This window comes from Pongo abelii, chromosome 6 (genome assembly GCF_028885655.2).
Source record: "Pongo abelii isolate AG06213 chromosome 6, NHGRI_mPonAbe1-v2.0_pri, whole genome shotgun sequence".
Lineage (NCBI taxonomy): Eukaryota > Metazoa > Chordata > Mammalia > Primates > Hominidae > Pongo > Pongo abelii.
Genome location: NC_071991.2, coordinates 49,481,539 through 49,625,717, shown reverse-complemented (window position 1 = coordinate 49,625,717; position 144,179 = coordinate 49,481,539). Strand labels below are relative to the sequence as shown.

Below are 144,179 nucleotides of genomic sequence, written 5' to 3'. Positions count from 1 at the left end.
TTGTATCATCTACAATAACACTGCAAGCTGTCCAGCTATTGGCTGACATTGTTTTGAACGTGAAAGAAGCTCAACATCTCCTCCAAGCATTTAAATTATAAAGTGAGATCTGTGCCCCTTCAACCAAAACAATCATAGTATCCATGAGGACTCTGCCCTGATGAAGATAGCTACTTCGCAAATGGGGAAGGACTATTGGAAACCGAATGGACAAAGTCAGCTCTTTCTGAATAATGGCCTCTGAGAGAATCATGACATCATTTGTGATCATTTGGGATGCGCTCTGGGCTTTGGATGTATAAAATGATTCATTCTAAGTTTTCAGTTCATAGAGTGCTGGTAGATGTTCAGGACTTAGTTTTAGTAGAATATAGGTTGATATCACATCCCCATGGTTGAAACAAAAAATAAATCTGGAAAGTTCTTATATGTTCTAAAGCAAGGCACAAGAGACAGGACAGAAACTACCACATATTTGATACAGTTTTGGGATACTCTCAAGGCCTTCCTCCCTGGTATGGAACTGAGGCTGTCTCAGCCACAGACACTATTTGGGAGGTGCTCCTTTTCTGGCATTTAGAGGAAAGGAATTCATTCTGGAGTTAGAGAAGAAAGGGAAATTGATCTTGGGCACTGAGATGTTAGCAGAGCTTTACTAAGAAGCTGCAAGATTATATTTAAAAAAACTGATAATAGTAGTGCCCACAGACATACCAGGGGAAAACGGTCATAAGAAATCAGCATGGTATGGTGGAGGAAGGCCTACTAATGTCAGTGTTTCCCCATGGGAACCGTGTTGGCATCTTTGGGAGGACAACTCTTCTTCCGAGGAGTGCCCTGAACAATGCAAGACATTTAGCATGCCTAGTGGTTAGGGCAGTAGCACCCCCTTAGTCATTGTTTAACAGTGCTCTCTGGGGGGTGATGCTGTCCTCCATCTAGGGCCACTGGTAGGTGTTCAAGAATCCTGTACCTGACTGGGCTTTGCTAGTAATAGACTGTGAGTCTCTAGACAAATCATGTTACCTACATAGACCTTTATTTCTTCATCTGGAAAGTTAAAAGGATTGGAAGTTCTATAAGATTTCTTTCAGCTCTTATGTCCCTTGGCTCTTTAATGTCTGAGTAAAAGAAATACTAATGGACTCTCTGGATTCTAAAAAGAAGACTAAGTGCACCCCCAAAAATCATAAGAAAAATTTAAGTCTGAGATGGTTAGCAAAGAAACTAAATATGAGTAGTAATGTTTAGTGAATTATAGGCACTGTAGCTCCTTCAGGGCTGATGAGAATCTTTTTTCTTCTTATTTTTTTTTCCTTCCCTGAATAGTGGCTCATTTCTATTTGTATTGGGTGTGAATGTGAAGGAGATCAAATAAAAGGGGAGAGTAAAAAAAGTTGTATAATTTTAAGTGAGTTGGATGAGAAATAATTTATAATGTCATTGCTAGCCTACTGTTCATTTCATTTTTAACATCTCCCCTCTTCCACCTTAGCCCTCCCTCCAAGGGCCAGGCTTTTATCACTGGGATCATTTGATAAAAGTCCTTCTTTGCTGTGTGAGATTGCAAAAAGGATCTGTGCACCCAGGAACATTCTCACCATTTTCAAAGTATCCAATTTTTGTCTCACTTTCTTGGTAGAAACGTTTCCCCTTGGGGTGTTCTTACTCACTTGAGTGCTTTAAGTCCACATTAATACACTTATTTAACCAGACCTTTAATCAATATTTCATGGGATATATTGAGGAGACCCATTTAATCTCTTTTAGTCTCTGCAGGTGCAGGAGTGAGAGAAAGCACTGGCCCGAGAAGACGGGCGTCATTTACACACAAATGAAGATGTTCCTATCGATCATGGGCTTGTTGGGATAATAATACTTGTGATAAATCATTTATAGGAAAGGGACAAGGCATTTTATGTTTTACAGAATGGGATTTTTGGATCCTTAAATATGTATCAGAGTACCATTATTGAAGGAGTCAAGTATGACCACTGGATTGACTTCCTGGCAAGAAAAAACACTAATAAAAATAAAATAACTTGAATAGCCAGAAAAATTGGGGCCACAAATGATTCCACTATTTGTAAATTGGGATATTCTGAAGAGATCTTGGACTTCTATCATCCATGGACAAATAAGACTCAATGAGTGGGAAGGTTAGAGTGGTGTTTAGAATGGTAATTTCTTTTTGGTAATGTTTATAGTATGGTGGTAAGTAGCCTGGGATTTGGAATCAAGAGGTCTTAGCTCAAATTCTGGCTCTAACACTGATTATCTAGAGTGGACTTTTTACTTTACATCTTTCAAATGTCACTTCCTGAGCTATAAAATATTCGATTAATACCTACCATGTGTTAAGCACTTATTGTGTGCAAGGTACCCATCTACATTCTTAACATATATTATCTTTTATAATCCTCAAAATAATCTTCAGAGAAAAACACTATTGATTACTGTAGCCATGTAGGAAGTCTGTAAAGTGGATTTTTTTTTCACTTTTTTCTTCTATTTCAAGGTTTATTTCCTTTGTCTTTTCACACAAATTTTAGAATAAGTTTGTCTTATTACCTTATTGGGATTTTGATAGAAATTGCATTCAATCTATGGATCAATTTGGCGAGAAATAACATCTTTACTATGTTTAGTTTTCCAATCCATGAAAATTGTATGTCTATTTCAATCTTTGATTTCTTTCATCAGCTTTTTGTAATTTTCAAAATACAAATCCTGTACATTTCTTGTTAGATTTATATGTAACTACTTCATTTTTTGGAGTAATTATAACTGGTATTGCATTTCCTAATTTCTGTTTTTACATATGCATTTCTATAGAAACATGGTTGATTTTTGTTTGTTGTTCTGGAGTTTTGCAACTTTGCTAACCTCACTTATTAATTCTAGGATTTTTGCCAGTGAATTCTTGGGATTTTCTATGTAGACAAATCATTTCATCTGCAAATAGGGAAAGTTTTATTTCTTCATTTCCAACTCATATGTCTTTTATTTCCTTTTCTTACCTTATTGTGCTGGCTAGGACTTCTAGTATTATATTGAATAAGCGTGCCAAAAGTTGATGTATTATATTTTTTAATTTCCTGTATATTATCATAATGTTTTCATATCCTAAAACGAACAAAAAACCCTTTTTGACCAGGGCCAGACTGCCCCTCCTGGGGCTAGCCAATTTAGTCAGGAGCATGCCTTTGATATGCAAACTCACTAATTCACAGCCACATCTCCTCTAACTGGCTGTACACCCCAGATGGCAATATTCCTCTGTTTTAACCATCTGAGAGCCAGGTGGCAGGCAACTAGGGACCACCCCTGTGGCTTAAAGCCTGCCAAAATTATTTAAGGTAGCCAGTCCTAAACTGTTCACCCTGCTCTGTCTTGCCTTCCTCTCAAATACCCCAATGAAGGCAGTGGCCTAAACCTTTCCCCTTCTCCTCTCTTCTGCCTCCTGACTACTCCAATGCCTTTCCCATGTGACCCTGCGTGGATTGCCATGCCTCCTATCTCTAGGACCTGAGAGTATAATAAACTTTGCCTTTCTCAATCTCTCCTTTGTCTTTCATACCTATCTGAAAATCTCATAAAAGAATACAAAACAACCAACATCCTTGCTATGTTTCCAATCTTAGGGAGAAAGCATTCAGTTTTTTACTATTAAGTATAATGTTAGTTGCACGATTTTTGTAGATATTCTTTATCAAATTGAGAAAATCCTCCTCGATTTCTGGTTTGCTGAGAGCTTTTTATCATAAATGGATGTTGATTTTGTCTAATTTTTTTTGCATCTATTGATATGAGCATAAGCTTTTCCTTATTTAGTTTGCTAATATAATTAACTGCATTAATTGGTTTTTAAATGTGAAACTACATTTGCATTATTGGGAAGAACTCCACCTGGTTGTGCTGTATTATTCTTTCTATATATTGCAAGATTTGATTTATTAATACTTTGCTGAGAATTTTTAAATCTACCTTCATGGGAGATATTGATCTGTAGTTTTCTCATAATATCTTTGATTTCAGTATTGAGATTTAAAAAATTTAAATGTTACATTTTTGAGCTGGTGTATAGTAAAGCTATTAATTTTTCCATATTGTTCTATGTCAGCCAGCTCCTTGAAATTGTGTTTTAATTCTAATACTTTTTAAAGGGGTTTCTTGAATGTTCTAGGTAGACAATTGTTAGACAATTATAACTTTTGTTTATAAAAACACTTTGGGGCCGAGTGAGGTGGCTCATGCCTGTAATCCCAGCACATTGGGAGGCCAAGGTGGGCAGATCACCTGAGATCGAGAGTTCATGACCAGCCTTACTAACATGGAGAAATTCCCTCTCTATTAAAAATACAAAAATTAGCTGGGTGTGGTGATGCATGCCTGTAATCCCAGCTACTTGGGAGGCTGAGGCAAGAGAATCACTTGAACCTGGGAGGCGGAGGTTGTGGTGAGCCAAGATCGTGCATTGCACTCCAGCCTGGGCAACAAGAGTGAAACTCTGTCTCAAAAAACAAAACAAAACACTGTGGTCTCTCCCCAACTCCCAGCTTGATACACTTTTTAGTTGTTCTTGTATTTGTGCATTATCTAGTGCCTCTCAAATCTTTACAACAATTTTAGTCATTTAAAGTTTTACATGGTATTTGTACATAGCATTTACTGGTAAAATTAACCTCCTACCTACCTGTAGTTGTATTTCTTTTTCACTTGTAATTTTTGCAACTGTGTGCTCACACTTCTGTCTGTCTCCTGACTGGACACATCAGAACTTTAACTTTTTAACTGACCTTAAAAATAACAGCCTTTAATTTTATGATGATCTATTCTTTTTGTAGATTTTTTATTTTATTAATTTATGTTCTTATTTTTAGTTAATTTCTTCTTTAGGCTGGCTGTGGTAGCTCACACCTATAATCCCAGCACTTTGGGAGGCCTAGGTAGGAAGATCCTTTGAGGACAGGAGTTTAAGACCAGCCTGGGCAGAATAGCAAGATTCTGCCTCTATAAAAACTTTTTAAAAATTAACTGAGCGTTTTGGTGTGAGCCTGTAGTCCCCTGCGATTCTGGAGGCTGAGGTGGGCTCGCTTGAGCCTAGGAGTTTGAGGCTTCAGTGAGCCGTGATCATGCTAGCACCCTCCAACCTGGGAGACAGAGTGAGACTTTATCTCAAAAAAAAACAAAAACAAAAACAAAACACCTCCTCATTTAATTTTTTAGCTTCATTTATTGAATGTTTAGTTTATTTGTTTTCAGGCTATTGATTTTTCTTTGAGCACTCTTTGGACACATTTCATAGTTATCAAAACATTATGTTTTCGTTATCTAAATAGTTTAGAATTTCAATTTTGTTTTTGTCTTTAATGCAAGAATCATTTAGAAGTTTTTTTTTTTTTTTTTTTTTTTGAGACGGAGTCTCGCTGTCGCCCAGGCTGGAGTGCAGTGGCGTGATCTTGGCTCACTGCAGGCTCCACCCCCCCGGGGTTCATGCAGTTCTCCTGCCTCAGCCTCCAGAGTAGCTGGGACTACAGGTGCCCACCACCTCGCCTGGCTAATTTTTTGTATTTTTAGTAGAGACGGGGTTTCACTGTGTTAGCCAGGATGGTTTCGATCTCCTGACCTTGTGATCCGCCCGCCTCAGCCTCCCAAAGTGCTGGGACTACAGGCGTGAGCCACCGCGCCCGGCCTCATTTAGAAGTTTTTTAAAATTTGTGAGTGGATAGTTTTTTTGTGTGTCAAAACTTAAAATAATCCTGATGTCATTGCTTTGTAGTCAAAGAATGTGGCCTGAGTGACTTCTGTTAGTGGAGTTTATAGGGATTTCTTGTGGCCTACTACACAATTTTTATTCCCATAGATATTTGCAAAGAATTTTCTAATTTGGAGATAGAAAATTCTCTATATATGCAGATATATATTCAAATATCAAACTAAATTGTTCAATCCTGTGTATACTTACTTTTAAAAAGTTTTTCCAAGTTTTTCCACTACTATTGTAATTTTGTGAATTAGTGCTAATACTACCATCAGCATCATTATGTATTTCAATGCAATACTTTTTTTGTACACAACTATTTTATCTATATTTTGAATTTTTGTCTTTTAGCATTGTAAAAAACTGTCATTTTCTTATTTAAAGCCATTTGCCTCTAAATCTATTTTGTCTACCACTAAAATTGTCATTTCTGTTTTCTTTGTGTTAATGTTGGCTTGGCATCTCTTTGATTATCATTTTACTTTCAGTTCCTCTATATGAGTTAATTTTAGTTGTATTATAGCATAAGACAGTTTTCTAAAATAGGAATTTGATCTATTCTCATTTATTTTGATCTTTAATATACTTGGACTTAATTACTTCGATGTTATTTTACATATTCTATTTACCATTAGTCTCTACCATTTTCACATTTTCCTGTGTTTACTGGTTGTATGGAGTTTTCTTTTTCTTTTTCTTCCCCCTTAAGTGAGTTGAAAATTTGCACTATTTGCTTTCCTTAAAAACAGACTTTATTTTTTAGAGCAGTGTTAGGTTCCTGGCAGAATTGAAGAGAAAGTACGGAGTCCCTGTAGGCCCTCTGCCTGCACACATGCACAGCCCTCACTATCAACAACTCCCACCAGAGTACTGCATTTATCACAACTGATGAACCTACACTGGTGCATCATTATCATCCAAAGTCCATAGTTTACAGTAGGGCTCACTCTTGATATACATTCTGTGGGCTTTGACAAATGCATAATGACAGGTATCTGCCATTGTAGTATTACACTGAATAATCTCACTGCCCTAAAAACCTTCTGTGCTCCACCACCTATGTATCCCTCTCTGCTCCTTAGTCCCCAGCAACCACTGATTTTTTTTTTTTTAACCATCTCTGTAGTTTTGCATTTTCCCAAATGTCATACAGTTGAAATCATACAGATGTAGCCTTTTCGGATTGTCAGATTGGCTTCTTTTACTCAGTAATATGCCTTTAAGTTTCCTCCAAGTCTTTCCATGGCCTGATAGTGCATTTCTTTTTAGCCTGAATAATATTCTGTTGCCTGAATGCACTACGGTTTATATTATCCATTCACCAGCTGGAGGACATCTTGGTGACTTTCAGGTTTTGGCAATTATGAATAAAACTGCTATAAACATCCATGTTTATAGTTTTTTGTGTGAACATAAATTTTCAACTCATTTGAGTAAATACCAAGGAACCTGACTGTGGTAAGTGAGTATGTTTAATTTTGAAAAAAAAACTGTCAAACTGTCTTCCAATGTAGACACACCATTTTGCATTCCCACAAGCAATGAATGAGAGTTCCTGTTGCTCCACATCCCTGCCAGTATTTGGTGTTGTCAGTGTTCTGATTTGGGCAATTCTAATAGGTATGTATTGTTTTAATTGGTATTTCCCTAATGACATATGATGTGGGGCATCTTTTCATATGCTTCTTTGCCATTGTAAATCTTCTTTGGTGAGCATTATCTTTTAATTACTTGAGTGACTGTTCTTAAAATTTTTATAAACATGGAAATGTATTTATTGCACACTTAAATTATAAAAGCAGCACAAACTTGTTTAAAAATCTATTAATATAGAAGTCTAAACAGTAAAAGTGGAAGTCTGCACACCCCTGGGACAATCATTAATAAATATACTTCCAGACTTACTGATGTATAAATAAGTATACATATAATTTTCTATATAAATATGACTATACTATATATGGTATAATATATTTAGTCTCTGCCCCTACAAATTTTGTGTGTAGTTGAAATCATATCTAATTTATTTCAAGACTGCTCACATTTTAAAAGTATTTTGCCTTAATATTACTAACAATGGCATCAAAATCACAGCCACATTACAATGCTTTAGCCCTAGTTAATCTTCTGCCATTATGTTTACTTACCAGCAAGGCTTTTATTTGAAGTCTTCCTCTTTGTTGATTTTACTTATTGTTTTGCTGAGGAATTTTCTTGCATTTTTTTTTCAGAAGGGGCACATGTATGATGAACTTTTAAAGTCCTTGCCTTTCTTTAAACATATTAATTTTAGCCTACATGCTAAGTAATAATTTCATTGTCTTCTAGCATTCTGTGCTGCAAAAATGAAGTTGGGCATTGGTCAAATACAATTTCCTTTGTAAATAACTCATTCTTTCATCTTCAAGATTAGTTTAGAAATATAATATACAATTAGCTAAATTTCTTTATTTATCACTTTTGTTCAGTAGTCAATAGTGAAGTCTTAAATCTTTATTCATTTCAGTAAAATTGTCCTCTGTTATTTCTTTAATTTTGTTCCCCCTTCTCCAGTCTGCCTTTTCTTTCTTCTCTTTCTGTTAAGTAGATAGTTTGGTGAATTTCTATTAAATGAATCTTCCAAATATATTCCCTAAGCCTTTTTTGTAATTTTTTTTATTTCTTTGTTTATTATTCTATTTTCTGGGAAATTTCTTTTCTTTATATTCCAGATCTCTAATTTGGTCCTTGGATGGTCCATTTTATTACTTTACATTTTATCGTTTCTTTTGACCAATTACTTCTTATTTTTTATTACTACTTTAAAAATAGCACCTTGCTATTTTTCCATGAATAAAACATCCTCCTGAGAGCTTCTGAGGATGCTATTTAGAAATTTCTCTTCTGTTTTTCATATGTTTTGCTTTTTTCAATTTCTTCAACATTTTTTCTGCACGTTCACTTTGGCTCTTTTCATTGGTGTTGGTGTTTCTCAAAGGTCTAGTAAACTTTAATTGACCGTTTTTATTTATAAATGCATGGATTGCATTTTTCTTGGGCATATTTGTATTCATACTAGATTTCTCCCCGAATGGAAGGAATGACTAAAGGTTGGGACTTATAATGGGCATATTTCTCTTTTAGAGTGAAAGAGGGAGGGAAGTCAGGGTCTTACAACCTTGCCAAAACAAGGAAGACTTTACTCTGCTATTAGAAAACTTTTTAGTGCTTTCATTCCTGAAAGAGCCCCATTTCTTACCTGTCCACCTACGCTGCATGGTCCATTATACAGGACTAGAATTTCCTGGAGCTCTGCTCTACTTTTCTCTTTTTTCCAAACTCAAAAATTTCCTCTCCATCCCCTCCTCCCAACAGAGAGGTCTTGCCTCCACAGGAAGCTGGCAAACACCAAGGCCGGCCTCTCATCTACATGCAGAGGTGCATGGGGACAGCAGCCCCACTGCTCTACCAGCAGTCTTTTACTTAATTTTTCTGAGGATTGCCCTGTAGCCAGGGACTACTCCACCTTCCTGTGCTAGTATTCTCTGAGTTTGGAGGTTCTAGAATCCTTGGGAAGAGCAGCTCTGTTCCCTGCAATGGCCCCTTTTTATTGTTGCAGTTTGTTTCATTCTCATTTCTCTATCAATTTGATCTTATTAGTTTTCTAACTTCCAGAAATTCTCCCAAATATATGGTCCACTGGCGGTATCCTTTCCTGTTCCCCAAGCTGTTGCAAATTTATTTTTTAACTATATCATTTATGTCATTTCAGATGAATTTTGGGAGAGAGAGGAGGTAAATATTTGTCATCAGTCTGTCACATTGAACTGGAAGTCTTCACCTAGTTTTAATCCATAAGTAAGGTTCCACAGGCTTAGCAATTGGAAGCTGTCACCAGTATCTAGATTCTGGTTTTAATTGCCTTTTAATTTCTAATGAAATGTCTATATCAGGAGTTCTTTAATTTAAATTTCTTTTAATTTCTAAATGAAATGTCTATATCAGGAGTTCTTGTTCTAGGGTCCATGGATTCCCTAGAGATCAAAGAAGTCCCAATCTATTCTCTAGAGGGCTTTCAGGAGAAAGAATTAGAATAAAACCCTTTAGAAGTATTTCTTCATGGACATCTTAAAATGGCTATGGACAACTAATGAGAGATAAATAAGACCTAAAATCACACTTGTTCTTCAGGGAAACTTTATACAAGGTGATTGTCTCCAGCATTATACTATGAACAATTTTAAACATACAGAAAAGTTGAAAGAGTACAACAAACACCCATATACTCAGATTCTATAATACATTTAACTTTATGTGGTTTACATTACATCTATCTATCCCTCTATCCATTCAAAAATTCTTTTTTCCCTTTTTATGTATTTCCAAGGAAGTTACATATATTAGTGTACTTTAGAAGATATTTTTAAAATGTCAGTCCATATTCTCTGACTTCCTTTTCCACTCTTCTTTCTTTCTGTCATCACATTCTCATACCAGCAAGAGGTGAGCTTCTCTCTGGACACCAGGGCTGTCCTTGCTTTGTTGGCTAGGGTGGATGTTAAGACATGCAAACCAAACCGGCTGCTTTAAGGGCCAGCTGAAGGTCAACTCTTCTATAAAGACTTGACCAGATGCGTTGGCAATCCTTTCTCCTGTGATCTCAGAAACTTCAGGCACATCTCTGTGCATAGTAGATGCACTTGACAGCAATAACTTAAGAAATGAGGATTGCCACATGAAGGTTGCTGAGAGGAAGGTGCTAAGTGAAAATGCTATATAAACTGCATGCTTCTTATAAGAGTAGACAAGAAGTTGCAGTTCTCCTGTCCAGCCCGGCACCACTGGACTGCCCTGTAAGTTCCCCCAAATAAACTCTATGTTTCATTCACTGGCTCTGGGTTCTCTCCTTTCGCCTCTTGAACCTGGTGCCATCTCTATTGAAGTTAACAGGGGCCAAGCAGGGCACTCTGTTAAGCTAGTCATCAGACTGGTGTTGTGATTCTTCCTTTATATGAACATCTCCCCTTCTGACTATAGTATACTATGCATGTATGTGTCTGTGTGTTTACATGTGCGCTTGTGGGGAACAGTGGGTTAGTGGCTAGGTCTTATTTATCTCTGTATTCAAGTGCTAAAACAGTTCCTGGAGTATATTAAGTGAATAATCAGTGGATGAACAAATGAATCAATGCTTGCTTGACTAGAATAGACAAATCAGTTCAAAACTGTTTTTGTGATTATCGCATTTTGACTTGGTAGGTTAAATTAGAATGATTGCTTTGCCTTAGAGTGTTTGTAGTCTACACAGTCGGTATGGTTTTGGCATCATGTTTAAAGAAAGTCAGAAGATGGCCCATGTGAGACTCTTTACATGATTCCAGGTTTAACACTCAACACCCAGAGTAGATAATACTGAAAGAATAGAATGAATCTATCAGATCATAATCTCAGGCTCATGGCCAAACCTAATGTTGCCTGTTTTGCTTTGCAAGTGTCATCAGAAACCATATATATATATATATATATATATATATATATATATATATATTTTCATTAGGAATAATAGACCTCATGCCATTGTAAATAAATTGTTTCTGATTTTCACTTTTCCTCATTGATATGGTTTGGTCCTGTGTCCCCACCCAAATCTCATCTCAAATTGTAATCCCCATGTGTAGAGGAGGGACCTGGTGGGAGGGGATTAGATCATGGGAGGGTTTCCCCCATGCTGTTCTCATGATAAGGAGGGAGTTCTCATAAAATCTGATGCTCTAAAAGTGGCAGTTTCTCCTGTGCTCTCTTGCTCCTGCTGCCTTGTGAAGAAGATGTCTTTCTACCCCTTTGCCTTCTCCATGATTGTAAGTTTCCTGAGGCCTCCTCAGCCATGCAGAACTGTGAGGAAATTAAACCTCTTTCCTTTATAAATTTCCCAGTCTCAGGTATTCTTTCCAGAAGTGTGAAAATGGACTAATACACTCATTTTTAAAAGTTTTCCAAGGTTAACTTTAGTAACTGATCTAACAATACCTATCTCAATAGCTGAAGTGAAATCTTGCATCTTGCCCCAGCTACCCTACATGCCACGCTTTCCTTTGAGCTTAGGTGATCCAAGAGTCATTCACACAAAAGAAACTCAGACAGGTGTTAAGTAGGAACCAACATCTATTGATGACTTGACACTATGCTAGGTAGTTTACATTGGTTGTTTTTGTCTCAAATCTCCTCCAATTGAGGGGAAATTGGATTAACTGGCTGAAATCCTTCAGTTGAAAGATCTGCATGGTTAATGGTCATTGGTTGCTTGCTGACTTGAGACTAAGGGACTGTTCCTCCCCCTTCAGGTTTGTCTTGATAGTTTAATATTAATACTGAAGAGCAGTCCCAGAAAACTAAGCCACCAAATCAGGCCCACAAGGGGTACTGAGCTCACTTCAATAAATAAAATAAAAGAGTACTTCAGTGTGATCTCTGGTGGACAAGGTCAGGGGAAGACCTGGGCCGAGCTTTTGCTTTGTGCTCAAGTCACAGATTCCTGATCTTTAAGTCAAGGATGCAGACCCACTCACCCTCCACAGGTAACTTGTATCCCTCTTGCTTTTTTTTTTTTCTTTTTTTTTTTTTTTGGTAATCCTAGGAGTTCATTTTACCAAAGATAACAAATGTGGCCCTGGAGAAGATTTAAGGAAGCAAGTGTGATTCACCCTAGGAGAACCAGGTCCTTCCTGAGCCCAGTACACCTGCAGGAAGCACCCCAGAAGCCTGCCCCATCCTGTGGCTTGAAGGCGTCTCCAAGCACCATTCAGTGGCTGGTTTCCCTAAGATGCAGCTTTGGGGCAGTCTGCCTGTGAGAGTAGATAAGAAGTGAGCTTAGCGGCATCTTTTATCAGCTGCTTATGTTCAGAGAGGCCAGAAGATCTTCAAGGAGTTGCTTAGAGATTTAAAGCACTGATGTGACAAGGATGCTTTGATTCCAACGTCTCAGCCATCTCCCTGCAGCCAGTGTTTACATAAACTTGAAAAAACCTGCCACTACTGTTCATCGCCCTCGTTTTTCAACCTTAATGGTAATTACGTTCCAAGGACTAGGAGAGATTTTCCCTCTCCTTCAAGTCTGGGGTTAGATACTCCCTTTGACGTGGCGTTGGAGCTTTGGAACCCAGCTCTGGGGGCAGGGGTGGGGTGAGTTGAAGGAGACACTGCTTTCTGATAGGGCTTTTAAATCAATTCTTAGAAAGCTTTAGCTTGTTTATTTATTGTTTACTTTTTTATTATTGTGTATGCAGAGTTTTGACTTAAACCTGAAACTTATTTTTGCTTGAATGTATCAAAACTTTGCAAGTAATTGAAATTCAAAAACGAAAATTGTGGCTTTCTCCCTGAACTCAGTGAAGTTTGTGATCTCTTCTTCCCAAGCCCCTGGCCTCGTATTATTTCCCTCACCATGCTTCACTCTCAAACTCAGCTCTTGTCTTCTCTCTTTATAGCCCTTCTTTACAATGGCAAAGATGGGGCTGTGAAGGAGAGAGATCTGTCTCATCCATTCAGAATCCCAAATCAAGACAACAGGAAGGAACGTTAAGAATGGAGACTGCTCCCCGCAAATCAAGGACATATGCTTGCCCTTTGGTCAGCTTTACATGTCTCTTCCTTACCCTCCATGTCCAGTGGGCCTTGAATGTCCCTACCACCATCTCTTTTTCTTCCTCAATCTATTTTTATCCCATTGCAAGTGCACATTTTCCTTTAAGAGAAAAGGAAAAACAAAAGACTTTGGATGGGGAAATAGAGTAGTATGTGCTGATGCAATTGCTTTTTTGTCTTTCTCCACTCTCTGTTTCTAACCAAGCCCTAAAAGATGGAGTTGGCCGGCTCCAGTAAACCAGATCTTGGATTTTGAGCAACCTGGCCTTTTCCAGGTAGTCTCTGATCTCCATTTGGCACAACGGGTGCCACTGAACACTGGCCCTGACCTGGTGCCTTGGCCAGCCCTGCCCCTAGGGTGATCATTGGGATGGTGCCAAGAGCTGTGGGCACAGCCACCCAGATGAAAGAAATTTGGGTCCTGTTTCTAGAATCCAGAGCAAGGATGCTGGTGGAAACTTTCTTCTCCTCTCAATGGCCAGTCTCTGGCCGACTTCTTCTTCATTTGCCCAGGAAAGCCAGCTTTCAACAGCACAGGATTTCAAGAGGTTTCATCCTGCTCTTGTATGCAAGGGTTGGCCCAGAGAAGATCTCCTGGCTTTTCTTAAAACCAATTCTGCTTGGCTGGAAATATGTACTCTATAGGGTTTGATAAACAGATCCTGGCATTTTTCAACTTGCTTATCTTAAATGGAAATGCAGATGCAGATCCAAGTTTTGTGGGGCCTGAAAGCTCACATAATTTTTAGGGGTTCTTTTTAAGAAAAATCATAAAAACAAAATCAGGTACTCAACTTCCTCTTATGCATATCCCCAAAATGCCCATGAACTTTTCTATATCACTGACCTGATCAGGGGTGTGTTGAAGTAGAAGATGGAGTGGGAAGAGACAACAGTCTTGAAAATTGAGTTAAAATGTCTTACTTCATCAGCTTAAATAAACTAACAATGTATGATCAGATGAGCATGTTGTTGGGGTTCCGCCCAAGGCCCAGGCCGGGGCATGCCAGTGAGGGCCCTGCAGCTCATACTTCATCCACTTCACTGTAAGTCAGTTTCTGCAGGGATGCTTTCCTCTTAGATAAATGAAACACCCTTTCCTCCTCCCCGATCACATTACTTTATGTTTCTAAAATTGCCTTTCAAATGTTCTTCATACAATTTGACAATATGAATCAAGAGCCTGATAATATTCATGCTTTAGCCCAGTAACTCTATTTTGCAATCTAGTATAAGAAAAATGACTAGATCATGGGAGGACTTTATGCACAAAGATGTCTATTGAAGCATCATATATAATAACCAAAAATTGGGTAGGATTTAATGACAACATAGGAATGACTAAGTAAAACATGACATATTCATATTGTGGAATATTATACCATTAGAGACAATGAAGTTTTTACAAACTGCTTATAATAATGTGGGAAAATGCTAATATACTAATATCACAAAATAGCAGCTCACAAAAGTGACATAAGCAGTATATAACTGCTTATAATAATGTGGGAAAATGCTAATATACTAATATCACAAAATAGCAGCTCACAAAAGTGACATAAGCAGTATATTTAACGAGCCAATTGGTAACATTGAGTTTGTAGCACTTGGAAAATACTGTTGCATTCATCACACATATCTTCTTCAATGAGGAAACAAAAGTTCTGAACCCCTTGGGTCCTTGGAATTTCCAAAATTGAGGGCCACACTAGAAGAAACTCTTATTTTAAAATAGCCTCTGATTTTATGTTATTTTCTAAAGATAATTCTTGATGTTTATGCAACTGTGAAGAATCAGTACTTTTATTTACTGCTTATAGAAGAATAATACACATACTGATACAAATGTATTTATACCCTTTGATGCAGTCATTCTAATCCTGAGCATCTATTCCAAGGAAATTACCAGGAATATAGAGGCATTACGTACAAAGATGCTAATTGCAATGAAATATAATAAGAAGGCATTACAACTTATCTAACAGTAGAGGAATTATTTTTTAAAATCTCAGTGTACATCTATAATGGCATATTAGCCATGGAAATAGTAAAATAGAGAAGAAACAAAATATAAAACAAAGATAAGGACATATAATGGAGCTCCAAGTAGGGTGAATGCAGAAATGCATATTGAAGAGTTTATTTTCTTTACAAGCTCTAATACATATCAGCCACTGTTCTAAGCTCATATGAAGCTATTTAAACTTCCTAACAATCCCATGAGGTTAATTCTATAGTAATCCCCATTTTTAGTTGGAGAAAGAGTACAGACAGGTTAGGTAACCAGCCACAAATCATGCAGCTGGTAAGTGGTAGAGCCCCAGTCCTCGCTCTGCAATCCAGCTTGAATGTCCCCGTTTGCATCTTCTATGCGGCACGACTTCAGAGTTAGCTCTAAGCTTTCTAGCAACCAACATGAAAGTGAAAGCCAGATCACTTCCTTGAGTCAATGTTAATAACAGGAGAATAAAATGATTTAGGATAAGCAATTCCTGACACTAAGAGAAAAAATCTCTTCTGAACACCACATAACTAGAATGCAGTGTTACTTACAACTGCAGTAGAGACCACACCATGCTTTACGTACCATTTTTGATACTCCTTCTTCATTGTGTGCCAAGCCAAAGGATCCTTCAGCAAGAATGACTCTATAGGGGGTAGGTGGAAGTGGGGGAGCAATATCGTAATGCCCAGGTGCTTTCTTTAATGAGATGACTTAATTCAAGATAAATTAAAGAATGTCTGGGAAAAGGAGAGTATATTCATGATGCAGTACACTATACTCCAGAAACATTGCTCCTCTCAGTCTGGCTTTTGATAGAGTGTAAGTCACTGCTTTAGCATTGTAATCCTATTTACCTTCACAATTCTGTTTAGTGAGGCAACACAGGTATATTAGCTAATTAAAATGGAGAGGTAAAGGGGCTTGCCCCAAGCTGCACCCAAGTGTTCTAACCCTTATCTTAACATTGTCACCATAGATCAACTGTGAAATCAGTCACCGTCCTGAGTCTATTACTCTCAGATAGCCCCTTGAGGCCTACGCAAATCCCTTTGTTCTCAGGGTGAGCTGCCAGAGTGGCCTGTGTCCAGGTGCCATGTGGAGCAAGCTCCTTCCCTCTCAGTCACTGGGGGAGAGAATGTAACTTGCAAATGGAGAAAAATAGAAGTCAAAACACCCAACACGATATTCTTCCTATCCCTATAGCTCTCCCCTATAGAACCCTGGAAAAAAAAAAAAGAAAAAGTCAAAAGAAAGGCAAATGTGATGGCACCTAATACCCACTGGTGCCAACATTAAACCAGTTCTTCCCTCTACTCCCAGTTCCCAAGCCGGTAAGGAAGGAGCCGAGTCAGAAACCATGTGCTTGCGAGTGACGTTCCAGCCATGGCCTGCCTCTCTCAACCAGTCAAACACAGAGTCAGAGCAAAAACAAACACGCAGGAGAGTGGGACTCTTTGTTTATGGTTTTAATTCTTTTAAATAAAAGGCAGAGGAATGGGTGCGCCGACTCCAAATATAACACAGAGCCCACGAAGCAGTGAATGAACAGTCACTCCCGTCTCTGCAGCCACTGGCTTTGTTCTGGGTGCTACCAGCATAAATACTCTATTCCATTCATTGAGTATCCAAAAACTTGGGGTTCACGCTCTTCGTTTTGGTTTGGTTTCTGGTGACTCCCATTCCATACCAGACATCATTATTGTAGGGTCCCATCTGTGATGTAGGAGCCATTCTCATTTGACTGTGATGTTTTCTATTTTCACCCGTCATGGGCATGTTTTCTTTTGGAATTCAATCTAACCAGAGAGGAATCTCTTTTCAGTATAAATTGCTATGCAAACTGCTTCCCTACAGACTTTTGTATTTAGTATAGCAGGGAGTCGATTTCATTTCATTAGGGACAAGACCTGATCCTGTGATCTAGATCCTTTAGCCATTGCCATAGAAATCCAGTTCTTTCCATCTGTCTACACGCACATCCACACATCCACACACCTGCCAAGCACTGGGCCCTTCCTTCTGACTAGGGCCTTTTACATGACCCCTCTCACTCACCCCCACTTTTCCTGAGAGGAGTCCAGGCCCCTCACCTCACCTACACCCCCAACTAACTTTCTTCTGTGGCCTAGACACTTTTGGAACTGTACTCCTAGCTCATTTAACTGATAGACAATTTCAGTGTGTAGTTATTGGTGAATAGTAATGGTGTAAGATCATGCTTCTCAAATTGTATTGCATACAAAGGGCACTCAGGATGTTTTAAAAAGGTAAATTTCTAAGCCTTTGTCCACAGGCTTTGAATTCTGATTCTTTAATTCTTACTCCTAATTTTGTTTGGTTTTGATTTAAATCAAAATAATACATGTGCATAGTTAAAAATCAGATAATACTGGATGACAGCGTTCTGCTTGCAATGATAGCAGTCTAGATTCAGAACCATGCTCCCCCTGATAACAACTAGAAAAACTAGACAAAATGTAAAAGAAAAATAGTCTGAAGTCCTCAGCGAAGAATTATGGAGCTAGATGATGGAAGAAGAAGGAAGCTCAGCGAGGTGACCTGGCAGCTAGGGCCACATTTTCCCTGGAGGTATTTGCAGATTCAGAAGAGGCAGCTAAAATTTGTCAAGCTTAGTAGAACTTTCGAGACAGTCATGTGGCCAGGGATTTAAGTTGAAGTTTAGATCCCACCAAAAAAGCTTTGCGATGAGACCTGGAGTGGGTACCTGTGGGAGTAAGTCCATCAGAAAGCAGAACACTGACGGCCGAGTGCAAACAACTTCATTAAGTGGTGGGGGTAAAGCGAGGAGGGCGGGATTTCCCCTAGCACAGCTGTGTACTAAAGGCAAACCAAAACACCTTTCTGGATGATAATAGCATCATTTTAGACTTTATCTTTACAGTTCTCCACATATAACGTCCAGCATGCAATTACAACCAACCAGGTGCAGCATATCTGAATACAAACAATTAAGAGGAAAAGCAACAATAGAGACAAATCCACAGGATATCCAGATAATAGAGTTATTAGATACAGACTTTAAGATAATTTAGCTGATATGTTAAAGGAAATTAAAGACAAGATTTAAAATGTTAGCAGACAAGTGAAATAGTCTTAGCTTAGCTGTTGAATGGCCAGATAAATATTAAAGAAATAGAAACCATAATTTAAATTTTTCCACAAATAAAACTTCAACTTCATCATGGCTTTACTGAAGACTTCTACCCACCCGTTTAAAGAGGATGTGAGACCAATCTGCCCAGACATTTCCAGAGAAGAGAAAAAGAGTGGTCTCAAGTCATTTTATGAGGCATTACTTTCATAGCAAAACTAGACAAAATTGGTACCAAAAGAGAAAATTATAGGCTAATCTCATCCTTGAAAATAGATACAAAAATTAAAAATAGATGGTAACTAAATATTAGCACACTGGACCTGGTGATTAAAAAAATGAATCATACATTCCAACCAAATTGGGTTTGTTCTAGGAATGCAAGATTAGTGAACACTCCAAAAACAATTCATAGAATAAAGGAGAAAAACCATACAATCATTTCAACAAACATAGAAAAAAAGTTACAAGTTCACCACCATTTTATGATAAACAACAACAACACACAAAATCTTTTAGCAAGTGATATGGTTTGGCTGTGTCCCCAACCAGATCTCACCTTGAATCTTAGTTCCCATAATCCCCACATGTCATAGGAGGAACCCAGTGACAGGTAATTGAATCATGGGGGTGATGGTTTAATAAGGGGCTTTCCGTTTGGTCAGCTCTCATTCTGTCTCCTGCCACCCTGCGAAGAGGTGCCTTCCGCCATGATTGTAAGTTTCCTGAGGCCTCTCCAGCCATGTGGAACTGTGAGTAAATTAAACTTTTCTTTATAAATTACCAGTCGCCGGTATTTCTTCATAGCAGTGTGAGAATGAACTAATACAGCAAGCTAAGAACAAAAGGAAACTTCCTTAATGTGATAAATGATATCTACATAAAACTGCAGCAAAAATCATACCTACCAGTGAAATGTTGAATTTTTTTCCCTTTAGCTTGAAAAGGAAATAAAAATGCTACTAATCTTACCTCTATTCAACATTGTTCAAGGTGTTCTAGTCAGTGTAACAAGCAAGAAAATGAAATAAAAGGTAAAGTGGTTTACAACTGCCTTTATTTGCAGATGCTGTGTTAATGTGTATAGAAAATGCAAAACAATCTACGGATAAAATGTTTAAACTAAACAGTAGTTTAGTAAGGTGGCTGGATACAATATCAATATTTTAAAAATCAATTGCCTAGATTGTCAAAAAATAAAATTAAAAATGTCATTTGTAATAGAATAAAATAATACCAAATACCTAGAATTATGTCTAATGCAGAATGTGTAGGGTTATTACCTAGAAAACTATAAAATATTGAAAGAAATTAAGACCTAAATAAATGGAACTATATCATGTTCATGGATTATAAAATTAAATATTATTAAAATGTTAGTTTAAGTGTTAGACCATGCAGCTGATCTATAGATCCAATGCAATACCAAACAAAATTTCAGAAGATTTTTTTTTCCTTTGTGGAAATTTAAAATTTGGAAGCAAATTCTTTAAAATTTGGAAGTCAGATTAGAGGAGAAGAGAGAGAGTCCTGATTGGGTATAGGCATGAACAGAACTTATGGGCTACGGGCAATGTGCTTTGCTTGACCTGGGAGATGGTTACATTGGTATAATCATTTTCACTCAATGCTCATGAATGTCTTAACTGCCCCATGCCTCCCACACCCAGACCTCACTCCCTGGAAGCGATCACTGTTAATTACATCCAGTTAGAATGCTCAAGCAGCTTCCTTTTTTTTTTTTTTTTTTTTGAGACGGAGTCTCACTCTGTCACCCAGGCTGGAGTGCAGTGGCGCAATCTCAGCTCACTGCAAGCTCCGCCTCCGGGGCTCACGCCATTCTCCTGCCTCAGCCTCCCGAGTAGCTGGGACTACAGGCGCCTGCCACCACGCCCCGCTATTTTTGTGTATTTTTAGTAGAGACGGGGTTTCACCGTGTTAGCCAGGATGGTCTCGATCTCCTGATCTTGTGATCCGCCCGCCTCGGCCTCCCAAAGTGCTGGGATTACAGGCGTGAGCCACCGCGCCCGCCCAAGCAGGTTTCTTTTACAAACAATATGCCTGTGTCATTTCATTATATGTATAAAATATTATTTATTATATATTTATATAAATATGAATATATAAACAATATTAATATATTATAAATAGAATATATAAATTATAAATTATATATAAATTATAAATTATATATTTTTTATATAAATAATATACGTTTATATATAAACATATAAAAATAATATATAAATATATAAATAAATATATAAATAAAATATATATAAATTATAAATATGTAAATATATAATATATTAACACATACTATATTATATATTATACTATATATTTAAATATTATATGATATATTAATATATTATATATTTAAATTAAATATACTAAATAAAAATATATAGTATATTACATACGATATTTATATAATATATTATATATAAGATTGATATATAATATAGAATTATATTTATATAATTATATATTATTATATATAACAATATTTATATAATTCTATATTATTATATATAACAATATTTATATAATTCTATATTATTATATATAACAATATTTATATAATTATATATTATTATATATAATAATATTTCTATAATTATATATTATTATATATAATAATATGTAATTTCTATAATTATTTCTATATAATATATAAATATATTTTTATATAAATATATATAAATTATATATAAAATTTTATATATAAAATATTGTATATAATTTATATATGTAAAAATTATATATAAAATATTATGTATATAAAATATATATATAAAATATTATGTATATAAAACTTTATATATAAAATGTTATGTATATACAATTATATATAAAATATTATGTATATACAATTATATATAAAATATTATGTATATAAAATTTTATATATCAAATATTATGTATATAAAATTTTATATATAATATATCATATATAATATTATATATAAAATATATATAAAATTTTATATAATATATTATATATTATATAAAATATATATAAAATTTTATGTAAATATATAAAATAATATACATTTATATAATTATTTATTAGTAATATACAATTATATATAACATATTAATTACATACAATTACATATTATACAATTATATATTATATATAATTATATATAATATGTAATTATATATAATTAATATGATATACAAGAATATATTATATATTATTATATAATATATTATATATTATTATATAATATGTTATTGTATATTATATATTATTATGAAATATATATTATATTATATATTATATGATATATTATTACATATTATATAATATATAATATGTAATAATATATCATATAATATAATATATGTAAGATATAATATATAATATAATATATATTATGTATTTTATATATGTAAAATATATTATATATTGTATATATTTTATATTATATATAGTATACATATATAGTAAAATATATATTATATATAATATAATTATTTATGTGTTATATATTATATAATGTATAATATCTAAGGTGTATATATAATAGACATTATATATAATATATGATTATATAATATAATAATATATGATTATATTATATAATAATAATATATTATTATATATGTGTTATAGATATGTTATATATTATATATAGCATATATGTTATATATTACATATAGCATATATATGTTATATATTATATATAGCATATATATGTTATATATTATATATAACATATATAATATATAACATAGGTTATATATAACATATCTATGTTTTATATATAACATAGATATGTTATATATAACATAATATATAATTATATATAATATATTTTATATAAGATAGAATATATTCTTTATATATTATATATCAAATTTATACATACATATCAAAATTATACATAACTATGTTGTGTTTAAACCTCCACTTCTTTTCCTGTAAACTTCAGTTTTATTTTAATGTGTTTTATAAAGACTTTATAAATGAAAAGAATCATTTTTAGCAATAATATGTCTAGGTGCAAGTCGTTGTTATTCCATCCATTTTGTATTTTCAGTTTGAAATTCACTCCTCCCTTTAGCTCTGGAAAATGTCTTTGGTTGTTTCTTTTACAATTATCTCCTCTGAATTCATTTGGCATCTTTCATTTTGCACTTCTGTTGGTTGGGTGTTGGACTTCCTGGTTTGATGCTCCTTTTATCTCTTATTTTTATTGCTCATAGTTTTTATCCCTTCAACTTTTTCCTTTTATGCTCTGAGAGGTTTTCTAGATCTCTGCTCCCCAACTCTTCTATTAAAATATTTATTTCAACAATCATATTTTTAATTTCCAAAACTAATATCTCATATACCCTAGTCATTTCTTTGATTGTTTCCTATTCTTGATCTATGGATTAAATAGCTCTTTAAATCCCAGTGTGCCTACTAATTAGATTTTTTTCTTAAAAACAAATCACTGAACTTGAATGATGCTCCTATTCAGTTTCTCTTGGGCTTTCTCTTTCAAACTGCTATTTTTCCTAAACTGTCGGGATGCCTTTGAGTGTTTATTGGTATTTAAGAATGAGAAATGGGAAGGCTAATGAGGAATTCTCTGGGTTTGGCCTGCTGAACTGGCAGGCATCTTTTTAAGGTGAGCAGATGAGGAGCTAATCACCATGTTGATGGCCTCCCTAAAGCCAGAATGAGGACTGCATTACTTTTAGGTGCTAACATCTATAGGAGCTGCCTTAATTCACCTTAGGTATTGTCTTAGAATATTTTTGCTGCTGTAACAGAATACCACAGAAGTTTATTTGGCTCGCAAATCTGGAGGCAGAGAAGTTCAAGATGGAGGGGCCACGTCTGATGAAGTCCTTCTCGTTGCATCTTCACGGGGCTGGAGGAATCTCATGGCAAGGAGGCATCCAGAGGCGACAGGAGAGGAAATAGGGCTGAACTCATCCTTTTACTGGGAGTCCACTTCCATGATAACTAACCACTCCCACAGTAACCATTTAACTCCATTCATGAGGGTGAAGACCTCATAACCGAATCACCTCTTAATATTGATGCATTGGGGATTTAGCTTTCAGCACATGAACTTCGAGGGCCACATTCAAACCACAGCAGTATCCTGTGGTTATTCTCTTTTTTTTCTTTTTCTTTTTCTTTTTTTTTTTTTTTTAAGAAAAATGCCCTTGTGTTTTGACTGGGAATAAATGCCTGTTGGCCTGAGCTTTGTGCAAGAGTAGAGGTGTTTACTATTTTGTTGATAGTTCTCTCACTCTCCATGGTTTTTGGCCCTGCTCCTTGTTTCCATTCTTGAGTGTGTTGACTCTGTGTCCAGGGGTTACATGGTTCTGCTGCTTTCAAATTCCTGCAGCTTTCTCAAGGCTGCTCTTTCTTCTGTTCTGTGGCAAGCCACTAATGCTTCTCCATTTACTTCCTGTCTTCTGAAAATTCATTAAAACTTCTTGTATGTTGGTGATCCTCCCATTCTCTTGGCTGTTACAGGCTTATGTCTTTATTGATTTTTAATCATCTTAGGACTCAAGAGATACAGAGTCTAACGTGGGGACTTTGTCTGTAATCTTGAAGCTGAGTCCCCTAATATGCTTAAGAGGAATCCCTTAAATTTCATACATATAAGATTTAAGCCCAGGTTTGTTTGTTTGGTTGTTTTTAAATACATTTTATTGCTTATATTTGAGGTTTACAATATGACAGTATGGAATACATTTAGACAGTAAAATGTTCACTTATGGTGAAGCAAATTAATGTATTTATCATCTCACATAGTTACTCGTATGTGTGTACATCTGTGACAAGAGCAGCTAAAATCTACTTATTTAACAAAAGTCCCAAATACAATACAATTTTATTAACCATAATCTTCATGCTGTATATTAGATCTCTAGAGTTGTTCATCCTACAAATCTGCTACTTTGGATTCTTTAACATATATCTTCCCATTTTAAGTCAAGCTTTGAGAAATAAGTAGAATGTGTATAGAAACAGAGGTTTGTAGAAGACAGACCAAATAGAGGAAATGTTTGAATCGTGGTGTGGAGATAGGTGTGACCATGCTAGGCTTGAAAGACTAATGAGGACACCAACCTAGCAGGATCCCAGAGTTTCAGGAGGATAGTCACAGGAAATAGGGCTGGCAAAGGAATCTGGATCTAGAGCTTCTCGTTCTAGATGGGAAAATTTGGCCAATAGATTTTGAGCAAAGCAAAAAAGCAATGAAATCAAGATTTTAGAAAGATTAATTTGGCAGGACATGAAAAATGCTTTGAGAGTAGGTAGACTGGAGGCAGAGAGCCAGGTAGGAAAAAATTGTGATCATCCATTTGTGAAATGAGGGATGGTGGCAGCAGAAATAGAAAAGTAGGAAGCGAAGTAGGCAAATCAGAAATGACTATGTATGGTACTCAGTGACTGATTGGATATGGAGGACAAGATGATGCTAAGTTTTCAGGACTAGATAACTATAAAGAATTATTGACATTGATGTACTTAGAAAATTCACAGTCACCCATCTGACTTCCACCTCCTCTCTCTTCAAGATTAGTTTACTCATAGTAGAAATCTTGTTTTCCAGCCTACATTTTCATAGGTAGTGGTAGCAGAGATGCCTGGTGGTAGTGACGATGGTGGAGATAGTAGTGATGATGGAGGTAGTGATAATGGAGGTGGTGGTAGATATGGCAATAGTGACGGCAAAGGTGGTGTTAACAGTAATGATGTTAATGTTCAAGGCGGTGGTAGTAATGGTAAGAGTGGTGATAATTATGAGGGATGTGAGGTGAAATAGTGGAGGTGATTGTGGTGATGATGGTACTAATGGAGGTAATTGAGATTGATGGTGGTGGTGGTGACAATGATGGTAATTATAAAGGGGGCTTGTGATGGTTATGAGGAAGGTGGTGATGGTGATGACAGTGGTGATGGAGATGATCTTGGTAGTAGTGATAATGGTGATGGTAGCAGAGATAGTTGGATGGTGGTAGTGATGATGATGGAGGTGATGGTGGTAATTGTGTTGGTAGGGATGGTGTTGGTAGGGGTGGTGGTGGCGCTGTTAGAGGTGTGGATGATTTCAGAAATGGAGGAAGTGGTATCAGAGGTGGTAATGGTGCTGGTGATGATAACAGTGACAGATGATTGTGGTGGGGATGGTGGTGGGCAGGCTAGTAGTCAAAGTGATTGTGGTGATTATAAGTGGTGATGTTGATAATGGTGGTAATGATGATGGAGGTGGTGGTGATGGTAGTAGTGGTTGCTGTAATAGTGATTGTGCTGTGGGTGTTGTAGTGATGGAGGGAATCACACTGGTGACTCTGTGGGTGGTGGTGATGGTAATAGTCCTTGTGATTGTGGTTGGATGTGGTACTGCTATTGGGCACATCTTAGCTATGCAACTGTAACTTTAAGTCTTGATCTTACTCTTTATACACATAGGGACTTTAGGAGAAAAAGGAATATGATCTTACTCTTTCTACATATAAGGACTTTAGGAGAAAAAGGAATAGGAATAGGATCTTGCTCTTTATATATATAAGGACTTTAGGGACAAAAAGGAATGTGGCTCTCCACAGAACTATGAGACCCTGCTCTATTCTCTAGCCCCAGGTGATTAGATGAGGAGAGGAAAGCTGACTCAGGGGAGCCAATCTTTAATCTGAGTTAAGATTTTCTTTTCTTTTTTTTTTTTTTAGAGACAAGGCCTCCCAAAGTGCTGGGGTTACAGGCATGAGCCACTTCACCCAGCCTCAGTCAATTTTTTTTTTTTTTTGAGACGGAGTTTTGCTCTTGTTGCCCAGGCAGGAGTTCAAAGGCGCGATCTCGGCTCACTGCAACCTCCACCTCCTGGGTTCAAGCGATTCTCCTTCCTCAGCCTCCCAAGTAGCTGGGATTACAGGCATGTGCCACCACACCTGGCTAATTTTGTATTTTTAGTAGAGATGGGATTTCTCCTTGTTGGTCAGGCTGGTCTCGAACTCCTGACCTCAGGTGATCCGCCCGCCTCAGCCTCCCAAAGTGCTAGGACTACAGGTATGAACCACGATGCCTGGCCAAGTTAAGAAGATTTTCAACCTCTAGGATTTAGCTAAAGGCTTGGAAATTATATTGTAAAATGTGAACATTTAAACTTAAGGGACTTGTGGAGTCAGAGCTTCAGTCATCACCATGGCAATGGAATGGTGCATAGAGTCAGGGTTAAGAAATAGCTCACAAGCCATGACTAACCAGAAAAGGCCAATGTGCCAAGAGAAACAGCAGAGGAAGCAGGTGGGTAGAGAGAAGCAGAATGAGTAAGAGGCAGACTTCATCCCGCCTGACAATGTCCAGGCCCCTTGTGTTCCCAGAGACCCATCCTTGTCTGTTCTGGTATTGTATGTCCATGAGCTTGCCAGTTGTATCTACTCCATAAACTTCCCTTTTATTTGAATTACTTAGTATGTATGGGTTTCTGTTTCTCACAGTGAAATATGAGGGACTAAGATGTTCATGAAGTAAATTGCTAATTTTCCATGCTTTTTGCAGACTTCTTCAAAGGTCACTAGACCCTAGATACCACTATTAGATGCATTTGTGCTTGGGTCCTTCAGCTCTCTCCCAGACAGACCACATGCCTAAGAATTTTATTGAAGACCATGTCCATTTCTCACAGGGTCCAAGCTTTACTTAACATAATCTATTACTTAATAATTCCTCATTAGTTTTTCCAAATTAGAGTTCCTTCCCCCAATGGGATGTCACATCCTGCTCCTCTAGTTGTGGGAATGTCTCTAGATTGTGTCTCCCACACCCTCTTGCTATGATCTTCTTTCTCTGGTTTGCATCCTCGTGACTTACACCTTGATCCTTCTCTGCCTGCCTCCTTCAGATGCCTAACTGGAACTCTCCATCTGACTTTGGTTTGGTTCACTCATAAGATCCTGACTCTAGTGTCTCTCTCCCACAGACAACGAAGCACAGCTGATGGATGAGCTGGACTTGGGCCTGATGCCCTAGTCTTCTGCTGGGTTGGGAGAGAGGGGTAGAAGCCTGGAGAGAACCCTTCTCTACTGCATACCATCCATGTGACAGGTGTTCTATGACTTGGGAGATCAGCATTCTTGCCTTCATTTTATAGTTGATAAACCTGAAGCTCAGAGAGCTAAAAGTAACTTGCCTAAGTTTATATAGTGAATGAGTGCCAGATCTGGGGTATGAACCCAGGTGGATTTGACTTCAAAACTCATCTTTCGCTTTTAAACTGTGCTGACTTGCCAAGGGATTAAATAAACCAACATTTTTTTAGCACTATGTCAGTGACTTTAAGTGGTCCCCCAATGTTCATGTTCTCCTTTTTTCTTAATTGCAAAGCCCTGGTTTGTTTTGGTATGGAAATGTACCCCCCTAAAAGACTCTATACCCTGGGCTTCCTGAAGCAAAGTATGCCCATGCAAAGCTGATATGATGAGATGGAAGGGTTAAGGCGTGGTGGTGGTGGGAGGGAGGTTCCAGAAAGGCTGCTAAGAGCTTATAGTTGCTCTAGTTGACAAGTTCTCTCCTGTGCCCTTTCTTCTTGCTGCTAGAGCGCTCTAATAACCACTTCGGATATGAGGATATCCTGAAGAGAGCATCCATAGTCTAGAAAAATGGAGACAGGGTCCCTGAGGTCTTCAATGCTGCCATATTGGCTCTGGGCTCCCTGCTTCTGTACTATTGTAGGTGGAAGAGCTATAAATGCCTATTTTGTTTAAGCTACTTTTATATGCAATAGGACTCAAGCACCTTCTCTATGTCAGACAGTATGCTAGCACTTTGATGTTTTGTTGCCCCTATTCCAGATGAGAATCCTGTTTCAGAAAGCTCAGGTAATTAATTTAATATCACACAGCCAGTTAAGTGGCATGATTTGGCATATTGCTCTAGTATAATATAAATCTAAATTCCTGAACATGACATATAAAATACCTGTGGTCTTACATTTTGTTTTAGGCTTTTGAAAATGCTGTTCCCTCTGCCTAGAATTCTCTTCCTCTACTTTTCATCTGGAAAACTCCCAGTCATCCTTCATGACCCAGTCGAAGTGCTACCTCCTCTTTGCAGTCTTTGCTAAACAGCTCTCAGGACACATCTTTCTTCTGTGCTCCTGTTGCCCCATGCTGAACCTTATTAAGACGTTGCGTTGCATAAAACACATACATTATATTGCACAGTATGATAATTGTTTAGATGCCTGTCTCCTCTCTAATATGTCAGCTGCTTCTTCTCCTTTTTTTTTTTTTTTTTTGAGATGGAGTCTTGCTTTGTCACCCAGGCTAGAGTGCAGTGGCTTGATCTCAGCTCGCTGCAACCTCTGCCTCCCAGGTTCAAGCGATTCTCCTGCCTCAGCCACCCAAGTAGCTGGGATTAGAGGCACCCACCACCAAGCCCAGCTAATTTTTGTATTTTTATTAGAGATGGGGTTTCACCATTGACCAGGCTGGCCTCGAACTCCTGACCTCAGTTGATCCCCCCACCTGGGCCTCCCAAAGTGTTGGGATTACAGGTGTGAGCCACCGCCCCTGGCCAGCTTCTTCTTTGTTAAAATTTTAGATTCAGGGGATACATGTGCTTTTTCGTTACATGGATATTACATGAATAATGGTGGGGACTGGGTTTCATGTACCTATCTCCCAAATATTGGACATTGTGCCCAGTAGGTAATAAAACGTCATCTTCCTTAGAGGCAAGATCTTTCCATCTCTATTCTCAGCATTAGTTCACTGCTTGACACCAAAAAAGTAAATATTCATTGAATGACTAACTGCCTGAATGAATAAAAGTAGGCAATTATGTTCAATGATACCTTTTATTAATAGTAAACTTCAGGGGCTTACTCTAGCATATTGAGGTTTATCTCCTCATGTCTCTAAAGCCACCTGGGAAGCAAAGAGAAGTATGTCCCTGGTGGGTTACTTTAAATGAAGATCTAAGATCTCAGGTCTCCAGCTCATTTTTAACTCTCATTCCATAGCCCCTGCATCTAAAGATGATTGCAGCATATTTCCAATTCAAAATATCATTTTGTTGGGAGATGTGACTGAAAAGATTATAAAGGTGGATTTGTTTCTTGCCTTAATCCTTTCAAAAAATGGAATCAGCTCTAACACAGCATCCTTTCTTAAGATTTTGAAAAGTCTGAATCCATTTTAAACTAGATTGTGATTGACAGACCCACGGGAATATTAGCGAACAGTTAAATACTAATTAGCCAAACCCTGCTACTCTCCCAGCTGTCAAAGGCAGAGATAGAGACAAAAGCTTCAATTAAACCTGAGTGGTCCCCAAGGAGGGAGAGGTCAAAGGGGAGTGTTCAGTCAACTGTAAGATTATGTGAACGTGGTCCCAAGTAATAATCATAAAAAATCCAAATGTACCTTTACATATTTAAAAACACATTATACTGACATTAAAACTCTCTTTTTGTCATTTTACTCTCCTCAATCTTCCCATCATTTCAATGTTTCCCATTATTTTTAGGATAAAATCCAAAGCCTTTCCCCTGACTTTCTGCCCCCAATGAAAATTTCCAGTTGTATTTGTCACTTACTCCTTGCCCTGGAGCACCTGCCCACTGGTCAAATATGACCCCAGGTACATGGAGCTCAGGCTGAACTATACTCCAGCCTCCCCTTGGGCTGTCCAAATATGAGCTACCTATTCAGACTTAGCAACATGCTACCTCTTCTTAATCATCCGTTGAATTAAAATACCAGTTAACAACACAATTTCACTTATATAATCTCTTCTACACCTCCCTACAGCTTTAAGAGGTAGCTGTGGGGAAAGATAAATGCGCCGAGACCAAGAGAGAATTCAGTGTCATTGTCCAAAGCCACACAGACACCAGGTGAAGAGCCAGGGCTGGAGCCTAGAACTCAGACTGCAGCCCTTGCCTCTCTTGTCACATCATTGGCATCATTGACCAGCATTCCCAGGTGGTGGCTCAAAACCTGTGCCAGCTCCCAAGGAGGTTTTCCTGTCTGGGGAAAAGTGAGAAAAACATGATGAATTCTTCAAAAAGCTTAATCTAGTCAATTTACTAGACTCTCTTTTATTCTAATATTATACTTTTAGAATTAAAATGTAATTTATTTTTACTAAAGTAGTGGAAATAAGTTATGGTTGCTTTTTTTTTCTTTTTAACCCTTATTTGACATGATTAAAATTTGTCAAGCTGATGGTTATGCCTTGATTTTATTTGAAGTGTTAGTCCTTTATAAAATCCCCAAAGTTGGAAATCACAGTGCTTGTGTGTTTCACCAAGGCCTTGTTTGACTGTACAGTTTCAAAATAATCTTTACCTCTTTGCTCCTTAAAAGTAATAAATTATTGTATAATTTATTTGACAATTAAATGTAACTCTGTATTATGTCAGAAAACCAGCTCTATTATTCTGATGACAAATTCCCCCAGGACTCCTTGTAGGCTGAGTTGTCCATTCTCTCCTTGGGCCACCCTGTCAGTAGAATAATCCCCCAGTAGAGCACCTGTCACTGCCCAGCTCCTATGTGTTTACTGGCCCTCTCCCCTTCTAGGCCATGAGTTCTATGGAGTATGAATTCTGTGCCCTAACACCAGAATACCTGTCTCCATCAAAATTGGGTAACCATCAAGAATATGATCTACATCTAAACATAGGCTGTTGAACTGATGTTCAGTTGAATCAACAACATCCACAATAATGGCACCTAACATTTATTGAATATCTCCTAACTGCTTAAAATCACATTTTCTTCTCTACATGCATTATCTCATTGGAAGTGAACATCCATGAGCTGGATCATTGAAGTTTCAAATGGGATTCCATTTAGTCCAAGGAGAAAAATTTTGCAAACTGGATCATGCTTGGCCTTAAAAATAGGTAGAATAGGGAGAATGTAGACCCACCTGTATGCTGGAATTTAAAAAGCATTGACAAGGTGCCCTTGCCTGTGAGATATGCACCTATTTCTCTCTTCCAAGCTCTACCATTGGAACTTAATCCTTTTCAGTAGTTCATTAGCTTTTTCCAGAGATTTCTTTTAAAATGCAAATAATCCTGGGAAAGTAATTGCAAGGCATAAGATGGGATGGAGATATGAATGTGGTTATGAATGGTGGTGGCATGACGGGGGGTGTTGAGGAGAAAAAGTAGGGGAAGCTGCCTCCAGAAAACCCAAACTTGTCTACACAAAAAGACTTGAACTCAACCACTGGGCATTAATTCTCTATTTTATTTTACTGCTCCTACCCCAGCTTCTCCCAATTGATTTTCAAAATTTGAGCAAATATAATTCGGTATTTTTATTTAGCCTAAGTCCTCTATTCAAGTGAAGCTATGCTAACACCTATCCTCTAAAGATTACATTGCAATAAGAAGATTTGTTTCCCTGATAAATAGGTAAAGTTGGGGGGATTCATAACTTTTATATAATTCTCACAGGTATTTAAAATTCTCAAAGTTTAAGAAACATCCATTTAGAGGAGATTACTATAAAGAATTAAAACAGAACTTCTTAAATTATGGACCACTGATGTTAGGATCAACCGGGGCTTGTTGCAGATTCCTGGGACCTCTAGCAGACAACTCTTGAATTAGAAAATCTGGGGTGGGATCCCAGAATCTGCATTTGAAAATCTTCCCAGAAGCTGCATTTGAAAATCTTCCCAGAAGATGTACTTTAAAATTTGATTTAAAATTAAAAATTTGAGAACCACTAGCTTTAAGTGAATTAAGGTTCATGTTTAGTGTTATTGCATTATTCTGTAGTTATCCATATTTCTGAATTTTAATAGTTGAATAAATTCCTTGGGTTTTTCTGAAAGACAGTCATGTCATCAGAAGTAATCATTTCTCCTCCTCTTTTCAGTTTCTGTGATTGTTATTTCTTCTTATTGCAATGGCTGTGTAGTAAGTAGATCAGGGATTGGTAAACTATGAGGCACAGTCCAAATCCATCTGTCTACTCTTTTTGTATGACCCATGAATCATTTTCACATTTCAAAATGGTTTTTATGAAGAACTTTCTTTATATCTTCCATGCTGTCTCTTGGCCAGCAAAGCCTAAAATATTTGCTATATGGCTCCTTACTAAAAAAGTGGGATGGTTCCTGTTGTAGACTAAGAAAGGTACCACCCAGAACCCCCTTGCTGTGCAGCTGCAGAGAGTGCAGTCAGTAAAGTGTCTCCACTTCGTGAGGACTCTTCCAGGGTGGGCCAGCTCACTCAGAGGAAACCATCCTAGGCATCTTGTAATGGTTCTCCAAGTAAGATGGGGTAGAAAGGCCAGGCAAGGAACACTTGCTCCAGAGCTACCATCAGCTTGGCCAAGGCTTTGCTGGGCTGAGTCACAGTCGAACTTTTTTCTTTAAGAAGTCCTGCTTCCCACTCCTGCCCTTCACAGGTTTTGATCCATAATGAACATCTTCTACCCCAAGCCCTGCCCTTGACATCTGCTTTCGGAAAACCAACCTTTGGCAGGCTGTGCTGTTGAGTACAATATTAATAATCCTGATAACAACAAACCTATATCCTTCCTTCCTTTCTTCCTTTCCTTCTTTTCTCTTTCTTTCTTTTTCTTTGTTTCTTTGTTTCTTTGTTTCTTTCTTTTCTTTCTTTCTTCTCTCTCTTTCTTTCTTTTTCTTTCTTCTTTTCTTTTTTGAGACAGGGTCTCACTCTCTCACATAGGCTCTATCATCTTATTTCTAACTTGGAGAGACATGACTCTTGTTCATTGCTATATAAAATATTTGTTGTTGATTTTAAGTCGATATTCCTTGTCTCTTTAAATAAGTTTATTACTATTTTTAAGAGTGATTATATTTATTAAGAATTTTATGAAGAATGGGTTTTACATTCTATCATATATATTTTAAGAATTTTTTATTTTTAAATTAATGTAAATGGATTACACTTAGAGATAGCCTAACATTGAAACATGTCTGCATTCTAAACTTAGAAAACGATGTATAAATTTTATCTATTAATTCACTTGCATAGTACCTGCTAGTGTTTTAATTTTTAACATTGAATAAGATTAATAGTACTGTAAAATTAACTTTTTTTTGGAGAAAAATCTATGAATTTTAACACATGTATAAATCTGTGTAAATTGTGGGAGAATTGCTTGAACCCAGGAGGTGGAGGTTCCAGTGAGTCGAGATTTTGCCACTCCACTCCAGCCTGGGTGACAGAGCGAGACCCTATCTCAAAAAATAAAAATAAATAAATTGACCATATTTATTTGGGTCTATTTTTCTGTGTGAGTCCTCCAACTTTATTCTTCTTTTTCAGAATTGCTTTGGTTTTTCTAGTTCATTTGCCTTTCTATATTAATTTTAGAGTCAGCCCATCTATATCTACAAAATCCCCCAGAGATTTTGATTGCAATGGAGCTAAACTTACAGATCAATTTGGAGAGAATGGGCATCTTGACTGTGTTGAGCGTTCCAATTCATGAATATGGTAGGTGTCTCCATTTATATAGGTTTTCCTCGATATTTCAGAAGGATTTGGCAGTTTTCAATATACAGGTCCTGCACATGTTTTGTTAGTTTTATACCTAAGTATTTCTCTTTCATTTGAACTATTTAAATGGCATTTAATTTTTTTCTCAGTTTCCAGTTGTTGATTGCTAATATGTGGAAATAAAATTGATTTGTGTATGTTAACCTTTTATCCTGTGATCTTACTAAACTCACTTATTAGTCTTAGGTTTTTTGTGTGTTTAATTTTATCAAATGCTTTTTCTGCAGCAGTTTATGTATGATCATGTAATTTTCATTCTTTAGTAGGTTTGTATGGTAGATTACATTGATTGATTTTTGAATGTTAAACTAGCTTTGTATTTCTAAAATAAAACTCATTTGTTTCATTGGAGGAGCATACAAGAAAAAAGAAACCCTACTGGTAATGTATTAGTGCCTTAATAATTTGCTGGAATTGATTCGAGAGTGCTTTGTTGAGGGCCTTTTTTGGCCTATATTCATTAGGGATACATGTCCTTAGTTTTCTTTTTTTTTTTTTTGTATTATCTTTGTCTGGTTTGATATCAGGTTACTGTTGGCTGCATGAAGTGACTTGGGAAGGTTTTTATTCTCTTCTATCTTGTGGAAAAAAAATGTGTAGAATTGCTATTATTACTTCTTTTTTTTATTATTATACTTTAAGTTTTAGGGTACATGTGCACAATGTGCAGATTAGTTACATATGTATACATGTGCCATGCTGGTGTGCTGCACCCATTAACTCGTCATTTAGCATTAGGTATATCTCCTAAAGCTGTCCCTCCCCCCTCACCCCACCCCACAACAGTCCCCAGAGTGTGATGTTCCCCTTCCTGTGTCCATGTGTTCTCATTGTTCAATTCCCACCTATGAGTGAGAATATGCGGTGTTTGGTTTCTTGTTCTTGTGATAGTTTACTGAGAATGATGATTTCCAATTTCATCCATGTCCCTACAAAGGACATGAACTCATCATTTTTTATGGCTGCATGGTATTCCATGGTGTATATGTGCTGCATTTTCTTAATCCAGTCTATCATTGTTGGACATTTGGGTTGGTTCCAAGTCTTTGCTATTGTGAATAGTGCCGCAATAAACATACGTGTGCATGTGTCTTTATAGCAGGATGATTTATAGTCCTTTGGGTATATACCCAGTAATGGGATGGCTGGGTCAAATGGTATTTCTAGTTCTGGATTCCTGAGGAATCACCACACTGACTTCCACAAGGGTTGAACTAGTTTACAGTCCCACCAGCAGTGTAAAAGTATTCCTATTTCTCCACATCCTCTCCAGCACCTGTTGTTTCCTGACTTTTTAATGATTGCCATTCTAACTGGTGTGAGATGGTATCTCATTGTGGTTTTGATTTGCATTTCTCTGATGGCCAGTGATGGTGAGCATTTTTTCATGTGTTTTTTGGCTGCATAAATCTGTTCATGTCCTTTGCCCACTTTTTGATGGGGTTGTTTGTTTTTTTCTTGTAAATTTGTTTGAGTTCATTGTAGATTCTGGATATTAGCCCTTTGTCAGATGAGTAGGTTGCAAAAATTTTCTCCCATTTTGTAGGTTGCCTGTTCACTCTGGTGGTAGTTTCTTTTGCTGTGCAGAAGCTCTTGAGTTTAATTAAATCCCATTTGTCAATTTTGGCTTTTGTCGCCATTGCTTTTGTTGTTTTAGACATGAAGTCCTTGCCCATGCCTATGTCCTGAATGGTATTGCCTAGGTATTCTTCTAGGGTTTTTATGGTTTTAGGTCTAACATTTAAGTCTTTAATCCATCTTGAATTAATTTTTGTATAAGGTGTAAGGAAGGGATCCAATTTCAGCTTTCTCCATATGGCTAGCCAGTTTTCCCAGCACCATTTATTAAATAGGGAATCCTTTCCCCATTGCTTGTGTTTCTCAGGTTTGTCAAAGATCAGATAGATAGTTGTAGATACGTGTTGTTATTTCTGAGGGCTCTGTTGTGTTCCATTGATCTATATCTCTGTTTTGGTACCAGTACCATGCTGTTTTGGTTACCGTAGCCTTGTAGTATAGTTTGAAGTCAGGTAGCGTGATGCCTCCAGCTTTGTTCTTTTGGCTTAGGATTGACTTGGCAATGCAGGCTCTTTTTTGGTTCCACATGAACTTTAAAGTAGTTTTTTCCAATTCTGTGAAGAAAGTCATTGGTAGATTACTTCTTTAAATGTTAGAATTTACCAGTGAAATTACGTAAGCCTGGAGCTTTCATTTGAGGAAGGGTTTAAACTACCCAATTTCATTACTACCTACAGGACTAGTCATATTATCTATCTCTTTGTGGGTGAGTTTTGACAGTTCATGGCTCTCAAGGAATTAGGCCATTTTATCTAAGTTGCTGAACTTTTATTCATAGGGTTATTGCAGTATTCCCACATTATTTCTTTAACCTATATGATGTTTGTATTGTTACTCCCTCTTTCATTTCTGATGGTGGTAATTAACATCATTTCTATTTTTTCCTTTGTCAGTCTGTCTATAGATTTTCCAATATAATTGTTATTTTAAAGAACCAACTTTTGGTTTTATTAATATTCTGTATTGTTTTCTTCTTTTCAATTTCATTGATTTCAGCTCTTGTCTTTATTGTTTTCTTTTCTCTGCTTGCACATCTCTATTTTAATTATGCTATCACATCTAAATACTTAATCACCTAATTTTCTTTCAACTCTTAAATGGTTGTAGTATGTCTTCAACCAATTATTCTTTAAAAATATATGTCATATAATATTTTGAACCCTTGACTCTGAAAATTTACCTTTGGTGGTCATACATGAAAGCCAACTTAGCTAGGTATAAGATTCTTAGGTTATAATGCATCTTTTTTTCTAATTCAAAGACTTCTATTGACTTTTCATGTTTAATGGTTATTATTCTGGTTTGTTTTGAGTAATTTTAATAACTGCAGTTTATTTACAAAATTCAGACTAATTATTTTGTTCCCATGCCAACAAAATACATTTGTTCCCAGACAGCTGGTGTGATGCATCATTCTAAGACATTTATGAGAGATAGAACCACATTTAATTTTGGCCACATCTTATTCTCATGACAGTTTGAATACTTGCCTCTGTTTTCTGGAAAAACAAAAACAAAAACAAAAAAACCTTGAACCACAGTGTCAAAGACAACACTTTTTTTTTTTTTAATGTAGGTGTAGCTTCACTGACATCTAGCATATAGAGACACAAATTCAACATATAGAGATGTCTGAGGCTACCCTGGTTCTTGTTCCATCATAGGAAACTGGTTTTCCGTCTTGCAAATGAGAATATTTTCTTTATTTTTGCAATTCAAGTGTTTTGCCAAGAGGTTTACAAGTGTGGGTCAATTTTCAATAATTTTTATCTGGAATGTAGTGAGTTCATCAAGTCTCCAGGTCTTTCTTCAGCTCAGAAAAGTTGTATTAGATGATATATTTCATTATTTCTTTGTGTAGCATTTCTGGTTATGTACAATCCAGGCCTCTCCTTTGTAAATCATAGTGATTTGCCATTCCCTATTCTGTATGTCTACTGACTTTCAGTTTTCATTGTATGTTTTTCTCTGTAGTCAGTTCTTATTTTGCTACCTTTTAATCTAATTTTATTCTCTTATTTTCAGATTTTTGTACCTATTTATTGAGATTATTTCTATTTGCACTCTTCTAAATATACCAATTAGTTTTCTGAAATTGTTTTCTAAATCTTGCAGTAAATATTTCCTAATCTTATACTTTTCTTCTGAGTCTTTGTTACATTGTTATTTTTCTTTTTTTTTATTATCTAAAAGGCAATAGAGTTTAAATGGACATTTGTTTAATGAATAAGAGGGGTAAGAAAGGTGAAATCTTTCCAGATACTGGCTATGTGAATTACCTTTGGCCCCTCTTTGACTCTACTTATGTAATGGTTGAATTCACTTTTCACATCTGTAGCTACAGGCTAACTGATTTGCACAGTTTCCAATCTAATACCCAGGCTTTCAACTAATGTGTCTTTCTACTAAGATGGCATCTATTCCTACATCTGATGTCCACCTGTCTGATAGTGATGGAATGCATGAACAGGCATAATTCCCATGGCTATCAACTTTCTTCCTATGTCTGCACATGCCTATAATAAGTTTCTCTTGGTGGTTACTAACCCCATGTACAATGCTCAAATGAAAGTCTTCTACCTGGCATTCACTCTTTGACTGTAAGACGATGTCATTAGATCAGAGAGGTTTATAGGCAGATGGGAACCGTAGTTCAGCTGTGTCTAGTCGTTGAAGGGAAGACTTATGCCCAGTGTTCTGGGTGGTAAAACTGGAATCTCTGCGTCAGTGGTGGTACAAAATACAGTAAATACAGTATCATTCTACATTTTATCTCCTTTTTTGTAAGCCCATTTATTGCGAAGTTAGAAGATACTAAACACAGAGCTATGAGCCAACATCATTTTGTGCCAGAAGTCCACTTCTAGTGTATTTTTAAAGTATTAGGTTTTGTTGTAAAATCCAGCCAAAATCTAAGGCATTTATTTTGAATGAAGACACACTGCTGTTTGTCTTATCATATACACCTCCTCCTACACATTCTTATATGTAAATATGCCAAAATTAAATACTCACACTGTACATTCACTCCAGACACTTGATAAAGGACTTTTGAGGTAATTTATAAATATCTATTAAAGTAAAATAATAGCAACTGTTGTCAAAAATAGCATCCACTTAAGTATACGCACAACTGATGGTCTTCAAAATCATTTTATGTTGACCCATTTTTTTCATTTTATTATAATGCTGACATAATATTCTTTTCCAAATCATTTCAGAGTTATCAATTCCTCTCTCTCACAAATTCCCAGTCCAATTAGCAAATCCTTATGTATCCCATTAAACAATTTTTTATAGTGTCTTGCAGAGTTCCACATCCAACATTATCTATTTCTAGCCTGTAGTTCTTCCCATAGGAATTCTTTTGCAATTCTTAAATGTCAAATCATTTATTTTCAAAAGAAAAACTGATAAACAAATTGCAGAAAAATGTGTGTTTTTCTCCCAAGAAAGATTACTGCAAAATTTAGGAAAAACTCATAGACCTCTGATTTATCATCTACAATAATCCTGCTTTCCACATTGGCCTCAACTAGTCCCACACTTCTTTCCTTCCTAATTGCAAAAGCATAGCTGGGGAATGGCATTAACTATGGAACCAAAGGCAGGAAAATGCTCAATTTAAAAAGCTAGGAAGACACGGACTGTATATAGTTACGCATTTTTCATTTAAAACATTTTTAGCAGCCATCTTACTGACTGATTTTCTTTGCCCTCTATTAGCATGTGTTTTTTAAAAGGCAGTTAACATGGTCCAAACCACTGTTTTTACTGTTTTTAGATCCCTGTTTTTCTTTGTTTGAACAATGGCTGTAATCATGTTTTCTCAGGTCTCTTAGAAGTTACACTAATAAGAAGTAGCAGACAGTTCTGTCCCATGCATTCTAAAAGCAGCTTTCTCATGTGGCAAGACAAGAAAGGAAAAAAAAATCATTGAACCTAAAATGAGGCCCTATATCTGAGAGCCTGTGAGGTCATGTCTGCACAGCATTTTGGAGTTCTGCTAACGTTTTTCTAATGGAGGTAGGGGTGAGTTGGTGATGACATAAAGGGCCCCGAGAGGAAACTGCCAACTTTTGCTTAGGTGACAAGACCAGTTCAGAAAAACAAACAAACAAAGAATGACACAATCAGCTCTCTACTCCTCCCCTCCTCCACTTGCAGAAATGGAGTTGAGGCTTGTCTAAATCACCTCCACAGCCTTCCTCTGCCTCCTTTGAAAATAGGTGTTGATTTACAAATCAATACTCTTTAGTTCTTACTACCCTCACTGGAAAAAGTACAAAGTTGGCCAAATGTGTTTCTGAAAAGTTTATTTCCAAGCTAAATCCAAGGCACAGTTGTGCCCACAGGGCCATCTGTTGGCTCATCAAATAAGCACCAGAAAATACATCTGGCTGTGCGTTTGGGAAACAAAGGTTAATTTCAAAATTGGCAGAAGAATTTGTGGGGGGAAATCTCTCATTGTCTTGTGCAATGACTTATGAGATCACCTTAGTGAAGAAAGATCCCAAAGAGCATGGCCCAAGGGCCAAGTAAAGCCTCTGCCTCACAAGCTGAAGCTTGGGTTCCCAGGGCAATCCCCAGAAGGAAGAGAGCTGGTCCTGGAATATGAAAGGGAAGACTAGGATGGCGGAGTGGAGGGAGACAGCCCAGAAGAGTGGCTGGAGGTTGAAAGCAGAAGAGAAAGCAGTCTCCCAGAAGTTCCCCATGGTGGGTATGATGGAGATACTTTTAATATCTGAATTATTTGATATCTAGTCTTAAGTTTTTTGCATTATATTGTCAATTCTCTTTATTTGCCATATTTATATCCTATGAAGTTGCTGCAAACGCTGAATCTTAGGGTGGGGAAGGCCTTTTAAGGCATGATGTCATAGGCAGAAATCAAAAAGGAAAGATCAATGAATTCAATGCATAAAAATTTAAAAATTTAAAACTGTATAGCAAAGAAACAAACAACAACCTACAAACAAAATGACAAACTGGAAAAAAGCATTTATGGTATTTTTGAAGAAGGGTTAATATTCTTAATGTATGTAATTCTTTACAAATAAACAAGAACATAGAAAGATAATTAAAAGATACAAGCAAGTGCTATGGACTGAATATTTGTGTCCCCAAAATTCATATGTTGACATCCTAATCCCCAATGTAATGGCATTTGGAGATGAGGCCTTTAGGAGGTAATTAGGTCCTGAGGGTGGAGCCCTCATGTGGGATTAGTGCTCTTGTCAGAAGAGACATGAAAGAGCTTGCCCTTCTCTCTCTCCCCTCTATCATGTGAAGACACAGCAAGAAGATAGCCACCTGCAGACAGGAAATGGCCCTCACTAGACTTCAGGTCTGCTGGCACCTTGATCTTGGACTTCCCAGTCCTCAGAACTGTGAGAAATAAATGTCTGTTGTTCAAACCACCTAGTATATGGTATATTTGTTAGAGCAGCCTGAACTGAATAAGACAGCAAACAAATCTACCCCTCTCCAAAGTATAACTAAAGACCAGGAAAAAAAAAAAAAGAAAGAAAATAAATTTGAGATCACAGTAACCAAATAAGTGAAAACTAGAATGATATACTTTTTTTAACCCATCAAATGGGCAAAGATGAAGGGAAAAATAACATCTGTCATCTGTCAGTCTGTCAGAGAAAGAAGTCGACATCTACTGACATGGGAAGCAACGTGATACATGTGTTTAAAGGGTATCTCAGCAAGGGTAAAATATCAAAAGCCAGCACCAGATATCAAAAGTCTTGAAAATGTGCACACCCTTTGCTATAGCAAATCTCCCCCTAGTATTTTTTTCTAAGAAAATTATTATAAATGTTCATCTTTAACTATAAGAATTTTTAACACAGTGTTGTTTAAAATAAGTACCCAACCATATAATGCTTTGGTAATTAAAGCATGGTAAATGCAGACATGGAGTATCATGTAGCCATTAAAAGACCATTTTAATACATGGAAAGGTGTCCACAATATAAAATGAATTAAGTGAAAAATCAGTTTATAAAACAATGTCTTCAGTTATTCATGTAATCAATTACTTTAATAAATATTTGTTAAGTTTCAATATGTGCCGTGTACCAGGCAGTGATCACATATGTAGTACTATAACAGTACCTGACCTATTTTTTAAACTGTATGCACACAAAAATATATATTACAACACATACACACAGAAAAAATACTGGAAGGCTATCCGCTAAAGTATTAATAGTAGATATCTCTGGATACATGTGATTTTCATTTCTTGCACTTTAATTATGATTTCTAAATTTTGTACAGTAAACTTATTTCCTTCTGTAGGAATACAAATCTTAATTTTTTAAGTCATTTGCCTGTTTTACTCTCCTTTTCTTTTTACATTCTTTAACCATTTCCCCCTGTCTCCCAGTGTGATATCTTGATGTAGAACCAGAATAGGAAATCAATTTCACCTGAAATAGTAAAGCGGCCCAAGACAGACAATGAGGCTGAGGAACTTTGCAGGCAAAGAAATGCATGCTGAATGGAGTGACCTCCTATTTATCAGAAAGGAAGGAGAATGGTACCTATTTGGATTATCAGAGATTTAACTCACAGCCCACGCTTCTTTTGAGCATCTCCTTCTGTCCACTCACACTGCCGCTTTCCACCTGGTTCCCTGAGGCTGGTTTTCCCACCTCCAATCTGTCCTATGTCTCATGCTCTCCACACTACCTAATACAATCCAAGATCTTCAGCCTGGCATTCAGAGCTCATCTGCCCGGTCCCGGCCTACCACCCTTCATTATCTTCCCTACACCTTTCAGTGCAGTCCAATCCAACCACTGCCTGCCCCGCTGACCTGCCCTGTGCTGTGGTTTTGCTCACGCTCTGCCTGGTCAAAGCCATCCCTTCATTCGCATCTGCTCAGACCATACTTTCTCCACAAGACTTTTTCAGCAGTCTTCCTTCCAGGTTTCCCCATTAGCATATGTTTGTACCTGTATTATGGCACATGTCTCTGCCTGACATTACAGTTCTTTGTATGAGAGCTGTATCTTTTTGTGTCCTCAGAGTGCACAGGAGCTCAGTGCACATTTTCCCCACTGAATTCACCATGCTAAATTGGAATTAGCAATTTTCTTTGTATTTATTGATTTATTTATTTTTATTATTATACTTTAAGTTCTAGGGTACATGTGCACAACGTGCAGGTTTGTTACATATGTATACATGTGCCATGTTGGTGTGCTGCACCCATTAACTCGTCATTTACATTAGGTATATCTCCTAATGCTATCCCCCTCCCCCCACCCCATGATAGGCCTTGGTGTGTGATGTTCCCCACCCTGTGTCCATGTGTTCTCATTGTTCAACTCCCACCTATGAGTGAGAACATGTAGTGTTTGGTTTTCTGTCTTTGTGATAGTTTGCTGAGAATGATGGTTTCCAGCTTCATCCATGTCCCTACAAAGGACATGAACTCATCCTTTTTTATGTCTGCATAGTATGGAATTAGCAATTTTCAAAGAATGAGAGTGTATAAGTGCAGTGGCCACAAAATAGTCTAAATATTGTATTTTTAACAGAAGAATACTTTATTTATATAGCATTCTACCATTTACTTATAAATCTCTTTCACATAATGAGAGCCAGACTGGGCAAATATTTTTATTTGCGGTTTCCTGGGAAACTGATTTATCTAATGCTACATGGATATTCAGAGGGCAGAGCTGAAATATGAAATCTGATTTCTTCCTTCCCAATGCTGTGCCTTTTGTTGAACTAACTGGTTTGATTTAGAAGGAACCTCAAGATCTTGCAGTATGAGGGGCAACATTTTAATATCCATTGTCATTGTAGAAATTCTGATGATAGGAGCTCTTTGGTTATTTTGTGTCTGAGTAGATTGGAGTTTATTTTGTGATTAATTCATCCGGTAAACCAGCATTGTCAGTGCCTGGATGGTCCAGCTGGTCATCAGACGTTTGTGTCCTGGCCTGTGGCATGACCTCTAGGTATTCCTCTCTTCCCAGGTGGGGGCAGGGCAGCCCTGCGTCACGGCTGACACTGCAGGCTTGCCCGGCCTCCTTCTCGGAGGTCGTTGGACCCTGTAGATTTTCCTACAAATGTCTCTGGCATTCGAGGGAGAGTAAGCCCCACAGAGCCTGCTTGTTCACAGAGGGCCTTATCAGTTGTTGATGAGACCCTGTCTAGGCTCACAGACAGGCAGTTTCCTCCAGCCCCAGAGCCCGAGCCCGCTGTGGAGCCAGAAGAAGGTGATAAGCCTCCGAGAAGATTTTTTAGGAGCCTTGCCTATCTTTCACACCAAGTCGCCAGGGTACATTTTCCATGGTCGCCATTTACAGATAGGGTGGCTGCTCTCGGATAAGGCTGGGGGCCGGGAAGGGCGGGGGAGTCATTAAAGGGGGCAAATGGTTTTTCCAATTAGCTACCCTTAGGAATCCTCCAGAATTCTAAAGGCTTTGTCACTGAGAACTTTTTTTTTTTTTAATTGTAAAAGTTCCTCCCTAGCCGGCCAAGTAAACCCTTCCTGGTTGGCCCTAAAGCAATCTGACAGGGCAGGCCCAGAGCTTCAGAGAATGGAGTCTTATTGGGCTTCGACTATTAGGAATATTCTGTCTGCAGCTGCCAGGTAGGAAGGCTGTGGTGATAGGGGTGAAGGGGCTGCCACAGAAAATTCCAGTGTAAAGCCCAGTCACTCAGACCCGTCAGGCTATGGTTTATAGAACCTACCACAGACTGACCCTTTGACGGAGTCTTCCCGCCAACTATGTGGGGCAAGAGCAGAGAGTAACACAAAGAGATGGGTCAGGTGCTTGGCTGGAAAACGTGAGACAGGGTCCTATTTCTAGGACTCAGAAAACTTCTCTTTTTTGGACTCCTTTTTTTTTTTTTTTTTTTTTTTGAAATAAGGTCTTGCTCTGTCTCCCGTGCTGGAGTGCAGTGGTGCAATCATAGCTCACTGCAGCCTCAAACTCCTGGGCTTGTGCCATCTTCCCACCTCAGCTTCCCGAGTAGCTGGGACTACAGGCGTGCACCACCATGCCCCGGTACATTTTTGTATTTTTTGTAGAGACAGGGTTTTGCTATTTGCCCAGGCTGGTTTCAAACTCCTGGACTCAAGCAATCTGCCCACCTTGGCCTCCCCAAAATGTTGGGATCATAGGTGTGAGCCACTGCACCTAGCCCATGTTGCTTTCAGTTTTTTAACTGTTAGTTTTGTTTTGGTCATTACCCCTAAGAGCAGATGCAGAATGTAGCCTGCTAGGGAAAATTTGAGAGTAAAGCATGAGGTTTGGCGAGAATACAATGGTGTGTGTGTTGGTGGGTGGGTGACAGAGGCTGGCAGCAGTGTCAGATTGGCTACTCTAGTGTGGAGTTATTTTATAATATGCCATCCAAAAGGCCACTCCGTTTGTGGATTGAAGTTTTCCAAGAGTTAACACTCAGACTATTATCAATGCTGTTAAACACGCTGGCATGTTTTTTCCAATGTTGACTCACATGATAATCTTGCTAAGGTGGCTCGGATTCCACAGTGTGGAGCAGGCAGTCTGGGTCTAGCTCATGTACTTTGGCAAAATGATGCTTGTACTGCCTGTAGGAAGGTGACAGGAATAGGGCTATAAGTGGTAGCCGTAAATGTCATTATTATCATTATATTTCTAGCAAGTAGCAATGATGTGAGAATGTAATGGGGCCATTACTATGAAAGGAACACATAAGCAAAGTAAAAATGACAAATACAAATGATGGGGCCTTATTTAAGCCTCTCTACCAGTCACAGAGAGAAAAACACTGGTAGCCGGTGAGCCCACTGTGTAAATACAATTGCAGGACAGCAGTTCCATTCCTCCATGGCTGAAGCTTGGACACTCTTCTTTCTGGTTTTTATTTTTCTTGAGAAACCTGAACCCTGGGGAGACAGGCATAGGTAGAAATGCCTTTCCATTCCCCTTGGAAGAAAGAATCAGCGGTCTTCAGATTAGGTTCCCAAGATTAATATTTATCTTCCTGTCCTGCTTCCTTTATTTTGGAACTTGATAACTCAAGGCGACCACCAGCAAGACCACCAACTATTCACCCTCTATGTAAGATTCCATGCTGGAACATGAGTTTTCTGGTTTATTTTGAAGGCAGAAAATAGGTGCTAACAGCTTCAGCTCCTGGTGTCAGTGCTGTTAGCCACTGGATACTGCTGGGTCCCAGGCAGCTCACTTTGAAAGACACAATTTGGGCCCAGCTGAAATGGTCACAATGTTGTTTGGAGGCCCCATGTGCCCTTTGAACTTTGCAGACAGACTGTGCCACTAAAGGGGCCTCAGGAATCATTTCATAACATCAATGATTTTTCTTTTCAGTACAGAGCTGGCAGAGTCATTAGGTACTTCGGTGTTTGTAGAAAGTGCCAAGCCCTTGGCAAATCTGGGTTCATTTACCAGGGTGGGTGGTAAGCTTATGTATGTCTACTTATAGGTGAGGAAATAGAAGAAGAGAGAAGGTTACATGGAGCTGTAGGAATCTAAATCCTAGAAGGTTCTGGATCCTGCAAACTACACTGCCTAAGTTTGTCTGGTTGTGCATTTAGCACAGCATGATCGATGGAGTGGGGAGGCTTTATTTCCCAGCTTTATGCTCCACTGTGAGTAGTTAGGCTCATGGTCATGCTAAGGCACCGGTTTTAGTATTCCCAGGGCCCATCATGAGACTCAGTACCCTCCTGACCACTCATACTGGCCACTCGGAAGTCACACGTCCCTTGCTTATGGTACATTATCCCACAGGTCTCTCTCTCACCAAGATGGAATGCAGCCAGTCGCCCCCTGGGGAATCCCCATACTTGAGTTACTATTTGTCGTAGCATTTATGAGTCTTCCTTTTCACATATTTTTTTAATAGTAAAATTAAGCAATAGAAAGTATCCATTGGAAAAATAAATACAATGTATAATTTTCTTTTTCCTTAAATGAAAGACATCTCTTGTTCTCTTTTCACAATAGTGTCCCTTTCATCCATTATCTAATCAACGAGAATTTCAGTAACCCAACATTTTCAAAATGTATTGATTGTTTTAACAAAAGCAAGAAAAATAATAAAGTAAGTAAGACTTTATTAAGAAAATAATTTTAGAGCAACTTTCAAGATATGCAATAGTAGGGGCAGTATACTTTCCACTTAATACTCAAATTAGTATTTGAGTACCTGGGACAACCAGGCATCAGAGGTCCCTTCAGGGAGGACCCAACTTCACTAAATCGGAAACTCTAGAAAACCCCTGCCCTACCCTGCCCCTGTCATCTCTACAGAACTGTACCAAGACCTTGAGGCATACTTCAGAATTCTCAAAAATCCATCCAAATAATTCAGTCTCATTTGAATGGCAAATGCAGTTTATTGCCTTTTAACTCTGAGAATCATTTAACTCTTTGGACAAATGGCATAACTCAGCCAACCAAACTACTGAGTTTCCTAGAGCTCTCAGATTTCCTTTCATTCTAGAAAAGCCAGGGGCTTTCTGTAAGAATTAAAAAGGAGATGATTTCTTTTTTTCCTTTTCCAAATTTGCCAAGTTGTTTTCAGTAGATGTCAAAGATGTGCTTATTTTTGTTCAATGCTCAGTTTTAGGCCTTTTAGACTTTTCCTTCCTCCTGCTGAAGGGACTTCAGAATTTAAAGTAAATATTTATTTTACAAAATCCTTGCCTTAAGCAACCTAAGTGTCCATGAATGGATGAATGGATAAACAAAATGTGGCCTATACATATAACTGAGTATTATTCAGCCTTAAAAAAGAGAGAAATTCTGACACATGCTAGAACATAAACCTCGAGGACATCATGCTAAGTAAAATAAGCCAGACACAAAAAAGACAAATACTACATGATTGCACTTACATGAGGTACTTAGTCAAACTCATAGAGATAGAAAATTGAATGGTGGTTGCCAGGGGCTGGGGGTAGAAGCGAATGGGAAGTTATGTTTAGTAGGTATGGCGTGTCCATTAGGGAAGGTGACAAAGTTCTGGCAACGGATGCTGGTGGTGGTTGTACAACAGAATGTAGGTATATACTTCATGCCACTGCACACTTAAAAATGGTTAAGATGGGGCCGGGCAAGGTGGCTCAAGCCTGTAATCCCAGCACTTTGGGAAGCAGAGGCGAGCAGATCACCTGAGGTCAGGAGTTTGAGACCAGACTGGCCAACATGGCAAAACCCCATCTCTACCAAAAATACAAAAAAAAAATAAGTTGGGCATGGTGGCAGGCACCTATAATCCCAGCTACTTGGGAGGCTGAGGCAGAAGAATCGCTTGTACCTGGGAGGTGGATGTTGCAGTGAGCCGAGATTGCACCATTGCACTCCAGCCTGGGCAAGAAGAGTGAAACTCCGTCTCAAAAAAAAAAAAAAAAGAAAGAAAAATGGTTAAGATGGTAAATTTTATTTTATGCATATGTTACCACAATTAAAAAACTACATACCTATGTTATATGGGTTTTATCATCCTTTGACTGGTTCATGTGATTCTGAAGGGAGATGCTGTCCTTTCCCCAGCACTGGGACAACTCCGTAGCTTTCAGGTCTTGCTAGCACCAAGGCAGCGTGCTGTCAGGCAGATGCCAGAGTTCAGCCACCTGCAGTCAGGATCGCTGATGTCCAGGACATTTCACAGAGGCTTTTTCCTGGGTCTGTGTTCTTGGCAAAGTGATAATGCTCCTAATTAGCACAGAGACCTGCGTCCAGACAGCCTGACAGGCCGGGCCCTTAGACGTGGGGATGGGAAGGAAGCCAGAGGAGGCTCTTCTGCAGGATATGCTCCCAGGCTGAAGCTGACCCCAGCTAGAAGTGGCTGAGCACCCAGCTGTGGGGAAGCAAGGGCTGGAAGGAAAAGGGGGGCCCTAGATAGAGAGGGCAAGAGGAGAATGTTTTGCTGACAGAAAATAGATAGGTTTTAGACCAACTTCTAATGCTTGTGTGGTTTTAATCTCGTGGCCAGAGAACAGTGCTTTTCAGGATAAGCTGAATTAATTTACTGTCTTCTGTGCACTTCTTCCAATGAGGACCCAGGGAGGCTTCTGCGAAAGAATTTCTCTGTCCTTTTCTGTCTCCACTCTTTTTCTCCCATAATTAAAGCCCACGAAGACTTTGTTGAATGATTTATAACAAGTAGGGGAACCTTAAGAGCAGAACTTCATCTCCCACAATGTGACATCTAGCCCTTTCTCTTTCCCTGTGACAGGCCCTTGAATCTTAGAGACTGTGTACCTCACTGACCCCTATAATACTGTAGTGAATTCAATGGTGGCACCCCAAAACATATGTCCACCTAGAACCTGTGCATGTCCCCTAATTTGGAAAAAGGGTCTTTGCAGATGTGATTAAGGATCTCAAAATAAGATCATCCTGGATAATCCAGGCCGGCCTTAAATCCAATGACAAGAGTCCATATGAAAGAAAGGCAGAGGGAGATTTGAGACACGGAGAATGCCAAGTGAGAATGGATACAGAGATTGGAAAAATGCAGCCCAAACTGAGGAACTGCTGGAGCCACCGGAAGCTGGAAGAGGTAAGGAAGAATTGTTGCTTAGAGCAGTGGTCCCCAACCATTTTGGCACCAGGGACTGGTTTCAAGGAAGACAATTTTTCCACACACCAGGGAGTTGGAGGGGGATGGTTTTTGGATGATTCAGATGCATTACATTCATTGTGAACTTTATTTCTATTATTATTAAATTGTAATATATAATGAAATAATTATACAACTCACCATAATGTAGAATCAGTGGGAGTCTTGAGTTTGTTTTCCTGCAACTAGACAGTCTCATCTCTTTGGGGAATGGGAGACAGTGACAGATCATGAGGCATTAGATTCTCATAAGGAGCACGCAGCCTAGATCCCTCACATGCTCAGTTCACAATAGGGTTTGCACAACTGTGAGAATCTAATGTCCCTGCTGATCTGACAGGAAGCAGACCTCAGGCAGTAATGCTCCTTCACCTGCTGCTCATCTCCTGCTGTGTGGCCCGGTTCCTAACAGGCCACAGACCAGTTTGTGGCTTGGGGATTGGGGACCCCTACCCTAGAGCCTTCAGAGTGAGTGTGACGAAGCTGATACCCTGATTTCAGACCAAAGGAATAAATTTCTGTTGTTTGAAGCCACTGAAGCTTCTGGTAATTTCTTAGAGCAGCTCTAAAAACTGAATACACAGGGATGCTCGAACTCTCCTGTGCACACGTCACCTGGGGACCTGCCTGTGAGACAGCAGGTCAAGGCTGGGGTCTAAGATTCTACATTGCTGAGACATTTCCCATGACACAAATGTTGCTGACTGTTCCACACACTTTGAACACACAAAAACTAGTTTGAGAAGTCAACTTTCAAACAGAAGCATAACAAATAAACATCTTAATTATGTTTGGCTGGGAGTCACTGGCTAGCATTCAATCTTGACTTGGATCTCTGTGCTCTTTACCTATATTTGTGGTTTTTATCACAGTAGTTGTCCTGATGTGTTCAGTGCTATATAGAATGCCATTATCTATGATCACCGCCCCAAAACTTAGAACCAATAATTACTTTTGCACAAAGGTCTCTGTGTCTCATCTTCCTTACCTGTTAAACAAGGGACTTGGACTAGGTTTGCTTAAGTTTCTTCCAGCTCAAACTTTCTTTGAGTATGGGATACTTTTCACGCCCAGAAAGAAGATTCTGTGGGTCTCAGTTATCTACTTGCGCCTTCAAACACCATCCTTTACTTTAACCTTGAAGCCTTTCTCCTCATTTTGTCCTACACTAAGGAAATAAAGTATCCTAGATGGGATAGAATACTCCTTGCTCATTGCTGCTGTGATTTTTCTTACTGGTCAGCTGAGGTAGCCACAGTGAGTGGTAAGCTTTCTGCTGAATAGCTAATTCCCGTGAACTAGTTGTCTTTCTGATCTGTCCTCTATTTTCAAGGAGAGTGTGTGTGTGTGTGTGTGTGTGTAATAAACTTCACTGACTTCATCCCTGTGGTTGGCTCGTGCACATAACTGAGTGGGAATGCTGACTACATGCAGACCATGTAGTTGTAATCTGCGTTCCTTTAGCACAATCCGGAAAATACCCACCTTCTGTGGGTGTTGCTCTGTGGGCATAAAGTGACCGCTGTCTTTATCAGAATGTCACTCCCTTAATACGTGGTTTTTACAAAAAGCACTTTACTCTCAGGATTGACACTGCAGAATTTTGCAAAGATGCTATACAGTGTCCAATAATCTCAGCCGGACAGCCATTTTCAAAAGCCACAATTCAGTTCCTCTGTTCTTATTGCCCAACCAGACTCCACTCCTTGAAGTAAGCACTTAAAAGATTTGATTTCAAAATATCCAAAAAATGCATAAGGCAGGAGCCACTCGTCAATGACACAGATTTTCCAGCCCATCGAAAATGCATTTACCTTCCTCACAGGTCTAGCAGGAGCCTCCTCACTGACCTTCACAGGCAAGTTGGAATGGAAGGGTGTTGCTGGAAATGGAGTGAAGTCATGTTAAACATGTCCCCAAATGTTTATGGTGGGGAGTGATCAGTAACCACCATCTTCATTTTACTTTGATTCATTTTGTTTTTCTTCACTGCCTCACCCTTCTTCTCTTCCTGTTTCTGTCAAACTTGTTCGGTGATGAAAACAGAGATCCTCACAAAATACCTAATAGCTGTGAAGGCTGATAGTAGGAACACAACAGGGCAGGAGTCTGCTTGTGGGATCTGGGGACGGAGGCACACGTAGGACCAGCGTCTTCTCCTAGTACCTCTGGCTCTATCTGCTCTGTGCTCTGCTCTTTCTACCTTGCAGCTTCCTCTGTTTGCTCAGTGTCTCTGCTCCTCTGTTGCTTAGACTTACACGTGGCACTTTCCAGCCACCTAACCTGTTTCTCGCTATATGTTGCCTTCCCTCCAACTGCATTTTGGCAAATTATTTCCATGTATTTTAGTTCAAATTCTCAAGGGAAAGAATTTGATCATATGAGTACCTTACCTTTTCACTGGGCCAATGGAAGATTGCTGTCTAGCCTCTTATTGGTGCTCCCAGATCATGTGATCTTTGGTCACGTGACTTCCATGGACCCAATCATCTGTGACTCAGGTATGGCAAGGTACAAATCATGCCCCAGGCTGCAGAGGACTGAGGGCTGGGCCGATTCCTTGTGAAGAGCGTTTAGACGGGGCTGGCAATTTCCAGGGTACAGGCTTTCCTCATCTTACCCTGAAAGGGATCTAGATATAAAAACCAAATGAGGAGCTTCAGGGGATTGGAGGCCAGAGGACACGGAGCTACAGAGTAAGTACAGCCCGCCTCCTGGATTCAATCTTGAAATGTGAGAAAGAGTCACAGAGAATTGAAGCTGACCTCCTTGAAAACAAGACCAAAGAAGTGTGTTCAGAAGCCAAAAATGAGCTGGAGCCCTTGTAGAGGCTCAGCCCAACATATCAAAACATTGTCAGGGAGAGGAGGCTGAGGCCTTGCTGGAAGCGGCGGGTGTGAAAGGGCAGGAGAGGAAAGCTCTCAGCTGTGAATGTGCGCTGTGCTTGTGGAAGCAAATTGGGCCACAGCCTGCCACGCTGCACATCAAGGGTCATGGCACTGTGTGAATTCCATTTGCAGGTCCCCTTTTTAAAAGGCAAAGCTGGCCTTCCTGGCTCTAATGGAGAAGAGCAGCTTCAAGTTTACAGCCAGAGAGGAGGACGTTTCCCTGGCATCGGGAGACTTTGATTGTCTGGGCTGGGTACCCCATTGCTTTTGTGGTCCTCAAGCCCCCTGCCCATTGCCACCTCCTTCGCATTTTCTGTACTCCACTGCTTGGTCACTTTTACCAAAGATTTCTTATGTTTGAATAGCCATATGTGGCATTAAGAGTGACTTGACTTAAAAGCTAATTCAATAAAGCTTCTGGAAGAAAATAAAGAATACTTGCACAACCTGGGGATGAGCAGGGATTCCACAAACAGGACACTAAAACACTAACCATAAAAGAATAAAAATAATAATTTGGACTTCATCAAAATTAAAAGATTTTGCTCATTGAAAACATGAAATGAAAGCCAAAGACTGAGAGGAATATCCCAATGTGTATGCTTAATAAAGGACTTGCATCCAGAATACAGGCATACCTTATTTTAGTGCACTTTGCTGTATTGCCTTTCATAGATATTGTGATTTTTACAAATTGAACGTTTCTGGTAACCCTGAATCGAGCAAGTCTGTTGGCACCATGCTTCCAACATCATGTGCTCATTTTGCATCTCTGTCGTATTTTGGTAATTCTTGCAGTATCTCACACTTCTTCATTGTTATTGTTATTATTATATCTGTTTGGTGCTATGTGATGAATCATGTTTGATGTTACCATTCTAATTGCTTTGGGGTGCCACAAACTGTGCCCATATAAGATGGCAAACTTAATTGATAAATGTTGTGTGTGTTTTGACTTCACCAACAAGATGTTTCCCCATCTCTCTCTCTCTCTGTCTGTCTCTCTCTCTCCCTCCCTCTCTTCTGACCTCTCTATTCCCTGAGACACAAAATACTGAAATTAGGTCAATTAATAACTCTACAATGGCCTCTAAGTGTTCAAGTGAAGAGTTGCACATCTCTCACTTTCAATCAAAAGCTAGAAAAGGTTAAACTTAGGGAGGAAGACATCTCAAAAGCCGAGATAGGCTCAAAGCTAGGCCTCTTGTGCCAAACAGTTAGCCAAGTTCTGAATACAAAGGAAAAGCTATTGAAGGAAATTAAAAGTGCTACTCTAATGAACACATGAAAAGGAAGTGAAACAGCCTTATTGCTGACATAGAGAACGTTTGAGTGATTTGGATAGCAGATCAAACCAGCCACAACATTCCCTTTAGCCAAAGCCTGATCCAGAGCAAGGCCCTAATTCTCATCACTTCTATGAAGTCTGAGAGAGGTGAGGAACCTGCAGAAGTTGGAAGCTAGCAGAGGTTGATTGGTTCATGAGGTTTAAGGAAAGAAGCCATATCTGTTACATAAAAGTGCAAGATGAAGCAGCAAGTACTAATGTAGAATTTGTAACAAGTTATCCAGAAGATCTAGCTAAGATCATTGATGAAGATAAATACACTAAACAACAGGTTCTTGCTATAGACAAAACAGCTTTATATTAGAAGAAGATGCCAGCTAGGACTTTCATAGCTAGAAAGGAGAAGTCAATGCCTGGCTTCAAAGCTTCAAAGGACAGGCTGACTCTCCTGTTAAAAGCTAATGCAGCTGGTGATTTGAAGTTCAAGCCGATGCTCATTTATCATGCTGAAAATCCTAGAGCCCTTAAGAATGATGCTAAGTCTGTTGTGTCTGGGCTCCAGAAATGGCATAGTAAAGTCTGGATGACAGCACATCTGTTCACAGCACATCTCTTCATAGTTTATTGAATATTTTAGGCCCACTGTTGAAACCTATGTTACACAAAAAAAGATTATTTTCAAAATCTTACTGCTCATTGACAATGTACTTGGCCACCCAAGAGTTCTGACGGAGATGTACAAGGACTTTAAGGTTGTTTTCACACCTGCTAACACAACATTCATCTGCAACCAATGAACCCATGGATCAAGGAAATATTTTGACTTTCAAGTTTTATTATTTAAGAAACACATTTTGTAAGGCTATAGTTGCCATAGAGAGTGATTTCTTCTGATGGATCTGGGCAAAGTAAATTGAAAACCTTCTGGAAAAGATTGACCATTCTAGATGCCGTTAAGAACATTTGTGATTCATGAATATTTGTGATTCATGGGGAAGAAGTCAAAATATCAACATCATATTAGTCAGGGTTCTCCAGAGGGATAGAACTGATAGGACATATGTATATATAAAAGGGAGCTTATTAAGGAGAGTTGGGTCACACCATCACAAAGTGAAGGCCCATGATAGGTCATCTGCAAGATGGGGAAGAGAGAAGCCAGTAGTGTCTCAGTCTGAGTCCAAAAGCCTCAAAAGCAGGGAAGCCAACAGTGCAGCCTTCAGTCTGTGGCTGAAGGTTTGACAGCCCCCAGCAAACCACTGGTGTAAGTCCAAGAGTCCAAAGGCCAAAGAACCTGGAGTCTGATGTCCAAGGACAGGAGGAATGGGAGGAGGCATCCAGCATGGGAGAAAGATGAAAGCCAGAACTCACCAAGCCAGTTCATCCCGCCTTCTGCTTGTTTTGTTCTAGCTGCAATGGCAGCTGATTGGATGGGGTCCACCCACATTGAGGGTGGGTCTTCCTCTCACAGTCCACTGACTCAAATGTCAGTCTCCTCTGTCAACACCCTCACAGACACACCCAGAAACAATACCTTACCAGCTCTCTAGGCATCCTTCAATCCAGTCAAGTTGACGCCTAATATTAACCATCACAAACATTAACAGGAGTTTGGAAGAAGTTGATTCCAGCCTTCATGGATGATTTTGAGGGGATCAAGACTTAAATGGAGGAAAGAACTGCAGATGTGGAACTAGCGAGAGAACTAGAACTAGAAATGGAGCCTGAAGATGTGACTGAATTGCTGCAGTCCCAGGATAAAACTTGAACAGATGAGGAGCTGCTTCTTACAGATGAGCAAATAAAATAGTTTCTTGATGTGGAATCCACTCCTGATGAAGATTCTGTGAACATTGTTAAAATGACAACAAAGAATTTAAAATGCAAAACTAAGTTGGTAAGGCAGTGGCAGGCTTTGAAAGGATTAACTGTAGTTTAGATGGAAGTTCTACTGTGGGTAAAGTGCTACCAAACAGCATCTCATGTTACAGAGAAATTTTTCATGAACTGGAGAGTAAATCAATGCAGCAAACTTTATTGTCTTATTTTTAGAACTTGCCACAGTCACTTCATCAGTCAGTAGCTATCAATGTTGAGGCAAGACCCTCCACCAGCAGAAAAATTATGACTCAAATTTTTGAGGTGATTGGTAAGCTAATTACTCTGATTGATCATAATACATTGTATATATGTACTAAAATATCACACTGTACCCTATAAGTATGTACAATTATTTCATGTCAATTTAAAATAATAAAAGCAAAAATAAAAAAGATTACAACTAACTGAAGCCTCAGATAATTGTTAACTTTTCTTAGCAATAAAGTATTTTTAAATTAAGGTATGTAAATTGTTTTGTTAGAGAATGCTGTTGTACACTTAGTAGACTACAGAGTAAACATAACTTTTATATGCACTGGAAAACCAAGAAATTTGTGTGACTTGCTTTATTATGATATTTGCTTTATTGTGGTGATCTGGAACCAAACCCACTATCTCTGAGGTATGCTTGTGTATTAAGAACACCTACAAATCATAATAAAAAGACAAACAATACAATAAAAAAGCTAAAGACTTGAGTAGACATTTTCCAAACACACAAATGGTCTAGGAACACATGCAAACTGCTCATTATTCATCAGGAAAATACAAATGAGAAACTACAGTGTGTTATCACTTTACAATCACTAAGATGGCTGTAATTACAAAGACTGGCAATACCAAAAGTATATCGACTGGATGTAGAAAAATTGAGCTCTCATATATTGCTGGTGGGAGGGCAAAAGGGGACAATTACTTTGGATGACTGTTGATCAGTTCTTTAACTGTTAAGAATACACATTCCCTGGGAGGCCGAGGTGGGTGGATCACCTGAGGTCAGGAGTTCGAGACCAGCCTGGCCAGCATGGTGAAACCCTGTCTCTACTAAAAATACAAAAATTAGCTGGGCGTGGTGGTGGGTGCCTATAGTTCCAGCTACTTGGAAGGCTGAAGCAGGAGAATTGCTTGAACCTGGGAGATGGAGATTGCAGTGAGCTGAGATCACGCCATTGCACTCCAGCCTGGGCAAAAGAGCAAAACTCTGTCAAAAAACAAACAAACAAAAAAAAACCATGTTCCCAAGGAATGAACTATTGATACACACAACAACATCGATGAATGTCAGAACAATTATGTTGAGTGAAAAAGACAAACATCCCCCTGAAAGAGTACATATTATATGATTCCATTTATTTAAGACTCTAGAAAATACAAACTATAGTAAGGGAAAACAGATCAGTGGTTGCTTGGGGGATGGGGATGGGGATATAGACGGGAGTGATTACAAAGAATACAGGGAACTTTGAGAGGATGACGAAAATGCTCATTTTAAATATGAGCCATTTGTTGCATGTCAACTATACCTCAATAAAATAGTTTATTGGTATATTATATAGAGGGTATATAATACATCTAATATTCTTTAAAAAGTCACTTTGTTTAAAGTGACTCGAAATAAAACAATAACAAAAATGAAAACACATGTTCTCCATAAGCCACAAATTCATTTCTGAAAGAAATGAACGCATTTGTTCATATAAAGATTTGTTCAAGACGGTTTATGACAGTTTTATTCTTACTAGCAAGAAACCGAAAATAACTAACATGTCAATCAACAGGTAAATAGATAAACAATTTGTGGTGCATTTGTATAATGGAATATTACTAACAATTTCAAAAACTGACATTCACAAAAGTCTGATTAAATCTAAAAAAGATATATCCCAAGTACAAAATATTACTTTCTTTGTGATTTCATTTATATGAAGTTGAAGAACTTGCAAAACTCATTTATGGTGATAGAATCAGAGCAGTGGTTTTCTCTTGGTGGTGGGGAGGTGGGAGGTTGAGTGGCAGGAGGTTGATGACAAATGGTCTGAGAAACTTTCTAGGGTGACAGAAATGTGTTATATCTTAAGTGAGATATAGGTTACATGATGAAGTGGATACTGTGGTGCTCTGCTCAGCTGCCCTCTGACATGCCCATTCCCTAGCTGCTAGGATAACCCACACCTGCATTTCCGACTGAGCATTGCCCTTGGTCACAGGGAACTGCCTTGCCCAGACATTTCCCTTGCAGGGGCTGAGCCATAACAAATGACTGTCCAGTGCAGAGATTCCTAGACCTGCCCTGTTTGCCTCACTTTAAGACACTCTGAAGAGCCATTCCTTCTCCAAAGCTCCCCACAGAATTAGCTAAAGCCTTAGCTGCAGCTTCATTGTGGATTAGCTTCTCCCTCTTTCCAATCCAGCCTTCTTCATTTATTTACAGGTTTATTGTTGAGAGTATATACCAGTAAACTTTCTGCACATAATTTTCCACTTCAGCATTTGTTTCTAGAAGATGGAACTACAATTGGTCCTAGAACGTGAAATTTAAAATAGGATTTTAAAGCTGGATAAACAGCCAGGGCTGTCAATGAGATCCCATTTTTAGTGGGATGTGGAGCATGAATGGTCCTTAGCAGACTGCGTGGTGTGATGGTTACAACTTGTACTGACAGTGGATGTGGTTAGGACATCAGTGGATGGGAATACATTAGTTGGTGAATTTGAGTGGAATGAGAAAAGTTGTAACTACAAAGACTGTGGCACCAAGTGGCTGTTGCTGCATGCATGGATTCTTTGAAGGTTATAACCAGCTCAGGATGATTAATCACCAGTTCATAAGCAGTGGGTTTAAGAGAAGTTTGACTTCTCAGCCTAGCAGGTCTCCCTCCCAAAGGCCAGACTCTGTTTCAGAAAGGAGACCCTAATAATTGGGTGTGAAATATCTGCTATGAAAATCTTGAGTGCCTAAATAACCCTGAACCCACTTGGTGTAAGTGGCTCACTCTTACTTGTTAGAAAATAGTAGCCCTCCCCTTGCTTGAAGATCATGCAAAAAGCACAAGTGAAATAATTACAAAACAATGTTTGTCCTCACTCAGGATCTCACTGCGTCTCACACCATCCCACTTACTTACTGGCAATAAGACCAATAACAAGTGTTAAAGCTAGGATCTAGCTAGTATGTACTGATGGGTCCCTGCATGTGCAGGATCAAAACAGCAGGAAATAAAGTTGGATAAAGAAGAGTGTATTGGTATGGGGAACTCTCCAGTATCTAGGATTTAACTCCTTGGCAAGGATCCCGAAGTCAGGCTAATGGGTTGCTAGAATGGCTATTGGAAGCTTGAGAAAAGTGATGGCTTCCACTCAGTGAAGGAGCACCTGCAGAACTGCCATGGCAGATAGGGAGGAAAGAATCAAAAGCCTCGAAGAATTGGGTATGCTAGAACAGGTGTATTTCATAAGTCCAGGAAACTTACCAACTGACCAAGTTTGGGAGGAGGGCCCAGAGAATGTGCTAAAATTGTCATGCAGCTCAGTGGTGACTGTCTTCATAGACCAGGGCTACCAACAGGAGACGTGAATATGAAACTGAGCTCCTGAAAGCAATGGGGATGGCTGGATCCCAAAATCGTAGAGGGCAGGTGGCAGCACTTAACTGTCAGAAGCAATGTGGGCACAATTATTGCAATAAGTGGCAAAGGCAGAGTGGTGGCCTTGAGGACAGACCAACGGAGAGATGAAGGTGGTTGACAGAATTTTGTGCTCCTAGGGCTGAGAGAGTTGGGCAACAAACAGAAGCATTGCTTAGTATGTGCAATCAAAAGAAGACAAGGATGAATGGTCAGATGCCTGTGGACAGCAGCCCCAGTGAAAATTCAAGATTCCTGGCTGTTCTCAGACATGGAAACCATTGACTGAAGTATAGGCCAAGTCCCTTGAAGGAACAATTCTGCAAAGCCACAGCATGCATACTCAGCAGCAATTTTCCCAGTCACTCAGTAGTAATTTTTTCAGTCCTTCCTTTTGGCTACTTATTCAGATAACTGTGCAATGAGGAAAGAAGAATATATATAGGTATTTCAGAAATTGTTGGAATAACGTAAGGTCTTGACCTAGGGAGTTGACATTGATGCCCAGGAGCCTCCAAAGCAACCATGGCCTACCTTTTAGAATTAGAGCGTATGAGAAACAGATAATAATTGGAGCCCTGAACCTAGTCCAGCTTGCCGCAGGCTCACTGGCCTCCTGGAACCACCCAGTATCATTTTCCCAGTTCCTGAACATGTAATTGGAATTGTCATACTTGGTAGTTGGCATAACAATTGCTCCTGGATTTTGCCACCCAAACTTCACTTTCTACCTTGAACAGTTGTTGGTCCATGAAGAACAGCTTGGACTCAAACCCCTTGGCTCTTCTCAGTCTTAGCTGTTGAACCCACCTAGATTTAGTCTTGAAACCACATCTGCTCTGACTGGCCCAGCCAGATAGACATATCCACTCTCAGGGGAGATTGCATACTCTTAAGCCAATGGTCTAAACTTCCTATTCAAAAATAACCCAGACCTGGCTTGTACATCTTCCATTTTTTGTATAAAAAGATATTAGAATGTGAGAAATGATATTTCACCCTAAGATCAAGGCTGAAAACATAGAGGAAATAGATCCTGGGCTCCACCAATGCAAGTGCAATGCAAGTAAACATATTCTATATGATACACCAATAAAAAACAGGGATACATAGTTACTTGGAGATGGAATGGGTAGCAGATGTGCTTTTTTAAAGTACTATCAATAAACAATAAAATTAGCTACCATTCTTTGAGCAGCTACTATGTACCACAAATGTTCCCATATGCCTTCTCATCTAATCCTAATGACCACCCTGTGAGGTGAATGGCATGCCCATTTTATAAAGAAGGAAACTGAGGGTCAGAGAGCTGAGAAAAATGACCCAAAGTCATAAAGCTTGTGAGAGGCAGCCAGAATCCCAGTATGGTTTGCTGATTGTGGAACCAGTGCTGTTTCTGCCACACTAAACTGCATCCTGATTACAGAGATTTGCAGCCCAAGCACCTCGGAGAAATTGCTTGGCTTCCAGCAACTGGGCTTAAGAAAATATGCCTTTTCTTTCATGTTTTTGAAGACAGAATCCATCATAAAGGGCATTCCTTTAAGACCTTCTGCTTTGAAGTGATAAAAGCTAGATTGAAGGAAGGCTCCCAGGCTCCTGATCTGGGTTCACCCCTGCCCTGAGAGCCAGGAAATGTGATTTCTTCTGCCATCTCTTTCACTTATGGTACTTGCTCTGCTTCTTGGGTCTCCAGTGATTTTTTTTTTCTTGAGAAAAGAAGATAGCTTGGGTTAATTTCCAGTTCTCCACAATTTATCTGTACTGAGCTGGAAGAGTGTTGAGTGGGAAAGGGCTTCCTTGTCCACGAGGGCCTCGCAGCTCTTCAACACCCACCACTTCTGCCTCATGTCAAAGGCAAGCAGATCGGTTTATTAAATAGCTGTCAAACCAAATCAGTGAGCACCGAGAACACACAGAGGGGAGATTGGATTAGAGGGAGAGGACATGCCACGCTAAACAAGGGCACAGATTTATGGCTTTGGCCATGCAGCCTCAGAAATGATGCCCAAGGTAGATATGTATTGGGGGTGGCTGGGCCAAGGAAGTGAAGTGTGATATTCACAGGGAAGGACTGAGGCATAAGGTGTTTCCAGTGACCATGCTTTTCCTTTCTGGCACTCAGAGCACTTGTAATTAGCATATAAGTAATGACATGTGTTTATTTGGTAAATGACTCTCCTCCTCATCAAAGTATAAGCTTACCCAGGGTAGGGGCTGCTGGAGGCTATTCACTTCTATTTTCCAGTGAGGGCACATGGCTGGCATCATAATGAGATATGCTTGGAACATTAACTCCACTGAAGACAGCAACTCCTAGACTGTCACCAACTTAGAAAATATGGATGATGCTTTACTCACCAAAGGGAATTCACAAACTTGGGTTCTAATTAACACTTTCATAGATTGCCCCTGTCCACTTTTCATAGCCCCCACAGATGAGAGACAATTTGAACTAAAGAGGAAAACAAAGTGACAGATACCTGCTAGCCAACGTCACTTTAAGCCCAGTGGAAACAGAAATATGTGCATGAATGATTACTAAGGGCATTTTGGAAGAACTACAGGACTAGATTCTTGCCCTGGAGGGACCTAGACTATAGCAGAGAAGAAGTAGTCTTTGTATTTCCCATTCCAACGTCTTTCTTTTATTTGTCATCATCTGGGATTTTATCTCAGTGTCCACCTCTTCCATACGCCTCACATGTGTGGTGAGGGAAATGTCCCCACTCTTGGCTCTAGGAGCAGGGACACCTCTGCCTCAGGCCTACACTAATCAACATAATATCATCCACTCACCCCAGCAATGGATGCAGTTATGGTTACATGGCCTAACGTGGGCCAATGAGAAGGGAGAAGATATGGGCTAAGGGTTTCCTTACTTCTCTGAGAGAACTTCCAGAACCATCATTCTTTTTCTTTCTGAATGCAGGAGAGGAAACGTGCTCCTTGCCTTTCTCTCTCTATCTGACTCAGTTCCTTATCATCCTCATATATGTACTGATTGGTGGAAACTAAATGCATCCAGAATCCTAGAAGCTGGGAAATGCAGTCTTTGACTTTCCAGCCTCTTCAGGATTGGAAGGTGCTAGAAGGGGCTGAAATGAGCATTGAATGAGCCAGTTTGCAGCATCTGCTGTATCACCTTCTTTGTTACTTTAAGAGTGGTGACTACTGGTCATGTTTTTGAAATCTACAAGAAATTCAAATAGTGAGCAAAGGAGTTAAGAATGTAACTATGGGGAATTGGGACTGTCTTTGAGTAGGAAAAATACATTCATGTTTCATGTTTATTTCCTTTGTATTAATTTTAGAAAAACAATAATCTTATAAAAGTGACAAATCAGATGACTAGATGACTACTGCAACCACCTAAATGTGAAGGGTGTTATCCTGGGTGGGGTCAGTTGAGAAGGAAACAAACTCTCAGATTGAGCCATATCACTATGATAGAGTTGGGGGACCTTGTGGTTAGAATTTTTGTAGTTGCTTAAATCAGAAATACCCATATGCTGATTTAAGCAGAACGGGGGCTTTATTACTAAGGCACAGTGATGTTTGACAGAACCCTGGGCAGAGGAGCATTACTGCCAGGGCTCTCTGTCTCTCCTCTTTCCTTTCTTTTCTTCACCTTCTGCATTCTCCTTTGTATCTACAGATTGGCTTCCTCTGCCTCCCCATGTGCCTAGGGGCCGGGGAAGGTGGGGTGTGGGGAGTGGAGGGGTTGGGGGTGGAAGCAAGGCCATGACAGCTCTTGAGTTTGTATAGCCTTCTCTCTCACTCCCATGGAAGGGACGCTGCATGGTCCAACTGGGGTTCAGGCTGACCCCTGAGCCAATCAATCAGGTCCCAGGAGGAGGGACGGGGGCAGTTCACAGGCACCCAGGCTCACCTCTATGAATCTGAGAATGGTGATGTGAGGTACATTAGCCTTGTGGGCACCTGTCATTTCCAAACATTGTGCAACAGGATGTGGATTTGCCAGGCATGAGTTAGCAAGGGAGAGGAAAGCATCCATGATAATGCAGAGGCTTCTGGTGTGAGGAAGAGGATGCAGCACCACTTCTCTGGATGCAGGGGTAAGTTGCCTAGACTGAAGTGGGAGCCTTTGGAACTAGTGCAATATGGGCTGGGGCAGAAGCAGTTGAAGACAGAGGTCACTGAGCATGGCATCGATGGTTTTACCCATGTTTGAAGTGGCCTGAAGATCCTTTCAACCCCAGTAAAATAGAGAATGGTGATAAGGCCAGTTTGGGAACAATCAGACATCTGTGAGATTAGCAAAAACCTAAGACTCAGGGAACCTCTTAAAGCCTCCCTACAGGAGAGTTGCCCCTTTTGGTCCTAGAACATAGGCCTGAGCCGGCCGACCAGACTTAAATGTGGGGAAGGCAGGGCAGCGTGCTGTCAATAGCTGCTTGCATGGCTACCTGTTGGCTTTGTGCCCTGAAGAAAGAGGAGATTTTAAGTGTGGGCTGAGCATGAGGAGGGAGGCTGCCATCATTTTATAAAAGTTGTGTGATTATAAGCAAAGTGGGGAGCTGGGACAGGGGAGCAAGAGTGGGTGGCATATGCTGTTCCTCCCAACACTCATAGCAGACATGGCTAATTGGTCAAGGAGCTCTTCCCCATAGAGCCCTGATAGCATCCTTCTCAGCACAGGGCTCTGGGCAGCCTCTGACAGTCCGTCAGTACATGGGACAACCTACATCTGCTCAACCTGATCTAGGCAATGGATGGCAGGGAAGGCAGGTGAGTCTGGGTCAACACGGCCGAGCCATGTATTTTGTGGAAAACTAAGAGGGTTGTGGCAACCATAAGTGTGATTCCAACACAAAGTTTTAGCTTCAGTGTGAAGGTGGCTTAACATTCCAACCAGTGTCGGCCTACTGCTGGAGATAGTGCTAAGTACTGGTTCACAAAATTTCATTTCATCTTCACAGCAGCTCTATGGGGCTAGCTACTATTACTAGTGCAGCATCTCCTACTCATGTTTACAGATGAGGGAACCGAGATCTGAAGAAAAGAAATGACCTATCCAAGTTCACCCAGCTGGGGCCAGTTCTTCTGTTTCACCTCGAATTGGATGTTCCAACTCTTGGTGAGTATTCTTTCCACTGCCCCAAACATATTTTGATTTGAGACTAGATTCTTCTGCTGTTTCCCAGTAAAGAGAATTTCCCCAAACATCTGTGCCATGTGATAGCCCCTTAGGGTCTTGACTCTCCAAGTGTGGTCTTCAGATTAGTAGCATCAGCATCCCATGAGCGCTTGGCGCAAATACAGAGTGTCCAGCCCAATCCCAGAGCTCCCAAATCTGCATCTACATTTAAACAAGATGCCCTAGGATCCATGTGCACAGTAAAGTTTGAGAAGCTTGACAAGGCACCAGCCCTTCCAAGTGTTCCAACCTGGCAGAAAGGGTCCTACAGGCAAACAAGTTTGGGAAACACTGAATCTTATCCTGTTCTTTTACACATCAGCATAGTAAAGGCTTGGAAGGGTCCTAAAGTAAATTTTTTAAACTTTGCTCAGCCGGATGTTTTCCAAATTTGCTTGTACATAGACTCTGGATTCTGTATGAATAGTATTTATTCATATCCCAGGGATTTACTTTTTAACAAAAAAGTTTGACATGTGGTCATAGACTAGCCAGATGAAACCCTGCTTTTGTGCGCACTAAAAATAATGGAAAGAAATGCACTAAAGATTGATCTAGTAGTCAATTATTTATCATTCCCTTAAGGTGACAGCAGCACTGCCATTTTAAGGGCACCAATATTGTAAATGAAAAAAAAAGCACTCAAAAAGGGAAAACAAAAGCAATCTGTGAGGGAAAAAAAAGGGTCATAATTTGGTTTGGGCAGGAGTGTTTGACCAAGAGGAAAGTGGATGGAAGAATAGTTGTTTCATTAACCTATTGCAATTTCTCATAGCCTTACACTCATGAACACAAAGCAGCATAAAATGGGATCAGAGGCTATTTTCTACGGACTAGTTTACATTAGTGATCTCATTTTATTTCTACGGCAAATCTTTAAGGTAGATATTAGTATCCTCATTCTGCAGGTGAAGAAACAGGGACTCAGGAAGATTTGGTCATTTCTTAAGAATTGTGCAGCTAATGAGCTAGAACTCAACCCCACACTTTGTGACTCAGGTGTCCAGGCCCTTTAGCCATTACACGATTTTGTGCAGAAAACAGTGGAAGGCTGGGCCCCTGAAAGACTGTGCCTGATCTCAGCCTGGAGTCCTAGGAGAGGATGAGGGAGGCCAGCCTGTGAGCTGTTCTTATGGATTGCCAATCCCTTTGTGATTGACATGCTCCTCGGCACCAGCTCCAGTATCTGTCTCTGCTCCTGCGTGGGCTGCTCTAGGGTCTGGGACATCACATGTCTGACTCAGTAATTAGCTTGCTGTACTTCATCCTCCCGCTTGCCTCCAGCCCCCCCAGATTAATACAGAGGAGCTGCTGCAGCCAGGCAGTCAGCCACTCCCACCTGAATGTGAAATAGATTACTGAACAAAGAAATGAATTGAGAGAATTGGGGAGTGAGGAGAGGGCCAACAGCTACATTGCCTGTTTTTAAGCAGCAACTGCTTTTGAAGTCACTGATTGCAGGAAAGGCCAGACCCAGTTTGGCCTAGTTTGGTGATCGCTAACTCAATTACTTAATTTTCAAGGAAAACATTTGCTCCAATAAATAAAAACAGAATAAACCACAAGACTTAACTGCCTCCTTTTAGTGAGCTTCAGTCCCAGGCCTGATTTGCAAAAGGAAAGCAGCTGGAGAGAAGTGCACTCGAGGTGGAGACTGATAGTGGAAACAGTGATAACAGAAATAATCAGTATTAAGTTATCAGCGCTATTCTAAGAGTTGTGCATATTTGAACCCATTTAGTCTTCACATAAACCCTCTGAGATGAGCACCATTATTATCCCCATTTTCCAGATGATAAAACTGAGGCCCATATACTTCACATCATTTGTGCTTAAGGTTACACTGCTGGCAAGTACTGGTTAAACATCCAGAAGACAGACTCGGGACCCAGACTGCCTGAGGTCCAATCCTGCTCTGCTGTGGTTTTCTCACTGGAAAAACAAGGTGTTACTAGATGCCTCTCTGCCAAACCTCAGTCATTTCTTAACACCTTCACATTCTTGGGCCAACTCTCATTCAACAAGTACTATGATTTTCTTAAAGCTTTTTGTGAGCTAACTGTTTTTGAAAGTTTGAATAACTGTATTTCAAAAGAAACACATCAAAAAGTAGATTGAAAACTAGTATCTCTTGTTTCAAATAGATGGTATTTATGAAAATGAATATTACAAGAAAAAAATAGGATTACCTAGATCTGAGATACAGATCTTTTTCTTCCTTGTTACAAAGAGAGGCTAACAAGTGTTAGAAAGACACGGGAGATCTAGTGGCCCCAGTCTACAATTTTCCTCCTGGAAATAATCAGAAGTATTGAAAGAGAACAGAACAGGAAATGCCTTGCTCAGGATCACAGGTTGGGAGAAATGTCGCATGGCTTGTTTCTCAGCTCTTTCTCCTACACAAGACTAAAACAGCACAGCAGAGGGCTGGCCCCCAAAAGCTTAAAGAGCTCTGTGTGGGCAGAGGTATCTGTAGCTGTGGTCAGGCCCCATCAGGTGGGCTGTGTGCCAAGCTTATAAAGAGAACTTGCGATGAGTGTACCATCTTTGTCCCATTCAAAAGGGATCTTCCAGCAAGGTGGCCCAAGCTCATCCAAGTAGTACTATGGTGGCAGTTAAGAACAATATATCCAGCCTTCCCTTCCTTTCAGGCATATGAGAGGATTACACTCTGGCCTCCACCCTTTGACATAACACACAGCCGTTTGACTTGCTTTGGCCAATGAAATGAGAGGTTATGTGCCGCTTCCTGGTGGAGGCATTTAAGAGCAGGTGCACAGTTCTACATGCTCTCTCCTCGGCTGAGACTGTGAGTCCTGGGCCTCATGTAGAGAGGGCAGCACGAGAAGATGGAAATTGCATCAGCCTGGGTCCCTGAGTGACCACTATATGGGGCAAAGCATTCCCCTGCCCCATCCCAGCTCCCTACTGACTCACAAGGACATTTGTATTGTTTTAAGCCACTTTGATTTAGGGGCCTTTTGAGACCAAACATAAACCATCCTATGTTGACTGCTTGGGGATGAAGCTCTTACATTGGCTGCCAAGGCTACAGATCCAGGCCCCTGTGGTCTGGCAGGCTGTTTCTCAGAGCTGGCGGCCCCCTCCTTTGTCATAGTACTGCCTTTTCACCACCAGTGAAGCTGCAAATCCACTGACGACTCCAGTGCCATCTACAGCCACAATCCTGCCAACTCTGCACATCAGGCTACTACTGACCCTGGGGCCCTGAGCCCCCCAGTACCCCTATCCCTGGGTACTGGTTCCTGACCATTCACTTTGGTCACCAGCAGTTTTGTAAAATGAGACAGCTCCTCCCTATTTGTGTGCTACCCTCAGTTAGGTGTGCCCCATAAGCAAAGGTGCTTGGTGTCCTCGGTGCCTTGGGAAAGCACCTGAAACATAAAGAAATCTGTCCTTCCCAAGTCACAGGGTTGTTGTGAATGTCACATGAGAGGGAGAGTTGAGTGAGAGTCTTGCTCCATGCTAAGCAAATAGGCGAGGGGTTCTAGGGATGATCTGCCATGTGACTGTCTGGGGTAGAGTGTCTGCAGAACATCTGCATTGGAAGCTCTCCTGGGTCCTTACTGAGTGAGAAGCACACAGCTTCAAAATTAATAATGTAACTGAAGCCTTTTAATTCCTTTAATTGAGTTACCCAGGAGGAGAAATGGGAGCACCTGGCTTTCTGCCCGCCAAGGGCTAGACAACAACAAAAGGATTAAGTGTACCATTAAATTGCTTCTGGGCTTTTCCTAACCAGGAGCCTCCTCCGCCTAGTAAAAAGAGAATTTAAGAAGAAATGCAGGGAGGGGGAGATCGAACAGCAGATAAGATTGTGGAGGGAGATGTGAGGAGCAGAAAGGATAATTGGCCCTGAATGACAAAGGCCCATATCCCACTGCTGAATATACAGTTGCTGACTAAGTGGGACTCAGAAATGAGTTCATACAGCTTCTTACATGCTCAAAAGTTGGAATCTTGGGACTGAGGATGGGGAAGAGAGAAGCTGAGGTGCAAAGAGGAGAAACAAATTGCCCAGGAGTGCGTGGCCTGGAAGGGGCAGAAGCAAGACTTCACTGAAGACTATTTGGCTCCAAAGCCCAGCATCCTCCACGGTTGCCATGATTTCTCTTTCGCATGGCAGGGGTGAGGATGGGTGGAGAAGTGGAGGGGAGTGGATGAAGACAGAAACTGGAGTAAGCAGGGGCCTCCCCAGCTTGCAAGCCAGGGGCTCCTGGCCAGGAGGCACCCTGCCATGTCCCCAGTATAAATAAGGCTGACACAGAGGAAGAGGCAACAGACAGGCAGAGGGCAAGCTGCCTACCCAAGGGGGTGAGCTCTTTGGTTTTACACATGCAGCCCCCGGTGCATGTACTTTTATGGCTGCTATCTTTTTATAGCTTGAGAATGTTATGTTCTGGGCAAAGTGCTCTTTCCAGGCCTGGCCTTGGTCTACTCTTCCTGACATGCACCACACTGCTCCATTTACGGATTTGTTGAGAAAGTATTTGTTGAGCACTTGTTATGTGCAAGGCACTTGCCTGCCTCTGGGGATGAATGATGAATATGGTTTCCTTGCTCTGGATGAGTGCCCAAGATAATCGGAGAGACAGATCATTTCCATTCAGACTGATAAGTGGTGTTATGGAAGGAAGCAAAAGAAAAACATCCAGGCTCACTGGGGTGGGTTGGTTGGGGAAGGCTTCTTGGAGGAGGCATCAGCTTGGTCGAGTCCTGAAGGACAAGAGATGAGGAGCAGAGGAAAGCATGAAGACGTCATGGTGGTGTGGAAGACAGGTCCTGAGTTCACTGCTATGGTATGAACGTACACCACTTTTCCCTACGTCTTTGTCTCTGTCAATCAGAATGCCTTTAATTTTGAGTTGTAGAATACCCAACTCAAATAGGCCTAAACAATAAGTGGACAACTATGTAGATGTAAAAAATGAAAAAGAGGCCATAACTACAGACAGTAGAGACTTAAAAAATCTTAAGAGAAAATGAAATGAAGCACTCAGTTTTCTAGAAAAATAGAAATGAAATTGACAAAGAAATAGCAAATCTGGATACATCATGAATAATTAATAGATAAAAGTCTCCTTGGCAAAAAGAACATCAGATGGTGGGACTGGTATACAAACTGATAATTAAAAGCAAAGGGGGAAATAGACAACTAATTTTATAGTCTTCTTAACAACACTGAACAAAGAAAATACCAAGAGATAATTTTAGAATGATATCATGATTAACATATATGAAAAAAATTCTACATAAAATATTAGTAAATTAAATTGAGTAATGAATTTAAAATATCTCAGGAATGTAAGTATGGTTTAACAAAAAAGTCATGGAGTAATGGAAGAAAATCATATAATTTCCCCTGTAAATACAGAAAAATAATGTAATAAAATTTCACAGCTATTTATGATATGAAATCCTTAGCAAGCCATAAATTCAAGAGAACTTCCTTAACCTGTTACAAACAAACCAAGGGCAAATATTATACTTGATGGTGAAACTGTAGGCATATTCATATTAAAGTCAGCAAAAACAAGGAGGCCTGTTATTATCTCTTCTGTTCCACATTATACTGGATTTTCTCACCAATGCAATAGAACAAAGGAAAAATTTAAGATATAAAAAACAGTAGGAAGAGGTAAATTACTACTATTCATAGATTAAATAGAAAATCCAAGAGGATTATAAACTATTAGCACTTTTAAGATTTTAATAAGATCAATTGATGCAAGATCAATATACAACGATCAGCACTATCCATGTTTACATGAAACAACAAATTAGAAAATAGACTAGAAATAGGCTTTATACCCACAAAACTATAAGTTGACTAAAACTAAATCTAACAAAAGACATGAAAATCATCTATGAAGAAAATATAAAGTGGTACTGGATGACGTGGAAGATAAATAGATAAAGAGGTATACCATTTTCATGGACAGAGAGAATATTAATAAATCTCATAAAGACGTAAATTCCCCTCAAGTTCATCTATGAATTCAATGAAATCACAAGTAAAAAACCCACACATTTTTCCCATGACATGCCAGTTGATCCTAAAAGTAACATGGAAAAAAGAACGGCCTAGAATTGCCAGGCACTTTTGAAGAAGAAAGTGTGGAAATTTTCCCTAAAGAGTGATCAAGGCTTATTATAAAGCTCTCATAATAAAGACAATGTGGCATTGGTAGGGATGACACTAGAGAGCTATAAACAGACCCCCACGAATGCATGGAAGCATTGCCTGTGAAAGATATGGCATCACCAGTCACTGGGGAAAGGGTTTTCTGTTTATTGAATGTGCCAGGCCAGTTGATTATCTGTACTGATAGAACTTGGATCTTTAGCTTAAAGAATACACAAAAATGCCTGTAATCCCAGCACTTTGGGAGGCCGAGGTGGGTGGATCACGGGATCAGGAGATCAAGACCATCCTGGCTAACATGGTGAAACCCCATCTCTACTAAAAATACAAAACAATTAGCTGGGCGTAGTGGCGGGTGCCTGTAGTCCCAGCTACTCGGGAGGCTGAGGCAGGAGAAGGAGAATGGCATGAACCTGGGAGGCGGAGCTTGCAGTGAGCCGAGATCACGCCACTGCACTCCAGCCTGGGCAACAGAGCAAGACTCTGTCTCAAAAAAAAAAAAAAAAAAAATACACAAAAATAAATTCCAAGTGAATTAGAGATCTAAACATGAAAAGTAAAACATTGAGGAAAAAATGAAGAAAAAAATGTTAACACAGGTACAGAAAAGAACTTCTTAAATAAAATACAGTTAGCAGAAACTATAAAAAGTTTGATAAATGTTGAAAATGTGTTAAATTAAAATATTGTTATAGGTAATGATACCATGAATATAATGAATGATATTTTATTTATATAGGGAAATAGAAATGTGATGATATTTGTATGCACACAACCTTCAAAACATTAGTATGTAAATCATAAAGAACTCCTTATTAACAAATGCAAGACAAAAACTCTATAGAAAAGTAGGCAAAAAAATATTGTGGCAGAGATGGTGAACTTTCTTCTAGTATCTTTTTCCTCTTATTCCATGTGATAATAGAACACCTGGAGTTTTTGCTTACAAATGGCTGCCCTGCCAAAGACTACATTTTCCTGCTTCCTTGTAGCTAGGTGTGTCCACACGACTACATCTGGGCCAATCAGATGTTAGTGGAAGTAATGTGGGCATTTCCCAGTCAGATATTTTGAAAAAGGCATTGTTTGCATAGCACTTGGACTGTCCCCACCCCCTTCTTGTAGTCTGGAATGCAGACTTTTTGTTTTTGACATTAAAGCAAATTTATTGAATTTGTATAACATACATTTTGAATTGTATAATAATGTTGGAAGGTTAGAAGCATGCATAATTTCTTTTTATTTATTTCATTATTTTATTTTATTTTTATTTCCATAGGTTTTTGGGGGAACAGGTGGTGTTTGGTTACATGAGTAAGTTCTTTAGTGGTTATCTGTGAGATTTTGGTGCCCCTATCACCTGAGCAGTATACACTGTACCCAATTTGTAATCTCTTATCCCTCAACCCCTTCCCACTCTTTCCCCCAAGTCCCCAAAGTCCATTGTGTCATTCAGACTTTATTGAAGGCTGGGAGTCATCCGGTGAACTGAGAACATACCCTAGGGATGGGATAGTAACAAGGTGGAAGGAATTTGGATCCTGGATTACTTGCTGCAGCAGAGCTGCCTACCTACCCCAGTTGTCCCACTCACGTCTGCACTGTTATGCAAGTGAACAAGGAACTTCTGTGCTATTTGAGTCCCTGGAATTGAAGGTCTTTGTTATACCAATTTTACTTATAGCCCTACTAATATAGACAGAACAAAGAAATTCACAGAAATGAAACTTGAATGTCAAATAAAATGCTCAACTTCAAGAGTAATAAGGAAAATGCAAAGGGAAATGGAAATGAGATGCTATTTTGCTCTCACCAGCTTGGCAAAAAAAAAAGTCCCACAATACTGAGTTTATATTAATATTATGGGCATGTTCATGGAAATGCTGCAGTTTTTAATAGAAGCAATAACAAAATAAAACAAAAAATCAGAAACCACCTGAAGGTCTGTTTGTATATTATTATTTAAATAAAGAAGGCTAATGTTACAGGTACTGCAGGTGGGCTGTAGGTTGTTGTACCACTTTGGAGGGCAATTTGGCAATATCTTCATAGATAGATAGATAGACGGATAGATAGATAGATAGATAGATAGATAGATAGATAGATGAATAATAGGGGTTGAATTGTGTTTCACCCCAAAATTCTTATGATGAAGTTCTAACCCCTAATACTTCAGAATGTGACTTTACTTGGGAAAAGGGTCATGGCAGATGTCATAAGTTAAAATAAGGTGTTTAGATCAGGCTCCAATCCAATAAAATGAAAATTTGGTCACAGAGACAGACTTGTTTAGAGGGAAGATGATGTGAGAAGACACAGGGAGAAGACAGCCCCCTATAATGCAAGGAGAAAGGCCTGGAACAGATGCTTCCCTCACCAACGTCAGAAGGAACCAACCCTGCTAACACTTTGATTTTGAACTTCCAGCCTCCAGAACAATGAGACAATGAATGCATGTTGTTTAAACCACCCAGTTTGTTGTACTTTGTTATGGCAGCCCTAGAAAACAAATTCACCTTGACTCAGCAATGCCCCTTGTAGGTCTATACCTGGAGAAACTCTTGCAGCAGAGCACCAGAAGTTATGTATGTTCACCGAAATACTGTTATAATGAAATAGTGGACATTCATCCGTATTTATCAATAAGAAGATGAACAAATAAAGTATATTAACACAATGGAAAATGATGAACATGGCAGAAAATTGATGAACTGCTAGCATCTCAAATCAGTAGGGATTTTAAAAAGTAAAATTAAAAAACTTTCACATCATATATATATCTCAGCTTCCTGAATAGCTGGGACCACAGGCGTGCACCACCATGCCCAGCTAATTTTTAAATTTTTTGTAGAGACAAGGTCCTATATTGTCCAGGTTGATTTTGAACTCCTAGGCTCAAGTGATCCTTGCACCTCAGTCTTCCTAAGTGTTGAGATTACAGGCGTGAGCCATTGCACCTGGCCTGTGATTTAATTGTATTAGGTGATTTTCTGCCCATGTATATTGAGATGAAGTCTCACTCTGTCACCCAGGCTGAAGTGCAGTGGCGTGATCCCAGCTCACTGTAACCTCTACCTCCCAGGGTCAGGCGATCCTCCCACCTGTGCCTCCCGGGTAGCTGGGACCACAGGCTTGCACTACCACACCCTGCTAACTTTTTTGTATTTTTGGTAAAGACAGCATTTCATTATGTTGCCCAGGGTGGCAAAAATATTTTTAAACAAAATTTAAAAACATTTTAAAACAAAATTAAGACACAAGTGGCTGAGAAAAAATATTTGCAAAATATGATAGGAAAGGGGTTTTTATTAGTTTTTCTATTAATATAAAGAGCCCTTATAAAACAATAAGAAAAAGATGGCCTGGCACAGTGGCTCACGCCTATAATCCCAGCAATTTGAGAGGCCAAGGCAGGCGGATCACCTGAGGTCGGGAATTCAAGACCAACATGACCAACATGGAGAAACCCCGTCTCTACTAAAAATACAAAATGAGCCTGTTGTGGTGGCACATGCCTGTAATCCCAGCTACTCGGGAGGATGAGGCAGGGAGGCAGTGGTTGCAGTGAGCCGAGATCGTGCCATTGTACTCCAGCCTGGGCAAGAAGAGCAAAACTCCACCTCAAAAAAAAAAAAAAAAAAAGAAAAGAAAGAAAAAAGAAAAAGATGACTACAAAAGGAACAAGACAAAATACACTTTTTTGAAGAAGAAATGCAAATAACTGATAAACATGGAGAAAAATATTCATTGTCACTAGGAAAGAAATGTGAACTGAGATTATGCAAAACCAAAAAGATTTTTTAAAATCTTGATTTTGCAAAGATTAGACATTAATCAGTGCTGGTGGACGTGTAGAAGTATAAATTCACTCAGCTTATTTTAAGGACAATTTGTCTGTATTGAAAAACCTTTACAATGTGCACACCTTTTGGTCCTGCAATATGAATATGTCTTGAAAATAATTGGAAAATAAAGATGCACACCAAGCATGTTCATAATCACTGTGAATTTTTTTTTTTTTTTTTTTGAGAGGAGTCTTGCTCTGTCACCCAGGCTGGAGTGCTGTGGCACAATCTTGGCTCACTGCAACCTCTGCCTCCCAGGTTCAAGCAATTCTCTGCCTCAGCCTCCCGAATTGCTGGAATTACAGGCGCCCGCCACCACGCCTGGCTAATTTTCGTATTTTTAGTAGAGACTGGGTTTCACCATCTTGGCCAGGCTGGTCCTGAACTCCTGACCTGATGATCCATCCACCTCTGCCTCCCAAAAATGCTGGAATTAAAGGCGTGAGCCACCGCTCCTGGCCCACTGTGCAATTTTTAATGGCAAACACATCAGAAACAAAGATGTCAGAATAATTTTATCTAAATCGGTATTGGTGCATCCTAAAATGGGAAACTATTCAGTACTGATATTTATTGACATCAGTAAGTTTATTTCTATTTTTTAAAAGAAAGCATACAAGGCAATAATCAATCTCTTGCAAGTTTGTGTATTTATGGTGGGCCTTTGTTTGTGTGGGTATAGGATTGCAGGATGAGGAATTTTAGGGTGTCAACCATGAAAACTCAAGCTCCTATCAACCACAACAACCTTTCCCTCACTGAGAAGAGGTTACCTATCTCTCCCAGTCAATGCAATGGGTGAGCTGCACCTCAATCGTGCAGGGAGAATGATTCCCTTGGTTTGACACAGAGGAGCTCTCTTACATAGCAGACGTGCTTTGCATGGAGAAAGAGGTGGACTTAACCAATTTAGTTGGGGCTAAACTGCTGATTTTTAGTTTTTTCAGTACATTTGAAACATTTTATAATTGATAAAGTTTTAAAGAAGTTATAACAGAAAAACTTACATTTGAAATAGCAACCAGAGACTTCAAAAACCAAGAGATAACCTTTATAAGAAATGTGTAAGATCACTATGAAAAAAACCAGAACACTTACTGAAGAGCTTAAAAGAGGATAGTTAAAATGAAATCTTATGCTAAAGCCCAATATATAGAATAGATGCTAATATTTGTTGTGCTAATGGATAACAGACTCCATTTATCAAGCACTTACTTATGCCAGACATCCAGCAAAGTACTTCACTCACGTTGTCTCATTTAATCTTCCAATAACCCAGTGAAGCAGGGATTACCATCATTCCTGCTTTGCACATGAGAACACCATGGAAGGTTGAGAACTCTTTTCAGAAGCAGAGAATTAGGAAGCCATAGAGTCAGATTTTAACACAGGAATGCCTGGCCCCAGAACCAAGGATCTTTGCTGTGCTGCAAAACCTCTGTCATTTAAGTGAGGTGAGGTCCTGGAGATACGGCCAAATATAAACTTCACTAATTCAATGTTTCTGACATTCTGTTCTGTCTACTGTTCTGCTTTCATCTAATTTTAAAGATACATTCTGTGTCTTTGGAGTTAAGCAACATAGGGGTGGCAGAAACAAGGTGAGACGACCCCAAGAGGGAAGATATGTCTGGGGCAAAAAAAGTGACGGTGCTCCATGCTTGACCAGGAAAATCGGCTACTGGAGAAAATCCTTGAAGGCTCTGTGATTTGTTTGTTTGATTTGGGGGTTTTGTGGGATTTTTTTGGTGGGGGAGGATAGGATCTTGCTCTGCTGCCCGTGCTGGAGTGCAGTGGTGCCATCATGGCTCACTGCAACCTTTGCTTCCTGGGCTCAAGGGATCCTCCCACTTCAGACTCCCGAGTAGTTGGGACCACAGGCCCACACCACTATGCCCAGCCAATTTTCAAATGTTTTATAGAGACAGGGTCTCATTATATTGTCCAGGCTGGTTTCGAACTCATGAGCTCAAGTGATCCTCCCACCTTGGCCTTTCTAAGTGCTAGGATTAAAGGCATGAATCATCGCACCTGGCCTGTGATTTAGTTTTGATAGAGGTGATATTCTGCCCCAAACAAGGGGGTAAGTAACTCTAGACTCCAACACGCTGAGGTTCAAATCTCAGCTCTCCCACTTAGTAGGTGTATGAACTTAGGAAAGTTATTCAGCCTCCCTGGACCTCAGTTTCTTTATCCAAAAAAAGATTGTCAAGGCTATATGAGGTAATGCATGAATAGTGCATAACAGAATTTAGCATGTGGTAAGCCTGAGGTATAAGTTACCTATTATCATCATTGTCATGGTCATTGATTTTTTTTTTTTTTTTGAGATGGGGCCTCGCTGTGTTGCCCAGGCTGGAGTGTAGTGGCACAAACTTGGCTCACCACAACCTTCGCCTCCTGGGGTTCAAGCAATTCTCCTGCCTCAGCCTCCCAAGTAGCTGAGATTACAGGCATGTGCCAGCACGCACAGCTAATTTTGTATTTTTAGCAGAGACGGGTTTTCACCATGTTGGCCAGTCTGGTTTTGAATCCCTTTTGAGTCCATCCACCTCAGCCTCCCAAAGTGCTGGGTGTCATGGTCATTGTCATCAACATACTTTAGTACCTAGACACCACTCCCAGCACCTCAAGGCTTCCGTCTTCCTGCTACTCTGGTCCAGCTGGTCAAGGTCCCCTCAGCAGGGGGCTAAGTGTATTTCTCATTCCCTGTGGCTCATGATGGACCAAGGCCCTGGGAAATGCCCACTGCATCAGGCCCATGCACAGATCTCACAACTGAGAGTTGTTTGTGGAAGGCGGAATGAGAGACTGATGACTCAAGATAAGATAGGCAATCAGCTCCGACTCGCCACTGCAGACTTCTAGTCTACTTGTAAAATGAGTCTTGTCATTTATTTGACAGTCCCCAGGATTTCACAGAGGGGGAGGGACAAATAAAGCCAAGCCCCCAGCAGAGTGTTCCCAGTAGCCTCAAGTGTGGAGTTTGCTGTTCTTGGGGCCCCAGGACTTGGTTGAACCTCTCAACATCCTGGCTGTCCCCAGGCTCTCTCCATTCATTTCAGCCAGTGTTTGTTGTATGCCTTCTGGAAGGGATGGCATCAGGGCAGGTTTCCTCTTTAGTGGCCAGCAAAGTATTTCTGTTTCAAATAAATTCAATCTGGTTCCAGAAATTTACCTCAGAGCAGAAATGTCCAATCTGTACCCCTCTGACTACCTGCTGCCCTTTTGTCTTCTGTTCACTAAGTGGTCAGGATCACAGGCTTTGCCAGGAAAGACCTGAGTTCAGGCCACTCATACACTGTGTCACCCCAGTCTTCCCCTCATTCTGCTACCAGTTTCACAGGATTCTGATTGTGATGGATCAATCAGATGGTGCATGTAAAACATCCAGGACTGTGTGTGCCTCATTAAACTCATCCTAAGGAAAAGATCTGGCAAGGCAGAAGACTCTGGAGTCATTTTATCTGCTTTACATAATGTGTTCTCGTGCCTCAGGTAGCCGTAGAATCCTTTGATGTCATAGTCATGAGGACAGGAAGGCCTAGTCCAGTTATGGTGCCTGGCAGCCATGCCAGTGTAGGGCCAGATCTTCTGCTCGGCCTGGCAGCCGGCTTCTCAGTTGATGTCTTCCTCGCCCACTTCATGCCTTGGGTTTGTCTTCTGTCAGTATCCTCAGCACCCAGAACAGAGCTGGGCACAAAGCTGCATCTTAATTAATATCTGCTGAATGAGTGATCGATCGAAAGAATGAATGGCAGAAAACAGAGAAACAGTGAAGGGAAAAAAGTTATAACCCCACAGTCAACTGTAACTGCTGCCTACTCTTCAGTATCTCAATCCACAACACCTTCTCTCCTCTTTATAGCTTTCCTGGCTCCCCAACCAGGCCTCCCTCCATGCACACACCTTGCCCGTCACATCCCTTTGTTCTGCCCCACTCCTTCTCCCATACTTCCATGATAGCATGGATTTTTCTTTATCTCTTTTCTCTTAGAAAGCCTACAAAGAGAAGGGAAGGGGAATGGAGCCCACTGGTCATGGGTAACTCTGCTGCGTAAATGTGGTTCCCTTACATCACGGAGCCTGGGTCACGGCAATGGAAGGTCCTCCTTAACGCCAAAGGAAGAGAGGAGCTGAGTGGCATCAGAGGGTGCACATCTGATGTGAGCCTGGAAGTGAAGGGTAGAGCCTACTCACAAGAGCATTTAGGAAAGTTAAAATTAAAAGAAAAAAAAAGCCATAGAGAGAAAGTGTATTATTGTAGAGTCTACTGTGACTACCCAATGAGGTAAGGGGTGTGAATGGCATTTCTGTAACATAAACCAGGGCTTCTCAAACTGCAGTGTGCACAGGAATCACTTGGGATTCTTGTTTCAATTTGCATTCTGTTTTGGTGGGTCTGGGGAAGGGCCTGAGATGTTGCATTTTCTAATAAGTTCCAAGGGGATGCTGATGTTTCTGGTTGGGAAACCCACTTTGGGTAGCAAGGGTTCAGTGGAGAAAGCACCAAGAAAGCTTCTGCTCATGTTCTATCTCATCTTTTAGAAGATGTGAATGGGTCACCCTGACAATAATGGAAGGACTCTGAACATCCCAGGGTTCAAAGGGGTCCTCTGGTTCCACATTCCCTCCTTTCACCTTCCACCCTCTGCCTGGACTCTCCCAGGCACAGGGCAGCCTCCTCCAGGAAGCCCAAACTGAAGGGGGTTGGAAATCCAAAGAGCTCAATTTCAAACCTCTTACTTGCTCCCCAGAGCTGCATCAGCTCCCACAGCATAAATGGGGGTGGTTTCCCTCCAGAGAACGCTTAAGCCACATCAAATTAAATTTCACTGGCTATTGTGCCTTCTAAACAAGGGATGCAAGAAAGTGTCTGCAGGTGTTTCTGCCTCTTTCTTCCCACCCCACACCCCAGCACATAAACACTAGACATTGAGCACCTGAGGAAACTGTGGGTTCTTTCTTTATTTATTCCCAAGTCTTTTGACATAGATGTTTGGTAAATGTTTGTTGAACTGGTTGACAAAAAGTTTGACTTTTTTTGGCTACTTCGACAAATCGAATTAGATTCTTTTAAGGCAGCCAAATTTCTTTTGCATGATGGCACAGGTTTTGAGAGCTTGAGTGGATTTACTTAAGGTAACTGGCAGGGAGGCAGGAAGAAGAAAAATACCAAAACTGGTTCGTGTAGCAAACTGTAATACTAATTGCTCACAGTATGAGGAGAAGAGAATTGGCTTATCCTACATGATACACACACACACACACACACACACACACACAGAGTTTCATAATGGTAGGTATCTTAGATCTTGACTAGACTTGAGATGACAAACACCTGGCATGAAGAAAGACCCATCTCTCTCCATTCCCATGCTCTCCATTCCCATGCCCATGGCAGACATTACTAATCAATCACAGCACTTTCCCAGCTAAATATGGATATAATCTCAAAATCCTCAGTTTTGAATCCAACATTGGTTGTTTCTTCACCTGCCCACTGCTGAACTCCTATGTTTCTGAGCATAATTTGTCGGAGTATGTTCTTGCCAGGTTATCACCTGCTTGTAGTTCTCTTGTAAAACTACATACCTGTGTTTTCTTTGCTGCCCATAAATCATAGCTCAGCTAGAATTGAATTATGTTAAGGGAAAAAGAGGCAGCACACACAAGTGTGAGATGAACAGTACACTCCATTTTACAGGGTATTATGAGAGTAGGGATTGCAACTTATATATTCATTCATTTATTGACCAGATTTTTATAAGAAACAGGCACTGGTTTTGCCTGTGTTTAATTCTACATGATAAGCTCCCCTAATATGTGTGTTTGTGCTTGTATGAATAATGGAGATGGATGGATGGGTGGGAAAATATTTGATTAATCACCTCTTATCGGGTGATGCCTAATAATCCTGAGCCAGGACAGCCCTCCCCTTTTGCCTCTTTCTCTGCCACAAGCATGTCATTTTCTGTCCCCCTTTTTCCCCATATTTATACTGAGCACACTCTACATGCAGCTTTACCTGCATGCAGTCATCAAGAGGAAAACACATTCACTTTGTCTAGAGGTTTTTCTAGGAGTGTCTTAATCTGTTCCTTCTAGGCTCCCACCCAATCAATCACAATGATTATCTAAGTCAATGGAACTCATCTTTATGGAGAGTGTTATTGTGGCCAGTAAGGTTCTGTCATCTATTTAAGTAAAATTCTGTCTTAAACCTTTTACATAAACTGCCTTGTTTAATCCCAAGCACAGGGAGGCCAAGAAGTTTTTCTGAGTCCATTTTGCAGTTGAAGAAATAGAGGCTCAGATCACCACGTGATTTCTTGAAATCACACAATTAATAAGTTACAGAGCCAAGATGTAAGTCCAGTCCCCTTTGACTCCCAAGTCTGTGCTCTTGCAAAGAGGACTGTGGTTGGTTGGAGCCTCAGAAATGAGTTATTGGTAAGGTTGTACCAAGAAATCAGACATTTCTGCAGTTTGTAATCGTCTGCTTGCAGAAAAACTCATTTTCTCCAAAGATAGTGAGAAAGATGGTCATATGGCTCTTCCTGATGATGCCAGGAATGCAAGGCTCCTTGGCCCTCACAATCCCCATTGTCCAACTCTCCCTTGGGTGTGGCTAAGCCTTCCGGAGGGGAAGGGCTAGGCCAGAGTTGACAGGGTGCCCTGCCTCTTCCACAGAGGGGCAAGGGATTCCTTCCTTTCAGGCTTCACCCAATTAAGGATTTCTGAAGAGACAGCAGGAGCAGCATTCGCGTGACATCCTTCTCCTGGCCTGCCTGCTCCATCCCTGCCTCCAGCACCACAGGCAGCAACTGCAGTGCTCCAGTCCAGCTGCCCCTGTGGACAAGTCTGGGAATGACCCAGGCACTGCATGTTAGCTCCTGGCCCTGGAACGGTCCCCATTGCCTTGTCCGGGCCACAGCCACCCGGGCTCCCCTGCTGAATTTGCTGTGACTAGGAAAGCCCCACTTTGTGTAATGGTTTAATTATCATGTCAATGTGGATTCATTAGCATGGCAGCTGTCATTGCAAATGGGGGAGCCAGGGGGCTCCTAGAGCCCCTGGGGTCAGGCTAATTGATGTAGTGAACAGAATACTGTATTTACTCAACAATGGTTTGAGTTTCTCTTCTGACCTGGGAAAGGGAGTGCTTGCTGGAATCAATAGCAGCTGAGTTTTCATTAGCAGCCCTGGGACAACATCCCTGGGCTTAACCCCTCCAGACCCACCCAGTCTTGGGCATCCCATTAGAAGGAGAGGCTGTAACTTCTACCTCTGCCAGGGACAGATAAGATTTGGGGGACCCAAGTAGGGGAAAATATGTTCTTCACTCAATAGGAAGTGTATGACTAGGTTACAGTTCTCCTAATTTCCACAAGGGTCAAATTCTTTGGGTCACTCTTTCCACTGTGACCCTTCCAGCTAGTTCAAGGTATAGAACAACTTGGTGTTAATAAATATTTGTTGAATGAGTAATAACTCACTTTTTTATTGAACACTGTGCCAGACACTACTCTACATCACAACTGTATCAATTCATTTAATTCTCACAACTTTCTGAGAGGTATTGTTCTGGTTGTCTGTTGTGCACAACTAACCACTCTTACTGTCTGAAAGCAACAACTTATTGTTATTATGTCTCACTATTCCACGGGCTAGGAATTTGGATGAGGCTTATCTCTGCTCCATTATGTCTGAGGCCTCAGGATGACTTGAAGGACTGGAGGTTGGTATAGCTGGAGGCTGCCTGGGCCTCTCTCTCTCTCCCTAAACACACAGCTTTTTCAAATGGCTAGCTTGGACTTCCTCACTCATGCTGGCCTCAGGGTAGTTGTACCTCTTCTGTGACAATTCGGGACTCCATGAGACCAAGGTGAAGCTGACAATTCTTTTAAAGGCTAGCCCTGGAACCAGCACAATCACCAGCCAGTTCAGATTTAAGGAGAGTGGGAAAAGGTGACACCTCTTGAATGGAGAGGTATCAAAGAATTTGAGGCCATTTCTAATTCTCCATAAATACTATGATCATTTCCAAATACAGACAAGGAAACCAAGGCCCAGGGAGAGAGTAACTAACTTGCCCAAGGTCACACAGCTAAGTGGTACCAGGATTTGGTCCCTGACAGTCTGGCTCTTGAGCCCTTAATTGCCACAGACCTACTGTATGACCTCGAGTAACTCACTCCTCTCCTTAGGCTTTGGCTCCTATAAAGTGAAGGGGTTGGGCCATATTCTCTCAAAAGTCCCTTTTAAATGTCCAGAGATTCCTCAGAAAAGTCAAATCAAGAGGAAGCCAGTTTGTAAGAACCGGAGTCAATGGTAAGGGGATGTCTGGGCCTTTGGAATAAATTCAGGGGCAGTGAATGCACTGCCAGGGCTACTCTCCAGCCTCTATCAGGCCTTTATTTACAACCTTGAAACGTCTCCAGAGTGGGACTCTACCCATGGACTTTTCCAGCATCTGATTAACAGAAGGAATCAGCACTAAAGGGAACCTTTCTGCAAAGGAGAAATTGTCTTGACAGCTTTAGGCTGCCAAAAATCCCACGCGGATCAGACCCCTGGGGAGTGAAGTTGTGGGAGCTGGTAGTTGTGTGGATGGGACTAGGACAAGAATTGGAACACAGTCTGGCTCACACAGCACAAAGTGTCTATGTGACCTCAGGCAAGTCATTTAACCTCCCTGAGGCCCAATTTCTTCACCCGCAAATTAAAGAATTTGACTAAACGTGGGAGGAAAAATGGGCTTCATCATTGGTGCCAACTTTAACTGATTGCAAGTGGCTTCCCAGAGGCCTGTGCACAGGGTCTGCAGACTGTGCTGAAACTATGCAATGTGAAAGGAAGCTCCCTGGAGATGGAGTTAGTGAGAGGCACCTGGGTTCAAATCCCAAATCCTCTACTCAGTAATTCTGTGATCTTTGAAACTCCATTTATGGCCTTTTCATCTGCAAAGTAAAAATCATAAGGCTTTTCTCCACAGAATTGATGGGCGACTTAAATGGGATGACATAGACAAGCCTGTCAACTCAGAGCCAGGCACGCAGTAAGGATCAACAATGTTCATTAAATCTGAAACCTACAGTCCATTGGGATACACAATGCCAGGTGGAAAGGCCTTTAGGTATGTAACTAATTTCTGCTGAAGGTAGCAGAGCCCATGTTTTAATAGTCTGTGCCATTTTAGAGAAACTTTAAGGTTGTAGTGAATGCTGTTGACATGATAGAATATGGAATATATAAAATAAATACACTTTTCTCATCTGAAAAAATGAGAATAATACCTGCCTACAAAAGATGCATAAAAGTGGACATTCAATGAGGTAAAATTTGTAAAACACCTAGCATATAGTGAGAACTTGGTCATCAAGGGCGTCTGTGGCAGGGAGCTGCAACCACATCACCCTTCCCTCACCTCACATCAAAGAATATAAGCTGGAGAGAAAAAAAATCCATGAATAGAATCAACATAGGAAAAACCTTAAGTTCATCTTTTACTCCTCAGCAGAAATTGCATCTATGAGTAAGTTTTAAGAATATAAATGTGAGGCATTCTGACCATAAATCTGGCAAAGTCAGGCAAGGAAAACCGGAGTCTGATGATGTTGTGGCCTCATATTTGGATGGTGACCTCTCAAATTTAGACCATCAAATATGCAAATGGATGGGCATTCTTCATTGCACCACTACAACACTGATTATTATCCAGTATTACATAGTGAATGCTTACAATGTGCCAGGCACCGTGCAATGCCTGCACTCTGGATGTGCATTGATTTCTTTAATCCTCACAATAAACTGATGGGGCAAGTCCTACTATGATCACCATTTTCCAGGAGGGCACAGAGATATTTGGAAATGTCCAACATCACACAGCTAGTAGGCGGTGGAATTGAGCCCGTCTGGCCCCAGAGCCTGTGTTCCCAACTACACTACATCTGAGTGACAGACTTTGTCATTTTGGCTTTTTTAGGGAAACAACATGGCGTAAGAAACCTACCACTCTTATAAGCCAGGAAGGCCTAGGGAGTGATGGAACCAGGCAGTCCCAGGTTCCAATCCCAGCCCCAGCCCTTCCAATCCTTGTGACACTAGGCAAGAGACTGACTAACCTTTGTCAGAATCACTCTCCTCGTCAGTAAGGTGAGGATCCCTACCAGGATAATGCCTGTCTTGTTCCGTTGCCATGAACGCTGAGTTAGACGATGTGCATAATAGGCTTAGAACCGTGCCTTGCACATGGTAGGTGGTTAATTATTGCTTATTTCCTCCTCTTTAAAACAGGATTTCATGGAATTTTCAGCCTCACTGAGACACTTACGATAGGTCTGGGAACTAAAGAAACCTCAGAACTCCAAATCAGTAGAGACATGTCTTCCACATGAACCTCTGTTAAATACTTTGTTATACGGATATACTTTTGTTATATGGATATAAATCCTTTCTTATTTGAATATATGTTATATGCAGTTTTTTGGTACATTTTTCAAAAATAAAAATATAATTTTTTGATCACAAAAAGCCCCTCTCTGCTTGGGGTTTAATGTTGACATGAAAAATAAAGCTATGATGATTCAAGAATTTAAAAATTAAGATTTGTACAAACAGACCAATAATGCCAACAGATTAAAACCGAGTATTTCTTTTCCTTGTATTTTGTAGGTTCATCACCTGCTCTCCCCAGACTGCTTTTTCTTTTCATTAGACAACACTTCCTGCAAATTGTTTCTAACTTTGAGTGATTTGCTGACTCTCACTGGATACACTGTCCCTTTCCCTCCACCTCTGACACCCATTTTGCATTGTAACCAATGCAGTCTCCCCCACCACCAGCCCCCTGCCTTCCACTGGGAATGATCTCTTTATCAATAATCCGACCCTGAAGCCCAATGGGTGACTTTTTAGTGCCCCCGACACCAATGCAGATGGGGGTTTTGGATCCCCAGTGTAATCCCAGCCTGAAATGTTACCAGGAGCCCCACGGCTCTTCAATTACCTCTCTTGGCCTGTCAAGACCACAGCATCTCAAATTTAGTTAGCTGGTCTTTGGGTATCAGCCAAGGCCTAGCCTCTGCTCCTAATGACAGCCAGCTGAGGGGACACTGAGAGGGGCTAAATTCAATTTGCAGCCCTTCTAATGAGATTAGGGGAGCAGGGTTTTTTATTTTCTCCAAAGTTTGCCATGGGCAGGATGAATGATGGCCCAGGGATGAGCTGTCAACGTCAACAAAGGCTCTGAGCTGGGAGAGGGGGATGGGAAGCAAGGATGGGCGAAAGAAGGAGAGATTTTCCAGACAGAGCCAAGGAGCCCTGAGTGAGTCGCCTAGCAGGTGACAATGTCTGGTTGGCAGAATATCACTCTGAGGACAGGATGCAAAGTCAAGAACGAATCTGCAAGAAAGGCAAGTGCCAATCATAAGCAATATTGCCAGTAGAATCTCTGTCTTTTTTTTTTTTAATGCTTCTGAATTATTTTCCATCCCTTTTAACTGGCTTTTGAAAAGTCATTAAGCAAACTATATTTCTTAAAATAGGCCAACTCGCAAGAATTTCTCTAATAAAAGAGCAAGATTTCCACTGCTCTTTAGCCTGGAACAGCTCAGTCCAGCACATCTCTTGGCCAAGCAGGCCCGTGGATGTCCCACCAGGGTAGCTCCCATGAGCTGGAGACTGGACCAGCCAGGACCTCCAATGCATGCACTGTGTTGCAGGTGGTGGTGAGGAGCTCAAAAGTATTTCACTTGATGTGGAGTAACTTTGGGGTGAGGTGTGATGTGCAGACATTTTTCATGGGTGTTCTAGTTAGCACCTGCCTGTGTTTGGCACCATAACTGGGAGTAAATACTGACTCCTCCCTGAGTAGCTTCAGGTCAGATGCAGAGATAGAGGAAATTGAGTAGGATATTCTTCTGGGTCAATGTGAGTGAGATAGACGGACATCTCTTTAGGGAATCGAGAGAGGAAGAGGTCTCTGTGATTGGGAGACACCAAGAAAACTTCGTTTTTAGGAGGTGGCCTTGAGCTGTAACTTGGACTAGGGTGGTATCTAGGAAGGCCAAGAGAAGAGAGCCAGACATTTCCTTTGTGGCTAAAGACCTCAGTGCTTCCACTTATAAGCCCAGCCGTACCTTGGTCCAGGGTCATTCCTGGTGGGGACTACAATGGTCCTGGAAGCTAGGCCTGAATCTTGTCCTCTGAGTACTGATTTGTTCACTGCGCCTTCTTAGAGCTCCTCAGAGATGGTCCATATGCACAGCAAAGCTCCTGCCCAGCTTCTGGTCCCACACTTGCATCCTCCATTGGTGTGAAAATCCTGCACTAGAGCCAGGCTGTGGTCCTGGCATCTCGAGTTGCCTAGATATCCAAGTTCCTCTCTGAATAGCAGGAGTTGGGACACACATACTTTGTCTCTTGTCCCCCCCAGACACTGCCTGAAGCCTTGTTCCTAATGGACTGACAACCAGAGATCATGACATTGCTGCTCTTCCACTATTTCCCTGTTACATGGGAATCCACCCAAACCAAGAATTTTACTCAGCCTTGGAGCAGGTCAGCTTAAGTTAAAACCCTTCTGGGCACCTAATATGCACTCATTAAATATTTATTGGCTGAGTTGGGTCCATGGAGGAGGAAAAACTTGATTGGGGCTTGAGCGTGGGACTTTTAGACAAGTGGCTAGAAGTGCGAAGGCATTCTCCCTAAAGGTGAAAGCTCAGAGTCAGTGTCTTGTTGTTTATTGTTCAGAAGACAACAGTTTCTCTCCTTTCACTCTTGATGGCCAAGTTTAGACCCCCGTTGCCCAACAGTCTCCAGGACAGCTCATCAGGGCCCTTGGTAGCCCAGGAGGCCCTTGGTCACTCAGGAGGCCCTAGTGATAGACCCCCTAGTCTGCCTGCTCACGGGAAGATACTGCTGATGTCCATAGATCAAGAGGGTTATTCTGCTCACACCACAGTCTGACCTTGGCCATCAGCCAGATTAAGTATAGGGGCATGTCATAGCTGGAACTCTCAGAGTATATTCTCCACACAAAACACAAAACCACTTCACGGCCTGTGAAGGATCCTGTCTAATTTCTGGGCCTGGACTAAACTGAGTTATCAATCCTATCCGCACAGGTCCCTACAGGCCCAATGCTGTAGAAAGAGACAGTGCCAGTCAGGGCCGATTTGCTGGTGTGGCTACTTTTATGTTGTGAATAATTCCTGTATTATTTTTTCTTATTCCACCGACTTTGATTAAAATTCCTTGTGAAAAGATATACTGTCCCAGGGGATTTTTGTGCCATGAAGAGATGAAGACACCGGAAATTCAAGCCAAAGGCCTGGGGCTTCCTTGGCTCTTCACTCCACCTCGAAGGGCATCTGTTTAGGTCCCAATAAGGAAGGCCTGTCCCTGGAAGATAATGTCTCACAGCACTTTGTATGAATGCAAGAGGCAGCATCTATGGTGGGAAAACACACAGGATCATCCAGTCTCACCAGTTGATTCTGCCTTAATAAACCCCAGCCTATGTCCCTTGTTCACACTTTAGGCAACTTCTGAAGTGGAGAAATGATCTGGGGGAAGTCGAAAAAGATGAGAATGGCAAGGATACAAAATGACCAGTGATCACTACATGATGTTTATTAATGGAAGACCAGTTCCTCAGGAATCAGTTATAAAGCACATCTTTTTTATCACGAGGGATTTTCATGTCTACTTTCTTGTATGAGTTTACACAAGTCTGTGAAGAAGGTGACTCTCTTAGCTTTGCTGTAGCATAGAACTGTGCTATAACAAAATACCAGAAACTGACAGCTTATAAACAGCAGACATTTATTTTTCATGGTTCTGAAGGCTGGGAGGTTCAAGATCAAGGCACTAGCAGATTTGGTGTCTGGTGAAGACCCACTTCTGGTTCAAATAAGGCATCTTCTTGCTGTGCCTTCACATGGCAGAAGAGACAAGGCAGCTCTCTGGGGCTTCTTTTTATAAAGCCACTAGTCCCATTTATGAGGGCTCCACCCTCATGACCTCATCACCTCCCAAAGGCCCCACCTCCTAATATCATCACACTGGTGATTAGGTATCACCCTATGAATTTCAGGGGCATACAACATTCAAATCACAACAGTATCCTTATTCTCATCTTAAAGATGAGGAAGCAGAGGCACTGTAAACTTAAATGAGTCACCCAAGTTCAGGCGTGGTGAGCCTAGGATGCAAGGCCAAGTCTATCTGACACCAGATACACGGCTGTATGGACTCCACCACATTTCATCTTAGTACATAACCTATGTGCATAGGATCGACTGAACCCCTCTTGCTTCTCCTCTGTCTTCACTCCTATGCAGATCTCCAGACTCTTCTACCCATCCTAAAATGGTGGAACTCATGACCCATCAGGAAAGGATCCTCAGGGAGTGGCTCCTTGTGGGTCAGCTTCAAAGTGTCAGGGAAAGAACCTCACTCCTGTTCAGCAGCCCCCTAAATATGTGGAATGTGGTGCAAAGAGCCCCAGGCTGGTGATGCTGTTTGGCTGTGTCTCCACCCAAATCTCATCTTGAATTGTAGCTCCCATGATTCTCACATGTTGTGGGAGAGACCTGGTGGGAGATATTTCAATCATGGGGGCGATTTCCCCCATATTTGTCTCATGGTAGTGAATAAGTCTCATGATATCTGATGGTTTTATAAGCGGAAACCCCTTTCACTTGGTTCTCATTCTCTCTTTGCCTGCTGCCAAGTAAGAAGTGCCTTTTGCCTTCAGCCATGATTGTGAGTCCTCCCCAACCACGTGGAACTGTGAGTCCATTAAACCCCTCTCCTTTATAAATTACCCAGTCTCGGTATGCCTTTATCAGCAGCATGAAAACGGACTAATACAGCTGGCCTCCACAGCCCCACTGTTGCCAGCTCCCCCTGTGATCTTGGGCAAGTGACTTTCTCCTTCTACACCCAATTCCTTCTTGGCTCCTTGCCAGTTCCAGTGCTCACAGATTCTAATTCTCCCACTGTCCAAATCTTGTGAATGGACACTCGAATACATTTCTTGTTACCTACAAATTACAGTTTGCTTTCATTCTCCTCTTCAATCCCAGTCTTCCCTATTTGCTGCACAGAGTTCAGCAATGCACTGTTTCCAATGCAGAAACTCACGCCAGTGCACTGGGGCTGCTAAAAACACCCCGAGGGCCCACCCCTCCCAGGGCGATGCCAGACCAGAGGATGGAGCCCTGGGTCTCTTCACTTTGCGCCACATTATCACAGAAAGGTGGATTAGAAGTTATCTCCGCTCTGCTTTCTCTCAGAGCTCCTTGGCAACACAGCCACCTCGATATAAATATACACCAGCAACGTGCGCAACCTCATACTCCACGGCGAGGCCTCCAGAGGCCCCAGGGCAGATACCGCCGGGGAGCAAGGACATCAGGAGATCCCCAGGACACAAAGGAGTGCCAGCCTCAACACTTCAAGGTCAAATATGGCACCCATCAAATAAAACACCTGTGATCCTGATAATTCTCTGGCACCCTATTCCAAAAGCTGGAGGTCTTTAATCTCTCTGAATAGCCAAATATTTCACAGTTGATGCTTCTTTTGCATTCTTTATAATTAAACAAGGCGCCAAATTTTTAATACCTTTCTTGTCTTTGTCTTTCTCTCCCTGGTGTTGCTAATGTAACACATTCAGGTCAAATCTCTGTTGGTTTTGGTCACTGGCTGTTTCAAGACCTAAAAGGAAAGAGTGAGATCTTTCAAAGAATGGAGATTAAAATCAAACACAATGAAGGAGCTACTTTTGAATGTAATAATGTGGAACACTTTAAAGTTGAATTAATTAAAGAAAACATAAACCAATCCATTCCTGGCTCCATGTTAACTCCAGCTGTCTAAAAGACCTTGAGATATTCAAGAGACCAGTGTAAATAAGTTATTTTGGTTAACACAAGCTCAGGGGCCTGCCACTTTCCTCTCGCTGGTGCTGTCTTTGGTAGAGCCATAGATAGAACCAGCCACAAACTTGATTCAGGCATAAGCAGGAGACACACATATCAGTATAAAGGAGGCTCCAAAAAAGGCCCTCTTGCTTGGAGACACAGGAACCAGACTCCCCAAATGTCTCTCACTTATACAGCAATCCTCCTCAGACTTAGGAGGCTCTGTCAGACATTTTCAAAACTACAGGGAACCTGGAAAGAAAATACAATAAAGAGATCAGAGACCTAAAGTGCCAGACCAAAGAGAAGAACCAGAAAAAACAAGACATGTTCATTGTAAATATTTTGAAACTGTATTCTTATCTCAGTTCAGTGCTGTGTACTGTCTTTTCTCTGATAATTGTAAATATTTAATGTGTTATAGCTCCATCTCCTTACTGATATGGGAAACATGAATAAATCCACATGGACAGGATGTGTGTTTTCCACTTGCAGACTGCCTGAGAGAGTGAGCATCAGGAGGGGCTGCTGTGGACAGTTGCACAGGCTGTGGCCTGTACCAGAGTGCCTGGTGGAGGGGCCTGGAAAAGACACCCCAGCCACCTGGCTCAGAGAGGGACAGAAGAAGGAGTCACTGTTCATTCTGAGCAAAAAGCCCTTTTGTATATTTAGTTAGAGCTATGGGCTATGTGTGTGTGCATTTTAGAGATTTACATTTTACTAGTGTGAGGGGAACTGAGCAGAGCTCACAGAAAAAGTGTTCCTGTTTATTGAAATAAAAATTCCACAATTTTTTTCAGTCTCAGTATGATTTTCTCTGAAACTAAAGTACAAAAATGTTTATGCAGTTTCACCTTTTCAATTCCCTCAGCAGCCGAGGTCCTCTCTTGGGACCTGATTTTCCTTGCAAACTGACCAAAGGAAGCTTCCAGAAGCAACTATCCACTACAAGAGGAAGGAAGGTGTGGCCATGAGGGAAGACAGAGGCTCCAGAGGTCCTGGCTCTGCAGAGACCGCGGTGCTGCCTCCCAGCCTGCCTGACACCTGACTTGGTTTGCACCGGCGGGTGCCCAGGCCTCCGCGGAGTCTTCGGTTCTCCAGCTTTCCCATGCCGCCATTCTTGATCAGTTTTCATCTCACCTCTGTGGTTTCCTACCTCCTGTAGATGCTTCAGCTCCGCCAGTGCAGCCAACGCTGCCTGCTTCCTCCGGTGACAGCAGCAAAGCAGGCAGCAGTGGCCTTGGAGGCTCTGGCTGGACCCACTGTCATGCATTGTCTTCCACGGTTACTCAGGCACCTTTCCTTTACCTGGAAAATATCTCTGAGCTCAAACATTCAACTCACATCTTGGAGCCATAACAAATAAAGGAAGACGGCTTTGGTAACTCAGTAAAGCTTGGGGCTGCAGTCCTGATGAGGAGGGCAAGTTCCGAGTCCAGATGGCTTGAATTCCAACGCAGCTCTGCAGCTTACACACAATGGGCTCTTGAGCATGGGATCTGCTGGCCTCAGTTTCCTTATTTTTAAAGAGAGGGTAGTAACAATAGTTCAAGCCTCATAGGGTTGTCCTGAGAATTAAGGATTAACACTTGTGAAGTTGCTTAGAGTAGTACTTAAAAGATTAAGTGGTCGATTAGCTTAGCTATTATTCGGTTAACTATTATTATGATTATTATTTCCAAATGGCTTGAGAGTCAATGGGTGGTAGAGCCCCAGAAACTTTTATTGCTTTCCAAATGGCCTTCCAAATCTGATGCTCAGTTGCCATGTTAGGGAACTCCTAAGGCACAGTAGGCACGGTAGGCCCACACAACACACACATAAAGGTACCAAGCACACACAGGTATACACACACGTACACACGAACTGATCCATGCCGCCATATGCATACACATGTACATACATGCATAACTTCAGGAACAGTCTGGGGCAGAATCTCCAATCAAGGTTCCTTGGGAGATGACAGACTTTACTTGGCTTAGCTATCATCCAACTGATGCCTGGCCTAGATACCAAGATGCCACGGCACAAACTGTGAGATGTGCCAGTGCCAGGTCTCTACTGGGTCTGCAGAAGGCCAGCTCACAGAGGGGCCCTATGGGTGAATGGTATTTTCTTCAGAGTCCTAGCTTAGGATGCTGTGAAGACCGCTGAGAATGCCAGCCTTTCCCCTCTCTCCCTCCCCCAGAAGAAGTTTCAGGGGATTCTACAGGCTAACATTAAAGTTCTCAGGCTGGAGGGTCCCAGCTGCTGCTATTATATCAACACATGGGGGCAGGTAGTGATGGAGTCACTGATGGCTGCTCCTCCAGAGAGACTACGTAGCAATGCCAAAGTTCCCTGGCCTGGTACAGAATGACTGCCCAGTAAAGAGTTGCTGAACAAATGACCAAAAAATAACAATAAATCTCAGCTCAGCAACTTATTGGCTAATACCCCGGGTAAGTCCATACCCTTTCTTTACCTTAACTCTCTCCTGCATAAAATGGAGATAATCATAACTACCCACAGGTGTGCGTGGGGACTAGATGTTAAACCAAACCAGAGACTCGATGCACAATGGTGGCTTTCCTCTCAAGTGGTGGGGACCCCAGGGAAGCGCAAGCAAGGGACTTTCTCTTTAGGATGAGCATCTGTGGACTTTGCACTTTGCCATGGAGCCAGGAAGAATGGTGCCTGAGCAAAAGTCTGTGATGAGGACACTTTCAGTCAGGAAAAGCAATTCCATCCTTGGCCCACTTTGTGGGGGCGGGGGAGCACAGTGCAATCTTCCCTCTGCAGGAGGCTCAGATGGAGTGTGTGCTGCATTTCACAGCTTAGTCCCCAGCTGGTAAGGCAGGGGCGATCTGCCCAGGGCTCACCCTGAGCGGTGGGAATCTCCTTGGGCTTTTGCCATCTTTATCAGTTTTATGTCCTCTTTTTGTTTTGCTTATTGAATTTGTCTTTGAGGAGAAAGGACTAGATTTGGGAGCAGAGAAAGCAAGAAGCAGATGTGTTTGGACCCAGGTTCCAACAGCAACTGAGCATACCATAGACTCTCACAGCAGAGACAGCAGCTCTGCTTATGGAATAAAAGACAGCAAAGCCAAACACAGTCCCTCTGGACGTTAATCAAAGAGGCTCATCTGATTAAAATTCTAGGACAGTCTCCCAAAGTCTGATTTTCTAGATGCTCCAAGGTGTTTCCAAATATTTCAATAGCACAAAATGTTGGGATATACTGAGACAGAGTTCAATATATACAAAATTCACTTTGATTCATAATAGTAAACACACTCACACATGCTAAGCTATAGGGTTTATTTGGATGCAGGGTCTGTCAGAAAATGATGAGAGTGTGCTGCAGCCCCAGAGAGGTGGAAATCATCGCACCAGACAACTATTTTATGTCCCTCTTTGGACTTGAAGACCATAAATATTCTTCCCACAATTTCCAGCTGTATTTCACAAATGGGATGTAGAGAATTACTCTATGTTCTTTAACCTGTCTTTTTCTGTGGTTTTGACGATCACTTAGTAGTTTTCTTGCATCTTATAACATCTTTATTATGCGAGATGGGGGATTCTTTCTCTCTTTATAGCTTTTTCGTTACTCTCAGCCTCAACCCCTTCCCATACCTAAAGATGTGTGTCATTCATTCATTTATTTATTCAATGAATGTTCAGTAAGAGCATATTAGAAGCCATGCTAGGAACTGGGGATGTACACTGAACAAGACAGACACGGTTTTAGCTCTTAAGAAGCTCACAGTCTAGTGAGGAGACAGAAAATACATCAACTTATATGACTGAGGATGTAATTAAGAGGTGATGCTGTGGTGTGCCACCTAGATCCCCATTCAGCACAGGAGAAATCATTCTGCAGCTGCTGGGGGTTCCGCCAGAACACAGCCTCTGCTGGACCCTCTTGGGGACTGCCTCAGCTGAAGACAGCTGCCTCATGCAGGATCATGGCCCCTTCCCAGGGCAGTCCACATCCCATGTCATTTCACCCTGTACCCCACTCTGGATGACTCTGAAGGGCCATCCTAGCTTCTGAGTTCCCACATTCGCAAACCCACCTTGGCTGCACCTTCCTCTTTCCATTCGACTATTGACCTGGGAAGCAGCCAGAGTGTGTTCTCAACCAATGTCCCTTCCTCCACCAACTCCTAGAAAGAAGATAGCAGAAAGCGAAAAAAGAGGACTGGTGATGGCTTATGACATTCTGGAAGGTAACAATCTCCATAAACAGGGAGAGCTGGGGTGATGGTGGCAAGAATCTTGAAGACAATGCATTGATGAGGTTGTGGCTTTTTCATATTCCACTGTTTCAGAGTATTATAGAACCAAACAGGAAAGAATGCCCCCTCAACCAGGCAATAATACATTGGTGAAAACGTGGGAATTACTGGAAACTGGATTTAAAGCTCTGAATATTAATGTACCTTTCAGCCATAGAACTGAGAACAGGAATCAACTATCACTGGTAAATAAAGCCTATAGCCAGGGGCAATCCACATAAGCTGTGTGTTGATAACACTAGGCTTAAACTGCATTCACCTTTTTGAAAATGAGTAATGCTTCTGAACAATTTAATGGTACTAGGTATTGGAATTTAAAAGGGAATACATACCAAGAATAATAAAAGAAAAAAAGTATTCTTTATTTAAAAATTAAAAATAAAGGAAAATAAAGGAAGTATGAAAATTAGAAACCACAAAAGAATAAAACAGATTTCAGATTAAAATATATAAATTATAACAACAAATATAAGTAGATTAAACTTATCTGATAAGTTTCATATAGCATGGAAAAATCAATTTCAACCTCAGACAGAGACACATAAATACATTACAATAAAACTTTAATCAAAAGTATAGCATACAATTACCAACAAACAGAAAATGGCAATCCTGATTTTAATGTGAGGTGTCAAAAATTACCAGTGGATGAGGTACGCAGTCTTTCTCTTCCTTTTTTATCCACTTAGTTTCCTTTCCCTCCAACTTCTGAAGATGGAGATCAGCTTCAAGCACAGAGTTGAGGACGAAAAAGCACTATATTCTACATAGTGGGAATGTGGGGTCATAGGGTTGGAACTTGGTAAGACATGACATGTCACCACATTATATGAGGCAAGAAGAATAAAGGCTACAGAAATTGTAGGATATACAGACAATATTATGCAATCTTAAAAAAAGAAGGAAATTCTTGCAACAACATGGTTGAACCTCGAGGACATTATGCTGAGAAACAAGCTAGTCACAAAAGGACAAACACCATATGATTCTATTTATATGAAGTATGGAAATCAGTGAGAATCATACAAATAGAAAGTAGAAAGGTGGTTACCAAGGGCTGGGGGGATTTAGTATTTAGTAGGTCTGGAGTTTCAGTGTTGCAAGATAAAAAGGTTCTAGACATCTATTGCACAACGATGTGAATGTACTTAACAGTACTCAACTGAACACTTAAAAATGTTTAAGAGGCTGGGCGCGGTGGCTCATGCCTATAATCCCAACACTTTGGGAGACCGAGGGGGGCAGATCACCTGAGGTCGGGAGTTCCAGACCAGCCTGATCAACATGGAGTAATCCCCATCTCTACTAAAAATACAAAATGAGCTTGGCATGGTGGATCATGCCTGTAATACCAGCTACTCGTGAGGCTGAGGCAGGAGAATCGCTTGAACCCGGGAGGTGGAGGTTGCAGTGAGCCGAGATCACACCACTGCACACCAGCCTGGGCAACAAGGGCGAAACTCCGTCTAAAAAAAAAAATGTTTAAGAAGGTACATTTTATGTAATATTTTACCACAATAAAAAAGAAAGAAGAAGGAGAAGAAAAGCAACAAGATAAAAGGAACAGGCCTAACTGACTTTCACAGAATGTTTCACCCAACTGCCGCAGAATACACATTCTTTTTCATCGGCACACAGAACAAACATTCTCCAGAGTAGACCATAGCTTAGCATAGCTTAGGGCACAAAATAAGTCTCGATAAATTCAAAAAAGTAGGAATCAGATCAAGTATCTTTTCTGACCACAATGGAATAAAATTAGAAATCATGCCTGTAATCTCAGCACTTTGGGAGGCTGAGGCAGGCGGATCACCTGAGGTCAGGAGTTTGAGACCAGCCTGGCCAACATGGCAAAACGCTGTCTCTACTAAAAATACAAAAAATTGCCAGGTGTGGTGGCAGGTGCCTGTAATCCCAGATACTCGGGAGGCCGAGGCAAGAGAATTGCTTGAACCTGGGAGGCGAAGGTTGCAGTGAGCCGAGATCGTGCCACTGCACTCCAGTCTGGGGGACAGAATGAGACTCCGTCTCAAAAAAAAAAAAGGAAAAAGAAAAATAAATCAATGACAAGAAGATACTTATGTTTGAAAAGTATACAAACACAGGGAAATAAAATTGTCTGTTGGTGCACACATCACCACTTTAGGATGGCTCAGAGCCTCCCAGTTCACCCCATAGTGTAAGCTGCAGTAACCCTTTGTCGCATCACCAGAATCTTTGTTCTAGAACTTGGAATTGGAATCTCCCTAGAATCTAAGGATTTTGCAGTTGTTAATCATTTGACACTTTGTGATTTCACAATATCTTCTTACATCTCTATTAAATATATGCTTCCTCAAAGTACTCTAGGATATATGTTAATTTTTTAATTAAAATTTTTAATTAAAAAAGATTCAGAAACAGGACAGTGTTACTGAGAGAATTCTTTTAAAATAGGAGAATGACTATTTGGGAATTCTAAAAAATAGATTCCAATGTCTCCTTTAAATATCTGAGAGAGAAATAAGTAGAAATTAGAATTGTAAACTTTCTTTTGTAAATGAAACACCAATTAGGAACTAGAATTTCTCAAAGAACCTCACGATTTTCCAAAAATTAAAAAATAAAATCTATAGGCCATGCACTTGGCCACAATGTAGTAAACCAGAAATTAAAAACAACTATTTAAATTAAATCTCAAACTACTTATAAAGGGTTAAACTTTTTTTTCTAAAATTCTTCAAAGAGCAAAAAAAAAAAGGTAATACAAATTATTCAAAGTGTAATGTCTGTAAAAGTATGCCATATGAAATGTTTGGAATTTGGCCAAAGCTACATGAGAGGAATATTCTTAGCTGAAATTTTTAAATTATTAATCAAACAATTAAAATAAAACAATAGTGAATTCAAATAATTAAGCTATACAAATTTAAAAATAGAATAAAAGAAAGGAAAATTTAATAAAGATCAAAGCAGAAATTAATAATTTTAGAATAATAAAGTTGAGAAATAATTCTAAGCTGATTATTTGAAAAGACCAACATATATCTAACAACCTAATTTTTAAAAAGTTAAATAAATAGGCTGGGCGCAGTGGCTCACGCTTGTAATCCCAGCACTTTGGGAAGCCGAGGAGGGCGGATCGTGAGGTCAGGAGATCGAGACCACGGTGAAACCCCATCTCTACTAAAAAAATACAAAAAATTAGCCAGGCGTGGTGGCGGGCGCCTGTAGTCCTAGCTAGTCGGAGAGGCTGAGGCAGGAGAATGGCGTGAACCCGGGAGGCGGAGCTTGCCGTGAGCCGAGATCACGCCACTGTACTCCAGTCTGAGCGACAGAGCAAGACTCAGTCTCAAAAAAAAAAAAAAAAAAAAATTAAATAAATAACATTAAAAATGGGAAACATAATATAATAGATTTTTCAAATTTTAAGTATAGACTTGATCATAATACCTCACAACTGGTTAATGATTTGGAAAGATCAATGCTACATCCTTAGTCATAACAAATTCTAAATTAATTTCAGATAAAGTATAAGAATAACGCATATGTAAACATTTATATTACCTTACAGTAGAAAATAGTCTATAAATCTGCTATCAAAAGCAACAACCATAAAGAAAACAATTGATCAACTGCCTCACATTAAAACTTCTATACAGGGAGAAAAACCCTAAAAGGTAAATGACAAATTGAGAAAATATTTCTAATATATGTGATAAAATATTAAAGACTAATATATAAAATATATGACTAAAACAATAAATAGTAAAATTGATAAAATTGTCATCTCAAAAGTCAAATGCAAAAATTCAAAATATTTGGAGCTTTTTAGTTGTAGCAGATATATTCATTCAATGTATACCTATTTAAATATATATCATATATATGATATATATTTTTCAACTATTGAATTGGAAAACATTAAAAGAATAACACCACTTTTTAATATAAACTCTCTGGAGTGTAGTGGGGTTATGTATCAAAAAGTCATAAAACATATACATAATTCTACTAGAATTACACTTCTAGGAATTATCCTAAGGAGGTAATCAGAGAAACATGTAAATATTTAGTTACAAAGATGCTTGCCATCTTTTTGTAAAAATGATATTCCCAAATTGGGAACAGAACACTGATTTTTGGTAACAGGAGATTGGTAAACTTAATTATGAATCCTCTATTTGATGGACTGCTATATAGTCAATAAAACTTATGTGGTACATCTATATTTGTTAACCTTGAAAGATGCCAACAATATGTTCAGTGAAAACAGCACACTACAATCTAAACAGCAATAACTCATTTTTGAAAAATATGTATATGTCTACACATGTGTAGACATGTACATATGTATTTTCTTTCAGACATTTCCATTACTGATTGGTGAGATTGGAAGCACTTTGTTTGTCTTTTAAGTTTTCCACCCTGAAATATGATGTGTTATTTTTTATAGGAGAGAAGAGAGAAAACATTAAATAAAACCTATTACAACATTTTTAAAAGTATAGGCATTGGCTACGGTAGAGCTACATACTTCTACCATTGTATTCTATTACACATGTTTTATGTACATCAATTTACATGTTCCTTTTGTCTCTCTAGCTATAATTCCCTTGAGGACAAGCACTGTTACTATCTTTCTATGCCTAGCACCTCACCTCATGTTTTATACATTGTGAACATCATTAAATGTTGGTATATTAACAGGAAAAAAAATGAAGGCAGGGAGTGAGGAAAGGGGAGAGAAGAAAGGAAGGGGAGAAAGAGTGGAAGGGAGGAAGAGGAAAGGAAGGAAAGGAGGGAGGAAGAAAAGGAAGAAGGGAGGAAGAGAGAGAGATGGAGGGATGGAGAAAGAGAAGGAGGGAAGAGAGAAGAAAGAGGAAAAGAGGAAGGAAGAGAGGGAAAGAAAAGAAGAGTAAATAAAGGGAAAAGGAAGAAAGGCGAAGGGGGAAGAAAATTTGGCTATAGGCATCATTTCTGCACAAATACATTTTTATTTCCTGGAATTGAAACCAAAATCCTAACCACAGCTGCCTCCTATGCCCAGTCCATGTGTCTGCCATGTTGCTCTGTTTAGGATGCCTGGTAATGCTGTCGGATACAACAGTGTTTTAGGGTTCCAGCCAGTAAGATCCTGTCTAAGAAAACATTTTCCCACAAGGTATCCTGCCCTTCACAGATATTTGCTAACACATCAACAGCTGGAGCACTGCATAACACAGTTTCTCAATCATTAGCAGACATTACCTAATTGATAAGGGCATCCTTCTAAGCAGCCTGTTCCCAGTTCTGTGTGACACACAATCAAACTCTATTCCCTTTCCCTGTGACATCAACATTCTTGGCTGAGCCATTGGAGGGGAACTCCTTTTCCACCCAAGATAAACTGGAATCTGGGGCTAGAAGCATTCCCCTAGGGTCCCCACAGCCACATTCTCCCACAAACTCCCACCTCCTCAGTCCCCAGAGTGCTTGATTCCAGCCATGTGGCTGCTCCTCAGGCCTTGCTGAGGTTGATGGCAGTGCAGCTGTAGCTCTTCACCAGCTCCCTGTGACAGCGGGAAACAGATTGGAAGCACCAGGCATTTGGTGTCAATGGACGTGCACACATGAACCGCTGAGGCTGGGATCATCTCTCCCTCTCTTTTCTCTTGTGACTGCCCCTACAAAACTGTACGTCAACATTGAAATTGTCCATCTGGTCTTTCCTGGCAATAGGCTCCTTGTGATAACATATTTCATTAACAGTGCTTGGAGATGGCCTGTGAACCCAGGAAGCAAAGGACCCTGGCCACCGATGGCCAGCTCAGGCCAAGGTGCGGACAGATGCACAGGAAGAGCCCAGATGGCAGGAAAGAGCCTGAAATGAGGCTCTAGCAAGCCCATCTCCTACCTCGTCCAGTGCCCACTGACCCACCCAATAGGTGTTGAGTTTCCTTGGCATGCCCTGCAAATATGATTGCAAAGGAAATTTTTGCTACCAAATTGGTCCCTAGCCCCTGAGATTAGAGGAAAGACACATAATCAGTAGGCGAGAGAACACAGAAGTTTGTTGTTTGTGGGCCTTTTTCTTAATAAATGGAAGGTTGATTTATCTTATCTTTGTCTTACAGCATAATGGGGAATTTGGACAAATAGACCCAGCTTCAAACACTGGCTCTGCCCCTGCTGGCTTTATAACTTCGGGCAAATTTGTCTCTCTCAGCTTCTATTTTCTCATGTGGCCCCTGTGAGGATCCAATAAGAAAACCTACATAAATCCCCGGTCTGGAGTAGGTTCTTGGTAAGTGCAAGCTTTTTAAAAAAAATCAATGTGCATGAAGATGTACAGATATATATGTCTAGATGGCCAGTTTTCCCCTTTCATTGGTGTTATCTTCCCATTCCGTGTGGTTATTAGCAGAGCTGTCTGAAATTCAAAGCAATGCAAACGGCACCCAGTGTCATCTCACCCAGCAATAGGCCTCTCACAGGTGAGGAGCTTGAGGCCCATAGAGGGACAGTGAGGGTAGAACTGGATGCTCAGGGTCTTGGCCCCAAGCCTCATCATTTGCTATGTATCCCTGGCTGCACCCCATGTTGGTGGAGTTGGGTAACTGGGCATGGGCCTGCTCTCAGCTCTCCTCCATGAGGGGGATGCCACAGTGTCAAATCGGCCCCCATCCTGCCTAGGCTGTAGAGCATTCATACTTGGCCTCTTGAGGATTCAAAAAAATTTCCCCATATTTCCCTAGTTTCCTATTCTCATCAAAGTTTGGCCTCCACTGGAGTGTTGAGCCTAAGATTTTTGCTAAAATAGCCCTCTGTGGAAAGATGCCATGGGTCTGAAAGAAGCCCCCATGACTTGTAGCTGGGTGGCTGCACACTGGCAGGCTTTGGGTCCTGGCTGGTGAATGGGTTCAACAGCCATATTCCATACCTTCACCACTACGGGGCCCGGTCACTGGGTGGGGTCAGGGGCCACCTCCATCACCGTTGGTGGCCAAGGCAGACCATGCTGGTTTCTGACCCCCCACCATCCCCCACCCCCTGTAAAGTGCAGAGGGGCCCTGGGCTGGTCTGCTTTGTTTCAGCTTTTCCGTCTGACCCTGCAGGGTCTCCTAATCCTGGGAGGCCTTTGGCATTCACCCTCCTCCCTCAAGAGTACTGTCTCTTTCCTTCTAGGTAGGAAGGAATGATTGTAAGGACCTTTTCCAGTTCCAACCTCATAGGATTCTTGTGGTGCTGATCTCCAGGTCCCTCCTTGTTTTGCAAGACGCTGCCCTAGGCCTCTCTCCAGCCCCAGTTACAACCGGAGCAGAGAGCATGGGGCCCCTTCTCAGCATCTCCAGAGAGAAGGACGCTGTGCAGAGCTCCACCCCCAGTCACCTGAGCACATGGGCACAAATGACGTGACTTTTCTCTGTCATGAGAATCCATCGGAGACCAAACTAAGTAAACTTTTATTTCCATATCTCATTCTCTTGAAGAGAACACAGTCATAACTCCACAGAGAATAAACATACGCAGTCTAATCTTTCTCCTGGCTGGGACAGTTTGTTGAAATTGGTGAAATGATGCAGGCCCCGCTGAAATGGCTTGATAAGCATTGTTAAGTCCCGTTTTGAGATTATTAAATAGGGAGGGTAATCCTGCTGCTTCTGGTCATTTTTTAAAAAACCCTCTCTCTTACCTGAATCTAACTTCTTCTCATGTTGCGCTGTAGCTTATACACATGTTGAGCTCATGTGTCTACCAACGTGTGTGTATATGTGCAAATTGGACTTCTTCCCTTTGGGAGGGTGTCTGTGCCTCTAGAGAGAAAGAAAATTCCACCCTCATTTTATGATTCCCTCACTGGTTTGTTAGTGACATCATGAAAGAGAAATCAAACTTTGAATGATTCATACTGCACAAGAATTAAGCTGAAGTAAAAATAGCTTATGCATTTTTCAATACACAAAGATTTCTTTTCTTAGAGCAGCAGTCAGCAAACTACAGACTACCGGCCAAATCTGGCCCATAGCCTGTTTTCATATGACCTGTGTGAGCCACAAATTTACATTCCCATTTTTAAATGGTTGCAAAAATCAAAGGAAGAATATTTCCCAACACAGGAATATTACATGGGATTCAAATTTCAGTGTTCATAAATAAAGTTTTATTGGAACACAGCCTTCCTCATTCATTTATTCATCCTCGGTGACTGTTTTTCATGCTACAAATGTGGGGTTGAGCCTGTAAGCAAAAAATGTCTACTACCTGGACCTTCACAGGAAATGTTTGTTGATTTTCATAAATATTTCTTTTTTTTACAAATCTATTTTTTTGTACAGTTTCACAGATGGAGGAACTGGAAACCCAAGAGGGAATGGGATTTAAAGAATGTTCTCAAAGTGACTGAATCCAAAGAGAAGCAAATATTTACCCCCATGAGGTGCAGATCCCTTCCAATTCCTCTGCTGTGCACTGCCCATCAGAAGATATCCCAGCCTCACGGAAGAGCTGTTGAAATGCCCATCAAGAAAAATTGACTCTGAAGTGTGACATCATGTCCTTGAAGATACACGATATCATGACAGGACATGGTATAATGTCCTGTGCAAATAGAAATTGCGTTGTCAGAGACCCGGTTGCTTCAGGAGGAAAGATACGGCTATAAAAATAAAATCATAATTTATGAAACTGATGTTTGTGGTAGGAATGAATGTTCAGCGTTGAGGGCTCCTCTTTACCATGAACCCCAAATTTTGTGTTAGATCCTCTGTGACAAGTTGCTTACCTCCTTTGCTCTTTTATTGACAAAATCTCATAAGGACTGAGTTTTCCATGCTTGTTTAATTTTTTTTTTTATTTTTTGGCTTCTGACTTCACGCAATAACATTGCTCAGGAAGGTTGCTTTCAAATTCAACTTCTTACATACCATTGAAGTAACATCAGGTGAGAATTCTTAGATCTTCTTTTTATTTAAAAAAAAAACTATTTCTAATGAAAACACTGTGGGATTACTCATTTCAGTGTAGCAGGAAGTTTCAGAGAAAATAATGTGCATATATTTTCTATGTGCCAGAGTATAGGAGGCCTAAGAAAAGGCAGGGAGATAAGTAGTTTGCCCATTTCATTTCCTGAGGTGAAATGTAAAAATTCTCTTATGGCTCATAAATGACACTTGCCCCAGACCCGAGTTATGTGCTCTGTTTCCACAGACGTGGTGGCCTAATATTGACACCAAGTGTCTTTTTTCAGCTCAGGATCAGCCTAAAGAAAATGGAGATATGAAACTTGACGACCTTTAGAGACACACAGGTGCCTCCGCTTTGACCGACAGGGTGGCAACACAAGGACGACAAGGTCACCACAGAAAGGTGGAGCTGGGAGCACTGGGCGCCCCCATCTCTGAGAGTCACAAGGAAGTGAGTGGGCGAGTGAGGGGTCCGTCTAGCAAGCACTGGGGACAGTATGCCCTGAGTCCCCTTACCTTGTCTCAGCCACACACTCCAAGAACATCACCTCCTCCTCCCACCATCCAGCACACCTCATGTCTAAATAATACATATTCAAATTGAGGAGTCAAAAGGATGGCTGGGCAAGGTAGCTCACACCTGTAATCCGAGCACTTTGGGAGGCATATCACTTGAGGTCAGGAGTTCGAGACCACCCTGGCCAACGTGGTGAAACTCCGTCTCTACTAAAAATACAAAAATTAGCTGGGCATGGCAGCTGGCACCTTTAATCCTAGCTATTCGGGAGTCTGAGGCAGGAGAATAGCTTCAACCAGGGAGGTGGAGGTTGCAGTGAGGCAAGATCGTGCCATTGCACTCCAGCCTGGGTGACAAGAGTGAAACTCTGTCTCAAAAAAAGAAGAAGAAGAATCAAAAGGAGATTCTTCTGCTACTTATTGAGTGCCTTCTCTGTGTCAATCATGGCACTGGCAATTCCCCGGGACTTTATCTTATTTAATTCTTACAACATCCCAGAGGGATGGTCATCGTTACCCATGTTTTTTAGATGAGGAAACTGGGCCCCAGCAAAGTTAAATTATTTTGCCACAAACTACACAGTTGGAAATCCTGGGAAAACAAGTCTATCCAGGTTGACTGTTCTTTCTCCACATCCCTCACTGTTTCTCTAATAAAATGAATCAGACTGAGACAGCATTAGGGTGATTTAGGGTTCACGTAAGAAGGAATTCCCCAAGAGCCAATGATGTTGCACATTGGAAAATAAGGAGGGGCCTTGTGGGTTGACCTAAGGTGGATCTCAGACGACCTATCCTGCTTGTCTGTAGTGGATGGCAATTGTGGAGTTGGATGATAATTTCTAGAAGTTAATATTTTAAAATCTATAAAGTTCTGAACCCATTGGCCAAGTTATGACTGAATTAAGAATTTCTAGGCTTCTTCATCTCATTGGCCATGACACCCAAGCAACTTAATGTGCCAAGAAGTTGAGTGGGCCATCACAGTGGACCCCACTTGCCTGGACCGGGAGGCTCAGCAAGGGAACTTAGACAGAGGCTGAGCCGCTGAACCCTGCTTGACTATGACACTTCACACTTATGCTTTCTCTCCTTTCTGATGTTAATGGCTCATCTCCCCCAAGGTTCTCTTTTCACCTTTTAACCATGTGTCTGTCACCTCGGCTTGTTAATGGCTTTCGGGCATCCTGAGGCACAGCACAGCACTGCTGCTCCGCAGAGACTCCTGCCAGCCTTTCTCCGTGGTTAGGGGTTGCTTACAACTTGTAAATCAGCACATTAGTCACAGTTAAATGTTTCCTGAAGAACTTTCCAAACAACCTGGGAGTGTGGGTTAGAACCTGGGACAGCGACAGGTGCTTTCAGGACACAGACCACCTTGTGAGCCAATCCATGGCAACATCTGAGGATGACACCCTACAAGGCCAGGCCACTCAGCACCTAGAGCACCTGAAGAGGACACATTCATCAGGAAGAAAATAGGATTAAAATAAAAGAAATTGCTACTGCCAGAACTTCCCTCAGGAAGGTTGAGTCCCCACTCTTTAACTTAAAGCCTCAAATATCAATTTGAGGAAATATCAGCTTGTTTGGAAACGCTTCTGTTCTAGCTTTGGATTTATAAACAGGGCATTTTTTTTTTTTTTGCTTTTGCTTTTGAGAACATGGACGGCTGTGTCTTCACAGAACAGAGACCGCCACAACCTCTTGCACTGTGGGGACCGAAGGAGCCGGGGGGAGTCCTGACTCCTCATGCCATTCTGGAGAGCCACAGACTTTGGTGTTTGCAAGGTGTCTTTCTCAGGCCTTGAGGCCTAGGCCCTAGCATTATCTAGCCCAACAATTAGAGACGTTCAAAACGGGACCGGGCTGCCTTTTGAGGTACTGAGCTTCTTGTCACTGGAAGGGTGTGGCAGAGACGGCAGAGATTCTAAAGAGGGAGTTTCTGCACCGGGTGAGCAACTCGATTCCACACACATCTGCCAACGAGCCACTGTAGAGAGTGGGAAGGTGATATGGTTGCTGCAGGCCACCTGTGCAGTCATTTGCTGGGTTTGTTCTAATGCCTCAGGTTAAAAACAAAGACATAGTAAACCCCTCCATGTAGGATTGGACTAGATGTCATTCCCATATGCTGCAGTCCTTGGGTAACGCTGCAGCAAGATCACTGCCTCACTCATACACTGCCCACCTTCTCATTTGTGAAAAATCAAAACAATCTGGTTCTGCAGGAAGGAAGCTGCAGTCAAAAAGGAAAGGGTCTGTGCAAAGCTGTGACAGGAGAACAATCAGCTACAGCACTGGGCTGCCCCCTCATTGACTTTTTGGTGATGACAGAACTTTCTCTCCAGTTGTTTTTTTTTTTTTTTTTAACAAAATAAATTCCTGATTCGTAGTACCAATATTCTACTGACGTGTATTTCAATATAGATATGCATGTCATAGATGCTCAATAAACACCATGGAGTGAATGACATAGATTTCTCTCTGTGCTGTAGGAATTACTGACACAACAGATCTCAGACCTTTGGAGGAGGAGTAATCATAGGGCTTTTAACTTCTCAGAAAGGTGGGCCCCGAAATACACTGCTATGAAAAGAAAGTCTACTGCCCTGGATGGCGGGATCAGCAGTTCTGCTGATATTAGACTAACAGAAATTTTGGGTCCATCTGCTATATTTTGATTTACTTATAACCATCATTCAAACTAAGACACCTTTGAGAGTGAAAGGGAATTCTATTAATAATGACACTGAGGTGACAGGTAAATAGGCATTGTCCCTGAGAGGTGGGATATTCAGCTATCTGTCTCAGAATCCATGTAATTCGAGGCTGTCACACATTAATTACAGGAAAGTAAATGGCTCACGTGGAAACAACTCTAGAGTCATTTTCTTCAACTCTTCTTACTTTACTGAAGATGCTTAGGACAGAGAGCTTAAAAGCCTTTGCCCAAAACCACACAGCTTGGTGGTACCAAAGTCAGGCTAGAAAGCCAGGACAGCTCATTCCCACCTAGGGCTCATGGGCTCTTGTCATTTATTCCTCTGTGTGCGTAGTCCAGGATACTCACTTAAGGCAAATGTGGCAAAGAAAAGGACACAATTACAAGCTCTTACCAAGCATAAAACAAGCATTTGTGCTTTGACTTCCCAGGTGATTTTAGATAAAATATCTCATTTCTTTGCATTCTGTTTCCTGACTTGGAAAATCAGGAGAAATAACTGTCCTGCCACCTCTGGGTATAGTTAGGAGAAATGAGATAAAAATATAAATAAAGAAGCACACTGACTCCTCAGGCAGAGAGGAGTTGTACATGTACATGTATAGTGGTAGATGTTATTGCACTATAAAACTATCCACAATGTACTAGTGGACCAAGAACTAAATAGTACTCCTGAGTCCTGAAAGTGCTAAAGTGACCCACAATACCTAACTTACCTTGTGAAGCAATAGTAATTTATTGCAGGGAAGGACTTGAGGAGAGACTGGAGGAGGGGCAGACGGGGAGCAGAGAGAAGACTTAGTCACTGTAGCTACGATGTCCCTAACTGAAGAGTAGAAAATGATGAAGACACAGACAGCATGCTTCATTTCCAAACACTTGCAGAAAATTTTAACATGTTCTTACTATCCCTTCCCTCAAATTCCAGTGTGATTGTTTTATCCAAATGGGAAAATCTCAATAAACAAAGTCCCTAAATTCCTATTGGTATTAATGAAGCGTTGGATGACTGCCCCAGCTTAACTCATGTGCTTTCCACAGGCCATCCTGGCAATCAGCCACTGGGGGTCAAAAGTGATAGAGCGTTATGCAAATGTAGGTGGGATTTGCTTCTCAAGGTGGGACTTTGCTGCACACTGTACAAATTGGTTGCTTCTGGTGAGGACAAGTCTCCAATAAACTTCCTAGGTATTGCTGTATGTGACATTTGCACAGCTTTCAGAATGAGACTTTTATTTGAATAGTCTCCTGGCATTCCAGAGGCAGGAGTTTTCAGCCAGGTGACATGTCCCAAGAAAGCCAAGTGTTGGGTGCAGAAAGGGCAGATCAGTGTGTGAGCTTCTGCTACCCAGTGTCAGCTTCATTCTATGGGCATCTCATGTGAACCTATGGCGGTGAGTGTGTAGAGAATGTAACAGGGAGAGAAAAGAAGCTCACCTGCAGGGCAGGAACTGATGATAAATTATGAATTTGCTGTTTTGCACCAAACCGGAGCTGCTTGGGTTATTGCTCATGTCTTCTTTTCTTCAAGGAAGAAGGCAATCTATTTCAGGCGTGTCCTCTTTATGGAAATCCAGAAGTCTAAAACACAGAAGCAACATATCTTGGGCTACTTGTGACTTTTAGGAATAAAATTAAGTCATTTAGGAAATGATGCTATGGGTTTCCTTGAACCTAAACATCTATACCAACATATAGACATCTGGCCCCAACATGTAAGAGGTGTGATCTGACCAGAAAGCATGCGGACTTTCCATTCCTAGTCTCTTAACAGGCGGTGAGGGTGATGACATTTTCAAGTCTATGGAAAGGGAGCATTTAAGGCTGTGTTTCTTTTATTCTGAGACTTTCATGCAGGGCATAGTGGCTTGGTCAACAAGAAATATACAATTGAAAGGGGGTCTTGGTTACCAGGGTGAGAACTATCAGAGAAGAAGGAAAAGTGGTCAATTTAAGTAAATGGCTTTTAAGAAAGGAAATTTCAACAGGCTTAAGGGGTTTATTGAAAAGCCTCCAGAGAAAGGAGATCAAGGGTCAAATAGGGGCCCCAAGACAGCCAGGTGCTCTTGTAGAAAAACTTTTTCACAAAACTCTTACAATTTTACCATTCCCCCAAAAAGGATGCAGGTGCTAAAAGGCCATCCAGTGAGCAAACCCCAGCTCCACAGGAACAGAGACGCACATCAGAGTGGCCATAAAATTGTAAGATTGACTCATTCCCAAGGAAGATGACAGAAAAATCAGAAAAAAAAATGTTCAAAGGAATTCAGTAAATCTGAAGCAGGAGACAAGATATAGCTTTTCAAGGGGCACAAAAGGAGAGTAAAGGGAAGTGCTGTCCCTTCAGTATTGGAGGACGTGATGTAAGGAGGAGAGAAGGAATCACAGGTAAACACTACCCTCTCTCTAGAGGGGTAAGGAAGGGTTATTTCGCCTGTGAATGTAAACAGAAAATGAAAAATAAGAATGAGCTTTCCTTAAAAGTACGCAGTGTTTTACACTTTTTGGAGCACTCTTGTGTCATCTTGAAAGTCAATGGAAAGATCTGGAAGGTAGGGAAAGCAAAGGGAGTAGAAAGGACCAGCAGATTGGATGCTTACACCTGTTTCAGTCATAGGGGCAGAGTATGATTTGCACAATCTGAGGGCGTGTGATCCGGGCTACCAAGGGAATTGCCCAGGGACTAGCCAGGTGGGAAGCATAGCAAACCATGGTGAGTTCGTGGAGTAATTTGAGATAAACCTCTTTAAACTCAGTCCCTATGCCAGAAAATTCCTGCCAAGGAAAGATATAATGCTAAACCACTTTGGCAGCATTTAGAAGTAACCAGAGAATGAAGTAACATTTATTCACTCATTTATTCATTCATTCAACAAACATTTGTTGAGAACCTGCTGTGTGCAAGACACTGTCCTAAATGCAATGACAACCAACATAGTGTCATAAAATTAAGCTTTCTATCAGATCAATCTAATTAACCTTCATATGATAGCCTGGAAAGTTGGGTTCGAATTCATCGCTGCAATCTGTCTTGACTTTGAAAGTATTCTAGTGTGTCTCACATGTTATAGTCCTCAGTAAATGAAGACATACCACATGTGCTTGTGCACAGAGAACATCTGTGCTTAATGAATGCATCAACACACACCATGAAATGGGTCAAGACTTACATCTCATCTGCTTGTCTAGCTCTGTTAAATAGACAGGGCAGGTGTTCTGCAGATGAGGAAACTGACATTCTGAGAGGTTAGGTACTGTGCCTACGAACCCACAGCTGGTGAGTGATGCAGCCAGACTTGGCACCAAGTCATGCCATGTAGTGAAGTTTTTCAGGAATAGATTTTTCTTAGTGTTGCATATGATGGAGCAGAAGACAAGTATGCTAATGTACAGACCATAAAAGGCCAAATGTGAGGATAGAACAGCACCTGTTAGGGCCACCAAATAAAACACAGGGTCACAGGAAGTCCAGTTACATTTGAATTCCAGATATGTCCCAAATAATATTGCCCTTTTCTTTATTTCTTTAGCTTTTGTTTTATTTTCTGGTTTGGGTGATTGTTGTTGTTGTTAAATTTGGCAATTTCAAGTCTATGGAAAGGGAGCAATGCTTTCTGGGATCCACTGGGAAGTTATAAATTGTGTGCCTAGGGCCCTTGTCATGCACTCTTGGAGCCGAAGTGTCAATTTCTCCCAAGAAGGTGGTTTTGGGAGCTGCCTCAATTCATGTAATCTGAAGTTTGCTGCCTTCTTTAAAGGAGTGTTCTGATTTTATAAAGCAGGCAGGCAACCCAAAAAGCAGACGAACGAATGTCAATGAGACTGTCAGTTGCCATGCGCAAATGCTGACTTGAGCTTTACAGATACATCCATCCTCCTCAACCCTCATAACAGTGCCTGAGGGTCAGCTGTGACCTTCTCCATCATACAGCCCATGAAACTGAGGCCCGAACAGTTCAAGTGTGAGAGCTGGGGATTAAACTCATGCAGACCACACTGTGCTCTTTGCCATTAAGCTCCAAAATGAGCAAATGTGCATTTTCCAGAAATTGGACCTTAGCTGCTTTTACAATATTTCTTAACAACTTCCAGCAATGAGACTTCCACCAGAGACAAAGAGACCCTGAAGTCGGAGGACATGTGAAGAGGCCCAGGAGGGCTGTTAAGATGTGACAAGCAATGGAAAGGTGTCAAGATGACAAATGCGATCTTGCCCCAGGCACTAGAATTTCCCTTTGGGGACCAATCTAATTAAATGAAACTTCCACCTTCCTGGGCCGGGTTGAAGCTGTTAACATCTCCCCATGGAGTTTCATCCTCCCTCACTTCCCAGGAGCCCATCCTGTGGGGCACTCAACTCGCAGCCTCGCTCTTCTACTCCACTGCTCTTCTCCCTCCAGAGCCCCCAGCAGTCACAAGGAAATGAGGACAAATGTGCCTAAACCATGGATGTTTGGTGAGAGAGCTCTGTAAGGGAGGAAACTGAGATGATCTCAAGTGTGTGTCAGTGGGCACAGAAGTAAGAGGTGTGGAGTTTCCCGGTACTTTTCTGATATCTGTTGAATTTGCCAACTAAAAGCAAAGGGCTGTGTCCTTTAGCATCTCTGACTTTAAGTCCTTGATTATCTATCCTGCTTCTTCAGAAAGAATCTACTTTCATTTCACCTCTAGCATTCACGGAATGGGGTGAAGAGAAGGGAGAGAGAGTGGGAGAATGAGAGAGAGAGAGTGTTCAAAGTCAGACCTGTCGTGGGCCAAACCTCCCTTCCACCCCCACAAGTCTGCCCTCCACTCTCTCTAAAAGGCTTTTTGCATGAGCGATCCATACAAATTCAATTTGGGACTCTCAGTAGAATGGCCACATAGAACCAAGGGATAGGCGGGGTTAAAAAAATAAATATACAGATCATAGTCGGGAAGGGAAGTTTAGTTGACAGCATTACTCTCATAGTCAAGGGTTGAAGGCTAGGAAAAAAGGTGGCCCCAAATGTTTCAAAGATGGTCTGATCATACCTAAAAACAGTTGGTATATTCTGGAAGAACTAGGTAAACTCATCAGCAGTCCAGAGACATGAATAAAATTGTGACACTGGACCAGCTATATAGATAATGAGACATGCCATCTGAGGAAGAAGTCACAATGACAAAATGTAATCCGTCTCTTATTCCACATTAATGAACTCCATACATAAATTCTTATTCAAAACTATATCACTGGCCTATGTTGGTATAGACTTCTAGTTGAGTAAATCTCTTCTTAGTGAGAACTTGCTATGTGTCAAGCTGTGTATGCACAACCCCATTTAATCCTCATGACACCCAGAGCTTGCTCTTCCCCCTGCCTAACACTTTCCCCAGAAAATCACATGGCAGACTCCTTCACTTCCTGACAGTTTGGGCTCAAACGGCAACTCTTCAGAAAGGCCTCTGGGACCATCCTACATGGAATAGCACTGCCCCCACCATCCTCTATCCCCTCACCCTGTTTTATTAGTTTTCATAGCTCTTATTTTACATATGGTTTTCTCCCCAGCATTCTCTATGGGCAAGGTCAGACTTCAATAAGCATCAGGAATGACTTTGAAAGGAACAAAATGCAACTCAAAAGGGAAACACTCATCTTGGGGTATGCATATGTGTCTGTGTGTGTGCACATGTGTGTGGGTTAGGAGAAAGCCCTGTCCTTCCCCACTGACTTGGTGTTAGTGCTGCTTTATGGGAGAATACTCAGGAAGATGTTTTTGTTTGTTTTCTTTAACACATACACAGTAGTTCACAATGTACAAAGAAATTCTGTGTTCTCATTGGAGCTTTGCAATGGCTTCCTCTTGTAGATAGGCTGGCTTTGTCTATTTTACACATGAATAAACTGAGTTTGGATAAATGAGAGGACAGGCAAAATGTTTTGAGGTTAGTAAATAGGAGAAAAGGGGCCCAGAAACTTTAGCGCATCAGACACTGGAGGAAACCCTACTATAAGGAAGTTGTATTTATAAGCCAGTAGCCAATCAGGGAAGATCAAAAGGAAACTGACCCAAACCAGTTTCTTCTCAGTGCACTCTAAGGGAGAAAACGTGTGGACACCGGAGACAGGCCAAGGTAGTTTGACTCCCACCTCCACATCTTAATTGCTATATGCTCCTGGGCTTGTCACTTTGTCCATAAGAGCCTCAGTCTACTGACCTGTAAATGGAAATGGCAATGACTCTTTCAGAGCTTGTTGTGAGGATCAGAAATAACACACACAGAGTGCCTAGCACAATACCTGGCTTGGTGAGCAGTAAAAAGTCACACTTCCAGAATCTATTGCTAACTAACTTACCAAAGGCAAGGTAAAATCTGGTTGGCTGACTTTCCAGGCAAGGAGTATTTTAAATGTGTTAGTTACAGTTTTCTTAGATTCTGAAACTTAGAGAAAAATCTACTTGTGAGCTTCCTCTGTAGGGTCCCTGCTTTATTTGTCTTCAAGTCCAAGCTTAGTACTGAGCCAGCTGGTTATTCTTGTCACACCTAATCCATCATCACAGTCCAGTTGCCTCCCACCTCTGCAGGTAGCGCCTTCCACCCAGGGCTCAGCTTTCATTCTTAAAGCACTGTCCCTCCCACCTGGACCCCATGTCCCCTTATTCAGAACCCTTCCCCTCACATACCCCCACCATCTCCTGGACTTTAAGCACTGCTTCTTATTGGACTTCCTACTTCGGGCTAGGGTCCCCTTATTCAAAACCCTTCCCCTCACATACCCCCACCATCTCCTGGACTTTAAGCACTGCTTCTTATTGGACTTCCTACTTCGGGCTAGGGTCCCCTTATTCAAAACCCTTCCCCTCACATACCCCCACCATCTCCTGGACTTTAAGCACTGCTTCTTATTGGACTTCCTACTTCAGGCTCAAGAAAAATCCCTTTCCTCAAAGCCTCCACTCCACCTTCCTTCTCCATTAAACCATTGCCCGAGCTTGCCCATTTTTTCCAGGCATCACTGGTGTCTGGCATGACAGCTCTGGCATGGGTAACCCTGGTGTACTTTGCAGCCCTTCTTCCCACCGTTTACCTCGGCAGCCCCAGACAACTGCCTCTTTCCGTCCTCTGTGCCTTTGCATATTTGAGTCCTTCTTCTTGGAATTTGGTGAACTGCTACTTACACTTTGCAGCACAGTTTAATATTGTCCCCTTCTTGACTCACCCAGGAGGAGTTAGTCCCATTCTCTTTTGCCCTTCCACAGGACAGGGGGCATGCCTCTTATAGATTTTGCGTGGACATCTGTCTCACTGTCTAAGGGAGAATTGACTTGCAAATGGAAACTATGGATACCATAACTCTACTTCTTCCTCTGGAGCACCCTCTCAGGTGTTCTTTGGTGTAGGCTGATCTGGCATTCTGGTCATATGAGATGTCCTGGCCCCCTCCCTGCTGCCACAAGAGCCTTCTGTGACATTCTGCACCATGGACCACAGTAAGGAAGGAAAAAAGAGAGGGAAGAAAGAAATGTTTTCATCCTTCCTCTCACCAGGATATTCCCTTGAAGAAAAAGGAAGACAACGCATTCTGAATACATCCATTCTTCTCTACTAACATCTTTTCACCCTTCTGATAGGAACTTCTTTTCCCTGGGCCAAGTTTATGTGCACCTCCAATAGCTTCTTTCTCATGAGGATCTCGATTTCTCAAACAGTTCCATCAGGTCTCTCCACCAGCCTTTGACAACTGCCTGGATGTGTCCAACCTGCAGGCTGAGAACATCCAGGCCTCTATGTGGGATCCCCACCACAATGAGCACAGTGTGGGTTTTCCTTATTGCAAACTCCAGCATCTGCTTTCAGACTAGCAGCCCAATCGTCCCCAAAAGGAAAGAGTGGACCCACATTGGAGGCAGAGCTGGGATGGAACTGTACATGGTTTTTATAGTTGCAGTGGGATCTCATTTATGAATGTGTATCTAATGCTGTTTGTGAACATTTAAACTGTCATCTTGGGATTTAACATTTTGATGTAGTCAATTCTGCTGCAACATGACATAAGTGTTTTTAAAATTCACCAGGCTATGCAGAATCACACAAGAAAAACAGGGCTCATGGGAAAAACAAAGTTAGGGCACAGCAATCCAAAACTTCACTAGTGACACATTTAGAAAAAAAAACAAAAAACAAAAAACGACAGGAACCTGGTAAAAAATATGATAAATGATTACACATGATGAAGGGTTAAAAATATATAGAAATATCATAATAAATAGGGTGCTTTAACTTGAAAGGAACTTAAAAATCTGCTCAAGGGAATGGGAAGGGTTACAGTTTGTGAGGTTACTGTGAAGTGGTGCAAATAGTACCAGCACACAGCCACTCTCCTTTTAGGGAAAGATTAGGCTGCTAGTCTGAAAGCAGATGCTGGAGTGTACAATAAGCAAAACTCGCACTGTGCTCATTGTGGTGGGGTCCCACATAGAGGCCTGGATGTGCTCGCCCTGCAGCTTGGAAACGTCCAGGCAGTTGTCAAGGGCTGGTGGAGAGAGCCAGTGGGACCCTTCGCATGAGAAGGAAGCGACAGAGATATACACAAACTTGACCCAGAGACAAAGGAGAGAAAAGATGTCAGTGGAGAAGAATGAGCATGATCAGGATGTTTTGCCTTCTTTTTCTCCAAGGGAAAACCCTGGGGAAAGGAGGGATGAAAATATTTTTCTTTCTTCCCTTCCTTCCTTTCTTTCTTACTGTGGTGCATGGTACAGAATGTCACAGAAGGCTGGTGTGGCAGCAGGGAGGGGGCCAGGACACCTCATATGATGAGAAGGCCAGATCAGCCTACACCAGAGAACATCCAAGAGGGTGCTCCAGAGGAGGAAATGGAGTCGTGGCATCCGTAGTTCCCATTCACCATTCTGGAAACGGGCAGAGTTGTAATATGAGATGTTGATGTGTATAGCTCATAATTTACACAGTGAACCAAAGTAGTTGGTAGATATTTGAGATGTTTGTGTGGTTGCATAGTCCCACACAGCTCACTTCAGCTAGGTGCACTTTTCTGCATTTGCCTAGTGTTTCTCCTGGACAACATCATGCATATTATACTCAAATTATTCTCTAATATATCAATTGCATTGGAGCAAATTTTCATTTTTAAAACATGTGCTATTGCAGAACTGACTGTACCATCCATCAGGCTGTGGCCAAAGTACTTGCCCTCACTCATCTTTTTAAATAAAGACATTCCCCACCTTCCACCCCTCACCTCCAATCACATCTGTACAGTCATGGGATACAATTTTGAAAGATCATTTGAAAATAGGAAGCACCTATTTTTGAAAGTGTTTTTCATATTTTACCAGAACTAATATTGCCATCAAATTTCTTCCAAATAACACAAGGAAGGACCGTTAGTTCACAGTCTGTCTCTTTGAGACACACAACTTTCTTTCCCGGCTTATACACCCTGCTTGATTTTCTGAAGACTGGCCCTGCTTTTGCTCAGGTATGTGGTCTGTTTTTGCCATCTGGCCTCACTTTCTGCCTTAAAGAACTAGTTATAAACTTGAAAAATATAAGAAAATCTCCACATAATCTGGGAGTTGGCGATTTCTCTTTAAATAGGTTATCGTCTGTGCCCTAATTAGAAAAAGGTGCCTCATTTGGATGGAAACCTTGTGGCAGGGTGACACAGCCTGGCCAATTGTGCATGGTTGTGCTGACTCCAGCTTGAGCTGAGCTGGTCGCGTGTACTTTGGTTCCGTAGCATTGAATGTTGGACCTGGAGACTCCCCCACAATGAGAGAGGAGCACACTAGGGCAGGGAATGAAAACCTGTCCTGAGGCCCTGAACAGATGTGAGCAGGAGAGGCCCCTGCAGACACTGTTTGAGGGTTACCAAGGTGGGGGCCTGTGTCATAAGCTGAGTCACAGTCCAGGCAAGGGAGGTGGGGACAAATGCCAGCCCTGGCGGCCAGGCAGAGAGGTCAGGGCCGGGCAGCCACGTCACCATGCAGCATGTCCTCAGGTAGCTGCAGTGTCCTCTGGCCTTTGTTCCCTGGGCCTGAGTGGGTGTCCCTTCTCAGCCTTTCTGTGTAGGGGCCTGAGGCTGTGGTAGGCTTTTGGGCAGATCAAGAACTTCTTAGAATCTGGGAGGGGATGCCACCCTACATCAACCAGGGAAGAATTTTATGAGCAGGGAAGCTTGGGAGGTCCTGACAAAGGACAGTGATTTTCAGAATTCTTTTTAGCCGTGAAACTTTTCCAAGAAGGAAACATTTGCAGAACCCAGGGCTGCACCAGGTAAAGCAGGGAAGGGGCTGCAGCCCCACCCCCACCTCCAGCTCTTTCTCTTCTCCCTCCTCAAGATAGAGATTCCTATGGTCACAGAAAAGAATTTGAAAACTACTGATTGAGTCCAATGTCCCCATTGTCCAGATGAGAAAGCTGAGGCCCAGAGAGGTTAAAGTGCCCTGCCAGTGATCACACAGTAGGAAGTGACAGGGCCACTTTGTGAGCCAGAGGCACTCAGGTTTGCCTTTCAGTCTAAAGCCAGGAAGACATTTACAAAGCTGGAGAACCAGGTAGCAGAGAAAGGAAAGGCTGGCTCTGCGCTGTGCCTAGGATTTGAGCTCAGGGTTTTCTCCTCTCTGTACCCCACTAAATTCATAGCACAGCTGCTACATGAATGTGGAGAGCAGTGTAGATGTCAGAACAAAATCTCCAAGAGGCTTCAAACAACACCAGGGCCATGGGATGAATGTTAGTGCCCCTACCCCATATTCACACATTGAAACCCTAACACCGAATGTGATGGTATTAGGAGGTGGGGCCTTTGGGAGGGTAGAGCCCTCTTGAACAGGATTAGTGCCCTTATAAAAGGGATCCCAGAATCTAATTAAACTAAAGAGCTTCTGCACAGCAAAAGAAACTGTCATCAGAGTGAATAGGTAACCTACAGAACGGGAGAAAATTTTTGCAATCTGTCTGACAAAGGGCTAATATCCAGAATCTACAAAGAACTTAAAGAAATTTACAAGAAAAAACAAACAACCCCATCAAAAATTGGGTGAAGGATATGAACAGACACTTCTTAAAAAAAGACATTTATGCAGCCAACAGACATATGAAAAAAAGCTCATCATTATTGGTCATTAGGGAAATGCAAATCAAAACCACAATGAGATACCATCTCATGTCAGTTAGAATGGGGATCATTAAAAAGTCAGGAAACAACAGATGCTAGAGAGGATGTGGAGAAATAGGAATGCTTTTACACTGTTGGTGGGACTGTAAACTAGTTAAACCATTGTAGAAGACAGTGTGGCGATTCCTCAAGGATCTAGAGCTAGAAAAACCATTTCACCCAGCCATCCCATTACTGGGTATATAACCAAAGGATTATAAATCATGCTGCTATAAAGACACATGCACATGTATGTTTATTGCAGCACTATTCACAATAGCAAAGACTTGGAACCAACCCAAATGTTCATCAATGGTAGACAGGATAAAGAAAATGTGGCACGTATACACCATGGAATACTATACAGCCATAAAAAAGGATGAGTTCATGTCCTTTGCAGGGACATGGATGAAACTGGAAACCATCATTCTCAGCAAACTAACACAAGAACAGAAAACCAAACACCACATGTTCTCACTCATATGTGGGAGTTGAACAATGAGAACACATGGACAGAGGGAGGGGAACATCACACACCAGGGCCTGTTGAGGGGTAAGGGGCTAGGAGAGGGATAGTATTAGAAGAAATACCTAATGTAGGTGACGGGTTGATGGGTTCAGCAAACCACCATGGCACGTGTATACCTACATAACAAAACTACACATTCTGCACATATACCCCAGAACTTAAAGTATAAATAAAAGGAATCCCAGAGAGCTCTCTTGCTCTTTTTTTCCCCCCAGATGAGGTTACACAGAGAAGTCGGCAGTCAGCAACCCAAAGAGGGGCCTCGCCAGAACCCAACCCAGCTGGCACCCTAATATCTAACTTTCAGCCCCCAGAACTCTAAGAAACAGGTTTCTGCTGTTTCTAAGCCACCCAGTCTATGGCGCTTGGTTAGAGCAGCCCAAATGCACTGAGACACCCAGGGACCTTCCCTGAGTGAGAAAAGCTTCAGTTCCATGCTGAAGCAGCCATTATGCACAGGGTGGCAGTGAATGACTTTGAACTGAAACCACCCCATTTCACTTGCCTGTTGAGACTTGGAATAAGTGTTTTGAAAGAAGCAGAAGGTGACAGGATTTGCTTCCATTTTCCAAGCCACTTCACTTTCAGGGAGAAGTCACTCGGAGCCAGAGCTTGGTTTACTTGTGCAGACTTGTAGCCCAGTGGAGGCTCTATCTGTTTGTCAAATCTTCCAGGCCTCTTTGCAAGTGGTGGCCAGTGACAAAGGTGGGTCACAGTGAAGCACTTGAGAATTACTCTGCAGCTGTGGATCCAGGAACTGGGAGTGGGGAGCAGAAGACACAGCGAGAAGGGCCACATTCTTTTCCCTTCCACTACGGTTATTTATTTTTTCTTTTAGAGGGGAGAAATCACATAACAAAATCCAGTCTCCTGGACAGGAGAGAATGAAAGAGACAGAGAAAGAGGTAGAGGAGGAGGAAGAGAGAGAAGAAGAGGGGAAGAGAGAGAAAGATGAGGGATCGGGGGAGGGAGAAAGAAGCAAGAAAGAGAAAAAGAATTTTCTTTTCTCATGCCACAAAGGAAGACATGAACATGAACATGAACTGGACAATGTGTATTTTAGTATTTAACAAAAGGGATTGTATTCCTTTAGCTTCATGGATAGCAAATCTATATTTGTAATGGGAAACCCCATTGACCCCCAGGCCACCAACCCTATCCTTTACCATGCTACCTCCCTCCCATCCATGACTGTGCTTCACATGAACAGATCAAGGGCAGCTGGAGACCTTGGATGATGAGGCACAAACCAGGTCTCCTGAAAACAGCCGCACTCCACAGGTCTGGTTCACTCCTTGGGGCAAAGCTTCCCAAGGGAGGAGAGGACATGGTTTCTACCAGGAGCTGACTGCATGCTCTGGCTTGAGTTCTGAGCTGCATGATCATCCTCCGTGTGGATTCCGTGGCACTGGGGCCTTTCAAACCACCCCTACTCTGGAAATCACTCAGTGAAGGCATTCAAGAGGAATAAAGGAGGCTACACAGAACCCAGGGTGTGTTCATGTCTCTACCCATGATTTTTTCAGTGACAGATCAATGAAAACTCATTTTAAATGGCCTTAAACCAAACAAACCAAAAGTGACACGGGCATTCTCTGAAGCCATTAGGTTGGGGGCAACTTGTTACACAGAAAATATAACAGAACCATGCCCACCTCAGAGCATGGCTGGGAGGATCTCTTGAGACACATGCATGACATGTTCGGTGATGGGCTGAATGTGGTAAGAGCCCAACTAATATCAGCTATAATTATTCACATTCCTCTAACATAGCCATTTTATGTAATCTCTAACCTGAGAAGGTATGATTTTCTGCATTTTGAGAGGTATGCCATTTAGAATGTAGGTCACAAATCAATCAAATTAAAACACACGCGCGTCCTCCCATCTCCCTTCCTTTGGAAGCCTGACAACAAACCGCTTAATGTATGTTACTTGGAACCAGATGAAGTGCTCACAATGCAATCTACAAGTGTGATGCCAGCAGAATCTGCATTTTTGATGAAGAGTCATCATCACTTGGCTATTCCTGTCTTCAAAATAAATAAAGTTTATAAAATAAATAAAGAAAGAAAAGATGTGAGTCCAAAACTTAACAGAAAGGACTATCAACGCCATCACATTTAAAAAATGTATTCGAGGTTAAATATTGTACTTTGTCTCTATCAGCTCTTTTCACATCACCCAACCCCTCAGCCCAGCATAGACACACCTTATTTTATTGCACTTCGCAGATACTGAGTTTTTTACAAATCGAAGGTCTGTGGCAACCCTGTGTTAAGCAAGTCTATCGGCACCCCTTTTCTAACAGAATTGCTCATTTCCTGTCTCTGTCACATTTTGGTAATTCTCACAATATTGAAATGTTAATCATTATTATATCTGCTATGATTGTGAGTAGTGATCCTTGATGTTACTATTATAATTATTTTGGGGCACCACAAACCACACCCATTTCAGAAGGCAAACTTAATAAATGCTGTGTGTGTTCTGACTGCTTCCCCCTTCTTTCTTTCTCTCCTGGGGCCTCCCTATTTCCTGAGACACAACAATATTGAAATTAGGCCAATTCACAACCCTACAAAGGCCTCAGCACTCACATGAAAGGAAGAATCGCATGTCTCCCACTTTGAATGAAAAGCTAGCAATGAGGAAGGCATGTTGAAAACCAAGATAGGCCCAAAGCTAGGCCTCTTGTGCCAGACAGCCAAGTTGTGAATGCAAAGAAAAAGTTCTTGAAGATAATTAAAAGTGCTACTCCAGTGAACGCATGAATGATAAGAAAGCAAAACAGCCTTATTGGTGATATGGAGAAAGTTTCAGTGGTCTGGATAGAAGATCAAACCAGCCACAACATTCCCTTAAGCCAAAGTCTAATCCAGAGCAAGGCTCTAACTTTCTTCAATTCTATGAAGGCTGGAAGAAGTGAAGAAGCTGCAGAAGAAAAGTTGGAAGCTAACAGATGTTGGTTCACAGGTTTAAGGAAAGACGCCATCTCCATAACAGAGTGCAAGGTGAAGTAGCAAATGCTGACAGAGAAGCTGCAATAAGTTATCCAGAAAATCTAGCTAACACTATTGATGAAGGTGAATACACTAAAGGAGGATTTTCAATGTAGATAAAGTATCTTCATATTGGAAGAAGATGCTATCTAGGACTTTCCTAGCTAGAGAGAAGTCAATGCCTGGCTTCAAAGCTTCAAAGGACGGGCTGACTCTTATTAGGGGCTAATATGGCTGGTGACTGTAAGTTAAAGCCAGCACTCATTTATCATTCTGAAAATCCTACAGCCCTTAAGAGTATGCTAAATCTACTCTGCCTGTCCTCTGTAAGTGGAACAATATAGCCTAGATAATAGTACATCTGTTCACAGCATGGTTTTTTAATATTTTAAGCCACTGTTGAGACCTACTGCTCAGAAAAAAAGATTCCTTTGAAAACATTATAGCTCATTGACAATGCACCTGGTCACCCAAGAACTCTAATGGAGATGTACAAGGAGATGAAGGTTGTTTTCATGTCTGCTAATATAGCACCCATTCTGTAGCCCATGGATCAAAGATTCATTTTGATTTTCAACTTATAGTATTTAAGACATGCATGTTTTAAGGCTATAGCTGCCTTGGATTGTGATTCCTCTGATGAGTCTGGGCAAAATAAATTGAAAACCTTCTGGAAAGGAGTCACCATTCTAGATACCATTAAGAACATTTGTGATTTATGGGAGAAGGTCGAAATATAAACATTAACAGGAGTTTGGGGGAAGCTGCTTCCAACCCTCATGGATGATTTTGAGGGGTTTAAGACATCAGTGAAGGAAGGAACTGCAGATGTGATGGAAACAACAAGAGAACTAGAGACAAAAGGGAGCTTGAAGATGTGACTGAATTGCTGCAGTCTCAGGATAAAACTTGAATAGACAAGGAGTTGCTTCATGTGGATGAGCAAACAAAGTAGTTTCTTGAGATGGACTCTATTCCTGGTGAAGATGCTGTGAACACTGTTGAAATTACAACAAAGATTTGGAATATTCCCAAAACTGAGTTGATAAAACAGCAGCAATGTTTGAGAAGATTGACTACAATTTTGAAAGAAGTTCTGCTGTGGGTAAAATGCTATCAAATGGTATCCCATACTGTGAAAAATCTTTTATAAAAAGAAGAGTCAATCCCTGGGGCCAACTTCATTGTTGTCTCATTTTAAGTAATGTCCCCCATTCACTGCAGCCTTTAGCAACCACCACTGTGATCAGTCAGTAGCTAGCAATACTTAGGCAAGAACTTCCACCAGCAAAAAGATTATAATTTGCTAAAGGCTCAGATGATCATTAGCATTTTTTAGCAATAAAATAAGTATTTTTAAATTAAGGTATGTACATTGGCTTTTTAAAAAAAAATAATGCTATTGCACACTTAGACTACAGAATAGTATAAACATAACTTATATGCACTGGAAAACCAAAAAGCTTGGGTGACTCACTTTATTGTGATAATCACTTTATTGCAGTGGTCTGGAATCAAACCCACAATATCTCCAACATATGCCTGTAATAGTCTCGTCTGTGTAAGTTATAAAATAATAGGCTTTTCCAGGATAATACAGCAGAGAAAATTTGATAAAAGTCACAATCTGCTAATCAACCAAAGACAAGCTGTGGCACTCTGAGTTTCATTAGGCAAATTGCTTTTCCTCTCCCATAGTATTAATTGGAAATTAAATGTGGCTTTTTCAGACATTTACACAAAGTTTAAAAGTTTTAAATTATTGGCTCTATTTTTAGTCCTGTGCACATAAATTTATACATATAATGAATACTGCTTAAATTGGAATGGACTCAAAAACTACGCTTCTGTTTTAAGATCTCCTATTATTTAGTAATGCAGTTTAATTTAACACATTTATTGAATATCCAAGATGTGCTAGATGCCAAAATATTACCCATGAAATTACCCCAGTTTTCCAATAAATTAAACTGAAAATCTATTTAAAATCCAAGGCAATAATTAATGCTAGGTTGCAATGCTCATGCAATTTAGGAGAAGGTATTTTCTAAGATTTTTAAATTGTTAAACATTTTAAATATTTCAATAAATGTGTGTTAAAGGAATGAATGACTGTTACAATTAATGTTCATTAGTTGACTAAAGCTGATTAAAGCATAGACTGTGGATCCCTCCATTAACAATGCTACTGAAGTTTAGCTTATGATTATCATCTGAATTGTGGATAGTTAGTCCTTCAAAATTATGTTTGTTGGCTGGGAGCGGTGGATCATGCCTGTAATCCCAGCACTTTGGGAGGCCAAGGCGGGTGGATCACCTGAGGTCAGGAGTTCCAGACCAGCCTGACCAACATGGTTAAACCCCATCTGTACTAAAAATACAAAAAAATTAGCTGGGCATGGTGGCATGCACCTGTAATCCCATCTACTACGAAGGCTGAGGCAGGGGAATCGCTTGAACCCTGGAGGCAGAGGCTGCAATGAGCCATGATCATGCCATTGCACTCCAGCCTGGGCAACAAGAGCAAAACTCTGTCTCAAAAAAAAAATATTATGTTTGCTGATAATTTTTTCCTGAGACATATTGATGGATTCTTTTTAACACCCTGTCATTTTTCTGAGAGCCCTGAAGAAAGCAATGAAGTAACTCAATCGTTAGTTTGAGAGCAGAAATATCAACACTTCTATAAGGTATTCATTTCTTGGTCACAATGGACACACAATGTCATCGGATATTCAATAATTAGACTGCAGTGAAAAATATACGTGATTAAAAGCTGCCATGTAAAATAGAAATATTAATTGCTAAAATTGCTATAACAGCCTTTTTAAAATAAAAGATAGAGAGTTGCCGGAAAATTCTGGACTTTGAGGCTTTCTGGTCTGTGCCAACAACCGAGGGTTAGCTTGAGGGTCCCTTAACCCAGAGGCTGCTATGTGGATCCACTGGCAGGTAAAGAAGGGGACTGTTCCACACACCCTCTCCCATGTCATCACACTGGCCATGCTGCTGGATCAAGCAGCACATGCCATGAGGAATGAAGTCAGCCTGTCCCCATCTGCCCCGCCCCAGTTTCTCCCCTTCATTATGTGAAAGTGAAGCATAATGCAAATCTATGGTGGAAGAATGCCCTGTCTCCTTTGTTTCAGAGCAATTGTTTTCCATGCAACATCTTGAGCATCTCGGGCTTTAAATAGATGGAATAGAAGCATTAACAATGATGTCTCTCTGACAGGTGTTGGTACTGCCTGTGGCTTCCTATATCTGAGTCCATGTGTCCCTGTACCCCTCTATCACCTGTCACAATTCTTCCAAATTTCCTCAGGCTTCTCAGCTCCTTGGTGGTCTGTTTTGATATCTGCTTACCCTTATCTTGAATCATTTTAGCTGATAGGCATTTCCTTGAAAAAGTTGTGTAACAGATTTTTTTTTTAAACTCCTCTAACAACTACCAAGTACTCAGGGAGTTATCTTGGTGGCTTGTGAGAGTGACAGTCCAAGACTTGCAGAAAGAAGACAGTGATGTCTGTATGTTCCCACGCTTGATCATCTCCTGCACTGAACACCATGGGGTCTTTAAACTTTTAAGTTTCAGCTACAATGAATCCATTACAAAGGAAAATACACTCTGCTATCTGAGATATCTGTATTTAAACCTATTTCTGCCCCCTAATACAGTGTGACTTTTTAGAAGAAATAATTCTCTCATGGGTGAAACAGGGACCACCACCAACCTCACAGGGTTGCTTTAAAAAGAGATAAAAGGTTTATGAGTATGTCCTACCCCTCACCTGTCACGTGATCGGTCCTCCATGAGCACTGAGTCTCTTCGCACTTCTCCTTTCTCCTGGGAAGGAGTGAGAAATGGTCAGGCATGCTCAATCATGGACCTGTCAGTGCTGTTCAATGGCTCTATCTTGAGGGGCTCTTTCCTGATAGTTTCCTTTCATCTTCCTCCATCCATCCTCCTGAGACACAGCACTCTGTCACTGTGTCTTCACTCCCACACCTTAGCTCAGGCGCACACACACATCCACAACTCTGACCTCTTCCCAGGGATGTCTCTACAAGGGTCTCTGCAGAAGAAGAATCCCAAACCATCCCCTCAAGCCCTTCTTAACACTGTCCAGAGAAGAACAAAGTAAAAACAAACACCAAGCCTCCCACGCAGATGGAAGCATTCAGTCTATGTTTGCAGATATTAATTTAAACCAAGAAACAATCTAACAGAAGAAAGATAGAGAGGATCTCTCAATTCAGATAAACCTTTAGAATTCTGGGAAAGGGAATTTGAAAAAAAAAAAAAAAAGAAAAGAAATCCCAGAAGCAGGAGATACTACTCATACTCTTAGACAAGAAAAATGAAGTGGATTAGATAAAGGTTCCCTTAGAAAAGGTGACGTTAGAGAAGCTGATCATTTTTTTCATCTTGATGCCTTTTCTGGAAATTTACATCTTGAAAATGAGGAGGACAAGTTCCAGAAAATATGGTTCCTCATTTGATGTCCACTCAGAAAAGTGGAAATTAAGTTCTGGGGTAATGGGAATTGCCTGGCTAATGGCTGGTGAATGCTTATAACGTTAGAATGTGAAAGACTGTCCTCTAAGTGTTGTATGTGTATGTGCTTCATCTTCTTTCATTCCCACAATAACTCCATGAGGATAGTCCTATATTAGCCCTGTTTTACAGATGAGGAAACTGAGGCACAGAGCGGCCCAATAACTTGCTCTAGTTCACATGAGCTGTAAATAGTGGTGCTAGGATTTGAAGTGAGGATCCAGGCTACCACATACAGTGATTTGAGGTGTGCCCTCTGCCACTGCCCTGGGTGCCCATTCTTCCACTTAGCCATGCAGCGCCCCGCAAAGATGGTGCATCTGGCTCTCGTTGCCACATTGCTGTGAAGAAGCAAGAGTCAATGGCATCATAGGAAAGAAAATGAAGCAAAGACTTTCTTCTTTCTGCTGGGCCCCAGCTGTTTGGAGAAGGAAAAAAAAATATCAGGATGTGGAGATCATTGAATTCTTACTAGAGGCTGACTGCTTGTTTGAAAAGTGTGATGTTGTTGTGGAATGCTTTCTGTGGTCACAGAATTGAGATAACACTTGGAAAAAGAAACACTAAAAGCTCCTTATTGAAAAACATACAGCTCCTTTCTTCATTGCTGTTGAGCTCTACCAAAGAGAGCTGGAAATAAATGAAAACTAACTGAGGAAAGATGGGGTCAAGGTATTAAAAATTGCATCAAATACATAACTGAAACCTAAACTGCTGAAGTTAAGTATGAGTGTAAAACCAGGTTTAAAATAATCCTGGTATCACATAGGACTTGACGAATTTCCCAAAGCTGGGCAAATAATTTCAAAAATTCTAATTGAGTTCAGCAACATTTATTGATTACTATGCTTTGGAGTGTTGTACTTGGTACTGGGAAGATGAAGACAGGTGAGTTACATGTTCTTCTCTCAAGCAAGTAGGACAGAGAACGATCAACAAGCCAAAAAAATACCAGGGATGGTGCATTTAGTTATGAATATGCAAAACAAAAACAAAATTAAAAAAAGCAGAAATAAGTTCAAAAAAGGAGTTAAGGAAGTGAATTATTTTGTCTATAGTCAAGAAAATCTTCCCAAGACCTCAGTCAGATTCCAAAGGATGAGTAGGTGTTTTCTAGACAGTCAAATGGTAGAGATTGCACTGGAGAAGTGTAGAGAAATAAAACAGGATGTGCAAATCCACAGAGGTCTGAAATAGCGTGATGCCAAAGGAAGACAATGAATGGTTTGGGTTTGCTGGAGGAGAGAGTGGGAAAGGGAATGGTGCCGGGAGAGACGAGACATGGGAATGGATTTGAGGAGGTAAAACTTGGAAGCAGAGAAGTTGGTTGGGGACTACTGTAGATTAAACAAAAGATAAGGAAATGTTAGACTAAGCTGGTCTCTGTGCCGATGAGAAGCAAGAACAGATTTGAAGGACAATTAGGAGCTAAAATTGATGGGAGGTGGAAAATGCTTGCATGAGTCAGGAAGAAAGGAAGACTCGAGGGTGATGTCAGAAGTCTTGTGTGCCTGCCTGGTGACTACGTAGATGGTGCCAAAAAGGTATCTGCAACTACCATCCACGGAGGTTGAGACATGAGTGGTGAGACCAGGGTTCAGGTCTGGGAGAAAAGGGCTGAGAACAGATGAGGACTCCAAGTCTAAGGGGCTAGCTTTGCAGCAGACACTCTGAGGTGGGAACTTCTGACTGTTCTTTGCCACTAGAACACCTGTTGGAAAATTTGAAATATGTAGGTTACAGTGGTGGACAGAATGTAAGGTGGCCCCAGGACCTCCACCCCTTGTGTTCATACCTATGTAACCTTCTCCCCTTGAGGAGCACCTGTGGGTAGGCCTGAGCTGTGACTTGCTTCCAACCAATAGAATATAGCAAAGATAAAAGGATGTCACTCCCATAATTATGTTATACTTTAAAGACCCATCTTGCCTGTTGACCTACACTAGAGACTCTCCTTGCTGGATTGATGAGGTAAGCACTGTGATGAGGATGTCCCTGTGTGGGGGCATTGCAGACAGCCTCCAGAGCTGAAGGTGGCCTCCAGCTGACAGCCAGCAAAAGCCAGACCCTCAGTCCTGCAGCTGCGAGGAAATGAACTCTGCCAACAATCTGAATGAGCTTGGAAGTGGATTCTTCTCCCACTGAGCCTCCAGATGAGAATGCAACCTAGTGGACTCCTTGACTGCAGCTTTGTGAGACTCCAGGCAGAAAGCCCAAGAAAGCCATCCTCAGACTTTTGACCTATGGAAACTATGAGATAATAAATCTGTTTTGTTTTAAGCCACTAAGTTTGTGGCAACTTGTTAAAGCAGCAGTAGGAAACTAATACAATCATCTGATGAGAAGCATCCAGAGGAAAACTACAACTATCCTCAGGGGTTTGGAGGAGTAGGAGGAAAGGAAGAAAAAAAGCAGCAAAGCTTCCACAATGGATGAAGTCTGGCTCCACATGCAGCCAAGCTCCCAGCCCAAAGGAAGCCATATACACTCACTTTCCACACACTTTCTCTTGGGGGTACCTTGGGGCTTGTCACAGAATGAAAGACCATCTCATAAGCTCCCTAAAAATTGTGCAGATGGAAAGGGGGCCACCTGTGCTGGTGTCTGCCCTGTGGGGTGGAGTGTCTGCCCCTCAAAGGGAAAGGCTTTTCCACTGCAGAGAGGAAAACTAGTGCCCTGAAGCAGCAGACATTGTTCTGCCCATGGCAGCCCATGCTTACTTCTTTGCCTGGTCTCCTCTGGTCCCAGGACCTCCTCCCATTCTCTTCCACGTGTCTACTAGGAAAGAAAACCTTTCTATTCTTTCCCTCCTTTTTTCCTTCTTTGTATTCAGGAATGATGCTACTTTCAACAATTCACATACAATTCAGTACTATTTTAGGTAAAATTTTAGGGGATCCTAGCCATATCTACATCCCGTAAATACATATCCACCTACACACACACACACACACACACACACACACACACACAAACATACCTACACAGAGACACACAGACAGGGACAAAGAACACTAATGTTCATTACAGAGTAATTGAGGTCCTATCTGAAAGTTATTAGGGAAAAGATAATCATTACTTTGCTTGAAACCCTGCCTGATTGCTTGTTATTGTGTGACAGCATGGTGAGGACCTCAATTTTGTGAAGAAATGTAAAATAAAGTCCAAATCTTAGTTACTGACAGCCACTAACAGCCCTTGTGAAAGTGAGAGAGCTCTGTTCTAACCCACTCTCAGGTTTAATAAGAATATACACTCCCATCTGCTGAAGGCTTATAACATTGCAGGCCTTATGCTAAGGACTCAGTGCACTTCATCTCATGCAGTCCTCACAACAATGACACAGAAGAGTGAATGCTATCACTTGGCGTTTAGGGAAAGAGAAACTAAGGCTCAGATATCAGGGCAAGTGCCCAGCTGGACAGCTCCAAACCAATGCCTCTCTCCACCATACTGAGAGACAGAGGGGTCAGTAAGACTTCAGCTATGTTCCTTACTCTTCCCAAATTAGATATAAAAATTCTGAGGGTAGAATAGAAAGCTCCATGGCCACAAGAAAGATTTCCTCATTTGTTAAAAGATCAGAAGCTCTGAGCAGCAAGTAGTGCACACCCAGGCAGAGTCCATCCTGCCTGCAGAAAACCAGCTGTACCTGCAGCTCAACAACTCCAGAGAATCTCCAGCAACAGAGTTCCCCATAAACACCTGCCCCCTCCAGCCATGGGCTTGTGAAGGTGAAGGGTGTCTCATTCACCATGGCAACCTTGGTGCTGGGCACAGAGGAGGCAATAAGCATTAGACAGTTGAATGAGAAAGTGGATGGATGGACAGATGCATGGCTAAACAGACAGATGGACAGAAGGATGGAAGAATCAATTAATGGGTGCATGGATGTGACAAAGCCAAACTCAAGAGAGGGACAGAAACAAGTTCAGCTCATTTGAGTCCCAGCTCCTCATTTCTAGTCATGGACTTCTGTGTATCCTAACTAAGAGATGCAAAATATTGGTAAATAATACTTACTTTTCCCCTTCATTGTCTCTAGCCATGTGTTTCCAAGAAGTACTTTAAAAGCGACAGTAGACAAGTATTTTGTTTAGCATCCACGCAAAGAGCTTTCTAAAAAGCAACAAATTGAAAGACAGACGTTATTCCTGCCATGTAGACCTCTTCATCTGGGACCTTGCATACTCAGCCCCTGAATGGACGTGCAGGGAGCTTGAGAAAAGGCACACTTCAAGAGGGAAGCACAGAGTCTTGTCATGTCCTGGTGGGAATACAAATAAATTAATAAATTAAGCCAAGCCAGGCCTGCAAAATGCCTAGCTAGACATTCAAATACCATGGCTCCAAGCTGCTCAGCCTTATCTGCATTCTTGAAGTTTCAACAGAGCCGCTGGCAAGCTGGCTGCCAGAGCTGATCTTTTGCTGTCGGCAAATGGGGTAATAACCTCCATGGATAAGGATGTGCAGCTCCATGCATGAAGGAAGGCACAGTCTTCCTGTCCTTTTGCATGGAGCCATGACCTCATCCTGCCTCATCTCATGTCTCCAAAATGCATCCCTTAGAGGCCAATGAAGCAGGCAAGCTGGAGGTAGGAGACGTCATCGGTGAGAAAGGCTGCTTTGTTGTGAAGTGCCTTTGGGTGGGGACATCTGCCAAACTGGCCACGTGAAGCTGAGGACAGGGCCAGGGTAATCCAGAGGGAGGCAAACAAGGATACACAAACTTTTCCCACTTGCCTTGATCCTTAGAGAAGCTGTTTCCAGATGAGGCCTTTCATCGACTTCCTACTGAGAGACCTTGAGGCGCCTAAACCACATGTTCCGTGCCATATGGATCATCCAACACAAACAGTGACTGATGCTGCTCACTCTCAGTTATCCAGGAGCTGTTAACTTAGGGTGTGGGTCAGCCAGAACCTTGGCTTCCTCTTCCCCTCCATGGCTTGGCTGTGCTTGTACCAGCCTCCATCTCTTCCTGGAGGAGACCCCTGCAAAGCTCAGCCTGGCTTCTTTTCTGTTGGCATTTGTAGGACTCTCAAAAGGCAATGTCAGGACACATCTTATCCATCATCTATTTCAATCTTTTCATTTTACAGATAACGAAAATGAGGCACAGAATGGGGGAAGTTAGTGGCAGAAATGGAGCTTTAATGTAAGCCCTAGGATCTCCAGTCCAGTGATCTTCCATCGTGTCCAGCTCCCACTTAAAATGTAATTGTGTTAGGAAAGGTTGAAATCAACAGTAAGTGGCAAGTTTAGGGACCCATGTCTTCTTCATTCATCTATTCTTCACTCGATGTCTCTCCGTTTCCTAAATATGTTGGCCTGGGATGGGATTAGAGAATAGATTTCATCTTGAAGGCCAAATCTGCTCAATTGGCTGGCAGTGGTTACCTGAAGAGCTACAGAGGACATGGAGTGTCATGATCCATTGTGGATGTCTTTGTGGACAAAGGAATGGTGACGTGCAGCAGACATTCCAGGTTTGGATGTGAACACTACTATAACCCAGCCTCATCTGACGCACCTCGCTTCATTTTCTGTCTCCCAAGTAGGGGTCCTGTATTGGAGTCTGCACCTGACTCAGCCTTCCTAGTGAGCCACAAGGGTGTCTTTCTTCTGCTTCTGCATTTTCTTCTTCTGTGTGTCTTCCTGCCTGGGATGCTGTGCATGACTCTCCATCTCTCAAGTCAAGCCTCAAGACCTGTGTCTCCACCCAGCCTTCAGCCCACATGGATGTCCACTGAGCTGTGACTGTACTGAACAACATGCCATCTAATGGCACAACCTTGCTCACGGACTAGGTGAGTTCATTCCTGTTAGTCTTTTCTCCCCAGTGAAGAATGTTTTTTTGATATCGTCAAGAATAGTAGGGACACAATAAGTTTTCAATAGTTGACATTAGAGTCAATGTGAATAGTGAATTTAAAATTAATTTTTAAAAATACACGTGTATATTTTGTTTCAGTTAGAAGAGAAGGAGGGCTTAGAGATTTCCTCCCTCTTACCTTCTCCCTTCTCATTCATTGAACCATGACTGCCTTTCAAAATCAATCATAGTGAGATTGACATGAAGGCAGTATTTTCTAAAATTCAAACTCAAGTATAAGCCTAAGCAAATCAATTTAATATAAATTATTGGCACCTCAATAAGTATAGAGAGATTGTTAAGCCTTCCAAGTGTCATCTTAAGCTAAGCAGATGTTAACTGTCATTTATTCTAGCATTTGGTCCTCAGAACTTAGGAAGGAAGTCAAATACAGATAACATCCTTAAAGATTTCATTCAGTTTTTTAAATAGAAAAAACAATCATGCAAAAATTTTTACAATTTCTTCCCTCAGCAAAAACCTGCAAGTCTTTTCTTACAAAGAAAGAAAATATAATTATTATCACTGATATTATTATGAGTAAAAATAATGCCAAAGTAATTAATTATTTACCCAGAGGCTGTCTCTAAGAAAGTTGAGAATTTGTATTAGGGGGTGAGGGAAGGAAGAATAAAAATTCAGGATCTTTTACTATCATTAAGGCCTCCTCACATATTTTTCCAATTGCTTTTACTCATAGATAGGGTTATTAGTATGTGTTTGCCAACAGGACCAGCCTGGTGGATAACTGAAACCCTGTCCTCTCCATCATCCACCCCCTGTCCCAACAAAGTTCCTTCATTTCCCACTTTGAGTGCCAATATTACCAGAATTTTTGAGTTCTTTCCATGGTTAGCACCTGTGTGTTCATAGACAAGTAGGGAGGCCTCTCAAACAAGTCATCTTCACTGCCCTGAGTTTGGGAAGGTTTTCCTCATGCCCACTTGGCTTTTCAGGGTCCAGTCTCTCAACACCATGAAAAGCTAGAGAGGCAAGGGGGTGGTCTCCTACCCAGCCAGGGCTGGGCAGGCTGATGGGGAACTTGTCTCTAGCACACCCAACACCCACAGTTCAGGAAAACATGGAGGACCACCTCTGGCAATCATTTTCAGGCTATGTTTGAAGGCCCCAGGCTCTCCTGAGGTGACCAGGGCAGGGCTCTGAGCTCCCCTCAACGCCTTCCCAAAGTCAGAGCCTCTCTGCTTTAGATCACACTGTGTACACAGTGAGATTTTAGTGAAATGATTGCATGACAAAGCCCCTTTGCTTTTAAAAAATGGAAAAATGACTTACTTAATAAATGCCCCATTGCCTTAGAATTCCATGGTGCCGAAAACAGCTTTTTCAAAAAGCGTTTGCTCAAAATACCCTGGGAATGAAAAGCTGTGGAGGATACAGGAACTAAACGCAAAGCTTATTTGGTCTGATTTTTTTTCCCTAAGAAGAAGAAAAACGTGAGTATCAAATTTAAAAACATTTGCTGAGAAGTCTAGCAAGACAATTTCATAGATTTTTGTTTTTTAAAGTCAGACAAAGTTTTAGAAACAAATGTTTTTGGAATCAACAGAAGCTTTTTACTGTACCAGGTAAGAACGTTACAAAAACAAAACAAACAAACAAACAAAAAAACCACCAAAACAATCAGAAGAAAAATCCCCATTATCCATCTTTTAAAAGGGAATCTTTACCACCAAAAACATGAGAAGGACATAATATCAGAAGAGAGGACAGATCTTTTAATAAAAGACATTGAGCTTTGTGAAAATGTAGCCCATGGCTGTATTTTTCTTGTCTTGCTATGGACAGGTGGAAATTCCATCAGACTGTGGTCTTTTGGTCTTTAGATGGTGGGGAATTCCTAGAGGAGTAAGAAGATCGGGGTTCGAGTGGCCCACGTGTGTCTCCCAGGCCTCTTGTTTCTCTCTGGTGGCAGTGGTGGTGGTGGTGGTGGTGGTAGTGGTGGCGGTGGCGGGCTAGAAGACCTCTGCATGTCTGAATGTCTGGAGCCCCGCTCACTCATCCTGTCAAGTCTGGCCGCAGTCTGGGAGCCAGCGGGGCAGTGTTTGTGGAGCCAAAGTGGAGATTAAGTCATGTTTTAGAGGTGACCTCTGTCCACCCCTTTCTGCAGGCTTCCCTTCCCCTCCGGCCTCGCCCCCCAGCAACTCCCCACCTACTTGCTGTTGCTCTGTACAAGCCCCTCCCAGCCATCACAGGCCCCGCAAGGCTCCCTGCGCACCCACCATCACCTCCCGACCCCCGCCCACCCCCACGGTTGCCTTCTCCTCAAATGGACCTGGTCTTTGTTGTTCTAATTAGATTATCTCTGCCTTAGGGACCTAAAGGACCGTCTCTAGCAGCCCTGGCTGGAAAGGCAGGTCACATAATCCCTGTTATCAAGAGGCTTGTCATTTAGCATGTAGATCAACTAATTCTTTCGATACCAGGGGAATAATTGTGCATCTTAATATTGATTTTTTTGGAGATACAATCGCCTGCATTCCTGAGTCAGACTCACTTACTGAAGCTAAAAGGTTCCACTCACTATATTATGAAACCACCCCCACCACTGTCACATGCTCCATCCCAATTTAATGCTACAAAGCTAGACACATCTGAAGGGCTTTGTGTTTTTCCATTTGATTCAATTTCAGAATGAGCCTCCTGTTGAAGAGAAACAGAAAAAAAAGAATTCTGGCTATTTTTAAGACAGTGTGTGTGTTTTTGTTTGGGGCAGGGAGAAGGGGATATTCTGCCAATGTCCTCCACTCCTTAAGCTTTGTAGTGCAGCGATGTTGGGCTCCCAGTTTAATGAAGCCAGCCTATTAGGTTTCTATGTTTTATGACGAATTAGTAGGTTGGGCTTTCCAATGAGGCTGGGGACATTTTCCTATCAAATACCCTTCCAGGGAAGTGGGAGGCAGAGAAAGAAAAATTGGAGCTGTAGCAGTAAGAAAAAAACACCACCTTCCCAAGGGGTCGAAAATGCACTGAGATTCAGGACAAGCAGAGGTGTTGCTTCCACATTGGGAAGGGGTGTGAGGCAAAGGACATAGCAGCCAAGGGCCAGATGTGCAACTGTTCTACCCAGAAAATCAGTGCCCTTGCATCCTAGGTGCTTGCTGCAATAAAGCTCTTCTTCAGTCATTGTGTAACAACCATGATAACTACTGACACTCTTTGCAAAGATCTGTCCCATGTTTGGCATAGTGCAGCAGCATTGCCTTCCAAACGTTATACACATCAGCCCTCCTCATCTTCACAGGCAAGCCTGTGAGACATGTTCTACTCATTGTTCCCATACTGCAGATTAAACCACTGAGATCCAGAGAGATTATATGATTTGCCCGAGGTCCCCAAATTAATAAATCCAAGACTGCTCCTAAACTTGTAGTCCTAAATAGAACACTGTTCTTCATTCTTCTACTTGTTGATAAGGGGTTCATTCATTTATTCCATTATCTTCTCATTCATACTGAAAAGATTGCTCACCTTACAGGTTCTATGTGCCAAGGATAGAAAAAGAATACATGGTGTACAGTGGGAGACAGGCAAAAATAAAATAAATATTATACTCATCAAATAAGGTGATGCCTGCTCCCAAAGAGAGATGAACAAGATGCAGTAGAAATACTGGAATGGGATCTTTCTTAAAGATTTCACAGAGGTTTTAAGGTATAAGTTGTTTTGTTTTGAAAAAGTCCTTGAAAATGATTAGATGCCTGAGAGAGAAGGGGGAAAGGACTGAGCTAAGAGAAATTCTCATTAAAAATCTGTTCTGTATACAGCTAATGAAATCATGCTACTTTCCTTTGCATTTATGTGGAATCTTCTATCCAGGGCTCTAGATATGCATTGACATTTTACTGCTTGCAAAGTGAAACTAACAAAGTCTTCAAATGGAAGAGCAGGGGCAGTGGACTTCCAAACACCCTTAATGGAGCTCTAGTATGCACTGGAACTGAGATACTGATACATGACTTTTTGTAGTTATATTCTGTATCAAATTAAGAAAGAATTATAATTCACTTTTTGTTGTTAAATTATAACGCAGTGTGTGGTTAATCAGACTTGTAGATTTACTTCCTAGAGCTACTTTTGTTGCATTGTTTTGCTTAGCTGTCTGCCTGATACTATTGGACTGCAAAATCTTTGTGGAACATGCTACAAGGGCTTAGTTCAGTGTCTGGCACACAGTAGGTGCTCAATATATACTTGTTAAAATAAAAAATGAATGCATGAATGAATCAACAAATGCCTGTAAAACATCTCTTGAAAGCAAATCTTATACCCATTATACCATGGGTCTGCACCATGACTCTATCATACTTTTCTGGAATAATCCCAGCTTTAAACATTCTGTTCCCTTGTCCCCATCAACCATCAAGATGACCATTTTAATATTTGAGCTTCCAGCTAGCAGCTTCTTGTGCCCAAAACCAATTACTAAGATGCTTTATCAGAATCATGCGTCCCAACTGTCCTACTGGGAAACAAGACCACCAGTGCAAAAGAGAAGCTATATTCTTGGGTAAGAAAGTAGACACCATTAGGGGGCAGGAGAATAAGGAGCTTGAATTGCAGCCCAACCATTTTGGGTCTAATAGTTTTTGGTGTTCTCATTAAGTGAAGGAACACTTTACATAATATTTATTCACTCCTCAACAAACGCTTTTTGAATTTTGAGAATCCTGAACACGTATCAACTGCAGGAAATTCTGTATAAAATTTTGATGAGGATTTGATTGACAATATTTGACTTGTCAGCCTGGATCCTCATTCAATTTGTCCAACATGAATTTTGTTATTTTCAAGGCTTAAACATCAAAAAAATCATAGCATCGTAGTAGTAATGAAGAACCCCAAACTTGAAGTGGACAGTTGTTATAGTCTTGCCTGCCCATCAACTTTTATTTATTTTTATTTGTATAAACTGATGGGGTATATATGTAATTTTGTTACACTTGTAATTGAGTACTGGTGAAGTCTGGGCTTTTAGGATAATCATCACCTGAATAAGGTACATTGTACTCATTAAGTAATTTCTTATCAAAACCCCCCTCCCCCCCAGTACCTACCCTTTCCAGTCTCCATTGTCTATCATTCCACACTCTATGTGCGTGTGTAAACATTAGTTAGATCCCACTTATAAGTGAGAGCATGCAGTATTTGGTTTTCTGTGTCTCAGTTATTTTACTTAGGATAATGGCCTCCAATCCCATCCATGTTGCTGCAAAATACATGATTTCATTCTTTTTAATGGCTTAATAGTACTCCATTGTGTATATATACCACATTTTCTTTTTCCATTCATCTGTCGAGGGACACTTAGGTTGACTCTGTATCTTTGCTATTGTGAGAAGTGCTGCAATGAAGTGCACATATTTTTTAGTAATAATTTTTTACTTTTGGTAGACACCCAGTAGTTGGATTGCGGGATCAAATGGTAGTTCTAGTGCCCATCATCTTTAAAATAACCTCCCTTTATTAGCTGAAATATCCATGTCTCCCAACATAGAAGTTGGAAATGAAGTTACTTGCCTCCTTTATACCCAGGACACAACATTTGACCTGTGTGTTCATCAGACAGTTGTACCTGGGAAAGACTTCCACATGGAAGATCCTATTCTAGAAATGTCCTCAAAAGGGATGGAAAAGCTGGTGCAGTAAAGCTGAATCTCTGGCGCTAGGTATTTGGCAGTGTCAGAGCCAATGATTTTCTTGCCAGGCCATTTTCTCTTCAGAGTTTGGGCGTTGCTCCTAGGAGCTGAGCTTCAGGTCCCTCTCTCTAGCCCTTCCCCCAATTCTGTGAGTTCCTTCATATTCATTAATAAATTCTTTTCCTGCTTAAACTAGTCAGAGTGGATTTTGGTTGCTTTGCAACTAGAAACATGGACTGCCACAAAAGGTGACATTCAATAGTAAAAATAGTCTTGACACTCACACAGAGTACATTATCTGGCAGTCCAGGGTGAACACTGAATATGTCTCCATGTGCAGTAACAATGGGTTGAAAAGTCAAACAGTTTCAATCACACAGAAATCCTAGCAACTAGTTTGTTGTAATATGGCTAGGAGTTTTCTGGTTGGACATATTACTGTGTTTAATCAAACAGCTTGGAAGACAATCCAGACTGCCCTGTTATTTAAGAAAATACTCATTTGGAATATCCAAGTGATTGTTCCTAGGGCTGAGCCTATTGTTTCCCAGCTTTAACGCAGGAGTAAGTTTTTGTGTTTTATGAATCCATAATGCCTATTGTATCGGTTTGCCAGAGCTGCCATAACAAAGTACCACTGACTGGGTGGCTTCAATAACGGAAATATATTTTCTCATGGTTCTGGAGGCTGGAAGTCCAAAACCAAAGCGCTGGCAGGGTTGATAGCTTCTGCAGCTTCTCTCCCCAGCTTGCCATCCTAACATTGTTGCCCCTCAGTCTGTGTCCTAATGTCCTGTTCTTATGAGGACACTTGTCATATTGGATTAGAGCCCACCCATAAAACCTCATTGTACCTTAATCACCTCTTTAAAGACCCTCTATCTCCAAATACAGCCATATTCTGAGGTACTGGGGCTTAGGACTTCAACACAGGAATTTGGGGCAAGTGCCACACATCAGCCCATAACATCTGTGTTCCTCTAAATTATTTAAATCTAAGGCTGATTTGGAGAAGCTAATTTCAAAAGTTACCACTACATATGTTTATTTTGACATAAATCTTTATAATGAAAGGATCTATTGGTTATTACCTGAAAATTCCATTTCAGAAAGTGAGGTTAGACCTCTCCCTCCCCACACCCTCTATCTACCCTTCAAAGTTTGCTTTTTAAGGAACTAAAATGAGAACTAAACAGCTTTTAAAGACTGGTCTTCTCCATATCCAGTCTTCCTTGCTCATCAAGTCTCCACTAAAATCCTATTTTCACCACGAGTCCTCTCCTATCCTCCCCCAGCCACGTGGGCTTTCTCCTCTTCTGAACTCTGAGAACGCATTAATCATGGCTCCCTGGCAACACAAACTTCTACCTTGGAATAGAGTTTTCTGTCCACATGTTTCATTTTCCCTGTAGATTAGATATTCCTTAAGGACTTGTCTGATTCATTTGTGGTACATACGTGCCCAGCAAGGAGGTAGCAAGGAGAACTGCCCTGTTCTCATGGCTTGATATGAAGGGCCCCTTTCCAATGTTATTTTCCAAATATCCTTTCTCCAGTGCTTTATGGCCAGGCCTCTGAAATTGTACTTCCCTTCTTGTCACTCCCAAATACCTCCAGCATAACCCTCATCAGATTTTCTCGGTCTTAGTCTTTCTCCTTCTTTTACAACCCCAGTGACCTTCCTCAGCAATAATGAATATTGCTGAAGTCCTCTCCCTTTCTGTCTCATCCTTGGGTGGAGGTAGAGGGAGGGTCCTTGCCCTGACTAGCAATGCAGCACACTTTTATGGATATAGGGTATATGGGAGCTCCTAGTCCCACTACAAAGCCCCAGGCTCTACAGTGGAAAATGCAGAGATCAAATGGGCCACTCCAGATAAAAGCCTCAGAGGAGATGGAATTAAGATGTGAGCCTTTGTGTTCATTGTAGTACTGTTCACAATAGCCAAGATGTGGAAACAACCTAAATGTTCATTGACAGATAAATGGACAAAGACAATGTGGTATATCCATACAATGAAATATTATTCAGCTTTAAAAATTTTAAGAAGGAAACTCGGCTATATGCAACAACATGGATGAACCAGTAGGACATTATGCCAAGTGAAATAAGCCTGCCACAGAAGGGTAAAAACTGCATGACTTCATTCATATTAGGTGTCTAAAATAGTCAGATTAATAGAAACAGACAGTAAGTAGAATGGTGGTTGTCAGGTGGTGGGAGAAAGGGGAAACAGGGAGTTGCTGGTTCAACTGGTATAAAATTTCAGTTATATGAGATGAATTTGTTCTAGAGATCTGCTGAACAATTTTGTGCCCATAGTTAACAATACTGTATTGTGCACTTAAAAATCTGTCAAGAGGGTAGATCTCTTTTGAAGCACTCTTACCACAATTAAAAAAAAAAAAAAAAAAAAAATTAAGCTGTGAGCTGGCCCACCCAGCAGAGGGCAGTGCAGTGCACACAACCAACCACTGCAGCTAGTGGCCACAGGAGGCCTGGACTGATCCTGTGTCTGAGCAACCGCACAGGTGTTTTTCCTTGAGCCGGGAGCTGGGGGGTGGTGGGGGGGCAATTGTTGTTTCTTTTTGTTTGATTCTACTTTGTTTTCATCTTAAAATCCTGGTTTTGTTAAAGTGAAATTTTTTTCTTAAAAATTAACAGCAGCAATAAAAATGATGTGTTTCTTCCTCCAAACTTGAAGAGTGGAAGAAAATTAAAGTTCATTTGGATATGGTGCAGATTCTAATAACATATATCAGTTTACAGTTGGGCATGCTCATAGCTGTAATTTCAGCCTTTGGGAGGCCAAGGCAGATGGATCACTTGAGCCCAGGAAGCCAAGACCAGTCTGGGACACATAGTAAGACCCTGTCTGAACAAAAAACATCAAAAAAATTAGCCAGGCATGGTGGTGCACACCTGTAGTCTCAGCTACTCAGGTGATGGAGGCACAAGAATCAATTGAGTCTGGGAGATGGAGGTTGCAGTGAGCTGAGATCTCACCACTGCACTCCAGTCTGGACGACAGAGCAAGATCCTGTCTCAAAAAAAACAAGCAAAAAACATATGTCAGCACACTAAACTATTGTTCTTTATTGACTGTCTTTAAAAAGTCTTCAATGTTTATGCTTTGAGTAGTAAAACAGAGAAGGCAGCACTCAGGTGTATCTGCACCTTCTCCTTTGAGAAAAAAATCCACAGGTGCCACACAAATAAGACATTTACTATTTCCTTTAAAATAACAAGATAGAGCAAAATAATTTGTACTCATAGGGAATCCAAGAAATTCTAATTTATTTCACAGGAATTACTGCATTTAATCTGCCTCAGCTGCCTCTGTTACTCAAGGAGCAGATATGAGATGCCTACAAAAGGCCTCAGAAATACTGAATTAGTCTGTAAATGTGCTTAGCATTGAGGTGGCGAATTGTTTATAAGTGTTCAATGAAAATAAATCAAAGAGCATCAGAGAAAAAATAAGTTTTCTTGCCAATAAAAGAAAACACACCTGTCAGCTATGTCTGAGAAATCCTTTGTCAGGACGAGGGACATGCAGTAGATTACTCAGGAACCGCTGAGGTTTGTAAAAGCTAACTTGATTCCAATAGGACAAGGTAGGGCTGGTTTTCTAAGGCTGAAATGTGGGATACAGAAGAAGTACCTTTCTAGAGATTAGGTTTGTTCAGTTGAAGGGTGAAGTGGGGCATTAGGTCCTTGGGTGACAGAGTGAGGAGGAGATGACAGAGCAGGGGAGAGACTGGAGGAGGAAAGAACAAGATTCTGCTACTTCCCCCTACCCCCTGAGGCTTTGACTGATCCCAGGGAAGTATGCACCTGATAGGAAGAGTGAACACTGGAGAGGGCCTGACAAATTATGTGAGGTTCCCATCTCTTTCCAAAGAGAGGACTCACCCTCTTTGCTCATCTCAGTGTCTTTAATATTTTCTCAATAGCCATCCACATTGATCCTAGGCAAGTAGCCTTCATGAAATTCAAATAATTAAGAAAACATGTAGTTAGCCTTCCTCCATGTTCAGGTAGTATCCATGTAATATTTCTTATTTTACTATGGACTAAGGCTGGAGTACTTAGGTTGGATGATTGAGTGATTTTCTTTTCTATCTTGGTCTTGTTTTGTCTGTTGGAAAAGTATAATTTGTGATTATCTGTATAAAAGGTCAACCTTGGGTGATGTCTGAAAAAAATGGTGAAGTTAGGACCTCTGAAAATTCTTTCCTCCATCAATCTGTCAAAAATGATCAGAATCAACTTTTTCAGAGCTCTAAAAATTAAATAAAGGTTTACAACAAGCAGTGGAGTATATATTCAAGAACAAAATGTCTGAATCTTGGTAAGAACAGCAAGCTTTGTGGCATTTTATCTTGTCCTAGTCTTATCTCTCCCTGCCCTGCAGTAGCCATGAAAAATAACTACCCAAAATCATTGTGAAAATCAGCAGCCTAGCAGTCACCAAATGGAGGCTGGAGCTCTTTCAAAGCATCTTTTCTCAAGAATTACCATAATTTGACCTGTCTGGTAGTTCCCTGGAAGACTTCCCTGACAAAGTTGTCTTTATTTAACCTGTTTTGTAGCTAAATCAGTGCAAAAAGCCTCCAGACACCTATCCCCCACAAACAAAAATCCTTTTCTCCAAGGGGCATTGGTTACAGGCAGTTGTTTAACTTCATGGCTGCCTGAGGCAGAGAATAGCAGCTGGAAAAAACAATGGACAAACCAAAAACTTTAAAGGAAAAACTGGGAAATTAGTTGGTCATAGGGGATTTGAAAAACTCCAACATGTTCAAGGGAATCTAGAAGACTACATGCACATATTAGGCTGTACACATGTTCAGGAAACACCAGAAAGGGCCCTAAGTTCTCACCTCTGGCTGACCTGCAGGCTCTACACAAGCAGGAAATGAAGGCTAAGGCAGAGTTTCCAACCACTTTGCTGAGAATTGAATGTGTGCCCTAACATGCAAATACTGGGAGTCAATCATTGGCAAAAATTGGGAGGCTTATTGGTTCCAGGGAGTTAAGAAAATAATTGTCCAATAATCAGATGACCACTAAGCTGAGTAGAGACTTCAACAGCCACCTATGACAAAAATACAGACTTTACAGAATTAGTCCAGAGAAGTCACTAAATAAACAATAATAACAACAAAAACACAACATATTAATAACAAGGAAATTTACAGATATGTGGCACTTAAATAATATATTTCTAAAAAACCAATGAGTCAAAGAAATCACAGGGGAAATTAGAAAATATTTTGAGATTAATCATAATGAACACGCTACACACCAAAACGTACGGGATGCAATAAAAGCAGTGTTTAGAGGGAAATTTATGGCATAAATGCCTATAATAAAAAAGAAGAAACATCTAAAATCAATAAAATGTCATCTTATACACATTTTGGTATATTTTCTAAAGTGGTAAAAAAAAAAAAAAAGAAAATGGGGTGCGGGGGTAATGGTTAACTAATGCTGTATCTATTTCACCTATTTGCTTTTCCTCCTTGGAAAATGTTTGAGGGATTTTGCCGCAATCTGAGTAGGACCATTGAAATGTGTCACACATCTTTCACAATGTTATCAGTGAAAGAGGCTCAGAAGGACAAAAAAAATGAGAATCACTGGCCTAGGCCAGTCTTTATGAAATGTGAGGGTATCTGATAGGGTGTGATTAGGGAAGCAGAATCCCTATGAGTGCTATGAAATAAGGAATTTATTAAAGGAATTACACCAGTACTATTCCATAGAGCTTTCTGCAATTATGGAAGTGTTATACTTCTGCACTGTACAATAACACAGGCACTAGACACGTATGTGAAATGTGGCTAGTACAATTGAGAAAATGTTGCATTTTATTCCATTCTAATTCATTTTAACTTTAATAGTCACACATGGCTAGTGGCTGCTGTACTGGACAGCACAAGATTAGGTCTTATCCAATTTCAAGGCTGGTGAAGAAGTCTACAGTCTGCTCGTGGCCAACAGTAGGAAAGAGAAGCTGACTGTGAAGTGGAGGAGAGGAAGAAAAAACTGGAAACCACAAGAAGAGATGACGACCCATGTCTGCCTCTCAGCACCTTCAACCTTGATGATGTGGGTGACCTGCATAAGAAGACACTGCCCTTTGCGTCAGCACTGCACATGCACCTAGCTCAAGGCTCAGAGAAGCTGAAGGGGAGATCCAGCAACAGCTGCAGTCTTGGCAGCTGCCCTACTTTAACAAGGTAAGCCAACAGATCACTGACAAGGTTCATGGGCTGTCTTTGGAGTATAATGGCTGCTGTGTCACTGCCATGAATGTTTCCTGGGTCCACCCTAACTCAGAAACACACAGGGAAGGAAATTCTGGGCAATTCTGTACAATACCAACCATCCCAGAAGGCCCAGAAAGGGACAATGCCAACTCTTACTTCCGCTCTCCTTGGGCCCCTCCTCAATTCCAATGGATACAGCTTGGCTGGACCCTTTGTCCTTCTCTCATCCTTTACTCTTGAAGTACATAGAAAACAGGCCATCTTGGATTTGGCCAGGGCCTGTCTGGTGACTGACAATACTGGGCTGGGCTCAGCACCAGTGTTTGGGGAGTGTGACTGAAGATGACCAACTAGATGCAGCCAGGAAACGCCTCTACAACCAAGAAAAACCAAAACAGCAAGTAAACCATCATACTTTGAACAGATCTTTTGAGAGAAAATAGACACCATGTTTGAAGAGGGAGGAAGCTGGGAAGCCTGCATGAAGTCACTGAGCACCAGGGCTGTCTCCAAGTCTTGAAGAGGTCCTAAGGAAGGAGTGAGTGAAGGAACTCCAGGGGACCACACTCCCACTGCAGACCTCTGAGATCCTAGCTGCAAGAGATCCCACGACCTCCATAGACATTTGAATTGGCAGAGGAAACTGCCCAGAGAGCAGACAGAAGCACA

The 144,179-nt window shown here is 41.0% G+C and overlaps 1 long non-coding RNA gene and 1 pseudogene across 1 annotated transcript; both read left to right on the top strand.

The window, feature by feature from the left end:
• Positions 1 to 23,876: 23,876 nt before the first annotated feature.
• LOC103891130 (uncharacterized) lies at positions 23,877 to 90,808 on the top strand. The gene is made up of 3 exons (XR_002915855.2): positions 23,877 to 23,962; positions 63,904 to 64,004; positions 87,363 to 90,808. It is a non-coding gene; the product is annotated as an uncharacterized LOC103891130 (long non-coding RNA).
• Positions 53,195 to 55,640, top strand: LOC129060337 (tigger transposable element-derived protein 1-like; annotated as a pseudogene).
• Positions 90,809 to 144,179: the final 53,371 nt, after the last annotated feature.